This window comes from Nelumbo lutea, chromosome 1, assembly GCF_056320005.1.
Source record: "Nelumbo lutea isolate HS-2025 chromosome 1, American lotus-T2T, whole genome shotgun sequence".
NCBI lineage: Eukaryota > Viridiplantae > Streptophyta > Magnoliopsida > Proteales > Nelumbonaceae > Nelumbo > Nelumbo lutea.
The window spans coordinates 168,101,782-168,210,055 of NC_142684.1; the positions used below are offsets into that span (position 1 = coordinate 168,101,782).

The 108,274-nt window shown below is 39.2% G+C and overlaps 4 protein-coding genes and 2 pseudogenes across 10 annotated transcripts; 4 read left to right on the plus strand and 2 right to left on the minus strand.

Moving 5' to 3' along the window:
• Positions 1-7,760: 7,760 nt before the first annotated feature.
• On the minus strand, positions 7,761-18,358 carry LOC148879039 (light-inducible protein CPRF2-like). Its single transcript, XM_088960418.1, has 6 exons — positions 17,804-18,358; positions 13,921-14,011; positions 11,722-11,926; positions 10,870-10,945; positions 10,658-10,783; positions 7,761-8,473 (listed from the first exon to the last, which is right to left on the minus strand). Exons 1-6 carry the CDS (start codon positions 18,221-18,223, stop codon positions 8,003-8,005), a joined length of 1,389 nt encoding a protein of 462 aa, XP_088816544.1. The 5' UTR covers positions 18,224-18,358; the 3' UTR covers positions 7,761-8,002.
• Positions 18,359-26,116: 7,758 nt separating this feature from the next.
• Positions 26,117-27,958, plus strand: LOC148879040 (pentatricopeptide repeat-containing protein At1g08070, chloroplastic pseudogene; annotated as a pseudogene).
• Positions 27,959-29,431: 1,473 nt separating this feature from the next.
• Positions 29,432-44,232, minus strand: LOC148879041 (tryptophan synthase alpha chain, chloroplastic-like). Of its 2 annotated transcripts, XM_088960421.1 has the most exons (5): positions 43,947-44,232; positions 32,811-32,888; positions 30,411-30,488; positions 29,865-29,924; positions 29,432-29,769 (listed from the first exon to the last, which is right to left on the minus strand). In XM_088960421.1, exons 1-5 carry the CDS (start codon positions 43,953-43,955, stop codon positions 29,635-29,637), a joined length of 360 nt encoding a protein of 119 aa, XP_088816547.1. In that variant the 5' UTR covers positions 43,956-44,232; the 3' UTR covers positions 29,432-29,634. The 2 variants fall into 2 exon arrangements, with proteins under 2 accessions (XP_088816547.1, XP_088816546.1); XM_088960420.1 differs by lacking the exon at positions 30,411-30,488.
• A 4,316-nt stretch (positions 44,233-48,548) lies between these two features.
• On the plus strand, positions 48,549-59,771 carry LOC148879042 (Bacterial sec-independent translocation protein mttA/Hcf106). The gene is made up of 2 exons (XM_088960422.1): positions 48,549-48,980; positions 59,430-59,771. The coding sequence occupies exons 1-2, from the start codon at positions 48,675-48,677 to the stop codon at positions 59,562-59,564; spliced, it is 441 nt and encodes a 146-aa protein (XP_088816548.1). The 5' UTR covers positions 48,549-48,674; the 3' UTR covers positions 59,565-59,771.
• Positions 59,772-61,413: 1,642 nt separating this feature from the next.
• Positions 61,414-63,555, plus strand: LOC148879043 (pentatricopeptide repeat-containing protein At1g08070, chloroplastic pseudogene; annotated as a pseudogene).
• A 5,826-nt stretch (positions 63,556-69,381) lies between these two features.
• On the plus strand, positions 69,382-107,754 carry AARE (acylaminoacyl-peptidase-like protein). Of its 6 annotated transcripts, none has more exons than XM_088960426.1 (19): positions 69,465-69,684; positions 70,742-70,862; positions 70,995-71,166; positions 71,341-71,650; positions 71,834-72,055; positions 72,154-72,387; positions 72,530-72,604; positions 73,645-73,783; positions 75,953-76,104; positions 76,195-76,277; positions 76,573-76,700; positions 76,796-76,874; positions 88,715-88,892; positions 89,162-89,222; positions 89,342-89,464; positions 106,442-106,639; positions 106,936-107,004; positions 107,238-107,314; positions 107,399-107,754. In XM_088960426.1, exons 3-19 carry the CDS (start codon positions 71,016-71,018, stop codon positions 107,460-107,462), a joined length of 2,343 nt encoding a protein of 780 aa, XP_088816552.1. In that variant the 5' UTR covers positions 69,465-69,684; positions 70,742-70,862; positions 70,995-71,015; the 3' UTR covers positions 107,463-107,754. The 6 variants fall into 6 exon arrangements, with proteins under 6 accessions (XP_088816553.1, XP_088816549.1, XP_088816552.1 ...); XM_088960425.1 differs by having other exon boundaries at positions 70,742-70,848; positions 70,991-71,166; XM_088960428.1 differs by having other exon boundaries at positions 69,502-69,689; positions 70,742-70,848; positions 70,991-71,166.
• The last annotated feature ends 520 nt before the right edge of the window (positions 107,755-108,274 follow it).

Consider the following 108,274-nt stretch of genomic DNA (forward strand, 5'->3'; position numbering starts at 1 on the left):
GAAACAACTGTAGAGATCTAGGAGGCTGCAAAAGACACTTATTCTCACAAAGACAACAACCCCGAACTGGTGACAATTGAGGGCGTCTTGTATGATCTCCTATAAGGTGATTTATCTGTGACCGAGTATTACAACAAACTCCATCAAAGCTGACAACAACTGGACGCTTTTGAAAAATATTCCTAGGATACTACCGCTGATCTCAAACAATACAAGAAGATAATTGATAATAAGCGGATCTACAAATTTTGCTTGGGACTAAATTCAAGTCTTGATGCTATAAGATGAAGGATATTTAGCATAAAACCGCTACCAAGCTAACGTCTAAGGTCCAAAGGGAAGAGAATAGACGCCATTTGATGCTGGCGATGGAAAAATCAGCTGGTGGTGGTGAGTCATCAGTCTTGGTTGCTCGAGACTAGCAGCAACCACACAAAGGGGGAAGGCCATGGTGTGAACATTGCCACCGCCCTGGTCATACCAAAGAAACCTGCTGGAAACTCCATGGAAAATCTGCTGATTGGAAGCCAAAGACAGCAATAGAGAAGGAAATTCGAGGCAACATGGTTGGCAGTTCAGAGCAACTTGCAAATTTTAGCAAAGAGGAACTTGATGGACTGAGAAGGCTATTGCAATCACAATAAAGCAGTTGTTGGGTCAGGTTCCATAACTCAAAAAGGTAACTTTCTTAAGGTTTTGACTGTAAAACAAGAGCACTATAAACCTTGGATTGTAGACTCTGGTGCTTCCGATCACATTACAGGAGATAGGTGAGTTTTCCACACATATTCTCCTTGTAATGAAACTCTCATAGTTAGAATTGCATATGATTCTTTGGCAAAAGTTGAAGGAACTGGTTTAGTTGTGGATCCAGGGACATAACACTCAAATTTGTTCTATATGTTCCTAATTTAGACTGCAACCTACTCTCCATAAATAAAATTACCCAAGATCTTAGCTGTATAGTTAATTTTTTTCCTTATGTCTGTGAATTTCAAGATTTGACTTCGGGGAGGATGATTAGCAATGCTAGGAGTCATGCTGGGCTCAATCAACTTGAGGTTCAACTGGATTCTGCAAGACAATCTCATCTAGGAGTAAGTGAACCTATTTCTTGTCACAATAATTCTTGTGTGACTGTTAGTGAGTTGAAAAGTGAGAGTGAGAGGTTGGTGATGGTGTGTCATTACATGTTAGGTTACATAAGTTTTATGTACTTATCCAAACTTTTCCCAAGTTTATTCAGAAATAAAAGTGCTAGTTCTTTTTGAAGGGATAAGAAATCCATCACATAGACACCCAACGATTGCGGAATAAGGGGCGAATTTCAAAAATTTTTCTCTCCCTTTAACTGGGAATCGAATTCTCCATTTAGAAAATCATATTTTCAAGGATCATTCTTGAACCATAAACTGAACCAGATCTGAACCAAAAAGAAATAGGGAGGGATAATAGCTGATACAGAGAAGCAGTATCTCCCAATGGAGGTGTTCACGCCCAAGGAAGGATCCAAAATCTGCTCCCACTGAAGATGGCGCAGTGCAGGGTGGAGCATAATCAACAGTGTTCTTCCAAAAGAACTTGACCCTTCGCAAGAATCAATTGGACGGCTTGTGAATACAATTCCCACCAATCTTTTCTCCAAAAGATTGGTATCAAGATCAAATCTTGATTTCTCCCAAGAACTGGAGATCGAACTACTGTAGTCGGCGGTTGCAGGAAGGAGGCGGCAAGAGAGTATTTGTAGGGTACAGAATTCTTTCTTCTAGTAATCTCAGCTCTGAAGATAAGGATCTCCGGATTGCATTTCATGTCTAAAGGCTGCCGCCCCCTCTTCCTTTTATAGACTTAAAGGGGTCAGCTCCTAATCCCATTAGGAGTTGTTAACCCAAATCATATTTGGATTAGAAGTCCCTTTAAGTGATAAGGGATAACCCTTATCTTATCTACAGATTAGATCAGCCATATCCTAATCTAATTAGGAGGTTTCTAGATCTAAATCTCATTTAGATCTTGGACTCTCTAAGTGGATAGGGTCTGGGCCCAATCTTATCAGTTGATCCATCTCAGAATTCGCCCCTTAAGTGACTAATCAAATTAGCCCAGTTCAAAATGGGCTTAAGGCCCATTTAAGGTTATGTATTCATTTAGCCTTCCAAACTGCTGCCCAGTTGTGCTTCTTTGTATGGCGTGGGACCCAAACATTAATCTACACATCAGCCACATGGGTTCAGTCCAGCCTTTGTTACAAGGCCTGGCCGAATACACTGTTATGGACAGTGCACCCCCTAAAAACCCATCAGATGGGCTCAATGGACCCAACACTTACCCTAAGTGGTCCCTGGGCCAAGCCACCTTGTAACACCCAGGGACTATGGGCAGATGCAAGATTAGCTCATCAGGTATTATACTCAATGGTCTTACACTTAACCTCTCAGCCCATAATGATCATACACTGCCTGACAGGAGATGACCTCTCCCTCGGCTGCAAGGAACAATGTTGCACTCTCTCTTGTATGGATCCCGGGAATTAAAACCTTTCGCAAATCATTTCGAAACCATAATATATATACTTTTATATCTCATATAAAATATATTTTGCAAAAACAAATCTCAATGATTGAAATCAACTACCGACAGTCTTGGTTTCCATCAGTGAGAGTGCATCCCCGATCATTACCTTTGTCCGATAAAGGGGCTGATACTGTCACTATGATCACCCACTGAGATGAATTCTCAGACTGTCCCAATATACCCAGGTTTTGACCCCCGCTAAGGATCTCATTGATTGGTACATCAAATACAGCCCAATCCGACACCTAGTGCAGTATCATAGTCGAGTCTAGGGATCGGGTGTAACTTTTCAGTTTTGCCCATCAATCTCCAAGGTCCAGGGCAATACTGGAAATCTGGTCCAGTTCAAAGATTCAATTAATCCTACATTGTAAGTGCCTAGGGTCTCACCCTGGCAGCTGAGACTAGCCACCCTAACCGACTTGGTGGCACCACAGTGTCAGCCTTGTCAGGATAGGTCTCCCCAGACCGACCCACTAGCTGTGAACATTCTAGACTAACACGAGTCTCATTAAGTGTCCAGTTTAAGGGTATTACACAGAAACATACCAACGGAACATGAATCAAATATACACTTTTATTCATTTACAATAAACTCATAAAGTATATCATTTTGATTGAAGCTAAGGGCATACAAAACTGTCTAACAATTTTCAGTGTGAAATTTGTCAATTTGCAAAACACTCTTGCATTTCATACTCAATTCAACCATACAAAGCATCGAAACCTTTTTCTATGATCCATAGTGATGTTTGGGGTCCATCTCAAGTTCCAAATGTCACAGGAGCTCGGTGGTTCATCTCTTTCATAGATGATCACACACGCCTCACATGGATTTTTCTCATGAAAATTAAATTAGAAGTTCCTCAAATATTTAAGAATTTCAAAACAATGATTAAAAATCAATTTCAAACTTCTATTAAAATACATAGAACTGACGACGGAAGAGAGTTTTTAACTCTTATCTTGGCTCATATCTATCAACTGAGGGAATCATACACCAAAGTTCCTGTGTAGATACCCCTCAGCAAAATGGGATAGCCGAGAGAAAGAATAGACACCTTCTGGACATTGCTAGGTCTCTGTTGTTTTTATCCAATGTTCCAAAACGTTTTGGGGGTGAGGCTATACTTACAACAGCATACTTAATCAATCGACTTTCATCCAAAGTACTAGATTTTTCCACTCTAAATCAAGTATTTTTACAACACTTTCCTCAAAGTCGGTTGATTTCCTCTCTTCCGCTAAAAATATTTGGGTGTACTGTGTTTGTGCATATTCATCAACAACATCGAACCAAGCTTGACTCTCGATCCACCAAATGTATCTTTATAGGGTACTCTCCCAACCAAAATGGTTGCAAATGGTTTTGTCCTAACAACCAAAAGTTTTATCACACCATGGATGTCACATTTTTTGAAACCAAACCCTATTACATGAAAATTGATATTCAGGGGGAGAGTTCTAGTCAAAATCAACCACAAGAATATCAGCTTTTCTTGGATAGCATAGATTGCACACCAGAAACATTGGAAACACCTAAAACACCTTCTCCAAGTGTCCAAATTGAACCTGAACCAAAATCAACTGATTATGAATTTCCCGAGATAATTGTCTATCACAGAAAAAGGGGAGAACCAAAGGAATCAGAGACTCTAGAAAATTCACAGATACTGTCAGTGTCTGAACCTGAGGTAAAAATCCCTACATCTGACTTATAGACTATGGAGGAAAATTCTGAAAGTACTAGTTTAAGTGATCATGATAATTCCGATGAGAACCTACCCATTGCACTCAGGAAAGGGGTGAGAGAATGCAAAAGTAGGCCCTTGTACCCTATTGGCAACTATGTGAATTATGAGGGACTATCTTCATCTTGCCAAGCATTCACCAACAAAATCAATTCTATCTTCATTCCTGATTCAATCCAAGAAGCCATGGCTATCCCAAAATGGAAGAAGGCAATTAATAAAGAAGTTAATGCTCTATTGAAGAATGGTACTTGGGAAATTACTGATTTGCCTCATGGAAAGAATGTGATTTGGTGCAAGTTGATCTTCATTGTAAAAACAAAGGCAGATTGTAGTATTGAGAGATACAATGCTCGGTTGGTAGCTAAGGGATTTACTCAATCCTATGGCATAGATTATGAGGAGACCTTTGCTCCAGTTGCAAAACTCAACACTATTCGGATACTTCTCTCTTGCAGTAAATTTGGATTGGCCCCTCCATCAACTAGATGTCAAGAATGCATTCTTGAACGGGAATCTAGAATATGAGGTTTATATGGACATTCCCCAGGGACTATAGAACTCATCAAACATCAACAAAGTTTGTAGATTAAAGAAGTCACTTTATGGTCTCAAACAATCACCCCGAGCTTGGTTTAAGAGATTTACTAGAGTTATGAAGAGTAATGGGTATATATAGGGACAGTCTGATCATACAATGTTTGTCAAACATTCTTCAAAAGGACTGATTTCTGCGTTGATTGTCTATGTTGATGATATTGTTCTAACAGGGGATTATGCTGAGGAGTTTCCAAGAGTCAAAGAATTTCTGACTAGAGAATTTGAAATCAAGGACCTAGGTAAACTCACATACTCCTTGGGAATGGAAGTGGCTAGGTCTAAGCGGGGCATTGCAGTTTTTCAAAGAAAGTATGTAGTGGATCTTCTTAAAGAAACAGTTATGCTTAGGTGTAAACCTGCAGAGACACCTATGGACTACACTACCAAACTTGGTTCAAATAAAGAAAGTGCCCCTGTAGATAAGGGAAGATATCAAAGGCTTGTAGGGAAATTGATCTATCTCTCACATACTAGGCCTGACATAGCATTCTCAGTAAGTGTTGTTAGTCAGTTCATGAACAACCCTACTGAAGAACACATGACAGCGGTGTACAGAATCTTGAGATACTTGCAAATGACTCCAGGAAAGGGACTGTTATTCAGAAAAAACTCAAGCAGGGAAGTGGAATTGTATTCTGATGCAGACTGGGCATGCTCAATCATAGATAGATGATCCACTTCTGGATATTGTACCTATGTTTGGGGAAATTTGACAACATGGAGAAGTAAAAAGCAAGCTGTGGTGGCTAGAAGTAGTGCAGAAGCGGAATTTCAAGCTATGGCTCATGGTGTTTGTGAAGGAATTTGGGTGAAAAGAGTATTAGCCAAATTGAAGATACCTTCTGAGGGAACAATCCAGCTACTGTGTGATAGTCAATCTGCCATCAATATTGTTAAAAATTCAATTCATCATGATCAAACCAACCATGTGGAAATAGATCAACATTTTATCAGAGAAAAGATAGAAGGGAAAGTAATCAAGCATGTTTACATTCCTTCTAATCTTCAGACTGTCGATATCCTAACTAAAGCACTTATAAGGTCGCATTTTGAAGATCTTAGTTGCAAGCTGGGTATGATAAATATTTACAACCTAGCTTGAGGGGGAGTGTTGGGATTCTTTGTTGTAAATTAGCTATAAATTAGGCTACAAATCAGGTGTAATTAGCTATATAATTGTTTCCTTATTTAGAATAGATTAGACAAGATTTTCTCTTCTAAAATAGGGAACAAGTCCTAACGTTTAGGACTCAAATTGTATATAAAAACATGTTATGCGGGAATAGAAAAAACAGGTCATTCAAACCTAATTATTCACATTACCCGAGTAAGTGCATTTACCCGAATAAATATATTAGCAAGAAGCAAACAAGGCTTAATATCTAAAGTTAGTTCAATTAGGTTGGATCAGAGGTAAGACCCCGGGGTACTTTTACAAATGTAAATAGAGTTCAGATCTACACCCCATAAGGGAACATCCTACAGCATATCCCTGCCATGTATTGAGAACATCTCCTGATGATGACATCACCATTTCTGATACTATCATCGGAAAATATTCCTAAAATAGATTATTAGAAATCAAAATAGATTATTAGTGTCCGAAATTGGCCAATTAGTCGGCAGCCTACTCAGTTTCGCTAAACACATTCAAGTAAAAGAGCGTGAGCGATTATACTTGCACCCATCAAGAATATTCTTGATGTTCAACGATTATCCTTTTATGCTTTTAAACTTCACTTTGCAACCTAATGCTGCCCACATATTCACCAAATTGATCGAACACACACCAATATCTTTGCCAACCACTTACAGCCGTACAAGACCTTCCTTTTGTTGTTTTTTGCTATAACATTATTACTCTAATCGCGCACCTCCCACCCGACACAACGAAGTTGATCCTCTTCACTTTTGGGTGGCTTCAACCTAACTTGAACAGTGCTACACAGAACCTGGTCTGCCTGATGAAACAGACGAAGGTAGTCGAGACAGCTCATCTAGCTCTCTCAAGTTTCAATGGTCATCAGTCATCAGTTTCGGTCAATCACGTCTCTCTTTATGTTTCTTAATTTTCAATCTCTCTCTTCTCTCTTTCCTACCGACTCTGTATTCTCTATTCATGATTTTATTCTCTTTTTTTTTTCTCCCTTCTCTCCTCTCTCTTCCCATCCTTTTCTTCTTCTCCCTCCCGATTTGGGTGAGGGTGGATACAACCAGCTAAATATATTAGTAGGAAAATAGACACAAATCAAACTTTTCACGAATTATTAAGTCAAATTTAAGCCCAATATATAAGCCCATTTGTTAATCTAGCCGAGCCAATCTCAGATTCATGGCTCTTAAAACTCGAGAACCTAATTGAATTTATATTATATAATATTTTTAATATATATATATATATATATATTTTTTTTATAATATGATCTTTTATTTTTTTTCATAAAACTTGGCTTATTGTAAGTTCAAACATGATCTCTAGCCTTATATTTTTCTGCCAAGCTGAACTTGAATAACCATATATTTCTGTCGATTCAGCTCGAATATATCCCTAATCACAGGAAAAAAAAAATGAGAATACAACAAATTATCAACAACCAAACCAGTGAACAACCCCACCAAGCAACTTGACATCTGGAACCTTTAGTCCTTCGAGCTATCCAGTCGGTAGCTCCATTCAAAGACCTAGGAACATAAACAAAAAAGTAGCCATATCAAAACAATTACAAGCAGACTTTTTTTTCCGAAAGATGAAGCAGTTTTTATTTGATCCACCAAATTCTCCACTCTCCCATCTTCTCAGTATTAATTTAAATCTGAACAACCGAAGGGCATATGGTAAAACAAATAATTTCAATGAGATGGTGAAAATGCCAAACTTCAACATTCGAAATTAACAATGGGCATTGCAAATTGTGAACAGGCAACAGCATCTGGAGTACTAAACAATGGGTCCCCGCAGATATTTAATACGGGGTTGAGAAATGCAGTATCAAATTGCCATTTAACAGAGAATAGAAGTTCTTCAGTACATGCAGCCAAGAAAAACACTGCAACATGTCCTATAACCTGCAAAAGCATCAGATTTGATTCTGTTTGTCACTGCTCTCCACTGTATGGGTGGTTTCTGGGTCCCACCCACCATTCCACTGAACAGGTCCACAAGAACTTGAGCTCCCACGGATCCGTTTCTGCAGGTGTTCTAAGCTCGCCACTCGCTGCAAGGAAGATGTCCGGCCCATCTTTGTGCCCCCAGTGACATGCTGCACATCTTCAACCGCAGCAACTGGAGGAACATCAGGCAAGCCACCATTATTCACTCTCTGATCATGTGTTGTAGTATGATGAGGTGGAGGAGGAGGAGCACCAGCAGCAGGTTGACAGAAGTGCCGTTTAGGATCATCATGCACAGGGACAGCAGCATCTGCAGATGTGTCAGATGAGCTACCAGAAAAGCCCATGGCCTCATTATTGTTTATATCAGCAGACATGGCCTGGAGAAAGGGGTTAAATCCCGTCACTCTCTTAACTGTCTCTTCTGCCATCTTCACCTGGAAATAACTATGCAAACATAAGCACAATGTCTTACCCTCAAAAAAGGCAGCGATTTTAAAGTGTTTTATCATAAATATAGAATAATCAGTATCATGATATCATATGCATTGTAAACAGAAATAGAAATGCAAGGGTACAACGTCAGGATTGTATAACCTAACTTTAGCTCTATCAAAAACCTTATCACCATACCATTATCATCATCATTGTCATCTTTCTTTCCACACTTTATTGGGGTTAGGGGTTTGATGCTTTATGAATACCTGTACTGCCATTTTACTCTATGTAAGAGCATATATTCTGTGGAAGCATTTGAATCTTCTCCTGAAATGAATTACAACCTCTTGAAATCTAATTCTTTTTCATTATATAGCAAGGAGTTAAAGTATGTTATAAGATTTCTCACCAGATTGTAGATGATTCTGCAACTGTATGGAAAGGAGACAAGGGACGAGGGGATTTATGTCATCTTACACTGTATCACATTCTTATCAACCGTCCACAAATATAGAAAAAGGAAGAGAAAATTAAACAACAAACAAAATGATCGATTAATTTCATTATCATGAAAAAAGGAGCTTACTTTAGAAACCAACCAAATCGTAGGTCTGACTTATCTGCATGTGCATCATGCCCGTCTATGACCTAGTATAAAGCAATTACATAGGCTAGTTGACTGCTCAAGTTCTACTGTTCTACACATCCATAAAGGGTGTTGAAAATGGTCAACAAAATCCAAGAGGATGGTTTACTTAAATCCAAAAAGACGATTTCACCAATAAGTTCCCAAAAAACTGTCAAAGGATGATTTCACCAATAAGTTCCCAAAAAACTGTCATTCTAGTTCCATACCTTGTACATATATTATGACACCAAGAAAACAGAGTTTATTGGGGCATAAGATGGTCCATTATCAAAATTCTGAACATAGTGGTCAAGGCACCACCTAGGAGATGCCTAGGCAACAGGGCAATGGAGGGTCACTAGGTCCAAGTGCTGTTTTTGTACAAAGCATCATAATATAGTTTTATATTTTTTATTTTATAGATTATAACATTATAATAGACATTATTACATTAAATTCATTCTGTGGATTTATAATATTTTCATAATTCATATACTAGGTTCTTCTTCTTCTTAGGCAAAGAAGGGTTTCACCCTTCTCCTTTTTGCTTTTTAGGTTTTCTCCTTTCTTTTTTCTAAGACACTGTTCCACTTCTTCCACGCCTTATCTTTTTTTCTTGGGACAAAAAAAATCTAAGTTTTCCATGTTTTGATACAAAGTTCATACATATTTGATGAAGATTATTGGTAATTATCAGTAAATGATGATTGCTGGTTGCTATGAAACCTAAAGAATTACCCCACGATTTAGTGTTTTACTTCAAAAGATCCATCACCTAGGCAACAAAGGTGCTACCCCGTCACTAAGAAAACTTTGGCTGCCCACATTTGACAGCATGTACTGTCTAGAGGCTCTTTCCAAGTGACATGTTAGTTCATACAGCCATACCTTCAGCACTGTTACTGTTATTGGAGTTCATATGAACTAATGTGTCATGCACAGGGAGAGATCTGTCTAAGCACAGGCTATCAGTTGTAGACAGCCTAAGTGTTTCCCTTGTCAACTAGCTTTGCCTTGATAACCATGGTTCCAAAAGCCCTAGAACTGGAAAAATCCAAAGCAGCAAATAGCAATAACCTATATTATTAGGCAACGGTAAGTTTGAGTTTCAGTAGCCATTAGCAAACTAAATCATCGTTGAAGCAAGCCAAGCTCTCTTACCTTCATAATAGAAAAATACTCCTTGGCCCTGTCCTTTCCACAGGTAAAGACTATCAATCTTTACAATCAAATATTACAAGAGAAACATCAGAAAGGCAGTTCAATAAAGACAAAGGACAGAACCAGTTAAACAAGGTACACCCAGGAATGAATGCAACTAGGCTGAGAAAACCAAAACTGTGCTAAGATTGATTTCATCCACATGACACTTTTCTGTGGAGTGTGCGTATGCATGTTAAGAATTATTGTCCTGTTTAACCACTTATCTATTTTCCTAGAGTGCATGTATGCACAATCATCCGAGTGATTACAATGTTTAATAACATTCTCTTTATAAAATTATCAAACTTCAACAAATTTGACTAAAACAATCAGAAAATATCTGATGCCTTACCTTTGCCCTCAATGTTTCAACATCTGCTTTTAGAATTCTGTTATCAACAGCAGCTTCATTGTACTTCTGACTTATGTCTGCAAGACGCTTCAATAATGAAGAATTCTCAACCCTTAATTGTGCAACCTATAGCATCATTAGAGCAAAGAACTGATAATTATCATCAACAATAGACGAACTTAAGGCATATATAGGCAAGATACAGGCCAAACCTGATTCTCAAGCTCATTTAAATGTGCTTGTTTTCTTCTTCTGGAGCGTCTGGCCGATTCTCTATTTGACAGCATCCTGAGTCATATCAAGTAGCCCAATTAAAAGGCAAGGAGAACCCCCAAGGTTTACAAATATTAACAATGTAGCCATTCGTGACTACTTTGTGCAAAGTAAGCAAAAGTAACACGGTTGGAAACATTTTTTTAGGTGTATGCATTCTACAGAGGCATTATGATAAGTCTTTTTATTCACATAAAGAGTGCTGTCAACTAGTCAGATTGGTCATGGAAGACCTGGTCCTGAACTAACAAATAAATATGCAGAACCAATCTTGACTCAGAACCAACCCAATTATTAATTAGAGCTGGCCCAATACCCAATTATAATTGACAGCTCCACTTTTGTCCCGTAATTTGACAATAAACTGACCTTTGTTAAATTGACACATTTGGACATGATAATTTGATATACTGTAAGTATACCATAAGAAAGATAGGCATTAGACTAGGGATATCTTTGTAATATAGTCAGTTCTGGTCTTAATCAATTCAGAGCAACCAAAACCAGTTTGATTCTGTCAGGTCCACCTGACCCATTGATAGCCCTTGATATATCCTAGCTTGCACAGGGAAATTCAAGAGTTTCATTTGCCCATGTGGTATGTGTAAAAGGGAAATTTAAGATGACATCTAGAGCATTATGCTCTTTTAGATGCTGGATACCAAATGAATGCAATGATATACACTTGATGTTCAAGTATTTAGAGAGCAGAACCCTCCTACATCTCCATGCACCAACCTCCTAGAACACACGAAATAATTCAAAATAAAGTTAGTGGAACCTATGATTACCTTCTTACACGCTTTGCATCAGCAGGATCCATATTCTCAGTTATTTCTGTTTCTCCATCAACTTCATCATCATCTGATTGCTCTCTTGATGATCCACTGGTTGTTGGCTTAGCCTGAGCCCCCAATTTTTTCTGGATAGCAGGTAAGGCTGAAACTCCAACCCCACAAGCCTTGTCTTGAGCTCTGGAGAATCCATATCCAGGTCCTGCATCGCAAAAGCATAGTTAAATCTCAGCCAATGCATATCTATTACTATGATGTATCAAGACCTAGACCATGCCCCTTTTGGAGGGGCTCCCCTGTAAAAGGATACATATGTGTTCCTACGCTAGCATACAAGTTGCACAAAATAGATTTTTTTTTTTTTTTGAGAATAGGTAAAGTAAAATTTTATTAATAGAACAGAAAATTACAACAGAAGCCCCCAAAGACAAGGAGCCAAAAACACTAGACCACACTGCATTGCATCATAACTTGAGCAGATCCCTAGCTCTCAACTGAGAGCTGAGGACTGAGTTCTGAAGACGCTTGGCTGCAGCAACCCAGGAAATGAGCTTGCCAAAAGCAAAGGAGATCAACAATCTAAGTCATTAGCTTTATTCTGGAAGATCCTCCTATCTCTTTCAGCCCAGACTGCAGAAAATGGCTGCAGGCAAGACACTCCAAATACACCTAGCCAGCCTGGACAAACCCTGAAACTCCAGCTTCATAGCAGTTCCAAAACAGAGTTTGGCATACACCAGTGAAGCCCCAGGCCCGATAGGAAGTGTCTCCAGATAGCAGACATTACAGAGCAGTGAATGAACGAATGGTTGCAGTCTTCATCCTCTCCTGACCAGAGATTTTTTTCGTAGGACACCTGTCAAGGGCAGCAGCCCAGACCAAAGCACCCACTTTAGAGGGAACTGTTGGGTTCCAAATTTTCCCAGCTGGAACTTTTAACTGACCACCTTCATTCAGTACCCCAGCAAAAGAGTTAACAGAGAAAGAGCCATCAGCACTGTGCTTCCAGCTCCAAGAATCCTCAGCCGACAAGTCTATGGACAGCCTGTACATAGGAAGTTGCACAAAATAGATCCATCATCACAATCACTTTTCTAGCCAATGAGTCGGCTAAGAAATTGACATACCAAATGAATGGGTGGTTCAGGTTGAGTCAAAAACCTATCTCCTTCCTAATCTGGTGGCTCAACCTCCAAGGGCTACTCCAGCTGTTCTGAGACACCCACCCCAAGGGACGATATGAGTGCCCAATTCTCATAGTAGCCTAAGCGCCTTAAGAAGACACATGCCTTACAGGCTATATAGCCCCTTGTGAACCTGCATCACAAAAAAACGGTGTACCAACCACAGTGAGCAGGTTCCAAGGCCAATACAACATTGCAATTTGATAAATCTCCACATATACATATCTTCTAGTGGCATCCTATTCAGAAGTGACTATGACAGGCTTCTGAAATATCCGTGCATTAACATCTCTGCAACTAGTGCTGCATTCACTAAAATCAGTATCAGAACATCAATTCACAACCAGATTCCTACTCAGAACCCCCAAAAGGTTATAATAATTTGATGACCTCAATACACCCTCAACCACAACAGAAGCACCACTAACAAATCCTTGACTCTACAACCATCAATTCCAAGGATGACACTAAAATACAAAACCTAATGTTGTAAATCCAACATATCAACCAATAATCACCTCTTCCTCAAGGTACAACTTTCAAACCTAAAGAACCTAATATCTTCATTATAATCACACCAGCATAAGGGAAGTCATGATCTGTTTTCTTTTGGTTACTAATTTCTCTTTCTCATTCTTAACTTATACTATTCAGTTACCTACATTTTCTCCTTTTTTTCTCTATTTTTTGAGAAAAATTAGAGGATTAAAAAATATATATAGATTTCTTTCCAGTGTTTTAGAGGAGAAAGGCACAAGGCACAAAGTGCAAGACAAGGTGCACACCTTTTCGAAGCAAGGACAAATTTTTGACAAATTTAAAAAAAAAAAAAAAACATAAAAAATAGTAATACATATAAATGCAAACCACAAATTTTAAAACATTTTTTTTTTAAATCAAGTGTTTTTATACACATTATAATCATAAATTCTGTGCATCCAAGCACAAAAGGATTAGCATTCTACTATTCTGAAGGGTTCAAATAAGGATAGAAACATAGAAAGATGCAGACCTTTAGCAGAAGTTTGAGATCCCAATTGTGAAGCATCTGAAGTCTGTGATGCATTTTCAGCTAAAAGAGCAGAGTCTTGAGGTTTGGCAGCCTGTAAAAATGGGCCATAGATATGTAAGGCATCCAAATTAAATAATAAATAATAACAAAAGTAGAATATTCCTTTAACCATATAAATTTTAGATGCCCATAGACCAATTGAGTGAAAAAAATATTAATCAATATAAAAAAACCTTAAGATGAAATGAGACTCCTACTGAGCAATCAAATAGGATGTACAAGCAACAAAGTCAGGTAAACGGCGCAAACCTAAAAGGTTGTCAAACCGTAATGAAAAAAAAAATGACAGGAGAATATTATTACAACCAAAAGAAAGCTCACATGGACAGGTTACAAGAAAAAGACCTAGGTGAAGTAAAATTTCTGAAAATAGTGAACTATAGCCAATTAAAAGTGGACATTTTTCCTCTACAATTTTAAATTTAAATCTTTAAAAACATGAATTCTAAATCTGAAGTAACAAGGAATGGGGGGAGATTGTAAATAATAGCATTTAGTATGCTATTTACTTTGAAGGCAAAGTTGTAAAACCTTAAAAAATCAACTATCATACTAATAAATAAGATGGTATTTAATATACTATTTATTATTCACTTAAAGGAAAAAGTGTTAAGAATAATCAATAATACAACTATTGTATTGGATGGGCAAATTTCTTTGGAAAAATCAGGAAACAACTATTTACTTTTTTTTATTGGAAACGGTAACTTTCATTCAATAATAAAATTAGGTGCCATTTGGAAAGTCTTTCTTAGAAGATCTTCCGGCAAACCTGATAGCCAAAAGACGATGTGAGCTTTTGCATTAAGATCTTAGCAACTTGAAGACCATTCATTGGTTAAGGCATGTCTTTCCGTGCAAAGATAAGTTGAAAAAAACAGCAAAAGGCTCCATTTGGAGCTTCCCGAAAATAGCCCGAAACAGGCTTCCCGTGCCTTTTTAGGGCTGCAAAATTTTGATCAAGGAACAAAATAAAAAACAATCAAAATAAATTAAGAAAATATTAAAAATAGTACTAATTAAAAAAATCAAACTTTAATTTTAAACTAAATGATTTAAAAAACCTATTAGCTCAAATTAAAATAATAAAACATATTCAAAGTGAAAATGCAAAAATATAATGAAAAATAGCATATAAAACATATTCAAGCATGCCAAGCTTTCAATTTCTTTATTTCTTTCCCCATTGCATTATTTCAAATAACAACTAATGGGATGTCAAAACATTTTTCATTCTCAATCCCTACAAAAAAATTGATTTTATAATTTTGATTTCTCTTTTAAAAATTTCTTTTATTAGGATGATGAATGAACAGCATTCGCAAATAGGGGGTTCTCGGAGTTTTGATGAATGACTGAAGAGATTAAGAATTTTCAGAATTTCTTGTAAGGATTAAGAATTTAAGACACTGGCATGGACTTGTTTGGGCTTGTCTCAAGGGGCTTGGTTTGGGGGATTTGGGGGCGGAGCCCTCGGCCCAGCCGCTAGGCATAGAAAAGAAGCAAATTGCACAACTTTTTTGAAAATGCACACACCTGGGCTGAAGCACAAGATGCACCAGATGCACACCTTTTAACCCTGTGCGCCCAAACGTGCCTCTTAAATCATTAGAGATGAGAGATGGGGAAATGTCATGAATAATAGCATTTAATGTACCATTTCATTAGGGTGAAGTTGAAAAGCAAAATTATGAGGATAATCAATAATAATAGCATTTAATGTACCATTTCATGGATAAACAACACTATCCTTGAAAAAAATTGGATGCAACTAATTGTTGGATGCTCTTCCAGTATAGGGTAATTAATAGGGTAATTAAATCTAAAATCTAAATATAGATTAGATTAGGGCTGTTCATAACAAGACCCAAACCGATCAAACCGACCAACCCAGTCCAATCCAACCTGAGTTGGCCGGTTTTTCTTCAGCACCGGTCGGTTTTAGGTTACAAAAAGACATAAACCGATGATTCGGTTTGGTGTGAAAACCGAAACCAACCGACCCGAACCAACTTAGATATATATTATATATATAATATATTTCAGATATATATATATATATATATATATATATATATATATATTTCAGCTTTATTTCAGAAATATTCATATTATATATAAAATTTCTGATATATAAAATATCAGTTTTAATCCATCAAATCATTTTTAATTTCCAGGCATCCAGCCTTGGCTTTTTTAGACTTGAATCCTTTACCGTTCACACTGAGAGAACCATTCACAAAACCGACCCAAACCAATTCAAACTGACCAGATCGGTTTTACTTAGTACTGGGTGGTTTCGGTTTTATTTCTAGGTAAACTGATCAGGTCGGATCGGTTGGAAAGACGCCAATAAACCGACCCAACCCGACCTGTGAACAGCCCTAGATTAGATTAGGAGAGTATTATTTGCTGTCAAAGCTTCAATAGCAAAATATCTTGCTGAAATGCCATAATTGGATGGGCATTCTAGTAATAAACATCCATAGATGTATTGACTAAAATGCTTCCAAAGTTGCTCCCTTATCTAATTACCAAACTGTATTTTGCTGCTGAAGCTTCAACAGCATATTTGTGCTAAGATTAGGATGTTAGACTCTCTTAAATGGACAAAGCTTTCGTTTTGGAGACACAATGGATTTGAAGACACTTCCACATATGGTTTTCCTCTCTCCTAGTTATTTCACACAAACGAATAGCTAATCTTTACTATGTGATGCCGACACTTGTCTTGGCCCCACATCAAAATGACAACCATCCCAAATATTTTAATAGCATGTTTCTAGACAATAAAAATTATCTTTTAGATTTTACTACACGATCATCTATAGGTTTTTGAAGATAGAATTCACAAAATACGGAACTCTTAACAGTAAATGCTGATTCTAGATGTGTGGCCAAGTTCATGTTTTTTCACCTTTCTCAGTCAGACACCTGGACACAGATCGTATTCTTATTCCTGTATGAAAGACTGGAAATAGAAACTTAAAAGTACCGATGCCCGACACAAGCAACCCATAGCCTTACTAAGTAGTCATATAGGTTTACTAACCATGTCGAGCAAAGATTTTATGATTCAACTGTCTCGTCTCTCAACCCATGCCGACATCTATCAGAACTAAACCTATCCTCCACCAATGAATAAAATTCCTAGAATCACGTATCCTACTTAAAATACAGAATTCAGATTCAGAAAACACCCAAAAAATTAATAGAAGCAAGATTTTAATTCAAAAAGAACACATCCAAGTCTACAAGCGCGGAACCTATGTACTCATTAAGAATTTGCAAATATCCACAAGAAAAAAAAAAAAAAAAAAAAAAAAAGAAAGAAAGAAAGAAAAGCAAACAAACAAACAAAAGGCAGAAACAGAGCGACAAGAGTTTAGAGACTATATTCTGATAAGCCCAGAATAGTCTTCGATCCAAACATATAACACACTTGCTTTTCCTGTTCCGGAAAAAAAGGTAACAAGATCGCAGAATCAAATAGTGCTTAAGTTCTAAAAGAAAGTTCTGATGTTGGTAAAATCCTTAGCAAAGAACCAAACAGCTGAAAGACGAAAAATTAATAAGAAAAACACGTGATTGCAATACTGAACCGACACTGCATTACCTAGAGCAAATCCAAACAAAAATATCTGTATGCATCGTGGACAGAATTCAAGTGATGAAGAAAAATCCAATCAATCGCAAAAAAAAAATGGGAAAGCAAACAACTTCACAAACCAAGTAATCCCACAAGAAGCACAAATCAACCAAGTAATCCAAAAAGGAATTCTGATCCCATACAAATTCAAAGGAAAAGAAAAAGAGAAATGACCCGAGACAACGCAACAGCAGCGCAAGCAAGATTGAGACGACTCTTAAGGAACGCCTGGTACTCCTCGGAATCAATCGGCACATTGGGAGAGGGATCAGAGTGAGGCGGAGGAGGGGGAGGAGGAGGCTTCTTGATCTCAACGACTTCATCGTCACGTCCATTGGCAGGTCTCTGTGAAACCTCGTGAGACGCGAAAGGCGGAGTAACGGACGAAGCTGCAGACACGGAAGACGGCGAAGTTTCAGCTACAGAAGAAGCTTCCTGCAGGAACCTCTGAAAAGCCCACTCGGACGAGCTCCGGTTCATTTTCAAATCCTCGAGTTGCTGCACTGTGGATGACTGAGAAGGCGGCGGCGGCGCCACCGGTGGCGGTGGCCAAAACGGGTCGGGAATATCTTCCACCGAGAACACCCTATCCATTTTCTCTCTCTATATCCCTTCTTTCTCTCTCTCAACAATCTGGTATGGCGCTTTTGTTCTTCTAACTCGTGAGTCGTGACGCGGTGACGGACGGTATCACATAGATCAGAAGAGACGACGACTTCTTTTCCTTTCTCATCCAATATCCATGGGCCCTTTATAAACCTTTTTGGGCCTTCTTCCACTATCGGATGCTGGGACGCCCATTGAGAGAAATTTAGAAGTAGGGCCCATTTGTCCACTATTCGTTCGACATACCACGTCAGCCGCTCAAATTCTACACGCTGGACCCTACGTCTCATCTATTAACCGCTGGATATCAAAACCTTTCTATCGGATGGCTGAGACATCTTCAGCATCAGTTTCCTTTTTAGGGAATACAGCATCTGATGTGTCAAAAGATATGCCTACCAAAAATAGAAAAGCGGAATTTAGAAGCATTATCTTCTTTTTTTTTTCATATTAGCAAGTTGCCGCTATTGTTATCATCTGATTATTAGTAAAAAAAAATTCGCCGCACGTGAGGCCCAGAACCGGGCTGTCCAATAAGAGATCCCGGTTGCAGGCCCAATCTCAGGTCTCATATTGGCAAGGAATCTCTGATCATGAAAATAGGACGGTCCAGGATTGGAGAACATGTGGGACCACAACAGAGCACTGTCCAATAAGAGATCTCGGTTACAGGCCCAATCTCGGATCTCATGTTGGCAAGGAATCTCTGATCATGAAAATAGGACGGTCCAGGATTGGAGAACATGTGGGACCACAACAAAGCATATTGAAAATGAAGTAGTGAACCGGTCAAAAAGTCCAATTGGGCCCGCATGGGCCAATAAAGTCTAAAAAGCGGTTGCCAGAAGATAGGCTTCTAAGTCGAAATTTGGAATCACCAGAAATAATTTTTTTCTGCTTCCCATCCAAGAGTTAGAGACCTCAATTATTCTAAATTAATATGATCTGATCAGGTGATAACAATCGGATGGTTAAAAATCGTTTGATCAATTACTATCCAGACCAATGTGGGGTCCTTGATTGGTTGTGAGAAATCTGTTGAGACATAGCACCAACCCATTTTCCAGGATCCTCGTACCTTCTATTTTATGTTCTTTTTTCTTCGTTGGAAGAAGGGGCGACACAACTCCCTTTCATGGGGCCCATTTAAGGGCCTTTAAGAACCATGTCTCTACATGTGTAATGGATAAGAGTTAAGATTTTTTTTTTTTGAAAGCCCAATGGGCCAGACTCTGAATTATTGCCTCGTAAAAATATGTAATCAAATGGGTGTTTTTGGGCCTTCGATTTTTTTTTTTTTTTTTTTTTGCCCTTTATTTCGTTTTCTAGGTTGGGCCCTTTGTGGGAAAGAAAAAGATGACAGGGATTCATAGAAGGGAGGTAGCCCAGAGTCCCAGACCCAAAAATAGCATATATCAGTGTCTGTTAGCTTGTCAAGTCACCACTTACTGGGGACCTAACAAACCCACCAAAGGGGCCCAAAAAGCTTGTTTGGGCCCAATTCCATCACAAGATAGGCCACACAATTTCCTTTCCTACTTGAATGTTCATCTTTATTCTGTTCTTATGTTTGATGCTCCTCTCCATCTCCATGTAAAAGCAATGCCAATTAATCATACAAATACAAATTTGTTTTCTTTTATTCCTTGCAAATTCTCCGTACGTCATATAAATCTGGAATATTATCTCATCTCAAGTGGGCCCTCATCTGGTTCCACTCATAATATTTTAGTCTGTGTTTGGATAATTCAAGGTTTGTGTTTTTAAAAGTTCAAAATCAGTCACAATTTTTATGCTTTTGTGCTTTGGGATTGAAAGTATTTTGGTTTTAAATTATTTTTTAAAGCAATTTTTACCAAATGCTCAAAATACTTTTTAGCTCAATTTTGTTTTTCACAGCCCAAAGATCAAAAGCAAAAGCTTATCCAAAGGGAACTCAAGGCAGTGTGTTTGCTGCACCTAATACTTGTGGGTAAGAAACATTTATAGCTTAATGATAAGATGCTTATGGATCAAAAGTGGATAAGGGATAAGGGTTGAACGATATGTATATTAGTTGTCAATTTGATTTTGAAAGGTCTAGAGATGCTAATATAATTTTAAAATGTTTATTAGTATAAAAGGGTTCTTCATGAGGTGACAATAATAAAATGAAATAATGACATTTTTAAGGGCATTACCATTATTTTATCTAATAAATTTTGAAATTTATTATTAAGCACGTGTTTTCTCTCTCAACACACATAACAAAAAATGAGTTAAAAAAATTGACCATTTCACACTTAGGGCCTGTTTGTTTCTTCTTAACTCTTATCTTTTAAGAGGAATCTTTTAACTTTAAGAGAAAATTGGTTGTTTGTTTCTTTTTATCTCTTATCTCTTAAAGTGCAATCATACAAGTTTTTGTTTTCCAATGATAGTCTAAAAAAGACAAACAAAAACTCTTATATATGGGGTTAAAATGGATATTTGATAATTTTCAGAATTCAGAATTCAGAATAATATTCTTTGCATTCAAAGTGCATAGGAAAGAAAAGTTCACCAATACTAATATACCTCTTAATGTAATTATTGCACTTTCAGATGTTAGACTTCAAAGCAAATGAACAAGCCCTTAAGTTCAGTTTGGAAAGAGTACAAGTGCAAATATGTAGAGTGCAAAACCTTGTATTTTGTATTATTTTATATGCATTTGCATTGCACATATTTGTATTTGTGCTCTTGCCAAATTGAGCTTTAGGCTGTGTTTGGTTGCAATGCAAATAAATTTGCACAAATACAAAATTATGGCATGATGATTTTAAGTATAAATTCTAACTTATTTTTGTTTCAAAATTTAGATTATTTTATTTGATTGTAGGACAAATGAAGTAAATTAAGACATGAAGCAGAATTAAATAAAACCCAAAACAAAATTAAACAAGAATTTGCACTTTTTCATTTGCACTCTCATACATTTATACTAGTGCAAATTAAATTGCACTGCAACCAAACACAGCATTAGTATTTGGCAAGAGTGCGAATGTTGAGCCAAATACAACATTAGTTCAGTTGTATATGCATTTGGTGAGAATGGGTTTTTTGTAATGAAAATGAAAATCAAATATTTTTGCAATCAAAGTTGGTCATACAAATAGGTTAGTTTCTGCCTTGCTTCATCATAGACTCATAATCAAACAAGGCATTATAAATTTATGAGTGCAAAACTAAACCAAATTTGCATCCTTTTATTTGAACAAATTTGCATTTACATCAGTTCATTCACCTTTGCGCTCTTACGAAAGGCAGCTATACGATTGAGTGATACTTTAACAGTATCTACATTTGTCAATGCTCGTCTTTGTATCATGTATTGGCTGATATATGCGAGTGTATCCAATACATTCCTCTGTAGCAAAGTATTTGATAACTATTAATTGCCCTTAATTATTCATGTATTAGAGCTGGCAATTTTAACTACAACCCATTTGATTCACTCAACTCACCCTTTTTAAAATTCATCCATTCTAGTGGCAGGTTAAGATGGGTTAAATAACCCACTACCACTAGTTAGGATCAGAGTAAAAGAGTCAGGATGGGATTGAATCGAGGGTTGAGATGGATTGTATGAGGGTCGAGGATTGAGATGGATCATATGAGGGTCGAGGGTTGACTCCTATAAATTATTCATAATTAACTCTTATAATTCTGCAATTAACTCAACAACTTGTTGCATGTATATATAAAAAGTTTTCATTTTTTTTTTTCATTATATCCATGTATTTCTGAAATATTTCTCAACGCATCATTCAGTTTCAGTCAAATTAGAACTTAGGGGCCTTTACGATAATAGGGGGGACCTTTAACCTTTCTCACATCAGACTCGAATCTATTTATCCCCATTTCCCATAACCAAAAATGTAATATCACGTGCCCCATCTAACACCTCATATGAGTGACATGTGACCCTAAAAGGTGTCAATTTAATGACATTACCCTCATGAGAGGAACCTTTTTGACACATCCATCCCCACCTTCCATTGTCATTGCTTCCCATTGTATACTAATCCGATGATGAAAAGTATCCTTTACGTGAGCTGAGCAATCCTTTTATAAAACGAAAAACAATATTACAAAAGCATCTCTTTGATAATGACAACAACATTTTTTTACCCATGCCTTTATCTCCCTTTTCTTACCTAAACCTATATTATATAGAGGGAAAAGAGAAGAGATGCTCACACGAACCTCATCTTCCTCTCATCATTTATTTTTAAATTAAATTATTAGAAATATAAGCAGTCACAATAAACATCTCATAGGTCTTAATTTTTCCAAATAAGATTTATAATTACTCTCTAGCTAACATCATTAATTCTTGCTTTTTTCTAAAAAAAAACTTTATTGGATTAAAAAAACAAAGAAATACAGACACGAGGTATATTGGACCCATTCCTCTGGTCCAACACTATTCACTAACAACCATCATCTTTAAACTCATTGTTTGTAGCATCTCTCCTCCCCCATTAAATCGTTACTTTACTCTTCAATCCCTCCCTTTTGACTCTCTCTAATAAAACAAGAGTAGAAATTAGATGGATTGGGTCGAGCTAAAGACTAACCTTAAGCATGGACATTGATTTGGACCCAAGCTGTTATTAAAACCCAAATTTATCAATCTAAATCTAACCAAATTTTTATTCAACCCTATACATTGCATGGGTTTAATTGCTAACAGGAGAAATAAAGAACCCAATTACTATAAGATTACTCTCATCATAATTGTAGAGAATTTGGGTCCACCATTAAACGTCACCAAAATTATTACATTTTTATAAGATCATAGAAACCAGATAAGTTTCATCTACCTAATTAATGAATTATTTTTTAAAACTCTTATTATCAGATGAATACTTTATTTTAATATGACATTAAATAGAACGAAATGGTAAAATAGGATTCATGTAGCTGACCCCATATAGTTGGATAAAACTTAGATAATGATGATAGAAACCTCACTTTGTAAGAAAATATCTTTAAATAGAATCATTTGATTGTGCTGACTTTTGGCTAATAATTGTTGTCTAGAGTAGGATGTATCTCATGGTGGGTCCTAATCTTCCTTAAGGAAGATAAAGTTGCAGCTAGGAGGGCACCTCATTGTTGTTATGATGAGGCTCCCCTCATCCTAGCTAGTTAGCATGCCCCATAATTAAAATATTTACTTAAAGTTAATGAAAAATAAGAACATAAGGAAACCCATTCCAATAGCATTATCAAAAGCATGGCATAGCAAAATAGTAGTTTCCCTTCATAACATTGCTGTCCCAAGTTGATTAGAATGATCTTTCCACCATGGTGATTGCCTCAGGTCCCTATGGACTTTCAAGCTGACCCTTGTTCAAGTGCCAATCTCACTTTTCTCGGCGGTTACTTGCCGGCGGCGGTCTTTTATTCCGGCGTTTTTTATAATATTTTAGTGGTCTTCAAAGAAAAGCCTCTTCATGAAAGTAATCCAAAGTTAATGACTATGAAGGAAACAAAAGGGTAGAAAGGAAAAGCTATCATTAAATAGAGGTGTCCAACTGCCCATATTGGACAGCCTGTTCTGTTCACAAGTTCTCTCCATGTGAAACCTTAGACCATACAGGCATGCCTTCAGCACTGTTACTGTCTCATAGAGCTCTGGATAGCCATTTTTTCCATTAAATAACACTCATTCAGCTCCAGCTGTGTTTTTGATGATTTTGTTGTGAGTTCTGTTGGAGTACCACTCTTATTAATATATGGCTTGAAAGAAAAGAGTCAGATGGTGTGGACCATCTATTGATTAATCTACAATGAATAGTCCAATCGTGTATGCAGGATGCATATCCATAGACAGTTTCATTTTGTTATTACAAAGAGACAGCAAGGATATTTTAGTAATCAAACAACTCTCTATATCACTACTCTGTGGTTGGACATGTGAGACATTATTGTTAAGTCAACATCCTGATTGCAGTTGCAATTCTTTAGTCCATTTCATCACTTTCTATCAATTACTCCATTCAATGGAACCCACAAACTTCAACATCATTTAAAGTAGGCAAATTATTTGTTTTCAATTTCTAACCAAGGAGAAAAAACTAAAAAGAGCCTTTGAAGCAAAGGCCTAGTTTGTGTTCCAGTGTCATTTTCATTTGCACTGATACAAATGTATCGGATTACAAATAGGATGAACCTAATTCTAGTGAAGCCATCCAGATTCAAATTCCTAAAAATATCAACTAGTTCAGGAGGCCATATCTAATAATTCTATCTCATTTGACTCATAAAAGCACTTCGGAATGACTTGTCGAAGATAATTTACTTTTTATTTTTCAAGAATAGTTATCTGAATATTCATTACAAAAATAGAATAATTCTCAGATGACAAGAATAATTTAATAATATTCAGATGTCGTGTTGGGATTTTTTATATAGAGATTAACTTGTAAAATGATCGATTCTATCAATTAATAATGTCCTTGAAGAGTTAGGCGATGTTTGGTTCTTATAAGAAATTAGGGTCCATAAATTCAATTTTATATACAAAAATTAGGTCTTTAATATAGGATTCATAATACAATTTTATATGAGAAGCTTGCAACCCAAAATATTATTTTGGTAAAAATAAGGAATAGAACAAAAATTACGACCAACCAAATGGGTCCAAAGTCATTCTCATTTTTCCCCAAAAAGTTATTATTTGACAAAAAATTGGATTCGGGAGAATGAGAAGATAAAGGAGAGAGAGGAGGGAAGGAATATGGGTTTCTCTCCCATAAAATGGGTTGCTAGTCTGTTGTTGTTAATGGCACCCGATTTATATATGTTTCGAGCTCCCTTATTCTAGAATCTTTCCATATTTTATTTTTACCCATTTCACCCCTTGATTATATTATTCTAAAAAGTTTTAGCATTAAAAAAAAAAAAAGGAATTGATGCAAATAATTCTAACTAAATAAATATTGGGGAAAATTCTTAAACAGTTCACACTGAACTTTGTGAGTTGTGTCAAGTCAGACTCTAAACTTTAAATCGCTTGAACTTTCAAATTATGTCTAATATGTCCTTATCCTTAATCGACAGTGATAGTAGGGTTATAAAAATACATCAATCCAGTTGATCCGGTGTGAACATGAACAGGCCTGTCATAAGCCGGGCTTCGGGCCCAATTTACACTGTCTCGGGCTCCAGCTTCGGACCAGGCTGGGTCAATTGGATTAATGTATTTTTGTAACCCTACTATCACACCCATTTTAGAATCTCCTTTTAAGCAAAAGAACCAAACATGATCCTAATTTCTTTTGTTGCATTTCAGGTTCTGCTCAGAATGAATGGATGAGGTGGAGCCCCTCTTTCCACTGGCCCATGCAAATGGTAGATAACATAACTGAAAGGACTGACTACGTTGGGTTTTGACTCTTGCGTTAGGAGCCTCCGTTGCGCCAGATGGCTCAACCAACGAAATGGCTCCATGGCCTTTTCTTCCTTCTCATTCAATCTTTTGAATGCATTCTTTTTCAGTCAGAAACTGTCTTTTGTATGTACCCGTGGACGCAAAACTCTATAACACCCAAATGAGAACATGCAGAAAGCACGTCAACCTTGGTATTGTCTGTCGGTTTTACAGTAAAACTGTCCAGCAACATCTTGGTTTGTTTTTGCTCTTTATCAGCGGATATCATGTTGGCAAGGCATTCCAAGAGGAACTGCTTCTCAGAGACATCTTATCAAACACCCGCCTCTCTTAGCCAAAGTCCTCGCTTCTCGCATAGAAATTTCAAATTTGTGCTGGTTGCTTCGACGGAGAAAGAAAGGCATTGCTATATCGGCATTTGACTGGCGTCATGACTTGCTAAACTTAAAGTGCTATCGATGCCTACTAGATTGAGTCGTCGGACCTGGAGCAGGGTCGAGGAGGACCAGCTCATTCGATTAATAAATCATTGCAAGGATGCAAGACAATTAAAACAAGTTCAAGCTTACCTAGTCGTGACTGAGCAATCGCAAAACAACTTCCTCATCACAAAACTTGTTCGTGAATTCACAACTTTTGGTGACTTAAAACATGCTCGGGCTGTTGTTGATGCCGTTGATAATCCTAACGTCTATTTGTGGACAGCCATGATTAGGGGCTACTCACAGCAGTCTGATTCACAGCCTTGCTATAGAGAGGCAATAGCAACATACGCCCGTATGCACCGCCAAGAGAGCAGGACGATGGCTGCGGACCAGGCACTTGCTTTCGCCTTATCATCAGTCCTAAAGGCGTGTTCGGGGTTCTCAGCACTGAGACAAGGTATTCAGATCCATGCCCATGTTGTGAAATATGGATATCATACAGAAATTCGCAGCCAGACGGCATTGATAGATTTCTATACTAAATGTGAGTTCATGGAAGAGGCACAGAAGCTCTTTGGTAAAATGTCTGAGAGGGATGTTCAAGCGTGGAATACCATGATTGCAGGACATGCGAAATATGGAAATATGAATGCCGCCCGCTCTTTGTTTCAGGAGATGCCAGTGAGGAACCTCTTCACTTGGGAGGTGATGATCACTGGATATGCAAACTTGGGTCGAATGGATTATGCAAAAGAACTTTTTGATCAGTTGGTTTCAGGTCAATCTGGGCTCAACAGCAATGCTATCATTTGCACAGCAATGATCACGGGCTATGCGAAGTGCAACGACATTACAAATGCACGACTAATCTTCGACATGATGGCTGAAAGGGATGTGGCCTCATGGAATGCAATGATCTCGACCTATTCTCAGGCGGGTTTCTTCAACGAGGCCCTGGATCTCTTCCATCACATGTTAAGGATAGGAGATGTGAAACCAAACCAGACCACAATTACTTGTGTGGTTGCTGCTTGTGCTCAATTGGGATCAGTCCAATTGGCGGAATGGATTGTAGATTACATCAAAAGTCATGGGAACAGACTAATGAATAACCACACAGTAACAGCCCTCATTGACATGCATGCCAAGTGTGGGAATCCAGATAGAGCATATGAGTTGTTCAAGAGCTGGAATGACAAGGACTTGATTTGTTATAGTACTATGATGTCAGGATTTGGTATGCATGGGCGTGGCAGAGATGCTCTGAAGATCTTCTCTCATCTTCAGGAAGATGGGCTGAAGCCTGATAGTATTTGCTTCATTGTGGTCCTATCTGCTTGTAGCCATGGAGGTCTAGTGGATGAAGGCTTCCAGTACTTCAATTCCATGCAGAGTGATTACTCCATTGCCCCAACTGCTGATCACTACATGTGCATGGTTGACTTGCTAGGCCGATCTGGCCGCGTATCGGATGCACACAGAATTATCACCGAAGCTATGCCTCCTGTTAAGCCTCATGCCGGAGTATGGGGTGCTCTTCTGAATGCATGTAGAATATACAACAACATTGAAGTGGGTGAACTAGCAGCTAAGAATTTGCTAGAGATGGAACCTGAGAATTCAGGAAACTATGTGTTGCTTTCTAACATATATGCTAAAGCACAAAGATGGGATAGAGTTGCAAAGGTGAGGGCTCTCATGAGAAACCGTGGGATGAAAAAACCACCCGGTTGCAGTTGGATTGAGATTGATGGAAAGACCCACAAATTCTTGATTAGTGATGTACGATATCATCAATTGGAAATGATGATGCAAGTTTTGGCCAGTGAATTGAAGGCTCAAGGCTACTTTCCTGCTATAGATCATGATGAATGATTACTGAAGGACAATACACAGTAGTCATCAGCATTACTTACCTCCTGAAACTGTAACTAACAATAATTTAAAGGTGGCATCAAGTCTTCAAGGATCATCATCAGCTACAGCATCTATATCTATTACCAACTCTTCTTTGTTTTTTATTTTTTACATTTCTGTATTTTTGGGGGGATATTATTTTGATTATGAGTATGTGAATAGACGGCCTTGATTGTTTAATGAAGCGTCTCAACAGTGATTCTTGTGAGCTATGGTGATGCAAACATGCATTTGCACAAAATCGAGAAGCATTGAAGGCTTCTAGGGAGATCCGGCAGGTGAGTCGATGTCATTAGCTTTGCTTTCGCTCCTTTTAAAATGGACGAATAAAAGAATCCCATGTAAACTCATATATCAAATGGGGATTAAAATTCCAATTTCCAAATGATGTTGGTAATGGATTCACGACTCATACACCATCACCGTTCAGCGTTTTTGAGTGAGACCATGGATTATCGACTTATCAGTGGGTTCCAAACCAGTGCCAAGCTTCTGTTTTACTAGAGCCTAGGAAGAAGAAAGACATAAGTGGGCAGAAATCAAAAGGTTTATTAGAACCCATTAAAGCGTAAAGAGAGACAGCAGCAGAAAACAGAAATTCCATCTCCTCCAGTGACGATCATGGAATCAATTGGACTCGTCTGTCTCCAGAGAAGATTGATTTCGATAAGCCCTGTACGTCTGACACCTCTCTCTCCCTTTACTTTAAGCTCTACTATATAGCAAGATTGCATTTCATAATACACAAGGTGAAAAGATAAAGCTTGTCTTCAGTTAGGTGTATTCAAGTCCAAAAATAAGTCGTACCTGAATGCCGCATGCATGCTACACAGAACAGAATTGAAATCACACAGGTCCCCAAATGCTGTTTTTCACGTAAACTCCAAGTTGAGGAACATATAGGCACTACAAGTTTATGAAAAGATTGCCAGAACAGAAAGCCCAGAGCGATGTCTTCTCATGAACATGCATCATATGCGGTCTAGAAATGCATGGACATGCGAAACAGGCCATACATCAGTTATCTCAGAAGCTGAAGGCCTGAAGCTGGGGACATGCGACCAGACAATGCCAGCTCGGTAGGCAAAGGCAACCTTAGTGCTTGCACTCATGCAGGCTCCTTTTAGATCAAGGCGGGGATTAACTCTGTTCAATAAGTTCACAAGTTGAAACCAAAGGTGGGAGCCTATATATGGTTATCACTAGTCAGATCGATTTTCTTGGCCAAATACGATGTCTAAGAGGCTTACAATAAATCCAATAATAGGAATCCCAATGAAGCCACATGGAGAAGTTCATCCCCAAATGCTGAGCTGGATAAGTCTGATCCATGGATCCAATTAATGCTATCTAAGAGCTTATAGATGAGATGGGATCATGAAAATAAGGGAAGAAATGAAAAGAGGGAGACTGAGGAAAGGGCCTCGGTGCGGTTTTGTTGAGGTGAACACTGTAATTATGAATTTCTTATTGGAGACGGTTTACATTCCCAGAAAACTGAGATTCATTTAGTGCTATACAAAATGAAGGTGAGGTTGAACTTAGATGAGATTAAATTCTATAATTCCATACCGATTTGCTTGTCATGAATATAAAATAAAAGTTAGAGGTGTTACTAAGGTCCTACAAAATTTTTAAGGGATTGCAGCTGTTAGGGACTTCGTAAAGTTTTCTAGGTCCTTCAATCCTTCCTCGGGAGATTTTGCTTCACCAAGAATTTTCACCATGGCACTACCAACTATGACACCGCCAGCTCCCCATCCTGCTATCTGTAACCAACAAGGTTTGAAATGGTATGTCAAGTGTCTGGGGTTTGAAGATTGCAAGCACAAACTTCCAGGTCATTTTGATGTATAGGAGTTACCTGTTTCACATGTTCTGGTTTTGATATGCCAAAGCCAACTGCGACTGGTTTATCTGTTGCCTGTATGGGAGTAGGAAGAGTATCAGCAATTGACAAAGAACTGGATGTCTCACGTACTCCATGAAACAACTGCAAACCACCTCCAAGTTGATGTGCTGCCTCTCTGGAGTGGCTATAGCCCAAAAGCACACATAATAGTCCATAATTTCAAAAACTAAGAAAAAAATAAGATGCAGTACCATCTTATTTATGCATGTTTACCTTGGTGATTTTAGCTATCAATTCCACACTTTGGATCCACTGTACATGTAGTACCCAAAGAGTTTATAGCTGCTGACTATTATCCCTCATAGATTATATAAGTTTCAGATTCTCCTGAATCTTATACCTAAGCTATTTCCAAATATTATCTATAGTTCTCATGATGGTATGCAGCCTCCTAAATTTATGGCCTTGTGCCAAACAAATAATTGAATATTGTATCCTATAACTCCTATAATATAAAAAAACGATTTTACTATATTTGATGTGAAACGCATCTCAAACATTCTTAATCTCCTGTAGAAGAGATTGAACCCGTGAACTTATAGATGAACGAGCTCCAGTAACTCCAACCGAACCTACCTATTCAATATATCATACATTGTTAGGGTTTTAATGAAGGTAGATAAGCTGGTCCACAAAAGCAAACACCAATCATTTTATTCAAAGACAAGGAAAAAAAATCCAAATTTTCAAAATAAAATATGAGTCACATGCCTAACAAATAGTTTAAAAAAAAATTAGTATGTAACTTTGGGGCTTTGTTCAACTATGATTCTTCTCTACTATCTTAGAGACAGAAATCTGTTGATAATCGAAGAGCTGTTCATTTAAAGGCCTAATTACAAAGGCCAATGAAAAAACTAAAAGCAAAACCAATTACAGCACAAACAATAAGACAATTAAATGATTTAGTGAACTAAAACATTTAAATATGTTACATCTTAGATTTCCAGATATCATATATGTTACGAAAAGTTTGTTAATCTATTTCATCCCTAGAAAGATAACATGATGGATTTTAGAACAGAAAGGAGTACCAAATGGGTATATAGATCTAATTAAAGGGCATGTATGAAGGTGAAACAACCAATGTCGAAATACCAAAAGAAGAGATGTCAGAGTTTCCTGTCACAATTGGACTTTTGTTATGGTCACACCATCCGGCAGCTGTTATGGTCACACCATCCGGCAGCGCACTGCGGCGCAGTCATAGGCAGCAGCACGCACAGCAGGCCGCACAGCAGCAGGCACCGGCCGGCACCGCACGGCAGCGGCACCATGGCACGCAGCATGCACCGCCAGGCAGCAGCGTGCACCGCACGCACTGCACGGCAGCACGCACCGCACACACGCCTCGCACCGCACGGCAGCGGCACCATGAGGCGCGCGCAAGCACTACACGGCAGCAGCACTGCGCGCACGCACCGCGCGGCAGCGGCACCATGAGCCGCGCGCACGCACCCGGCAGCAGCAGCAGAGCGGGGCCCACGCAATAGCTCATAGGGGTGGGCCCACCCTTATCTGGACACATCAAGCCAACTCGTCGCCAGCTTACCTTATCCTTATCTTATCCCTTATCCCTTATCTTTATCTAATCTTATCTTTATCTTATCTTAAGTAAGAGTGAGTTACCATTAAGAGTAGGTAATTAGGAGTTTGAGTTCAAGTTGGAGTTTGAGTTTAATTAGGAATTTCCTTCTGTAATCTCCTATTTAAGGAGCTACGAATTGAAATAAAACATTCAGTTTTCCAGCCAAGAAAAGAGTGAGGAGAGTTCGGGTGGTCTCTTGGACAAATCACCCCAAGGGAGAGTTCGGGTGATCTCTTGGACAAATCACCCATTCAGTTTCTGCAATAGGGTCTGCACGCAAGGGAAGGCGCAAGGGGAAGCAGGGCTTTTGCACCGTGGACTGACCCATGATGGGATCCTACGCGCGGGACCATAACAACTTTCCCCAAGGCTCAGCACTTGGCCCTTATTTATTTGCAATAGTCATAGATGAATTGAAAAAGCATATTCAGGAGGTCCCATGATGTATTTTGTTCGTTTATGGCAGTATTAATTGATAAAACCAAAGAGGGATTAAATGCAAAATTATATTTATGGAAAGATGTCTCAGAAAAAAAAAAGGCTTTAAAATAAATAAGACTAAAATGGAATATATGCAATGTAAATTTAATAATAGGAGTGATAATCAGGGTATAATTAAGATTGAAAACCAAGAAATATCTCAATGCGACTTCTTTCACCCCAATCCGCTAATCCATAGAAAGGGAGAGATTGAGGAGGATGTCATGATAAGAAAAAACCACTTAAACTAAAAGTAAAAAACTTATAAAACAGTTATGAGGCCAGCAATGTGACATGGAGCACTGTTGAGCAATCAAGAAACAGCATATCCATGAAAATGAATATAGCAGAAATGCAGATGTTGAGATGGATAAATAGCAAAACTAGAAAGGATAGGGTTATGGATTATTCATAGGAACTTGGGAGTAACCCAAAAAAGTGATAAAAAGAGGGAAAGTAGATTAAGATGGTTTGGTCACGTCCAAAGAAGACCATCCACGGCACCACCAACTAGTAATTTGATAGAAGAGATAAGGGCAAATCAAAAAGGACATGGATTAAGTAGCACGAAATGATTTGAGGGCTAACAGTGGACATGGCACTAAACAGAGTGGAATGATGGACAAGATTCATGTAGCCCACCCCATATAGTTGGGATAAGGCTTAGCTATCTGAGTTAATGTACTTATGTACTTCATATGAAAACATTTGAGAAGGAAACAATAAAAAACAAGTATTAGTAAATGAATGCTGAAATATACCTAAGAACTATTCGTTCCAGCTAAATAAAAGAGATATGAAAAGCTTATTTACTGCACAAAGGATCTTACAAGGTACACAAATCCTTCTGAAGCTTCAACGATAGCTTTCATCCGATCTGTTGGAGTAGTGGGTGTTGTAAGAAGTACCTCAAGCACAGAACAAAGTGATACAAGTAAAATAATTGCATAAATATTAATCAGAGAAAAGCAAAAAGACAACAAATACTGACATCATCAACATCAACATCATCTAAGCCTTGTCCCATCTATATAGGGTCGGCTAGATAAATCATGTTTCTGCATTCCATTCTGTTCAGTTAATTTGACTAAAAGAAGTTATAGTATAGCAACACCAAATAGTTCATAATTTCTATTATCAAACATAGATATCAAAATACTATCATATAGTATCCTTACAATGATACACCAAATTCCAATATCAAGTATCCATATATTTCTGAGTTGAATATTATTTAAGTAAAACTCATAGTAAAAGAAAGACATTTTCCAATGGCTTAATCTAAAAATAATATAAAATACCATGCAGATGATTTTTTTCAACTTTTTGGTGTGTATTATGAAATATTGTGCAGATTTTGTTTCTCACTCAACTCTACTTTCATTTATTCTTGAAGTAGGATACAAGCTGTCAAGAAACAAACGAACTTGTGGTGGAGGTATAGTACATCAATAGAGTCATAGGCTAGATTGATCGATGCTATATTCCAAAGTAACTAGAAGTCCATAATTAATTTTTCTGATTAATTTATTGATTATTTAATTAGGCCTTTTATGGTTAGATTCCACCATCAAGAATTTTCGAATAATTTAACTTCGGTGCCTCGATTCAATAGCATAAGGCCTATGACTTGGTGGACTGGGAGTTTTTATTAGAGGTGATGAGAAACTGTGGATTTGGGGACAAGTGGTGTAGTTGGATATCTGGGTGTATCAGTACCTGTCACTACTTCATTCTGGTAAATGGTGCGGTAAGGGACTTTTTTCCAGCTTGCAAGGGTGTCAGGCAAGGGGATCCACTCTCACCCTTCCTTTTTACATTAGTAGCCGATGTGATTAGTAGGATCATTACTAAGGCTGATAGTGAAGATGCCATTAGGGGTTGGAGAATAGGGAGACACCAAATCCCAATCACCCACCTTCAGTTTGCAGATGACCTAATGATCTTTTGTGAATGAGGCTTTAGCAAGAAGGTAACAAACCTAAAGGAGCTAATCAAAGGATTTGAAAAGATTTCTAATCTGAAAATAAATCTGGAAAAGAGTTGCATAGCGGGTATAAACTTGGAGAATGGGGAGATCGAGGTTACTGCAGAGTGTCTTGAATGTTCCATCTCTGCTTGGCCTATGTCATACTTAGGGCTTCCATTAGGGGCAAACACTAGGGAGAGCAAATTTTGGACCCTAGTGCTAGAAAAGTTTGAGAAGAGATTAGCCTTGTGGAAGAAGAATTATATCTCCTTAGGAGGGAGAATTACCTTAATAAGAGCTACTTTGTCTAACTTACCTACTAACTTTTTGTCTGTCTTTAGAATACCAGCTAGGGAAGCTAGGAAGCTGGAGAAGTTGATGAGAGACTTCTTGTGGGAGCCAAGACAAGAAAAAAAGGATCATTTGGTTAGTTGGGAAATTGTTTGCAGAAGTAAAGAAGATGGAAGTTTGGGACTTGGGAGGGTGATTGAAAAAAATCAAGCTCTGTTAGGGAAATGGTTGTGGCAATGGCCATTGGAAAGTGAGATGATGTGGCATGAGGTGGTGGGAAGCATTCATGGGAGATCAGAGAATGGATGGGATATTGGTGTATCAAGGCAAGCTAATTTGGCAGCACCTTGGAAGGCCATTCACAACACCCTTCCTCAATTTCTCAATTTTATCAAGTATGAAGTTTGTTTTGGCAACATTGTTCGCTTTTGGGAGGATATCTAGGTAGGAGACACCCCCCCCCCTAAAGGACCTTTTCCCTTTACTATTTTTTGTTTCTTTGTACAAAAAAGAGGTGGTAACACCCTTGGCTCCTAATTGGGATTTTGGGTTTCATAGGGGACTAAGGGATGATGAAATTGAATCTCTCTTTGACTTGCTATGTTGCCTTAATCAGGTTTGCTTGGATCCCTCCAAGCCAGATAAAAGGGTGTGGACTCCTAGACCCAAAAGAACCTAAAGGAACCTTTACTTGTGCTTCTTACTTCAAGTCCATCTCTCAGCATTTTGCTCAACAACCTTTTTCGTCAAAGGAAATTTGATGTAGGCCAGTTCCTCCAAAGATTATGGCGTTTTGTTGGGAAGTATTCTATGGGAAAGTAAACAATCTAGATAACCTACAACAGAGAAGACCTTTCCTCTGCATTTCTCCCAATTGGTGTATCCTCTATAAAGCTCACGGGGAGGATTGTTACCATCTACTAATATCTTTTCCTTTTTTCTGCACACCTTTGGGCTTGGCTACTTATGTTGTTTGGGAGTAGTTGGAGTATACCAACAGAAGTTCGCATGATCTTTAACCATTCTACTTTCTCTTGGCCTACAAAAAGAGGGAGAATTATGTGGAGATGTGCTCGCGCTGCCCTGATTTGAACTCTTTGGGAAGAAAGGAATGCTAGAATCTTTCAAGAAAAGGAAAGGAGCAGTCAAGAATTGAAAGACTATGTATTGCATAGGGCAATACTTTGGCTGAAGACTTTGCAAATCTTTCATCATTTCTCTTTTAATGACCTTTGGAGAAACTGGTCAGCAGTAGCAAGGTGTTCACCCATAAAAAAGACAAGTCAATTACAAGCTGGTCTCCTCCATCTGAAGGCTCACTGAAGCTGAACTTTGATGGAAGTAGCATGGGCCAGGATTATCCAGAATGGGGGTGTCTTGAGAAATGAGAAGGGAGAGATTCTGTTGCTCTACTCGGGTCCTTTAGGAGTTGGGGACTCTATCAAGGCAGAGCTATTAGCTGCTGTACAATGGGTGCAATTTGCAAACCATCTGGGGGTACAGCATCTAGTAATTGAAGGGGATTCCAAAGTGGTGGTGGGCTGGTTGAAAAATCCTGAAGATGCTATATGGTGCTACAAGAATGAAATGAAGAAATTCAGTTGGTTGACAAGGAATATGTTGGTCTCTTTACAGTGGGTGGGGAGATCAGCAAATACTTTGTCCGATGTGTTAGCCGAGCAAGGGGTAAATAGGGAAGAATTGTTTTGGGTTCAGCTGTGATTCTTGTATTTCTTTCCAAGCTAACTTGTAAGATTCAAGGAGGGGCTGCAGCTCGCACCTCTCCCTGGGATGTTATATGAATTCACAACTCTAAATCAACTTTTGAACTAATAAAATTTACAATTCATCAAAAAAAATGTTCTATAAGAGATGTTTTTCTTCGTAGAACTATCCTTCTTTATATCTGCACTAATTGATGCTTAGAGCACCCCTTTGATTAAGTGACCTTCTAAATTGTCCATGCTTACAGTGTCTTTGCCCATGCCAGTTTCATATCCCATTGCAATCAAACTTTTGCTCTATAACTGACAACCATTGAATGTGTTCGAGTCTTAAACAAATGGGCAAGCTTGTCAACAAGGCAACTAATTAGCAGTTTAGCACATCCCATTTTTGAAAACTTTTTTGAAAAAGATGGTAACTTATTCATAAAACAAGAGGTATATGAGAAGATGTTCACAGGAAATATAACTCAAAAGTTAAACAGGAAGGAAGCTATCACTAAACAAGCAATCTCTGTCAGCGCCAGCCTTTGCAAGACCATCAGCAGCAGAATTTAGCTCCCTAGGGACCCAACCCAACTGAGCATTCAAGTTAGAGTGGATGTCTCTAGCTTCAGCCAAGAAATAAGTTAAATCCCAGGGACCACTGCCAGGATCTGCTAACCATCTGATTGTATTTGCAGAATCACCCTTCATGAGAATATTCAGGTATGCCAGATTTCTTGCAATCCTGATTCCAGTTAAGGCTGCCAGGATTTCAGCCTTAGTTGAAGAGGCTATCCCAATTGGTCCACTGTAAGCCCAGATAATAGTACCATCTCTTCTTCTAAAAACTCCACCAATTCCTGCTGTACCTGGGTTTCCAATGGTGTTTCCATCAAAGTACAGAGTTATCTTCCCTTCCTCAACAGATCTGTGGATTTGGGGGGTGGTGAAGGACATGGGCACATCCCTGGTGATGAATCAAAACATTGGCTAACCATAGAAATCAAAACATGGGGGTGTTTTTATCTTTTAATGGATGTATTCTTTGAGTAATTATCAGAGGAATCCCCCTTTGTTAAAAATGGGATGTGCCATGTGTCAAAATCACTAGCCATCAATAAGAGATGGGAAAAAAGTGAGGGGTGATCACCATAACTTGTAGGTTGGAGCAACTGGGAATAGAGATGAAAATAGAGACTGAAAGACGTAAAAGGGTATGGCTTTAGGTGCCACATAGGAGGGAAATAGTGGTGAGGCCAGTTTTGTGTGTGTACATCCATATGCTTAAGGGAAGGGGGTCATATAAACAGGAGGACAAGGAACCCATTGTTTTTTGCAAAGCATGTAAATAGTAGTTAAAAGATATTCATTTTCTTTTTTTTTTCTGATTGGGAACTTTCAAGAGTATTGAGATGAAATAAGAACAGATTAGGGAAAAATTGCAAGCATGAGTCCCCCCCCCCCAAGGAAAAAGAAAAAGAAAAAGAAAGTTATAAGAGAGGAAAAAGCAAATCTCAGAGGTAGACCAACTGCTACTCTCCCCCAAAAGGACAACATATACCCCAAACCGAAAAGAGAGGCATTAGCCCAAGGGATAAAAACCCCACCTGTGGAGTCAGCAGCATTGCTGATTGTAGTTCGTTATCAAGATTCCTTGGCTGATTAAAGATCTATTCTTGTTCGAAACCTAAAAGGTTACATTTATAGAATCATGTGAAATGTACCTTTTCTGCTTAGGGAAAAAGGCAGTTAAATCAAATCTACTTGATTGGGATACAATGTCTTTGTTGCATTTCAGGTGGAAAGTTATCAAATGGAGCACAAGCTCCAACAGCCATTGAAATTTTGAAAAGTAACTTGGATCTTTTTGGTAACTGCCACAAATTCACAGAAGATGTGAAAAGAAAAAACTGCAGGCAGCATTTCATACATTATTCTACCTTAAACATTTGTTTATACGCTCTGTAGTGTTATTAGTTGCGTGTTTTTGTTTATCAGTACAGCATACTGGCTTTTCTTTTTTTATGGGAAACGGTAACTTTCATTAATAATAATGGATAAAAATTACAACTACCACCATCCAAGGGCCGGATGGAGAACCCTTTGATACAAGATGTCTCATAAAAAGGCCCAAAACCAACTCTTGCCTATAGACTCCTTGCTGTGCTAAAGCATCAGCCATACCATTTGCTGATCTTCTTGCCCGATTAAACCTCACCCCAATCTCCCTTGCTAAGCTTGAGATTTCCCTTAGCTTATGTCTGAAAAAGCCATGTGCCCAAGCTTCTACATTGCAGCCAGCCTATTACCAGTTTGGAGTCTCCCTCCATTTCTAACTATTGCAGCCAGAATACTGGCTTTTCTTTGCATTCGCAATGTGGCAGTGGCAGTGTTGGATTTCCAGTGATTAAGTACTGCCTTAATTAGCTTCTTTAGTTCTTAAAGGTTTCTTCTCTCTTCTAGAGAGAGAGAGACAGAGAAAACGGGATAAGAAGATAATGTACACAACTTACACAATCTGTAATATTATCTATTTTTTTTTTGATAAAACCATCTGCATTATAGCATTCATGTGCAAAATTTATAGCCCATACAGCATCTATAGATAAGAAGATAATGCTATTCCAGTCATTACAGAAACGGGATAAGGCTTCAATACCAACCAGAATAGAAAACTACAAAAATGAGTCTTGATCTTCCCAATTATCATCTCCTCAACATACTATTTTTGTGTTAGCATTGTAAGAAACAAATCACTCATGAACAAAATTTATAGCCCATACAGCATCTATAGATAAGAAGATAATGCTATTCCAGTCATTACAAAAACGGGATAAGGCTTCAATACAAACCAGAATAGAAAACTAAAAAAATGAGTCTTAATCTTCCCAATGATCTGAAAGAATGGTAGGATCTATCTAATGGACGCCAAGAAAGGTGCGGAATGGGGGGGCGAATTTCAAAAAAAAATTCCTACCTTCTTCCAACTGGGAATCATATTCCCTAAATTTAGAATACATTATTCAATGATCCTACTTGAACCATAAACAAACCAGATCTGAACAAAAGGAAACAGGAAGGATTATACCTGATCCGGAAAAATAATATCTCCCAAAGTTGGTGTTCACGCCCAAAGAAGTGACCAAGATCCGCTCCTGCTGAAGATGACACAGCTGTGGATGGAACGGAACCAGCAGGGTGCGTCCTACACACTGGTTTCTTCACAAGAACCATCTGGAAACCTTGAACACCGAATCCTAGTGTCTTTCTTGCAAGACTATTGTCAAGAACTGCTTTCTTGACTTCCTGTTGCTGCAAAGATCCAATCTTCCAACAGGTAGTGGCGGTGACTGAAAGAGGAGAAGTCCAGGGACGAAGAGGGCAGAATTGTCTCTTCTCTCTGGAGTCTATGAGAGATCAAATCTCAGATTGCAGGATGTGTTTCTTGCTTACTCAAAACCCCCTAGTTCGAAATCTGATATTTCTGCTAGGGTTTTCTCCTCTTTCTTCTTGATTGAGAAACGTCCCAATAATTTGGGAGTTATCCCAATCCAAATCAGTATTTGGATAGAGGTTAATCTTAATCCTATCTGCAGATTAAGTTAGTTAACTCCTGATCTTATCAGAAGGTTACCAGATTCAAATCTAATTTGAATTTGGTCTCTTAGAGTGGATAAGGTCAAAGACCCAATCCTTTTACTAACACTAATCTCAGATTCGCCCTATGAACTGGTGATCATATTAGCCCAGTTCGAAATGGGCTTTTGGCCCATTAAGTGTTCAGTGTTTAACTAGTTTCCAACCTGCTGCCCAGTTGGGCTTCTTTGTATGGCGTGGGACCCAAACATTGATCTACACACCAACCACATGGGTTCGGCCCAGCCTTTATTACAAGGCCCAGCCGAATTCACTGAAAGACTCAGTGACCCCCTTGACCCCATCACATGGACCCTATGGGCCCAACACTTACATTAAGTGGTCCCTGGGCCAAGCCATCTTATAAAAACCCAGGGACTGTGGGCAGGTGCAAGATTAGCCCATCAGGTATTATCCTAAATGGTCTTACACTTAACCTCTCAGCCCTTAATGATCAAGCACTGCCCGACAAGAGAAGACATCTCTCTCGGCTGCAAGGAACAGTGCCGCACTCTCTACTCACATGGATCCCGGGAATTAAAACATTTTGCAAATCTTTTGAAACCGTACATATATATTATTTTGCAAAACAAAATTCCAACGATTGAAATCAACTGTCGGCAGTTTGGTTTCCATCAGAGAGAGTGCATTACCGATCATTACCATTGTCCGACAAAGGGGCTGATCCTGTCACTATGACCACTCACTCAGATGAATTCTCAGACTACCCCAACATGTCTAGGTTTTGACCCCCACTAAGGATCTCACTGATTGACATATCAAAGATAGTCTAATTCGACACCTAGTGATGTGTCATAATCGAGTCTAGAGGTCAGGTGTAACTTTCCAGTTTTGCCCATCTGTCTCCAAGGTCTAGGGCAATACTGAAAATCTGGTCTGGTTCAAGGGTTCAAGCAATCCCATACTGCATGTGCCTTGGGTCTTACCCTGATGGCCGAAACAAGCCATCCCAACACTTGGTGGCACACCAGTATCAGCCTTGGCAGGATAAATCTCCCCAGACTTATCCAATGGCTGTGAACATTTAAAACTAACACAAGTTTCTATAAGTGTCCAGTTTTAGAGTCTTACACAGAATTATACCAAACAACATGAATCAAACATGCACTTTAATTTATTTTCCACTAAATAACAAAAGTACATCAAATCCGATTGAAGCTAAGGGCATACAAGACTGTCTAATAGATCTCAGCCCGCTTCGCGTTGAGGGGTGTATAGTCCCTCTCTTCTGCTGGAGCTCGGAAAGGCTGATTTGGCTTTGCCCTCCGAGCTTGGTCCTTCTTCTTCCTGCTATCACTCTGAGCTTGGGTCTCCGGTTCCCTTTTCCTTTTCTCAAGGGTATGCTCGCCCTTCTGGTTGATTTCCTCCTCCGTCCCTATGAACCGATCCGCGAGCTTGAGGAACTCGGTCACGGTCTTGTGTTAATTGATAACTACGTGCCACTTGAACTCTTTGTGGGTGATACCTCGTTTGGCTGCGGTGAGGCGAACTGCGGGATCCAGGTTGGGTATCTGTAAAAAAGCATCGTTGAACCGCTTGATGTATTTCCGAATGGACTCCCCTTCCTTTTGAACTATGCCAAGGAGGTTTTCCTAAGTTCTCGAGCACTTTTTGCTGGTGACGAAGTGGAAGGTGAAAACATGCGCGAACTGCGCCCAGCTTCTTATCGAACTAGGCGTGAGGTTACATTACCATGTGCGGGCTACCCCTTTGAAGGTGGCGGAAAAGGCCACGCACATGCAGGATTCACTAGCTTTTGCTAGGTGCATCTGGGACTAGAAGGCATTCACATGATCATTTGGATCGAAGGATCCGTTATACTTGTCCAGTGGAGGGAACTTGAAGTCCCTTGGCATGGGGACAGCTTCGGCGAGCTTGAAGTCCACATGATCACTTGGACTTGAAGTCACTTCACCTGAGCATACCTCCTCTTTTCCTTTGAGCTTGGGAGAGACTCGAGTGGCAGTTTGGCGAACTCACCGGCGTCTTTGTTGCTGCTTTGCTGGCTCGACGTTGGTGCTTGATGCTTTAGTGTTGCCGAGCTCGACGGGCTCAGATTACTAGTGGTGGCTCTGAACCGAAGGGCCATGCCTATAGTCTTCGGCCAGGACTTCGAGCGGATTCTCTGCGAGTGGGAGCTCGAACTGCGAAGGCCTTGGCGATACGGGCTTGGTTGGTTGGGAGGCCCCCGACCTGCCCACAAGTTGTGAGGCGGGGGTGGCCGACCTCTCCTTCTAGCTATGGGAAGAGGCTTGGCTCTTGGCGGGATACTAGGCCTGAGAGGCCTCTCCCCAACAAGGTCGCTCACTCCAACGAGAGGGCTTGGTCTGCTTCGTGGCCGAGTGCCGAGGGGGAAGCGGTGGCTGGGCCTAAGGCAAAGAGGGAAACTACTGTTTATACTGGTAGTGGGAAACCTAGTGCAACACTTGCTGCTGATAGAGTTGGAATTGTTGAAATCGTTGCATTTGATCTTGCATGGCTCGCACGCACTACATTAAGTCCTCCAACTAGTTCGGGTTGGCCGCTGGGGGCACAACCGAGGGTTCAACAAAGGTTGCTCCAACTGTAGAAGGGAGTGGAGCGACCGTGGATGCCACTATAAGAGGCACGTTCAAACTAGGAACTCCGTCCACGGAGAGGGGGACAATGAACTGCCCAATACAGACAATAGAAAGTTGGGGCTTCTCCCTATAAGCGTTTGGGCTGGCACCACGTCTGACGTTGCTGGAGGAAGCCATGAATGTTAAGTTTTCAGAAAAGGAAACTGTGAAAGCTTAGAGGAAGGCTTTTGAAGCGTTTCCCATAGACGACACCAAATGATGCAACACGATCTGAGCACTCTTATCTGGCTACTGACTGGCTCTTATCTGGCAACGGACGACACCTGAGAAGAAGAAGGTGAAGGATTCCCGGGGGATTTGCCCGGCGGGAATACTCCGTAGCTTAAGTTAGAACGCTGGGGAGAAAGTAAAGAATGTAAAGAGGCTAAGTGTGTTGGTCGCGCTAGATCACTGAGTTCTCAAGATTAGTTCGAGAGCAAATAAAATGACTCAAAATCATATTCGATCAAAGATCCCTCTCCCCTTCGACTAAGAGGCTTTTATAGGGGTATTCTTGTCAAATCGGGCATAACCGCCACTAGGCTTCTGTCGCAGTCGTTACCTACCAGGGATGCGCAAGTGATCGTTGCAGGGTACTACCCAATTGAATGGGTGACACGTCCCGGGAGGACAGGCATGTCACCATCTGTCGAGAGACGTGGATACAGTATGTCGAATGGGCAGGGACTGCGCCATCAGTCAAGAGACATGATGCAATCTGACAGGTACGGTCTTGTCAGATAGAAGCTTCCTGAGAGTATCGCGTCGCTTAGTCGCGAGCCACCCTGTCGCGCAGCGAGCTATCTTGTCGCGAGCTATTTTGTAGTGAGCTCCCAGGGGTACTTCGAGGCGACCCTCATCGAGATTGTCTTTGGGCAGTCTTTCTACATAAGTGTTGGAGTGAGTTGGTTACCCTAGCTCGCAAGCTGGGATAATCTTGGAGTATTCCCTTTCAGTAGCTTGGGGGATTTCAAGCTCACGTTGTAGCGAGCTCCCCCTATAGCGAGCTATGACGTAGCGAGCTGTCCTGCAGGCTCGTTACTTAGTCGCAGTGGTGCTGAATTGTTGCTCGTGTTGAGTCAGATTCACGTGTCATTGTCTCAAGGGTTCGGATCAAATCATCCTCCATGAACAAAGCATGCAGAATCACCAAAAAGAAACCATTTTGTAGATAGTCGATTCAGTTACTTGCAACTGTGACCCGAGAATTATCATCTTTGGATTTAACCTGATTATTGCCCTTGGAAATCAAGCTCTCCCTCTTACAGAGAAAGCAAGCAATTTGGACGATTCTAACAGCAACATCCAATTCTGTTGAATATTCCTTTGTTTCTGAGGATATAATCCCCAACTTTTTGTCCTCCATGATCGATGGAGAAGTTCGATGAAAACCCGAAAGAAAAGCAGCGTTTTCTGAGAGACCCACCTTGCTGGAAGAGGCGGCTAGGCAGCATTTACTACTGGATAATAGCAGAACGCCTACATGCTTGGATGTGAGAATATTTCTTCTCACTACCAAATTACGTGGGAGAGTTGTGTTGCGTGGCTTGCACAGAATAACGGCATCAAAGACTGCCCTTTGAACCAATTTAAACTATCTTCGCCTACTCGAAAGAAAAATCTGTTTTTTTTTCAAATAAGAAATCTGTTGTTTTTGATTGATTATGTGGGTTTTGAAGCAAGAAAAACAAACGGCAAAATAGGTTCATGAAAACTGAGAAAATGGATATAACAAGGGACCTGTAACATGGCGTTTGAGTGAACATCTTCTTCGTCGTTCCTCGCTGTTAAAAATGCTTCGCTTTCGGAACGGTCGTCGGCGTTGACCGGCGGAATTCAAACGGGTGAAATCTCCGGCGGATTTCAGTTCTGAGAGCAGAAGGTGAGAGGTTGAAGTAAGCGCGTCGACCGGCGGAGCTCAAAGGGTTTAAATGTTCTGAAACGAGAAGAATGACCTTTTTGGCGAGATGACACACGGTTAGCTCCGCACGAGTCCCTCTAATTCGCGTGTGGGAGCATTCACAGTGCGTAGGACGTTTTTGGGGGGGCAAGGTTGTAGGGGGCGGATGCGAACCCGTTGTATGGAACCCAGTGGGCCCACTGTCATATAAAATCATAAAAAGAAAGGGATTACGTGGGACTCAATGTCATAGGGGGGCGGGGGGAGAGAGAGACCGAGTGAGTGAGTGATTAAAAATGATAAATAAAAATTTGCGAGATACAATGACCAGCTGACCCTACCCAATATTTTTCAACAAACTCACATAGGATATTACATATGAGATGGGTCCTATTTAAATCATTACCTTACCTAAAAGGATAGTGTTCTGGGTTACCTCTATTGTGTCAAATTTCCTATTACTTATGTTTTATAGAGTAGGCAATACAAGCCTAACAAGAACCATTTTTGTTGAAGTTATTGAATCGATGAGCTTTAATTTCAAATGGTTGAAAGACACAGCTGTCCCATCACCACTTGATATAATTAAGTTTTTAATATAGTTAATTTAATTACTTAGACTAAAATTATTTATTTAATGATTTAAAAATATTTTTAAAAATATAATTATTAAATCTAAAAATATTTTAAAAAATATAATTATTAAATCTAAATTTAATTAACAAAATATTTTAAAAAATACATTAAATGAATTTAATTTATTTGAAAAAAATCAATTATCTAAATCAATTTAATATGATTCAATCATATAAAATTAATTGCTTTATTTATTTAATTTTAGGTTATGGTCCCATGTATTTTATGACTAGAGTAAAGCACTATTATTAGTTATATAGCCTACTAAATAGCTACTGTGTTCAACTAAAATTATCTTTGTTTTGGTTCGATAACATGTGGATCAAAATGGAAAGAGATGGGTTGTTTGGGGCCCAATGAGGTCATGAGAGAGAAAGGGTTGTTTAGGGCCTTGTGTCAAAGAGAGGGGTTATGTGAGACCCAATAAGGTCTGTTGTTAGCAAAGAGAGGTTGTATATGTTTTATTTTTTAAGAATTTTAAATTTTTATTTTAATGAAAACTATTTATTTTTCTTTTATTTAAAAAGACATTTTATTTTTCTTTCACAATTTTTTTTTCCTTTTTTAATGACTTTCAATCTTACAACCCTTGAATAAAACTATTTATCTTTTCATGGCCCTGCAACTCCTTACTGTTAGTGTCCGTTAATGGAAGGATTAAAAATATTATTTTGCCCAACATTCTTTTTTAAATTTTCAAAATGAAACTTTTGACACCTTTCTCAGATTGTCGAGACTTATCTTCCTTATCGTTAGTGTCTTAAAGTATTCATTTGGTTCCTCTTCATCTTCCTTGGTCTGTCTTTGCCACACAAGTCCAAATCTGGGTTCCTTGATCTAAGATGAGGTGGACAACTACAGAGGAGCTTTGAACATATAAAATGTAGATCTGAGCAGAGGGCTACCTTGTACTAGTTTCAACTTTCAAAGCCAACACAGGACCTCTCTCTCTCTCTCTCTCTCTCCCTCTCGCACCTATTTCATCACCTCTATAGCTGCAAGTTGTAGTAACAGTGCACCCTTCCACATCTGGTCTCTCTCTCTCTCTCTATCTCTATCTATCTATCATTAAGTACTTCCCTTAACTACCCAAATCAAGCTCTACAATGCATATTTCCTAAACCAGTGCAGCTTCGATTACATCCTCATAAGCCATTGAGAGGCAGCTTTCGAGAGCAAGGTGGTGCTCAACAGATACGATCAAGGCAAGCAGTTGAAAGGCCATGTTTGAGCAGAAGCGGTCGGCGATCTTATTCTTCCTTCTGTTAGACAGTGTATGCCCTTAGCTCCAATCAGAATGATGTATTTTATGACATTTAACGTAAAAGAATAAAGTACATATTTGATTCATTTTATTATGGTGTGTTTTTGTGTAATACCCTTAAACTAGACACATATGAGACTCGTGTTAGTTTAGAATCTTCACAGCCATTGGATAGATCTCAGGAGATTTATCTTGCCAAGGATGACACTGATGTGCCGCCAAGTTGGTTGGGGTGGCTTGTCTCAGTTGCCAAGGTGAGACCTGAGGTACATGCAGTGTGGGTTTTCTTGAAACCCTGAATCGGACCAGAATTTCAGTATTGCCCTGGACCTTGGAGATTGATGGGCAAAACTGGAATGTTACACCTAACCCCTATACTCGATTATGATACTGCACTAGGTGTCGGATTGGGTTGTCTTTGATATGCCAATCGGTGAGATCCTTAGAGGGGGTCAAAACCTGGGTATATTGAGACAGTCCGAGAATTCATCTGAGTGGGTGATCATAGTGATAGGCTAAACCCCTTTGTCGAACAAAGTGAATGATCGGGGATACACTCTCTTTGATGGAAACCAAAACTGCCCGCAGTCGATTTCAACTGTTGAAATTTGGTTTTGAAAAATATATTTATATATAGACACACACACACACACACACACACATATATATATATATATATATTATGGTTTCAAAATGTTTGCAAAAAGTTTTAATTCCCAAGATCCATGTGAGTAGAGAGTGCAACACTGTTCCTTGCAGCCGAGGGAGAGGTCCTCTCTTGTCGAGTAGTGTGTGATCATTATGGGCTGAGAGTTTAAGTGTAAGACCATTGAGGGTAATACATGATGGGCTAATCTTGCATTTGCCCACATTCTTTGGGTTTTTATAAGGTGGCTTGACCCATTGACCATTTAGTGTAAATGTTGGGCCCATTAAGAGCCCATGGTGATGGACTCAGGGGTTCACTGTTTCCTATAGTGAATTCGGTCAAGCCTTGTAACAGAGGCTGGGTTGAACCCATGTGGCTGATGTATAGATCAATGTTTGGGTCCCACGCCATATAATGATACCTAACTGGGTAGTAGTTTGGAGGTTAAATGAGCACATGGACTTAATGAGACTAAAGTCCAATCTGAACTGGTTTAATTTGATTAATTAAAAAGGGGCGGTGTTGGGATTCAGATTAACAGATTGGATAGAGAGTTATCCCTATCCACTTAAAGAATCTAGATCCAAATAAAGATTTGGATTAGGAAACTCCTAATAAGATTAGGAGGGCTGATCTTTATATCGAGATAAGATAAAAATAATAATTGGTTTAATAGTTATGCTTTTGTTAGAAATAGTTATGCTTATGTTATTTCCTCATTGTTTTAATGGATAATTATGTGGAATTAAAAATAAAAGTTAAAAAAAGGAAATTAGGAATGGAGGTTTAATTGTAACTTTTTTTTTATAGATATAGATAATAAGTGCGTAAGGGAATAAATAGGAATATAGATAATTTAAGAGAAAAATTCTATACTAAATTAGAGATAATTTGATAAATGTTATAGATAATTTAGAAGAAAGTGGGGGATAGTGGTGCCACTTGGCTAGACATTAGAAAAGTAAATTTATCTTTCTTTATTTACTAGTGAATGACGCCGTATTAAGTATGGGGAATTATTAATGTTAAATTTATGTTATGGAATTAATACAGTTAAATTTGTATTTATTAATATTTTAAATAATTATTAAATTTAAAAAAATAACTTTTCAATAATTATTAGAATATGGATAATTTTCTTTTGTTATGGTATGTAGAGGGTTAATGATTAAGTGAGATTGATAGAATATAGGCAAAAGTGGTTGTGGATAACCATTTTTGTATTTTCTGCAATTTTTTTTGGGAATTGATTGAAAATGTTGGTATTAGGTTGTAGGTTTAGCATCAACTTCTCAGAAAATGTTGCATGTCTAGTTTTCCAGAAAAATGAAAAGACTATGTGTCTGAATGCTGGAGAGTTATAGTGGGTTTTAACAAGAATTTCTAAAAAATTGCGACGTGTCTAGCTTTCTAAAAAATGAGAAGGTCACTTGTCTTAAAGTTGTTAATGGGCTTTAACACAACTTCTAAAAAATTGCTATGTGTCTAAATTTGAAAAATTCACGTGTCCCAATGGTGGGGGCTTGTGTATATATATGATTGGTTGTTAGAAATAATTTAGCCTATATTGTTTTATTATTGATTTAATGAATAATTATGTAAAATTGTAAAATAAAAAATTCAAAAAAAAAATAAAATTAAAGAAAGGGTGTAAAGCAAGGAAAGGCATGATGACATTAACAACCTTCCGACGTGGAAATTTCTGACCAAAAATTCACTTCTGAAATATAGATCGAACGGTCCAAACTCGAAAGGATTCAAAGATTGCGGCGCACTGTGGATGTGAAGGTATTCTAGGATTAACGGCAAACCTCTTGGCGGGTGGCGGCTGATCTTTCGATTTCGGCCTTTTGGAAATGACTTCCTTAACTCAAATGGCTTTTATAACTCTACGGCGTATTTTAGTCAGAGGCAGCCAAGGATCGCTAAGGATTAGAGTTTCTCATGCCATCTATTTATTGTGGAGATGAAAACCGCAGCAAAATGAGAAATTGAGAACGACAAGCAGCAGAAAAAGATATGGAGATCTCGACGACCCTCTCTCTACCCTCAGTTCCCAGAATTTCACCTTCCGTATCCACCTTCGCTTCCTGCAAGTCTGTGTTCTTCAGCAATGGCGCAAGTGATCTCCACATGAGGAAGAAGACTGATTGCTTGGTCTTGGATAGAAGCAAAACTCAGAGTGGTGTCAATCCTCGATGCTTGTTCGGTCTCGGTGTACCCGAGCTCGTGGTAATCGCTGGTGTGGCAGCACTTGTTTTCGGGCCGAAGAAGTTGCCAGAGATTGGGCGGAGTTTCGGGAAAACTCTCAAGAGCTTTCAGCAGGTAAGCTTCTCCTTCGCGTTTTTAATCCATTTTCCTCGATCCGGTCACTTGTATTCTGCAGTTCTTTCGAATGTTCGTCTTTGGTTAACTTATGAACATTAGAAACCAGGTTGGGTTTTGAAATCATGTATCTTCTGTGAGATTTTGTTGTCACATACCCGTTTTTCTCATCATATGTTAGATTAGATGTATCTATTTAAAAAAAAAATTCCAAGACAGGAACAAGGTCGAGGTCTCAGGGCAGTACGAGTAGCTGAATAGAGTTGGAAGATTGATTAGTGACTGTTAATCCCTTGACGTTGGGTCGAAGTTTGTGCTTTATAAAGCACGCTACCTAGCTATGTTTGGAGATCAACGAGTGGAGCTACTTGCAGTGACTGTTTGATGATTTTAGTTGTGAACTTGGGCTTTCGAATTTAGGAATTATTCATGATAGCAAAATGATGTTATGTCCAGTTTAGACGGCTGAAGTCTTGTTGTTTATTCTTAACTCCTCTTCTTTAACCTAACCAAACGATTTTCTTTTATATATTTGGAGCATCTTGCTCCCTTTCAAATTCTCAAGGGATACTCTTTTACTAATGCAATTTGTTGGAATGGAAGGAGCGAGTTAGGGGATAATAAAGGAAAGCTCAGTGAAAAGGGCTTTTATCATGGTCGGACTAGCTACTGCAAGGGTTTGTTGTTGTCATTAAGTAGATAGATGGATAAGCTCCTACAGGGTCCTTCTTCAGTAACTAGAAATTGCTAGATTTCATGCAGCTTTTGTCGTGGAAGGTGACCGACCCTAAGGCTATGTTTGGTTTGAAGGAAAACTTAAGGAAAGGAAGGGAAAAGTAGGGAAACCTATACAAGGTTTGTAAAGGCTTCCCTTCCTTTCCCTACTTTTTCCTTCAAACCAAACACTGCCTAAGAGTACCTTCCCATGGTTGTAGACTTTTGGAGGTTGGGGTCGGTGCTGTTTCCTGAGAAGTGTGCTGCATAAGCATGCTGCTTTCTTAGGTTTTCTATTTGGTACCATTGCTGTTGCTGCCACATAGGTGTTTTTCAATGCCACATCAGCACACCATTGCTAGCAACAGTAGAAAAACGAGAAAACACCAAAAAGGGCATTTTCTCAGACCACCTCTTTCCTGTTGTGGTGCCATTTTCTGTGGAAACGGCATCGATCCCAAATACCTACTTAGAAATAATTGGCATGGTATTACATTTTTTTTATAAGGGCCAGCTGAAGTGACTAAGCCACCATTCTCAGATCTCCTTTTTTCTTCTTCTTCTTCTTCTTCTTCTTCTTCTTCTTCTTCTTCTTCTTCGGCTGCGGTTCTCCAGCAAACACAGATAACCATAGGAATGCCAATAAATTTAATTAGAAATGAATATGGTGTTGGATACTCCAGAGGTTACGTTGACACTTATATTGGAGAAGGCAGACTTATTCAACAGTTAAATTTTTAATCAAACTCTGTAAATTGAAAATATCTTTTAGCTGCCTACAAATCAAGCACTCATTGAATGCACTTTTGCAAATAAGTTATATCTCTTAAAAGGGCCTATGTATTTTGCTGATTTTATGCATCGTTGATGCAAAGAAATTTCTAAATCACAAAAAAAAAAAAAAAATCCAAACAACCACTTTCCTTTGGTATCAACCAAAATTTAGGTAGCTAGTGGTTTTTTCATGCCTGGCATATTCCTCTAGAATGATGCAGGGTTGTTAAGTTCAACAAAAACTTTTTTTCTACATCAGAAGATAGGCGAGTGAAAGCATAATATGATAATTTTAGGGAACTTTGTGCTTATTAAACTATCTTTATCATCTAATATTTTCATTATTGTTCGGATTTTGGTTCCTCTTGCAAAAATATATACCTCTGTCTCAGAGAAACCAAATAGCTCTCTGATGTTTCTGGTAATAGTTTAGATTCTTATGCATGAATATAAATAAATAGGTTAAGCACTGGCATTTCTTCGTATATCATAAGAGAAAAAAACAATGGTAAGTCATTGGATATGATTCAATAATTTTTTTAATCTATTTCCCCAGTCCTTAGAGATGATCAGATTACCTTAATGTCAACAGCTATGCATCATTGATAAATGAAATTTGCAATTTTTCTTTGAAGATTAAGCATTGAGATTTACAGAAAAAAAAAGATGGTCTTTAAACTCATTAACTAAAGGACAGCAATAAAATGCACTAGTCAACCTGCTCTATGGGAGAAGTCAGTGAGAATGGTACTGCAGTCCCCTATCATGCAATTGGGTGATAATCTGCTCACCAGCGAAAGGTTCTTGACAGAGATCGGGGGAGGATGGGGTTCTTTTTATCTTTAGTCATAACTGGCTGCCAAAATATTTATTTATTTTTGTTTGTTTTTTCCCTTTTTCCATTTCCATTATTGTTAGTGATGCTTTGTTTCTTTCATATTCATAGTGATCTTTCTCTGTTTTTCATTCATGGTTGTTATTTAATTTCAAGCAATTAACTGCTTGTCTGATATGATACATCTGTACTATTCCTTCCCATATTGTATCCAGTTATTGCATCACTAAAAGAAAGTTTAGGTATTTAGTTGCTTTATGAAATGTTAGTTAACATATTAGAATTTTTTGTTACTTGTAATTGTCAGAATGCTGTAGCATGATGGTGGTTCCCTTTGTAATTTAGTTGCATATAGAATGCATTTATCTTTGAAATGTGTGTCCATGTTTTAGTCCTACAATGAGTTTGCTAGTCTGCAATTTTGCATATACATTCAAGGTTGTTACAAGTTTTGTAGCCGACACCATATAGTTGGGACAAGGCTTAGATGACGATGACGATGACAGAATATAAGTTTTGCTTCTTTAATAACATGACATTCACACACAGAATTTCTCTTCTTACAGTTACATGGACATGCATATTCATACATATTATAGTGGCTACAAAAGTAGCTCTAGCTGTATCAGAATGACTGACATTATATAATTGATTCATTTTTTGTGGGTATTTGTATTTCTACATGTTTCATGCTTTCTTTAAATTGCAAGAATGCCCTTTTGGACATTCTTAGGTGTTGGTTAACAATTAAATGATGGGCATGAGTTGAATAGTGCTCCTTTAATAGTGAAACTCAATAAGAAAAAAGAAATGTAAAAAGCTTCATATAGTTGATACAATGCAACATGTGGTTTGAAGTGAAAGTTGTGTCAGTTTGTTGCTCGCGATCTCCCCATTTTCATAATATATTCACTTATTTTTATTGCTTTTGAGAAATTTAAAATTATATATTTCACCAAAACCTTAAAACCTTACTTGTTTTATTGTTTGATTGGGCACTTGCCAAGGGGAAACCCAGTCTGAACACTAATGTTCCATTTCAATTTGGTATCAGTATGCTTTTGTAAATCCTAACATGCAGAATTTCCTTTTCTAACATAGGTACATGCTTAGGAATGTTCACCCTAACTATGCTGACTGGTGCTCATGTCTCTTCTTTTTATTGAGATCCTAATTCATTAGTTTGTTAGAGATAAAGAAACAATCAGTTTGTAGTGACCATGATATTGAAATACTTCCCCTTGCTACTGGCTGTTTATGTTGGGACCCAAATACCTTCCCCGAACCCAACAAAGGGAGTGGAGCAGGCCACTACCCATCAACAATTCTCAAGGAGGCAGAAAGGGTAGGCGACAAAGCCCCAAAATTAGTTACACACAGAGTTGGTTATTCTGCCACCAAAAGATATTCCCTCCATGATATTTTCCAGAGTTAGTTATCCTGCAAATCAGAGGATATTCCCTCTATGATTACACCTGTAGGCCAGGTATATAAGGCCATACTCTTATAATGAAAGGTGTGAATGAATATCCCATGTTTTTCTCTCACTGAGTCCCTTTTTTCCTACGTTCCCTTCTCTTCTTCCTCTCCATTTCTGTTTCAGGAGGTTAAGCCACCCTCGAAGGGGCTTCCGATGTGAGCGGTATCTCACCAAGTTGGTATCAGAGCAAGGTTGCAGACCAGCTACGCCGCAGACAAGATCCTCTACCATGGAAGATAGAGTCGACCAACTTGAGATTGGGTTCCACCAGGTACTGAACGAACTCAGGGATCTCAAGGTGGTCATCTCTAACCTCGCCTCCCAACAACAATCCGACAAGACCAGTCATCCAATAGGGGCCGACGCCTCTGTTTCCGGTAGCCAGGGAACTGGGGGTTACCCTATCGGAAAGGTTACTAAAATCAAATTTCCCAACTATTTCGGTGGAGATCCCATTCCTTGGATCTTTAGAGCAGAGAGATTCTTCAAGTATCATGAAACCCCTGCACACCAGCGCGTTGCCATCGCCTCCATTCACCTAGAAGGAGACGCTATTCTCTGGCTCCAGTGGTATTGACAAGCCCATCCTCAGGCAACTTGGGCGAAGTTCACGGAAGCTTTGTGCATCCGTTTTGGGTCGACGACGTTCGTGGATTACGACGAACTCCTCACTCGACTAAAACAGACCGGGACAGTAGCAGACTACTAGCTCGAGTTCGAAAGAATGGCGACTAGGGTACATGGATGGCTGGAGAAGGCCTTGGTAGGGTGTTTTGTGGGAGGTCTCAGAGAAGACATCTGCCTGGAAGTGAGAGCTCTTCGACCAGCGACAGTCATGGCGGTGGTGGGTATGGCTTGTCTGCAAGAAGAGAAGATTGATAGCATGCGCAGGACCAACAAGCCATCCTACCCGAATGTGAGGGCTCCCCAGTGGGCCGAACAACAACCCTTGAAACAAGTTGAGGATTCTCAGAAGCCCATTTTTCCCAGGCCCACTGTGCCTTTCAAGCGCCTCTCGTGGGCTGAGATGCAGGCCCGACGCGAGAAGGGCCTCTGTTACAACTGTGATGACAAGTTTGGGCTAGGCCATAAGTGCCGGGTCCAGCGAGTGTTTCTCCTTCAAACAGAGGAAGAACCGAAGAGTACAGAATCAGAGCACATCGAAGACTGTGAGCTGATATCAGGCGAACCAGAACCTATCGGAGCCGAGATCTCCCTACACGCTCTCATGGGCCTCAACCCTCTTTAGTCCATGCGAGTAGAAGGAAGATTGATTGGCCGATCTGTGATGGTTTTGATTGATAGTGGCTCTACTTTGAACTTCATCACTTGCCCTTTGGCAAAGCAACTAGGTATGACTATACACCCCACTCCTCTCTTTTCGATCCATGTGGCTAATGGGAATCAGATGTTATGTGATGGTGTATGTAAGAAGGAAAAGATCCTCATACAGGGCCATAATTTCGTGGTAGATCTCCACCCATTGGAATTCTCGGGGGCTGATATTATTTTGGGAATCCATTGGTTATGTGGCCTAGGTCCGACACTGTGTGATTGGGCCAAAATGACAATTGATTTTTGCCAAGATGGACAGACCTGCCATTTACAAGGGGTGCGGCCCCCTAGTCTTCGAGGTGATACTTTAGCCTCTATAATACGAGCCTCCAAGGATGCTGGACAACCCTTGTTTATGCACTTAGGAATTCGGCCCACAGTTCCAATTTTAAACAAATAGGACTGTGACCAACCCACGGAAGCCCAACACAAGGCCCTAAGATCGATACTCGATCAGTTTGGTGACATATTCAAGGAACCGAGCCAGTTACCTCCACCTCGGGCCCATGACCATCAGATACTCCTCTTACTAGATTCCAAACCAGCCAATGTGAGGCCATATAGATACCCTTATTTCCAAAAGCTAGAAATTGAGAAGGCGGTAAAAGAGCTACTGGACAAGGGGCATATACAGACCAACACCAGCCCATTTTCATCCCCCGTGCTAGTGAAGAAGAAGGATGGTAGTTGGCGTTTTTGCGTAGATTACTGGGCCCTGAATCAGGTTACAGTGAAGGACAAGTTCCCGATACCCCTCATTGAGGAACTGCTGGACGAGTTAGGGGAAGCACAAGTGTTCTCCAAACTAGACCTGTGGTCCGGGTATCATCAGATCCGGGTTCACCAGGCTGATATCCACAAGATAGCCTTTAGGACCCACGATGGCCATTTTGAGTTTCAAATTATGCCGTTTGGTCTTATCAATGCCCCCTCCACCTTTCAGGCCTTCATGAAAGACATCTCTAGGCCGTTCCTAAGGCAATTTATTATGGTATTTTTCGATGATATTTTGGTTTACAGCAAGGATTGGGGCACCCATATGAAACATCTTAAACTTACCCTCACAATTCTGAGAGAGCACTGGTTGCATGCCAAATTGATAAAGTGTTCCTTTGGACAAAGACAGATTCGATACTTAGGCCATGTGGTTGCTGCAGGGCGGGTCACGGCAGACCTAGAAAAGATAGATGCCATCCGAAAATGGCCCAAGCCCACTACTGTAAAGGCTCTCAGGGGCTTTCTTGGGCTCACCGGTTATGGTTATTATAGGTGCTTCATTAAGGGGTATGGGCTTATAGCTGCCCCTCTAACGCGCCTGTTAAAGAAGGATTCTTTTGGGTAGGCTGATGATGCCCAATGGGCCTTTGAAGACTTGAAGACAACAGTTTCTAGCCCTCCAGTCCTCACTCTTCCGGATTTCTCTCAGCCCTTTGAGATAGATTGTGACGCATCGGGTGTCGGAGTGGGGGTCGTCTTGATGCAGAAGGGGCAACCCATTGCTTATTTCAGCAAGGCTCTCTCAGCAGCTCACCAAAATCAGTCCACCTATGTCAAGGAATTGATGGCCGTGGTAATGGCAGTACAGAAATGGCGTACATACCTATTGGGACGCCAATTTATCATAAGGACAGACCAATGAAGTTTGAAGTACATAGCAGAACAAAAGGTGCACACCCTGGAGCAGCAAAAATGGCTTAGTAAACTAATGGGATTCGACTACCACATCGAGTATAAACCTGGGCCTGCCAACAAAGTAGCTGATACCTTATCACAGGTAGAAGAGTTGGCCCAACTAACCTGCTCCCAGCCCAGTTTTCCCTTGTTTGAAGCTATACGGCAAGAAGCCAGATCTGATCTGCAGCTGCAAGACATCAGGGAAAAGTGGAAACGTGACCCATTCTCAGGTTTCGGGTTACCAAATTGTGGGACCTGATATTTTCTTCAAGGGTAGGTTTGTGGTTGCTCCAAATTCCACCCACAAAACTGACATGCTAAGGTGTTTCATGATTCCGCGTTGGGAGGGCATTGAGGGGTGCTACGGACACTAAAAGGACTCAACAGTCACTACCATTGGGTAGGAATGCGCAAGGATGTGTGGAACTATGTATCTGAATGCCAAACTTGCCAACAGCAGAAATACTCCTCATAGTCACCCGCAGGCCTTCTACAACCCCTCAAGATTCCAGAGCAAGTGTGGGAAGACCTCTCCATGGATTTCATCACGGGACTTCCTCGTTCCGCAAGGAAAGAGGTCATCATGGTAGTGGTTGACCGTCTCACCAAGTATAGCCATTTCTCTGCTTTGCCTCACCCTTACACTGCAGCAATGGTGGCCGACATCTTCATACGGGACGTGGCAAAACTGCATGGAACACCAAGATCCATTATCTCAGACCGTGACCCTGCCTTCCTAAGTTCATTCTGGAAGGAGTACTTCCGATTGCAAGGAACCCAACTGCACCCATCCACCAGCTATCACCCGCAAACTGATGGACAGACTGAAGTCATTAATCGATGCTTAGAAGCCTACCTTAGATGCTTCATAGGGGAGAAGCCTAGACAATGGGCCCACTGGCTTTCGTGGGCAGAATACTGGTACAACTCAACTTATCAGTCAGCTGCAGGAATGACACCCTTCAAGGCCCTATACGACAGAGAACCCCCTCCCATATTACCCCATGAATATGGGTCATCCAAGGTGGCAGAAGTAGAGACTCGCCCACTGGAAAGAGACGAGATCCTTAAACTGCTCAAGGCCAATTTGACAAAGGCCCAGCAACGAATGAAGATCAGCTATGACTCTCACCATCGCCCATTAGAGTTTCAGGTGGGTGATTTTGTCTACCTTAAGCTCCAACCTTACCGCCAGGTCTCAGTGGTAAGACGGGCTTGTTACAAGCTAGCTCTCAGGTATTATGGGCCTCATAAGGTGCTGGCAAGAGTGGGCCTTGTTGCTTATAGATTGGACCTCCCTGCTACCTCGAAGCTTCATCCGGTGTTTCACATCTCCCTTCTCAAGAAAGCTGTGGGAAATCATATTCCTATCTCATCTAGCTTACCCCAATTCACTGAAGAAGGGGACATTTACACAGAGCCCATCAAAATTGTGGATTTCCGATGGGTCCAACAAGGTGGGCGGGTTGTACCAGAAGCCAAGGTAGAATGGTCCGGGCTCCCCCCAGAAGACGCCACTTGGGAACCTTATCTAAGGCTGAATGAGAGGTTCCCGAACCTAGACCTTGAGGGCAAGGTCAATGCTAAGGAGGGAGGAATTGTTGGGACCCAAATACCTTCCCCGAAACCAACAAAGGGAGTGGAGCAGGCCACTACCCATCAACAGTTCTCAAGGAGGCAGAAAGGACAGGCGACAGAACCCCAGAATTAGTTACACACAGAGTTGATTATTCTGCCGCCAGAAGATATTCCCTCCATGATATTTTCCAGAGTTAGTTATCCTGCAAAACAGGGGATATTCATTCACACCTTTCATTATAAGAGTATGGCCTTATATACTTGGCCTACAGGTGTAATCATAGAGGGAATATCCTCTTATTTGCAGGATAACTAACTCTGGAAAATATCATGGAGGGAATATCTTCTGGCGGTAGAATAACCAACTCTGTGTGTAACTAATTCTGGGGCTCTGTCGCCTGTCCTTTCTGCCTCCTTGAGAACTGTTGATGGGTAGTGGCCTGCTCCACTCCCTTTGTTGGTTTCGGGGAAGGTATTTGGGTCCCAACAATTCCTCCCTCCTTAGCATTGACCTTGCCCTCAAGGTCTAGGTTCGGGAACCTCTCATTCAGCCTTAGATAAGGTTCCCAAGTGGCGTCTTCTGGGGGGAGCCCGGACCATTCTACCTTGGCTTCTGGTACAACCCGCCCACCTTGTTGGACCCATCGGAAATCCACAATTTTGATGGGCTCTGTGTAAATGTCCCCTTCTTCAGTGAATTGGGGTAAGCTAGATGAGATAGGAATATGATTTCCCACAGCTTTCTTGAGAAGGGAGATGTGAAACACCGGATGAAGCTTCGAGGTAGCAGGGAGGTCCAATCTATAAGCAACAAGGCCCACTCTTGCCAGCACCTTATGAGGCCCATAATACCTGAGAGCTAGCTTGTAACAAGCCCGTCTTACCACTGAGACCTGGCGGTAAGGTTGGAGCTTAAGGTAGACAAAATCACCCACCTGAAACTCTAATGGGAGATGGTGAGAGTCATAGCTGATCTTCATTCGTTGCTGGGCCTTTGTCAAATTGGCCTTGAGCAGTTTAAGGATCTCGTCTCTTTCCAGTGGGCGAGTCTCTACTTCTGCCACCTTGGATGACCCATATTCATGGGGTAATATGGGAGGGGGTTCTCTGTCGTATAGGGCCTTGAAGGGTGTCATTCTTGCAGCTGACTGATAAGTTGAGTTGTACCAGTATTCTGCCCACGAAAGCCAGTGGGCCCATTGTCTAGGCTTCTCCCCTATGAAGCATCTAAGGTAGGCTTCTAAGCATCGATTAATGACTTCAGTCTGTCCATCAGTTTGCGGGTGATAGCTGGTGGATGGGTGCAGTTGGGTTCCTTGCAATCGGAAGTACTCCTTCCAGAATGAACTTAGGAAGGCAGGGTCACGGTCTGAGATAATGGATCTTGGTGTTCCATGCAGTTTTGCCACGTCCCGTATGAAGATGTCGGCCACCATTGCTGCAGTGTAAGGGTGAGGCAAAGCAGAGAAATGGCTATACTTGGTGAGACGGTCAACCACTGCCATGATGACCTCTTTCCTTGCAGAACGAGGAAGTCCCGTGATGAAATCCATGGAGAGGTCTTCCCACACTTGCTCTGGAATCTTGAGGGGTTGTAGAAGGCCTGCGGGTGACTGTGAGGAGTATTTCTGCTGTTGGCAAGTTTGGCATTCAGATACATAGTTCCACACATCCTTGCGCATTCCTACCCAATGGTAGTGACTGTTGAGTCCTTTTAGTGTCCGTAGCACCCCTGAATGTCCTCCCAACGCGGAATCATGAAACAACCTTAGCAGGTCAGTTTTGTGGGTGGAATTTGGAGATAATGAAAGGGAAATTCATTTGATAAAGCAGACATCCTGTATGGAAAAAGAAAAGCTTTAGGGTTTTGTTTACAGTGGACACTGTTACTGGAAGCTTAGTTCTAGATTATCAAGCTACTTGAGTCCAGTCATGAATCAGAATGCCTCTTGTTTTAATAATTAAATTTCAAAACTTTACTTACGGTGTTGATAACAAGTTCGGGTTAGAGATAAATGCTTGGCATGGTTGTGATGCAATTTTTTTTTTAATTGTACAGGCGGCAAAGGAGTTTGAATCAGAATTAAAAAAAGACCCAGAATCTGCAATAGAAGCTACCTCAGAGAAACCTACAACAGTCAGTGAAGAGAAGAAAGAAGATACCAAGGTCTCAAGCACAAATGAGAATTTTTGATATCGACCGAGTCTGCCCTCCTTCAGTCATTTTCCACATATTTGTGTGTTAGTTTTGTACCAAGCAATCTTTTTTTGTTTTAATGAATTAGCAATATTTAGCTTATTGGAGTTGATTGCTTTCAACCTATCTTTCAGCTATTAGTTTACAAGCTTCGTGTTCAAATACTATTATTTTATTGAATCTTCCATTGGGTTTCAAGGCTCATTCTGAGAGTACTGGAAATTCCATAAAAGCATCCAACAGGTTGGAGTTTTGCTGCTCAGGGTACTGAGTTGATTTGAATTTCCAATACTCATGGCAGAGGTTGCTAGCCGATTTAGCTGTTGTGATCAGCGAGCCATTAATCAGGAGGTGCATGTGACCTATGGCTTAGCAGATCTACCAGCTCAGGGAGGCGGTTTAATTTGCTAACCTCCAAACTCTATTACACCTACTTATCCTCTGAATGGTGTATGGCTTTATATAGCCCAGATTGAAAATTTGAAAGCAGGATTCAAGGTGCAGTTGCATGTACCCTAAAAAAATATGGTTTTAATTACAACAATAGGCAAAATTTCATTGCTTGTTATTTTCAAAGAAGAATTCTGGTAAGACTCAGTTTGGAAAGAGTACAAATGCAAATATGTACAGTATAAATAAGGTTCAAAGTATCAATACAGGGCGATACGCCGGTAGGCCGATATATTGGTACTCTGTTTTTTGTTTTTTGAATCTTGTTCAGAGGGGCTGGTTCAAGGCCGGTCTATCCCCTGAACTACTTGCTGACCCAAAACACCCCCTATAGGGGTGTATCGGGAAGGTTTCGATGTGACACATATCAGCCGATACAGGTCAATACGTATGATACTTTAAACCTTGAATATAAATGTATAAAATAATATAAAATATAAGGATTTGTATTCTACATATTTGTATTTGTACTCCTAAATAGTCAAACAACAACAACTCCACTCATACAATGAGGTGGGGTGGGTCCCGTTTGGGAGAAAGATCCACATGATCAGATGATTTGTGACAAATGGGCCCGAACCATTTTACCCGTTTTTTAGCCTATAGGTCCACAGCAATTATTCAGTTATCTCCGGGTGGTAAATCACTAAGGCACGTTTGGTTTGTAGGAATAGAGGTTTGGAATCAGTTTTGATTGGGTGGAATGGGAATTTCCACATGGATTTGAGGGGAGGGAATGAAACTTCATTCCAGCTGATTTTAATTCTCATACTGAATCAAAGACAGAATAGATCATTCCGATTCTCATTCCAATGTATTTTAATTCAATTCTGCTTGTGAACCAACGGACCCTGGCTATATCCTAGCATCCCGTGGTAAATCACTAAGGCCCATTTGGTTTGTAGGAATAGAGGTTTGGAATCAGTTTTGGTTGGATAGAATGGAAATTCCATTTCCATTTATAGTGGAGTGGCATTTCCCATTTGAGGGTTTAAGGGGAGAGAATGAACTTTCATTTCAGCTGATTTCAATTCTGATTCTGAACCAAAGACTGAGAATAGATCATTCCGATTCCCATTCCAACGGGTTTCAATTCAATTCCGCTTGTGAACCAACGGAGTGACGGACCCAAAATAAATCACAAAGAAGGTGGCTGTCGGAAAAGAATCTTTCCTTGGATGATCAAAATCGGACCTTGGAATTGGCATTCCCTCCCTCTCTTCTTGAGTCCCACCACCAGCAATAGACATTTTGACAAAACAGCAAACTAACTTTAACTGTCAGTTCTTGGAATTGACATTCTCTTCTCCGTTGAATGCTCTCCGTGTCCAAATCCAGGTTTCTTCCATGGCCAACCTCCCTATCCCTAAAGCAGTGCACCCAAATCCATGCACAGATGATTATATCCGGTGCGGTCCACCCCTCTATTACTACCAACCTCTTGAAATCCCTCGCAGATCCAGATATAGGCGACCTCTCCTATGCTCTTGCTGTATTTCGTCGAATTCCTAGACCTTCCAACTTCCAGTGGAATACCATCATCAGGGCCTTCTCAAGGAACCAGGTTCCCCAAGAATCAGTTGCCCTTTACCGTGAAATGTGTCGCGAAGGTGTTACTCCCGACGTTTATACCTTTCAGTTCTTGTTTAAGGCTTGTAGTCAGTGCTCTTCGATCCGGGAAGGTCAGACAGTCCATGGAAACTTTCTCAAGTTATTTGACGGTTCCGATATCTTTGCTAGGAACTCTTTAATCCACATGTACTCCGAGCTCGGGCATATCGAAGTAGCCCGAAGAATATTTGACGGAATGGACCAGAAAAATGTGGTTTCATGGACGATGATGGTTGGTTGTTATGCAAAAATTGGGTGCATGGATGAGGCTCGGAGTTTGTTTGATCAAATGCCTGAAAGAAATGTTGTTTCCTGGACTAGCATGATTGCCAGTTACGTTCAGATTCATCAATTTGAAGAAGCTGTTGGCTTTTTCAAGAAGATGGTATCATCTAACATTAAGCCAGATGTTGTTGCCATGGTTTCAGTGCTCTCCGCTTGTTCCCATCTACGGGAATTGGATTTAGGCAAATGGATTCACCATTTTGTCTCCAAAGAACGGATTGGCATGACTAGGCATTTAGCAGTTGCTTTAATCGACATGTATGCCAAATGTGGAGATATGGATGCTGCCCGTCAAGTTTTTGATAGCATGGACAGTAAGATTCTTGTAGCCTGGAATGCCATCATCGATGGGTACTGCAAATTGGGAAAGTTGGAAGTTGCTTGTTCCCTTTTTGATCAGATGGGTGATCGGGATCTTGTAACATTTAATTCAATGATAACTGGGTATATCCAGAATAGTAGCTTCAAGGACGCCTTCTTACTGTTTTCAGAGCTGTGGCATTCGGGTTTAAAGCCTGACAACTTCATGATTGTGAGTTTACTCTCAGCTTGTGCAAATTTAGGTGCACTATATCAAGGCAAGATGTTGCAAGCTTATATCGAGCAAAGTTCAGCAGAGCCAGATGTTTTTGTGGGGACAGCACTTGTAGACATGTATGCAAAATGTGGGTTGATAGGTGAAGCAAAGCAGGTCTTCAACATAATGCCCAACAAAGATGTCTTAGCTTGGACAGTTATGATTTCAGGTCTTGCATTGCACGGAGATGGGAAATCTGCTCTTGGTCACTTCTTGTTAATGAGAGAAGAAGGGATTAGGCCAAACAGAGTCACATATGTTGCTGTCTTGAGTGCATGTAGTCACTCAGGCCTTGTTGAAGAGGGTTATTTCCATTTCAATGAGATGGTGTCTATATTCAATATAGAACCTCAAATTGAGCATTATGGTTGTATGGTTGATCTTCTTGGTCGTTCTGGATATCTAAAGGATGCTGAGCGACTAATCCAAAGCATGCCTGTGGAACCAAATGCTGTTATCTGGGGGTCTCTATTAGGTTCTTGTAGAGTTTATAATGATGTAGAATTGGCAGAGAAGGCAGCAAAAAATCTTCTTGTGTTGGAGCCTCAGAAGGATGCTATTTACATATTATTATACAACATATATAATAGCACTGGAAGGTGGTCCAGTGCTGTTGAGTTGCGGGGCATGATGGAGGGTTGCGGTATCAGAAAATTGGCTGGTTGTAGTACTATTGTAATTGAGGGGATTGTTCATGAATTTATTGCTGGTGATAGATCACATCTTCAGTTTGATGAGATACAAACCATGATGAGTGCCATGGCAACTAGGTTGAAGTTGGCAGGTCATGTGCCTAGAATTTCTCAGGTTTCATTGGATATTGATGAGGAGGAGAAAGAAAATATACTGTTCAATCACAGTGAGAAGATGGCTATTGCTTTTGGCATCCTCAAATTAGGAAAAAATATTCCAATTCATATTCTCAAAAACTTGCGGGTTTGCAGGGATTGCCACTCTGCAATCAAGTTGATTGCAAAAATTTGGAACAGAGAAATTGTAGTTAGGGATCGGAGTCGTTTCCATCACTTCAGACAGGGACAATGTTCATGTGGTGATTTTTGGTAAATGTAATTTAGGCTCCATTTGTTTGCAGTGCAAATCTGAACCAGGTACAAATTTTGTACCCAGTTCAGTTTTGCATCTGTTTGTTTGTAACTATTTGCACTCCAACCTGATACAGAATTTGTGCTTTTCTCATCTGCACTCATTGTCAGTGCAAATTTTGCACCCCAAAAGTTGAAAAATCTGCACCACCTTCTTCCCACATCAATTCTCTCATATGAAGTAGAGACTACATCATCTTGCTTTTTTACCTCACTCTCAAGCAAATAACCCTCCTACCTCCATTCTCTTTCATACAAGGTGGAAACCACATCATTTTTGCTTACTATTTTTACTTCTCACAAACAAATAAGACAAAGTCTAATGTGAAGCAAAAGTAAACCAGAATTTGCACTCAACCTATTTGCATTCCCATGCATTTACACAAATTAAGGATTGTTACCCTCCTACCTCCATTCTCTTTCATACAAGGTGGTAGGGGTGGCTACGAGCTGAGCTTTTCATGAGCTATTCGAGTTGAGCTCGAGCCTGATATATTGGCTTATTTTCTAATCGAGCCGAGCTCGAGCCCAATAAAGCTCGGCTTATGAGGCTCGCAAACCTAATCGAGCCTAGTATAATAAATAAATATTTTGTATTACATATAAATATATTTTAATTTTTTATATGTATAAATATAAAAATATAAAAATATAAAAAAATATATATATATTTATTACATATAAATATATATAATAAATATTTTTTATTATATATAATATTTTTTATTTTTGTGTAATAGTAAATAATTTTTATAATTATTATTTTTATGAAATAAAAACATTTTTATATTTATATTTTTATATGTATAATAATAAATAATTTTTATAATTCTTAATTTTTAATATATAAAATAAAAAATATTTTTATATTTATAATTTTTATTTTTTAGAAAAAAACTTGACTTGCAATCGAGCTCGAACTTGCGAGCTTTGAATCGAGCCGAGCTCGAGCTCAAATCTCTACCTTGAATTGAGCTTGAACCTAACACAATTTTAGCGAACCGAGCTCGAATAGCCAAGTATTCGGCTTGGCTCGAATCCACCCCTACAAGGTGAAAACCACATCATTTTGATTACTATTTTACTTCTCACAAACAAATAAGACAGTCAAATATGAAGCAAAAGTAAACCAGAATTTGCACTTAATCGATTTGCATTTCCATTCATTTACACAAATTGAGCCTTAAGGATTGTTAACAACATACCTTATCTAGAGACAGAATTACAGCCTACGTATAACTTAATTGAATTGTTTGAGCATTTGTTACTTTGTTCTTTTGGCAGAATTTATCTCACCAGTTGTTTTTTCATTAAAGAAGTTAATTTCTTTCTAATATTGGATTCTAGTAATCACAATTCAGACTGTCCCTCTCATTCACATGTCTGGAGTTGCATTTTCTGACGTAGGTCATCTCAACTGCTAAACATATTGTCTATTGAGTGATCTCAATTACATTGGATCAAATATGAGATTGGTTGAATGGTGCATTAAACCTATTGTTGCATGTGAGCCATGTTATTGTTATGGAAATGATGGATTTGGCATGCACACATGCATTAACCTATAGTTGAGTTTTATTAGTCTCTTTGATATAAATGTCTTTAGTCTCAAGAAAGATGACTAGAATGCTCTAAATTATGTTCAACACTAAAAATCCCACACTCCCCCCTCACTTCCAAAGCAATAGTTGTTTGCTTCTTCTTTTTTGGTGAACAAACATGCATTAATTGAACACAGAACAGTCAAGGTAAACAAAAGATATTAGCCACATTGGAGGGGAGGACCACACAAACTCCCCACTTAATTAAGTGTTCCATATTTTGGTTATTGTATGAGTTGCCTTGTTAGCATCTCTATTGATACATACAAAACGAACAGTAAGTAGTCTGCATAAGAAATTGATGTTGTCCAAAATGTGTAGACAAGTCCAAGGCACCAAAGAAAGATTCTCAGAGAGAACATTAATAGCCAAGGCCGAATCAGATTCTATAACCACTCAGTTCCAATCTTTAGCTAATCTGATGGCCCCCAAAATAGCCCTGAGCTCAGCTTTTATGTCTCCCTCTACTACCATAAAAGAAGACCCACAGCGGCAAGAAAACGATTAGAATGGATACTAATAGAATGAGAGCTACTCGTTTTGGGGTAATTACATAATTTCTTTGCTCATCAGAAAGACAACTCTAGATTTTCGGTCATGGCAGTAATCTTAATGTTAGAGAGGATCCATCTAATCCTGCTTAAGACCCAAGATACGGATTCTCACCCTCTGGAAAAGCCTCATAGTTCTTACACACCAAATATAGCAGAAAGCCACAGTAATCCAATAAAGAAGCTCATTCTACAAATTCTTATCTCGGAGTGATGGGGGGCTGTTGCAGAAGAAAGTACCGAAAGGATCGAATTTAAAATTTTTGAGAAAAATGTGATTTTGGAATTGGAAAGGATCAATGCTAGTACTAAAGAGGTGGATGATTTAAAGAGATTTGATAATGCAGCAAGACATTTCAAAAGGAACCAAAAAAAGGGTGAAGAAACCCCATTGTGACTGGTCTTAGTGACTATTCAAAACATTGTGTCTTCAGATGCGTCTCAAACCTAGTGATAACTAATTTCAAACATTGTGATTATTTAAAAGGTAGTTAACATTTAATAACTAATTTTGAATCATGCCTCTTGATCACATCCGATTGAATCGTGGCCATTGATCACATCAACAGTCAGCATCGAACCAAAAACTCCATACTCTCATTTTCTATTTCTAAAGAATATAAATCAACTCCTATTAAAAAATTCAAAACAAAACTTGTAATTTCCCAGTGTGGGATAAGTTAAAATTGGTTTTAGTAAGAGAAAAGCTATTTTTTCAAAACATGTGTGCAAGTGTGTTTTGTTATGTGATTGACCAATCAAACCCCATTGAATTTAATCTCTAATAAGATTAAAATCCAACAAAATCTAGGGGAATTTGAAGTTTCCGCACTTTCCTAATCAGCTTGGCATCTTGATCTGACATGGGAAATCTTTTGGAGCTCCAAGATTGTAGCAGAAGATTTTAGTGGCAAGTTTCCTATTTCGAACACTTCAACCAAACGATCTGTGTTAATACAAATATGAGTTTTGATATATCATTCAACACAGGATTAAACAATAAATACGACTTCAAATAGAACAAATTGGTGCTAACTCCATATATAAGTTAGGATAAGACAAGAATGATGATTCAACAGTATTAACAAAAAAAGAGATTCCAGCTATTGCTGTAGTTTGGTGAGGGTCCTGAGGGAGTAGCTTGTTTGTACATTCAAGTGGATGTCACCACCCAAATCCGAACTTTTTAGGTGCACTCAGAAAAAGCATATAAAATAGGGTAAAGGGCATCTTCACTTTTCTTGTTCCATGTAGAATAAATTTCTTTCCACTTGTCTTTTACTATAGGGAAAATTCTTGATTAGTATCCTGTATTCTATTCTGGGCCGAGTGTCACTTTGGTCTCTAAATTTTGGAATGTGACAATTCAGTACCTGAACTTTAAAATGACACTTTGGTCTTTCATGTTCAGATTGCCATTACTTTAATCCATTTATTTTCCTTTCCTCTCCACTATGTCTTAGCTCCTTTTACTCAAGTAGTAATGTTGAAAATGAATACTTAAAGCTATGTTTGGTTTGAAGGAAAAATAGGGAAAGGAAAAGGAAAGTTAAGAAAACCTTCACATTGTATAGGTTTCCCTACCTTTTCTTTCTTTTCCTTACTATTTCCTTTAAACCAAGCATAGCCTTAGGGGTATTCTTGTCTTGCCAAGTATATAATTTCTCTCTAATTATGAGGTTTACGATTCTTTGATCTCATCCTGTTGATGCTAGCATTGCAAAGTATATATTTTTTCTCAAAAATACGAGTGCATTGCAATATATGGGAGATTCCAATACATATCATACAATGTGCATTGCGATAGACATGTTAGGAATATGGGAGATTCCAATTTCTAAACATAAAAAACCCTGCCATAGTTTTTATGTATACCAATACATATCATACAATATGCATTGACACAATGCGATATTTTGAACTTTGGCTCAGGATATTCTCTCAACAAAAACAAATGTTCCAACATGTTCTGTGTTCACACATCATGATGGGTCTTAGTCTTAGTCGTATCTATCTTTGAAAAATAGATACAAGATACGCATGGAAATTGGACATATTGTCTTTTTTTTCATGCGTATTGGACCCGTATCGAGGCGTATCGGGGGTGTATCGGAGCGTATCGACGAAAAAGATACGGCCAAAAACTAAAAAAAAAGGGGAAAAACAAGCTTCTTTCACCTCCAAATGATTCTAAAACTCCAAACTTCATTTCTAGAGTGCTAGATTTGCAAGAAACAAGTGTGAATCGTTATTTCTTTTTATTTCTTTTCAAATTTGAAAAAATATGGCAAAAATAGGTAGGTTTTTCTAATTTTTATAATATCTTGTGATTTTTTTCTTGAATGTTTAAATTTATGTTGATCTACATTTCTTACATTCAAAATCATATTTTTTTTTGTATTATTAATAAATTTATGGAAATTTCATAAAGATATTTGGGGAAAATATAAATTAATAAAAAAATTGAAAATATAAATTTTCTCTGCCTATAAAGACTAAATATGTTTTAGATATATGGATTTATCTTATCATATCCATAGAGCAATTGAAATTTCTTCTTTAGTTTTTTTTTTAATTTTTTATATTTTTTGAATTAAAAAAAATAATTAACTATATTTTATCATGTGATCACAAAAATTGAATATATTATAATTCTGTTGATGATCTATCATATCCACAGACCAATTGAAATTTCTTATTTAATAATTATTTTTTATATTTCTAAAATTAACAAATAAATAAATAAATAATTATATTTTATTATTTGATCACAATGATTGAATATATTATAATTCTATGGATGATCTATCATATCCACAAAGCAATTGAAATTTCTTCTTTAATAATTATTTTTTGAATATATTATATAATGTTTATTTATTTTTTATAATTTTTGGAAATAAATAATAAATAATTATTATTATATTTTCACTTAGAAGTTGTGCCAATGCATGTTTTATGGTTGGATAAGAGAGTTGAGTTTTTCCTATCCCATAAATCAATTATAATTTATAAATTATAGTTAAGCATATGTTTAATGAAATTATAATTAACTATAATATATTTCTTCATAAAATTATTAAAATATATTAATTTAATGTATATACACCTCATTGTGGTCTTTTATTTAGTGTTATTGATGTATTTTTATGATTTGTTAAAGTATTTATAATATTTTCAAGCATATTTTAATTTTTCTTCGATACACATACGTATCCAAAACATATATCAATGCATTTTTTAAAATTGACTTTCCGATATACTTGAAGTTTCCGGTACTTTGAACGTTGGTCTTATGATGAAATGTGTGAGCATAAGTTATCTTAAAATCGTGTTGAAATAATTTTGGTTGGGAGGAGATTCCAACTCTTGGCTCGTTTGCTCCTCACTAAATGCTTGAGGGAAATGACAAAATAAAATACAGGAGACGTGCGGCTGCAACCTGCAAGTGATGTGAGGAGCAAATCCGGATTCGGATAACCTTGCCGTGGGAAATTGGAAATGGCATTGGCAAAGAGGATGATGCGTGTCACGAATCTTTGCAAATGATCCGGTTTCAAGAATCACCAGTGCGGATTTGGAGCGGGAAATAATGCCTTTTTGTCCCTTTAAAGCCAAACAGATCTTTTATTTCGCGACTGAGGTAAATTTGGCGTTTCAACGGTAAAATGCACCTAATCTACATTCAACACGAATGATTCGTTGATTCTCAATTTCTCATCCAAAATCGAGGGGTGCGTATCACTCGATGTGCGCAGTTTAGAGATCCATTGTGGGTGGGGGCGGGGAGTGTTCTTAAAATTCGGTCCGGGGATGGCGAAACTCTGTAACACCGCTTCTGATTGGTGTGCTTGCTGGCTCCGCCCCCGATTTCCTTATTCCATATACTCCCCTCGATCGACGCCTGTGACTTAGAGCTAGACCCTTCTTTCGTTCAACGTAAGGTCTTTCTCTCTCTCTCTCTCTTCGAAAACAAACAGAATGGCACCAAATCTATCTCTTTCTCTTCGTAGAGTTTTCAGATGCTGGGACGATTACTTGTTTCTACAGATGAACTAATTAATGGGTCGCATTTTTTTTATCTGCTCTTACTTGGATTTTGATTTTTTTCTTTCTTTCTTTCGGATTTTGGTCTTATCTGGATCTTGAAGTCAAGGTTACTGGTGGTTTTTAATGAATAAACTATGTAATTGTTGTGATGACTTACGGGTTTCTGATATATTTCTCTTTCTTTCTTCTTCTCCTTATGGGTTTTTAGTGAGAGAGTTGGAACCAATACATGAGAAGAATATAATCAGTATGAACATGATTCATCAGCTAGTTATTAGGAGCTTTACTTAAACATTGAAAGCTAAAAAGTATACCTTTTCTTTACCTGATCGAGCGTAAAAGATTATTGGCCATCTAATTCTTTATCATTAAGATGGAAATGCACTTAAAAGACGCAAAATATACAATTGAAATGGAGTAATGCTGTAGAACAGTAGAAGTATTGCTGGAAGAGAGGTTGATGCTGGTTTTCTCCATCATTGGCATCGTAATAAATTTAGTTTGCTTCCTTATGAATACAATATGAGCCCATGTTGGAGTCCTAAGTATCGCACAGAATGCTATTCCTTTTACATTACATATCTATCTTATATTGCACAAATCCACAACCCTACTACCTAGGAGCCTTTACTTCTTAGACAATGTCTCTGTATTGGAATTTTCTCCATGTTTTCTTACCTCCTTTTCCTAAAAGTAATCTCTGTCATATGCCAATTCCAGCTTCTTTTTATTTTTATTTCACATATGAATACCCTATATAGTATTTATTTTGTTTAGAGTTTTGAATCCAAGTTTTCTTCAGGCTACTAGGTGCAATATCTTTTCTTCTTCATATCTTCCAATGTTCATTCCTAATTTAACTAATTTCATCCCTTTCTTTTATTTGAAGTTCTTTTTGTACTATACAAACAGGTTAAATATTTAACCTGTAACATGCATGTTGTAGGACAAGTGGACAACATATCTAGGTTTCTCAAGAGTCAAGACGATTGAAGACTATTTATAATTAACATTCAGTTCATGCACATGATTGATTACTGAGCGCTATCTCAGGTTTTAGATGGAAAGTTTCTCTTCTCAAAGTTCATCATGCTAAGAAACATTCCCTAGATTTTAATCTTGCCCACTAGTTAAAGCTTCCAGTAACACTCTATTTACTGACCTTTCTTTTCCTGCTGAATTTGTACTTTTGCAGTAAGAAATTATTAAGATTGCTCAATATGGATGTATCACGAACCATGGCTCAAAAGGAAGCACCGGCAGTCTCAGATGCAACAGTTGAAGAAGAATATGCATCCCAGTCTAAGTTACTTCTAGAGTTCATTAATATCCCTAGTATTGATAAAGCATGGACTTTCAAGTCTGACAAAGGTAATATATGTTTGTTTTGCCATTTTATAATAATAATTCTTTGTTCTGTAGAATACGATGGTCAGAAGTTGTTAATAATTTCTTATATTTTCTTTTCCTATTTCAGCCTGACTATTTTATTGGATATGGGAACTCTGTTTATAAACACACTTTTCCTTTTCTTATTTGCTGCAGGAAATGGCTCCCAAGCAATGGTTTCAATTAGCCAAGCAAATCTGTTGGCAAACAAAAAGAGGAAATATATTCTGTCAGCTCATATTTCAGAAGAAAGTAACCATTCTGTAAGCTTCCAATGGGCTACATTTCCCGTCGAGATGGCAGGTGTGTCTGTAATTTTGCCATCACCATCAGGTTCAAAGCTTCTTGTTGTTAAAAATCAGGAAAATGGATTGCCAACACAGTTTGAAATCTGGAGTTCCTCTCAATTGCAAAAGGAAATACACATCCCTCAATCTATTCATGGTTCAGTGTATACAGATGGATGGTAACTACTAACTACAAAGTAGGAAATTAATTAACTTGATAGATGGCCTTGTTTTGTACTAGAAAGCAAAGTTCTTTCTCTGTATCCTTCTTTTTGTTTATCCATGAAGTCCATTTTTTTTCCTTGTTGCCACTACAATTCTTTCAAGGACTTAATCATTTTAATGATCTTGCTATGTCACAGGTTTGAGGGAATTTCTTGGAACTATGATGAAACTTGCGTCGCTTATGTTGCTGAGGAGCCATCTCAGTCTAAGCCTGTATTTGATGGTTCTGGTTACAAGAAGGAGGGTTCTGTTGATAAGGATTGTGGAAGCTGGAAAGGTCAAGGAGATTGGGAGGAGACCTGGGGGGAAACCTATTCAGGGAAAAGGCAGCCTGCACTCTTTGTCATTGATATTTATAGGTTGGTTTTCTGTGGTCCCTGTTGTCTCTCTATGGTAAAAATGAAACGTGTAAATTGCTGCTTTGGAATTTAAGAACATAATTTCTCTGCATTTGCAGTGGCGGCGTACGTGCTGTTGAAGGAATTGAAAAGTCTTTGAGTGTTGGACAAGTTGTATGGGCACCATCAACCCAGGGTTCACATCAATATTTGGTTTTTGTTGGGTGGTCATCAGAGACTGGTCCTCAGAAAGTCGCGAGAAAGCTTGGTATAAAATACTGTTACAATAGGCCGTGTGCTTTGTATACAATCCGAGCTCCAGTTCATGAACCAGAAGCTGAATTGTCTCTCAAGTGGGTTATCAGCTTGGAAGTTGGAACAAAACGTTCATGGTTTCTGATATGTTTTTTTGCCTTTTCTGTATGTTATATTAGAGCCTAAAATTTTCTGCAAGCTTTCCTTTTCAATAACTGTAGATTTTTTCTTATGCTTCAGAAATAATGCAGCTGAAGATTTTGCTCTTGTTAATCTAACTCAAGGCATAAGTAGTGCTTTCTTCCCAGTGTTCAGGTATTTCTTACTATTTTCATGCTTGGATTCAGTGATTGGGTTAAGCAAGTCCATATTTATTTTTCTTAATATGACCACTGAAGCTTGACTAGAGGTTTTTGTTCAAATATCTATAGCTAAATTCCTGAGATATCAGAAGCAAAATGAGTTCATTTGGAGCATTAAACTTGAGATGAAATGCTAATTCTATATATTGTCATATCTTTCCACAAAGGACATTGAAGTATCTTTCTGTTTAAATATTTATTTCTGTTTTTCTGATTGAGACAAAGGATCTCTAGTTGATGGTTATTTAGTGCCTCACACTTCAATGGATTTAGTTTGAGGAATAGGAGTTTGTTTAATAAAAAGCATCATAAGCAAGTAATGAAAGTTTGAAGACCAGTGTATTTATTTATTTATTTATTGATAATTAACATTGCTGTGTTTCATTCATCATGAAGAAAGGATTGCTGATTACGATGATCAGACAAACTACAAACAGCCTTAAGCTGATCACTAATAATCAAACAATGGATTAAATTAATTACAACAACGACCCTGGCCCCAAACAACCACTAAGTAACTTAGGACATGAAACTCCTGATTCGGCTGATATTTCAATGGCTTCATTAGCACTTCTCCGGACCAACCCTCCTAAAGAATCAATCTCTCTAACAATGAATCTGAAAACCCATTGAACTCGTATTCATTTAATTTTTAATTTCTAAGCAGTTTTCATATTCTTGGTTTGCTGACCTTCTTGGATCTTACATAGCTGCTGAATGTTGGTATACAAAAGATAGTGCCATGTTGCATCTTGTTTCACTTGTAAAAAGACATCCAAAATTAAGGACTCTTATGTTGCCCATAACATATTTTCTCATTATACACCTGTTCCATGCTTGAACCATGGACTGATGCTACTGCACAATTTCTCTGATAAATGAAGAAAATGAATATTGCTTAATTGGAGCCATTGAATAAGTACATTGTCGATGAAAGAAGTGTATAACTTCTCTGGAACTGCTGACTGGCTGAAAATAGTTTTGTTTTGACAGTCTAGATGGAAAATTCCTAGTGTTTTTATCTGCAAAAAGTGCTGTGGATACTGGAGTACATTGTGCAACAGAGTCGCTGCATAGAATTGATTGGTCCATCGATGGAAAGCCATGCCCATCTTCAAATATTGTTGATTTGGTAATAAACCCATTTTCTTTTTTATCTGTTAAGTTTGTTTTCTAAAGGATTAATCAGAAAGAATCCAGTAAATATAATCTTTGTATGTAAAATTTGGTTTCTTATGGTCAGCAAACAGCTTGGCTGATGATTTGGCTAGGCAAGGGGTCAATAGACCACACCTGTATTGGGAAAGAGGAAGTGGATAATAGATTGTAAAGGGAAAGGCAGCTATTTGTAGTCTGTTGACTTTAGAACGTTTAAGCATACTCCGCCTCCTTACAATGTACATAATAGTTTCTACCAATTAAATTACAGTTACCAATCAAAAGTCAGATTGGCAATGAAGAATATCATTCAAACAGAAGTTGGATTTATTGGGGTTTAATTCCCAAAGGGGGAAACTTGTAAATGAAAAGCAGTAATGGTGGTTGGCCAAGGCTAATTACTTAATTGGGGTGTGTGATGCACAATAGCGGTATATCATTCTTTTATACTGATGTTAATAGCTAATGTGTTACTGATAAAATAAGGAAGGTATAATCAAAGATAGGGGCTAGACCACCCAAGCCTACAAAGAGGTAGATGTTTATGTTATGTATATACTTCTGCTTTTGAATTTTATATGGTGTATTTTAAATGCTATTATCTGTCTTATGCCTTTGTTTCATCGTTAATACTTAATACTAGAGGAATATTGTATCAATATTTAACTCTTAATATAAAAGGCTATTACCCAATGTTGGTCCTGGCTATTTGGGGCCTTGGGAGGGGTAGACTGGATAGGACCTAATCTTTACCTTTTTTTTTTTCTTTTTCACAAAGTGGATGCTCTCAGACCTGAATCCATGTTCTCATGCTTATCAAACTGAGATTTTACCACTACATCAAGTAATGATGACCCCTTGGTTATATAATTACACTGGGTGACAAGTATTAATTGATGAATGCACTGATTTAGTAAATGTCATGGACATTTAACCATCCTCTGTTACATAGTTTAGTAAATGTCTTGTACTTTCACTGTAAATTATGTTAAATTGTGCATGTTGTAGGGAGTTTTTTACTACAAAATAAATGCATAATTTCCTAGTTCAAGCCTTAGCTTAGGTAAGTCCTATAACTATATCCTTGTGGCCTCTCCCTTGAAACTTCTATTGGTTAAAGGCATTTTGCTGGTGACAAACGCACAAGGCCTCCAAAATGGAATAGAACATTTCTTAGCCTCATTGGAAAAAAAAAAAACAGATAAAACCAGTGTTTTAAAAGGCGTAGGAGGCGTACACTTGGAGGCGTGCCTCCAGGCGAGGTATGCCCAAAATGCCTTAAGGTGTATGCCAGAGGTGCTGACACCCCTGAGGCGAACACCTCAGGTGCAAGAGGCGTATGCCTTATACGTTTTTTTTTTTTTTTTCATGAGGCTTGCTAGAGGCATACGCTTCATGCACACCTCATGTAAAAAGACTGAAAAAAAAGAAGGAAAAAAAGAAAAAAAAAGGAAAGGAAGGGAAAGGAATAGAAAGGGAAGGGGAAGAAAAAGAAAGAAAGAGAAGAGAAAAAAAGAGGAGAAGAAAGAAAAGGAAAGGAAAGGGAAGGGAAGGGAAGATAAGGGGAAAGAAAGTGGGCCAGGGGCTTCCCTTGGCTGGGGGGCGAAGCTCCCAGCCCCCTTTCAACTAGTGCTGTGCATCTTCATTTTTCTTAATATAAAAGATTTTTATTAAAAATAAAGAAAAATGAGATTTTTCTTCCTCCTCATCCCCCTCCTCTTAAGGAGGCTTATGCCTTGTATGTTTTGAACTACGCCTCACACCTCTAGGTAGTGGAATGCATTGCGTCACGCCTCGGCGTTTTAAAACATTGGATAAAACATTTACATAATTATCTGTCAATGCTGAACTTGAAACCACTTTTTGAAGACTTTTGGAGAAGAAATATTGCTTGTGGTCAATATATGATATCTAGCATATTATCTTGAAACATGTTGTTCTGCCATACTTCACACCCCCACCCAAAAGGGTCTAACAGAAAGCAAAAGTTGATATCACATAATTTGTATCTGTTCAGTGGTTATATAATTATATTAGGTGACAAGTTTTAACAATTAAACGATGAGTTTACTGATTTAGTAAATGTCATGGACATCTTAGCTGTCTTCTGTAATTACATGTCTTTTGTTGGTATTTTGTGCAGGTTCCTGTTGTGATGTGTGCTGAGGATGGTGCCTTCCCTGGGCTTTATTGTTCAAGTCTCCTCAATAAACCTTGGCTTTCTGATGGATGCACTATGATTTTGTCTTCCGTTTGGGGAAGCATTCGAGTAATATTGTCTGTAGATGTGTTGAGGTAATTAATATCATCTATGGTGTTGATACCAGAAACTTGTTAATCATCTCCATGTAATTGATGTGTGGATATATGCTTCTTTCCTTGTAGTGGAAAAGTATCACGAATCAGCCCTGCTGACTCATGTTCTTCCTGGAATGTTCTTACCCTGGATGGGGACAACATTATTGCTGGTAATAAAATGGGTGCAATGCACTTAAACTTTGTAATTAACTCGATTCTTTTTTACAAAAGTAATAAAATCTGTTATTACTGATTTAAAAAATATTGATTGCTGATCTATTCCATGATCCTTTCAATCAATTAGTCATTAAATAATTTTTTGTTAACCCATAACTTGGGATATACAGTACTTATACATACTTGGTTTTTCTTCTTAATCAATGAAGTCTTCGGTTTACTTATCAATTTGTTTTTAGGTTAAAAGAAATAAAAAGTGATTTTGTTTTTGCATTTTTCTTTTTGAAGTATCTAGCAGTCTCATACATCTCCCTCAAATCAAGTATGGATGTCTCATTGAGAAGAAAGAAGGAATTTCAAGTGTTTCATGGAATTGGATGGATGTTTCAAGCCCTCTATCCCAATATTCTGAAAAGGTTGACCTTTCAATTATAGGATATTTTTGCATTTAAATTCATCTTATGGTTATAATTGTATGGATCATTCCCTTGACCCTTATTGTGTTCTGCAGGTTAGATCATTGATGTCTTCCCTTCAATTCAAAATACTGAAGATACCAGTTAGGGGTGCTTCTGATGACCTTACTAGAGGTAATGTCTTATCTTTCATTTTAAGTTTTCATGTTAAACCATTGATTGCTTGTGCAATATTTATTGGGGCCAATAAAGAGGGGATCCAACCCCACTAGAATTCAGGGTGTGAAAGGTGGTACCACAGAGATATAATGGAATTTAATAGTGGATGTTTTGAGTGTTATGATCTCCAGAGATGACTCCAAAAACGATTCTAGAAACATTTTTCATGGGTGGAGAGTAGGGAGGCAAGAAGTAGTGGTTACACATTTATAATTTGCAAATGATATAATTCTCTTTTGTGAGGGAGAGCCTGGGGAGATGATCAATCTGAAATTGTTGGTAGAAGGTTTTGAAAATTGTGTGGCTAGGGTTAATAGATCAGATGGGGAGGTGTCTTCCTTGGCTAGGTTGTTAGGTTGTGAGTGGAGTGATTGGCCTATAAAATACTTGGGTTTACCCCTGGGGGGAAACCCAAAGTCAAAAAGTTTCTGGTACCCAGTCTTGGAAAGATTCACAGAGGCTAGCAGGGTGGAAGAGGAATTACATCTCTTTTGGAGGTAGATGAAAGAATGGTAGGATCTATCTAATGGGCGCCAAAAGATTGCGGAATGGGTGGGCGAATTTCAAAAATTTTCCTACCTTCTTCCAACTGGGAATCGTATTCCCTAAAATAGAATACAATATTCAAGGATCTTACTTGAACCATAACCGAACCAGATCTAAACCAAAAAGAAAAAAGGAGGAATTATACCTGATCCGGAGAAGTCGTATCTCCCAAAGTTGGTGTTTACGCCCAAAGGGGACACCAAGATCCGCTCCTGCTGAAGATGACAGCTGTATGTGGAACGGAACCAGCAGAGTGCGTCATACACACTGGATCCTTCGCAAGAATCCTCTGGAAACTCTGAGCACCGAATCTTTTTCAGTCTTTTCTGCAAGACTGATGTCAAGAATTGATTTCTTGATTTTTTTCTTCTACAAAGATCAAATCTTGCTAGAAGGAATGGCGGTGACTGGAGGAGAACTCCTGGGACAAAGATGGCTGAATTGCTTCTCTTCTCTCTGGAGTGTGAATGAGATCTAATCTCAATTCGTAGGATGCTTTATTGCTTACAACCCTTGGTTCGAAATCTGATATTTTTCTCTTAGGGTTTTTCCTCTTTTCTTCTTGATTAAGAAACCTCCTAATTAGGAGTTATCCCAATCCAAATCAGTATTTGGATAGGGGATGATCTTAATCCTATCTGCAGATTAAGTTAGCTTACTCCTAATCTTATCAGGAGTTTACCAGATTCAAATCTGATTTGAATTTGGTCTCCCAGAGTGGATAAGGTTAAAGGCCCAATCCTTTTGCTAACATTAATCTCAGATCCGCCCCATAGATGGGTGACCATATCAGTCCAACTCGAAATGGGTTTTTAGCCCATTAAGTATTCAGTGCTTAACTAGTCTCCAATCTACTGCCCAGTTGGGCTTCTTTGTATGGCGTGGGACCCAAGCATTGATCTACACACCAGCCGCATGGGTTTGGCCCAGCCTTTATTATAAGGCCCAGTCGAATTCACTAAAAAAGCTCAGTGAACCCCTTGGGCCCATCACATGGACCCTATGGGCCCAACATTTACATTAAGTGGTCCCTGGGCCAAGCCATCTTATAAAAACACAGGGACTGTGGACAGGTGCAAGATTAGCCGATCAGGTACTATCCTAAATGGTCTTACACGTAACCTCTCAGCTCTTAATGATCAAGCACTGCCGACAAGAGATGACCTCTCCCTTGGCTGCAAGGAACAGTGCCGCACTCTCTGCTCACATGGATCCCGAGAATTAAAACCATTTGCAAACATTTTGAAATCGTACATATATATATCATATATAAATTTTGCAAAACAAAATTCCAACGATTGAAATCAACTGCCGGTAGTTTGGTTTCCATCAGAGAGAGTGCATTCCCGATCATTACCTTTGTCCGACAAAGGGGCTGATCCTGTCACTATGATTACCCACTCAGATGAATTCTCAGACTGCCCCAACATGCCCAGGTTTTGACTCCCGCTAAGGATATCACTGATTGGCATATCAAAGACAGCCCGATCCGACACCTAGTGAAGTGTCATAATCGAGTCTAGGGGTCAGGTGTAACTTTCTAGTTTTGCCCATCTATCTCCAAGGTCCAGGGCAATGCTGGAAATCTGGTCCAGTTCAAGGATTCAAGTAATCCCATACTACATGTTCCTTGGGTCTTACCCTGGTGGCCGAGACAGGCATCCCAACACTTGGTGACACACCAGTATCAGCCTTGACAGGATAAATCTCCCCAGACTTATCCAATGGCTGTGAACATTTAAAACTAACATGAGTCTCTATAAGTATCAAGTTTTAGGGTCTTACACAGAATTATACCAAACAATATGAATCAAACATGCACTTTATTTATTTATACTAAATGTCAAAAGTACATCGAAACGGATTGAATTTAAGGGCATACAAAACTGTCTAACAGTAGAATCACTTTAATTAAGTCAACTTTAGCAAATTTGCCAGTGTACTTCCTGTCTACCTTAGTGCCTGTCAAGGTGGCAAATTAGTTGGAAAAAGTAATGAGAGATTTCCTCTGGGAACCTGGGGAGTCAAAAAAGGATCACCTAGTGAAGTGGGAAATGGTCTTTAGGACAAAAGACAAAGGGGGTTTAGGGATTGGAAATATCCGTCTAAGAAACATAGCACTCTTAGGTAAGTGGTTGTGGAGGTTTCCCAAGGAGCAGGAAAGCTTGTGGCATAGAGTGATAGAAAGCATACATGGGTTGGCAGCAAATGGATGGGATGCTGGTATCAACCCAAGGGCTTCTTGTTCCTCTCCGTGCAAAGACATTGTTGGTATCTTGCCCGCCTTTTCCATAGTTTTCAAGGCACCCAGGCGAGGCTAGGCGACTGGGGGGCGCCTAGTCACCTAGTCGCTTAGGTGAAGAATTTTTTTATGTTAAAAAATAGATCTTAGGGTAGTTCCCTAGGTACCATAACCATATTTCTTTAATAATTATTCATGGTTTTCATAAGAAAAGTATACATTTCATATTAAAGTATAGAAAATCAACATATTCATGAGAAGAAAAGGAAGAAGGAAAATAAAATTCAAAAAATATAGGGGTTGAACCCTTATTTTTGTTATAGGAAAAGAAGAAAATAAAAAGTATTGGTAGTAATAGTAGTAGTAGTAGTAGAAGAAGAAGGAGAAGAAGTAGAAGAATATATGGAAGAGGAAAATGTGCTGATTAGAAAAAAAATTTAGTTCCTCCTTACTTAATGGTTCAGGTTTTTAAGTCTTTGAGGGTTCAATACAGCATTTATCAATGTTTGTGTTGATTAAACCCTAATAAATAAGAAAATAGTAAAAAAAATAGTATATAAACACACAAAATGATTATTTTAGTTTAATAATGTCTTATTTATAATTATAATCTCAAAAAATTATGAATAAAAAAGTATTTTATAGTAGGAAGTAGGAAACCGTTAGGCGATTGCCTTGTCGCCTAAGTGTCACCTTGACAACTATGCTTTTCTCCTTTCATCAGGTATGACACTTGTTTGGGTAATAAGGTCTTTTTTGGGAGGACGTTTGGGTTGGGGACCAGCCTCTTAAGGATAGGTACTCGGCCCTCTACTCCTTGTCCTTGAACAAATTTAAAGTCATCTCTACCTTTCGTGTTTCTAATGAGGCGTGGGATTTAGGGTTCAGGGAGTCAGAATTAGGGTTGGCAGATTATTTTTTCTCTCTTTTAAATTCAATGCTTTTGGATCATTCTTGTCTTGATAATAGAATTTGGTTTGAAGAGTCCTCCGGTTATTTTTCATGCTCTTCTTTCTTCAATGCTTTAGTGCACTCTTCCAATTTAGTTAACTCTTTTCCTATAAAAGAAGTGTGGAGTGCTCCTATACCTCCAAAGGTGAGGGCTTTTTGTTGGGAAGTGGTTCTCCAAAAAATCAACACTTTGGACTTGCTTCAGAAAAAAAGACCAAATTGGTTCTTATTCCCTCATGTTTGTAGCCTTTGCTTGAAGAGTGGTGAGACGGTTAATCATCTACTAAAATCTTGTCCTTTTGTTACTCTTATTTGGGATTGGTTTTCCTCTCTCTTTGGGTGTAGGTGGGTTCCTCCTACAAGCGTGGTGGATCTTTTTCAGTCTAGCTTTTTTCATCAGTCAAAGAAAAGAGGAAGGGTAATGTGGAGAGCAACGAGGGCAGCAGTTGGGTAGTGTGGGAAGAGAGAAATAACAGAATCTTTCAAGGGAAAGAAAAATCAGCACATGAAGTCATAGAAGGGATCACCATCAAGATCATACATTGGTTGAAATCGCTGGATCTGTTCAAGGACTTCTCTGTAGATGACTTAATTAGAGGGTGGAGTGCAGTAGCAGTTTCTTCCTGCCCCTCTTTAGCTATTCAAGAGGACTGGTTGCCTCCGTTATCTTTGGATGTTAAGTTAAATTTTGATGGCAGTTCTATAGGTAATCCAGGCCCCTTTGGAATTGGGTTGTCTTTAGAGATGAGGGAGGAAATGTACTGGCCCTTTATTTTGGCCCGATAGGACTGGGTGACTCTCTTGGAGCAGAAGTTTTGGCACTCTTACAAGGGCTCAAGCTGGCTAAACAGCTGGGTTTTCAGCAGTTGGAAGTGGAGGGAGACTTGAAATTGGTAATAGGTTGGATGCAAACTCGTGAATTGGAAAAGAGAACTATGGAAATTTAGATAAAGCATAGAGAAAAACAAGACCAAATGAAATTGCCACTAATATTGCAAAAAGAATAAACTCAACCAACAATAACTGGTCCTTTCTGTAACAGATGAATACTCTGAGAAAAAAACAAAGTTGTGCCACACCAAGCATATAGACTTATCCAAACCAATAAATAAAGGGTCTCCAATCAATACTCTGAATCATGAAAAGAGATATTTCAACAAAAAAAGATGGTTAGGAAAAGTTATGAGTCCTGGGTACAGATATGGTTAGGAAAAGGGTCTCCAACCAATACTCTGAATCATGAAAAGAGATATTTCAACAAAAAAAGATGGTTAGGAAAAGTTACGAGTCCCGGGTACAGATATGGACATGGAAACAAATACAGCAAAGGGATTTGGACTCTTCATTTCCTAAAATCCTGGACACAGATATGGGTATGTCTATATCATGTACTATGCTTATCTCTAGCTTTAAAGCTGAAGCTCATTTTTCAAGACTTTCTTCAGATTTAATTGAATTTCTAACATGTACATCTCTTTTTAATAGTATAATTTATTAAAATACACCATTTTACACATTTTAAAAGTATAAAGGCTATAAGGTATGTCTTGAAGCATCCATCTAGTATCCAGTATCATATCCAACACCAGTACGTTCTGGGTATCATTGTTTAAAACCTGTTAAAAGAGCACAAACTTCCACTTTGTCAAGTCTGTAAATCCAATGGAATCATTAAATGCACAAAACATCACTTTTATTTTTTATTTTTTTGATCAATAGCTCACAGATTTTATTAAAATTAGAGAGAAAAAGCAAAGGTACAAGAAGAGGGAGATAAACACTCTTATCTCACCTAATTAGAACAACAAAACAAGAGAACAATTACAAGATAGCCCAGAACAAAGAGTCTCTATATACCCCTTGTTTAGCTAACCCATCAGCAAAGGAGTTAGCACTTCTTTTAACCCAACTCAACTTCACCTCAATGTTATTGGTTAACCAATTAAATTTCCTCTTCTCATTGCTCTAGTTCCAAATCTGTATCATTTCTTAGCCAATCCATTACCAGTTTAGAATCGCCTTCTATGACCAAATTGGTGATATTCAGTTCAATTGCCTTTTGTGTTCCTTCAATAACAGCTGAAATCTCAGCTTTAAGAGAATCACCCAATCCGATTGGCCCCGAAAAGAGAACATTTATCACTCCTCATTTCTAAAGACACCCCCAATACCTGATGGACCCAGATTACCCATGCTACTTCCATCAAAATTAAGTTTAACAAAACCACTAGGAGGAGTCCAAGAGGGTAAGGATGTGTCTTTGACCGGAGCTGAACTTGCAATTTCCTTCCAATTTCTGAGCAAATCATCCTCTGAGAAGTCTTTAAGAAGAGCCAAAGGCTTCAGGCAATGTACCGCTCTGATATGAATCAGCTCCAGAATTTCTGGCAGTCTTCTTTCCCTATCTGAGAATTCTCCTGTTTCTTTCTTCCCAAGTAGTCCAGCAAAGGAAATGAATATAAGAAGACTCTGCATTGAAGGGGATTCAGAGGTGGTGGTAGGATGGCTGAATAAAGAAAATAGTAGTTTATGGATGTACAGTAACGAGAGGAGAAAGTTTAGGTGGCTGGTTCAGGAGATGGCAGTTAAGGTTAGCTGGGTGAATAGGTCAGCTAACTCCTTTGTGGATGAATTAGCTAAGCAAGGAGTTGTTAGGGAATCAATGTTTTGGGCACAATTGTAATTTTTTCCTTTTTGTTCTTGGGAGTGTTCGCTTCCTTTGGAAGATAAGAAAGTTTATCTTCCTCTCTGTAATTCTTCTGTGATTAAGTAATGAAATGCTGTTATTGATCAAAAAAAGAAAAAGTAGTCCAGCAAACAACAGCCTTGAGACATCTCCACATAACTCTTTCTCTTTTTTCGACCAGCTAAACAAGGATGGAGCAAAAAGTCTTTGTAAATCTGGTGGAGGAGACCAGCTGCGTCCAAACAAAGATGAACACCACTCCCAAATGTGATTCATAACAGGGTAGGAAATCAGTAACTCTTTCTCTGAAGGAGACCACAAGTGTTGACTCTTTCCAAGATTGCTTCCCAACAAAAACTCCCAACCTTCAGAGGAATCGGTTTGCACCAGACTCTACCGGAAAAGGATGCCCTAACTGATCCAATGGATGAACTAAGGCTTTGAAATAAGATGCACAAGAAAAAAATTCCAGAGGCTAATAAAGTCCAAACCCTTCTTTCTGATTTAGAGGGATCTAAGGAAATACCTTCTAGAATATTAAGAAGAGACAAAGTACTATTCAGTTCTGACTCCCTAACTACTCTTCTAAAACCCAAGTTCCACCCAACCCTGAGGAAGCTTGTGAGGGCACCAAGAAACTGGATACGTGCTTATTTTTCAAATTAGACAAGGCAAACAGAGAAGGGAACTGATCCTTCAAGGGAGAATCCCCAATCCAGACTTCCCAAAATTTAATGAGGTCACCAGAGTGCAAATTGTACCTTGTCCACGGAGTGAAGAGAGGCAAAGAAGCTTGAATAGCTTTCCATGGAGAAGCTCTTGTAGTCCTAGCCGAAATTCGAACATCCCATCCATTGCTTGCGAGCCCATGAATACTCTCCACGATCTTTACCCACAACCTCTATTTCTCTAGGGGAAACCTCCATAACCACTTACCCACCAAAGCCACATTCCTCTTTTGAATATTCCCTAATCCTAGTCCTCCACATTCTTTGCTTCTGCTCACTAGATCCCACCTAACCCTATGATCCTTTTTCTCCTCACCTGGGTCCGATAGAAAATCCCTCATTAATTTTTCCAACCTTCTGGAAATCCTCCTTGGCATTTTAAAAACTGACAAAAAATATATTGGAAGGTTGGCAATGGTAGATTTTATCAATGTGGCTCTCCCTCCCAAGGACAAGTAATTCCTCTCCCAAGAGGCTAGTTGCTTTTCAAATCTCTCTATCACCGAATCCTAGGAGTTGTCTCATTGGATTATCCTCGAGAGGCAACCCCAAGTACTTTGTTTCTACCTTTTTAGTTCCTTCCAACTCTGGTTCTGGTTTGAGAAGGGCCATCAGGGACTCTGAATTAAATAGTACTTTGTCTCTGATGGGCATCCTTGATGAGGTGTATTTTGGACCCTTCTCAAGCTGATAAAAGAATCTGGACTCCTACTTCTCATGGTTTGTTTACTTGCTCATTCTTCTTCAATACCCTAACCCATTCAATAGCTACTGGGGGGGGGAGTCCACCTTTCCTTATTAAAGAGGTGTGGAGTAAACCTATTCCACCTAGGATTGGAAGTTTCTGTTGGGAAGCATTACCTAGAAAGTATCAACATCTATGACTTACTTCAAGGAAAAAGACCGAAGAATTGTTTGTCCCCTTATTGGAGCTTTCTTTGTAAGGTCGATGGTGAGAATTGGTACAATTTATTAATCTCCTGTACTTTTGTTAAGGGTTTATGGGAATGGTTCTCCTCTTTGTTTAGATGCAGGTGGAAGTGGAACCTGTTGCCAGATGTGAAAAGTTTGTTTGCACCTTCATTTTTCAGATTGCCAAAGAAAAGGGGAAGATTAATGTGGCGTTGTGTAAGGATTGCTGTTATTTGGACCATTTGGGAAGAAAGAAGCTCCAGAGTATTCTTAGGGAAGGAGAGGAGACAAAGCCATTCAGGAGGTAATTTTTATCAGGGTAATACATTGACTTAAATCTATGGAGCTTTTCAACAGTGTGACAATGGATGACCTGTCAAGAAAGTGGAAAGCAGTTGCTTTTTCAGCCCTGGATCAGGAAGTATTTGTCCCAGTATGGTGCCCCCACCTCCTAGTGGCTGTTACAAACTAAACTTTGATGGAAGCATTTTTGGCAACCCAGGGCCATTTGGATATTGGGGGTGTTCTAAGAGATGAGAAAGGGGTAATAATTGCCTTGTTCTCAGGCCCAATTGAAGCTGGTGACTCTCTTAGAGCTGAGATTTTGGTGGCATTGGAAGGTATTCAAAGAGCTAAAGACTTAAATATAAGGAATTTGATCATCGGAGGGAACTCCAAGCTGGTGGTGGACTGGCTGAAGGGAGACAAAAATGGGATGTGGAGGTACAACAATGAAAACAAAAGATTCTCAAATGGCTGATTAGAGACATGGAAGTTACAGTAAACTGGGTTATGAGATGTGCAAACTCCTTTGTTGATGGGTTAGCAAAACAAGGGGTAAATAGGGGTACTTTGTTTTGGGCTAAACTTTAATCTTTCTGCTTTGTTTGTTTCTTGTTGGTGGAGATAACAGATGTTTTCTCCTCCCCTTGTATCACCAACTTTTTTTTATTGGAATTTCTTGTTATTGATAAAAAAAATAGGATAAGAGATTTCCTCTACTATTTTTACCTCAGGTTTTTGGCATTGTAAATGTGGTTTGTCTTTTGAGGTTTTTGTGCCTTGCCCTGCTACCTAGGGTTGGAGATGATTGTACCCTGTTTCTCCTTTTAGTTGTTTATAAGAAAAGAAGGATTGGAGTGTTTAAATTGTTTTATATCACAAGGAAATGCAACAAAATTCTTTTGCTCTTCTCTAATCCTTAGAACAGGAGTGCACATAAACCTTATTGTATAAAGTAGTTCATATTTACTTTGGCCATGTTTAAGAAAAATTAATAAGGAATAGGTGGTTGTTATACTTTGCTCAGTGTTATGACACATTGCATAGAAAATAATGTGAAGTCCAAGAATTGGACACCTTCCTAGATCATTAATTAGGACAATTCTCTTTGTTGGCAAGTGCTATTTTGTATCTGAGCATCTCAAGATTTAAAGTGATAAGAAGTGAATAAATCTTATTGTATAATATATTTGTCAGTCTTCCTAGATCATTAGTTAGGACAATTCTTTGTTGGTAAGTGCTATTTTGTATCTGATCATCTCAAGATTTGAAGTGACAAGAAGTGCATAAACTTTATTGTATAATATTTTGTCAGTTATGGGGTGTGATGAAGGGATGAGATATCCATTGTATGGACGCCTGAATAATGTGGAATAGAATGGGCGAATTTCAAAAATTTCTCTCCATCCTACTGGGAATTGTATTCCCTATTTTAGAAAAATCATATTTGTCAAGGATCAATCTTGAACCAATAACCGAACCAGATCTGAACAAAAGCAGTAGGAGAGGGATATACCTGATACGGAGAAATAGTATCTCCCAATGAAGGTGTTCACGCCCAAGGAAGGAACCAAAAACTGCTCCCACTGAATATGGCGCAGTGTAGGATGGAGCAGAATCAACAGCGTTCTTCAAAAGAACCAGATCCTTCGCAAGAATCAGCTGGATGGCACGTGAGCACTACTTCCAATCAGCCCTTTCACAAAGGACTGATATCAAGATCCAATCTTGATCACTCCCACTGAGAACAAGAGATCGAACTGGTAGATATGGCGGCAACAAGAAAGGAGGCGGCAAGAAAGAATTTAGCGCAATGATGCTGAATTCTCTCTTCTGTGTTTTCAGCTTTGAAGAGGATGTGAATGTGAATGTCTTCTAAAGGCTGCCGCCCCTTCATTCTTTTATAAGCTTAAAGGGATTAATTCCTAATCCCATTAGGAGTTGCTGATCCAAATCATATCTGGATAAGAATCCCCTTTAAGTGATAAGGGTAAACCCTTATCTTATTTGCAAATTAGATCATCCCCCTCCTAATCCTATTAGGAGGTTTCCAGATCTGAATGGCCCTAATCCTATATGCTAATCTAATATCAGAATTCGCCCCTCATTTAATTGATCAAATCAGCCCAGTTCGAAATGAGCTTTAGGCCCAATAAGGTTATGTGCTCACTTAGCCTTCCAAACTGCTGCCCAGTTAGGCTTCCTTGTATGGCATGGGACCCAAACATTGATCTACACATCAGCCACATGGGTTCAGCCCAGCCTTTGTTACAAGGCCTGGCCGAATACACTGTTATGGACAATGCACTCCCTGAAACCCATCACATGGGCTCTATGGGCCCAACACTTACCCTAAGTGGTCCCTGGGCCAAGCCACCTTGTAACACCTAGGGACTGGGCAGATGCAAGATTAGCCCATCAGGTATTACCCTCAATGGCCTTACACTGAACCTCTCAGCCCATAATGATCAAACACTGCCCAACAAGAGAGGACCTCTCCCTCGGCTGCAAGGAACTGTGCTGCACTTATATATATATATATATATATATATATATATATATATATATATACTTTTATATCTCATATAAAATATATTTTGCAAAACAAATCTCAACGATTGAAATCGGCTGCCGACAGAGAGTGCATCCCCAATCATTACCTTTGTCCCGCAAAGGGACTGTTCCTGTCACTATGATCATCCACTCAGATGAATTCTCTGACTGTCCCAACATACCCAGGTTTTGACCCCCCGTTAAGGATCTCACTGATTGGCATATCAAAAACAATCCAATCCGACACCTAGTGCAATATCATAATCGAGTATAGGGGTCAGGTGTAACTTTCCAGTTTTGCCCATCAATCTCCAAGGTCCAGGGCAATATTGGAAATCTGGTTCGGTTCAAAGATTCAATTAATCCTACACTGCATGTACCTCGGGTCTCACCCCGGTGGCAGAGACAAGCCGCTCCAACTGACTTGGCAGCACATCAGTGTCAGCCTTATCAGGATAGGTCTCATCAGACTGATCCACTGGCTGTGAATGTTCTAAACTAACACGAGTCTCATAAGTGTCCAGTTTAAGGGTATTACACAGAAACACACCATAGGAACATGAATCAAATATGTACTTTATTCATTTACAATAAATTCATAATGTACATCATTCTGATTGGAGCTAAGGGTATACAACTGTCTAACATGTGATTGGTTAAAGAAATATAATATCAGTTTATGGGGCAAGTGTACTACCAACCTGAAAATTCCTTTGTTGGCAAGTGCTATTAATAAAAGTTATTACCTATCAAAAAGCAAAATATATATTTTTTTATCAGTAACAAAATTAATTCATTAATGAGAAAAGGATAGGTGCAAGGCAGGGGATATAAAATCTCTTAACTCTCCCAATGCTGTATATAGTACCCTGAATGCTGAACTTTTGAACTTCAGGTGCCAAAAATCCTTTTGAAGCTATATATGTATCTTCCAACTCTCAGGAGCATGGTTCATGTAATCCAGTAATTGTAATCCTTCATGGTGGACCTCATTCTGTCTCAGTGACAAGCTTTTCAAAGCCCCTGGCATTTCTCTCATCAATCGGCTACAACTTGTTGATCGTAAATTATAGGTAAGATTTTCCTTTTTCCTTTTCCTTTCTTTCACTAATTAAGTTAGGGCTGCAAAAGTGCAAAGTGATCGCATTTAATCAGATATTACCTAGATCAAAATTTGATCCATTAGTACTTGGATTCAAATCGATTTACCCATTGAATCCAGATGGAGCTAGGACTAGATTCGGATATTGCATACCATTAATAAAACAAACTAAAAATGATCAGAATTTACTAAAATGATGAATTTGTTATTGTTATTTTATTCTAACACATGTTTTTTCAGAGGTTCATTGGGATTTGGGGAGGAGGCATTGCAGTCTCTTCCTGGGAAGGTTGGCTCCCAGGTGCCTATTCTCATCCTCTATATTGTTTATTTGTGTTTGGTTTTTTAAACTATTTATCTCTTTATGTTTTCATATTGTCATGAAACTTTTTTCTAACCCTTATTGTTTAAAATTGGCAGGATGTCAGTGATGTGCTCACAGCTATAGATCATGCTATTGAAATGGGACTTGTTGACCCATCTAAAATAGCTGTGTTTGGAGGTTCTCATGGTGGTTTTTTAACAACCCACTTGATTGGCCAGGTACAGTAATGTTTCTTGGGTTCCACTCTTGGTGTTTTCTCTTTGGTATTTGTTACGAAATTATAGGCTGTAAATATGTAGTATTAGCCCAATTAGGAATAGCTTGATTATAGGAATTATTCTTTCTTTGATTTTCTTCCTATTTTAGTATCTACAAGGCTGTATGATTTTCTTCCTTTTTTGTATCTGCAAGGCTGTATGATTTTCTTCATTTTTAATATCTACAAGGTTGTATATATATGTACTACTTTCTTAATAGAAAGACATCAATTTCTTCCAATTCTTGTTCTATCACATGGTATCAGAGTTGGAAACACAAATTCCAATCTGAAACTAATTTATGGTTTTCTTCCCTCTGCTGCCCAAGTGAGCAGTTTTGAATTCTTTACGTTGCCCAAGTGAGCAGCAACTACGATCTCTAGGTCACCCATTCCGAGTGACATCTGCATCTCATCACCCCTACCAATGGAAGAGGAATCCCAGATCGGCCTACCCACCTTCACCCATCTCTTCTTATCTTCGATTGGGAGAGGGCTTTCAAGTCTGCAACAGGTCGGAGAGTAGCATAGCAGCCTTGGTGTTATTCCTGTGGTGTTTGTTTGCCCATCAGGAAAGTCTTTCTTCTCTGTTCTTTTTATACAGTTGATATTTTCGTGCTGCCAGTTGTGGTTTCTTGCTGTTTGGGTGTTGTATCTGCCGCCGATTCTGTTTAAGTGTGTTTATTGGCTTTGCTGGTTGTTAAAAGTTTATTTTCCTATGTTTATGATGGCGGTTGAACAAAAGAACTTGGCTATGCCTAGTATTATCCCCATTCTGTCTAATTTCACTAAACAAAAACTAAATGAAACTAATTATTTAGATTGGAGTAAGATTGTTCGTTTGTATTTACGGAGTATCTCTAAGGACAACCATCTGACTAAGGGCCCTCCTACTAATGAGACCCGCCCTGAATGGCTAAGGATTGACGCTCAATTGTTTTTGCAAATCCGCAATTCTATTGAGAATGAGTACGTCGGTCATGTCTCTCACTGTGAGTTTGTAAAAGAACTAATGGAATATTTGGCTTTTCTGTTCTCTGGTAAAGAATTTATTTCCCGTATTTTTGATGTTTGCAAGACATTTTATCGAGCTGAACAACAAGATTAGTCTTTTCAGACCTATTTCATGAATTTCAAATGCACTTATGAAGAATTGAACGCCTTGCTACCTTTTAGTACTGATATCAAAGTTCAGCAGACTCAACGTGAAAAAATGGCTATTATGAGTTTTTTGGTTGGCCTTAATCCTCAATTTGATGGTGCTAAGTCACAGATTTTGTCTAATTCTGAGATTACCTCTTTAAAAGAGGTCTTTACTAGGGTCCTTCGTACAGATATTGGTTCCCATACCTCACCTGTACAACAACCTAGTGCACTTGTCAGTCAAAATAGTGGATCAACTGGCCGGTCCCATTCTCAGAATAGTAGCAGAGGTGGCAGTAATAGTGGTTGGAATGCTAGAACTCAGGCCACAGGGGGAGTAGTTTGCTACTATTGTCATGAACCAGGACACACTAAAAGGACTTGCCAGAAATTGCTAAAGAAAAACCAGAAGTCTTCTGGGTCTCAGTCAGCTCATGTTGTAACTACGAGTGATGCTCCTCATCCATTGTCAAATCAGACCATTACAATTTCTGCAGATGAGTATGCGAAATTTACCCAGTATCAAGAGGCATTAAAGAACTCCTCTCAGTCCATCATTGCCCTTGCTGAGTCACGTAAAACCAATACATGTCTTCTTTCTTCTTCCTCTCAGTGGGTCATTGATTCTGGTGCAACTGATCATATGACAGGTAATCCTAGCCTCTTTTCCACTTTCCAATCACACACTTTTCCTTCTTCAGTTACCTTAGCAGATGGTTCTATTTCTTCTGTCCTTGGTTCTGGCACTATCAATCCCACACCAACACTTTCTTTCTCATTCGTATTGAGTTTACCAAAATTTTCTTTTAATTTGGTATCTGTTAGCAAACTCACTCGTACTCTTAACTGTTGTATCTCATTCTTTCCTGATCATTGTTTGTTTCAGGATCTTATGACGAAGAGGATTATTGGTAAAGGACAAGAATCAGGAGGTCTGTACATTTTGGATACCTAGGAACCTTAGACCATTGCCTGTTCTAGTACTTTATCTCCTTTTGAAGCTCATTGTCGGTTGGGGCATCCATCTTTACCTTTGTTAAAGAAGTTATCTTCTCAGTTTTATGATGTATCTTCTTTAGATTGTGAGTCTTGTCAGTTTGCAAAACATCATCGTTTATCGTCTGTTTTCGAGTTAATAAAAGGGCTAGTCCTGCTTTTGAGTTAGTACATTCAGATGTTTGGGGACCTTGCCCTATTATGTCTAAGACTGGATTTTGATATTTTGTTACCTTTGTGGATGATTTTTCTCGTATGCCTTGGCTTTATTTAATGAAATCTCGTTCTGAGTTGCTTTCACATTTTAAAACCTTCTGTGCTGAAATAAAAACCCAGTTTGATGTGTCTGTACAAACATTGCGAAGTGATAATGCCAAAGAATATTTCTCTGATTCCTTCCAGACTTACATGGCTCAGAATGGAATTCTCCATCAATCATCTTGTGTTGATACTCCATCTCAAAATGGAGTGGCTGAGAGAAAAAATAGGCATCTTCTTGAAACTGCCAGGGCTCTTTTATTTCAAACATATGTTCCTAAACAGTTTTGGACTGATGTTGTTTCTGCAGCGTGTTTTTTGATTAATCGCATACATTCCACTGTTCTAAATGATCAAATCCCTTATAAGATTCCGTTTCCTAATAAATCTGTGTTTACTGTTGAACCTCGTATCTTTGGATGCTCTTGTTTTGTTCGTGATGTTCGTCCGCAGGTTTTCAAATTGGACCCCAAGTCATTAAAATGCGTCTTCCTGGGATACTCTCGTCTCCAAAAAGGGTACACATGTTTTTCTCCTCTCTTGAACAGGTATCTTGTGTCAGCTGATGTTACATTCCATGAACATCTTCCTTTCTTTACTGCTCCATCTATACCTGTGTGTCCACAAGAGGATGGTGATCTACCAGTGTATCATGTCATCGGTCCAGATGCTAGTGTTGTTCCAATATCCCCACCACCACCTTCTCAACCAAAACTACCTATTACTCAAGTCTATTCTCGACGACCTAATCCTCCTGTGACAAGTCTGACACCAGTCTCTTCATCATCGGATCCAATGCCTAGTGATATTGATCTACCTATTGCTCTTCGGAAAGGTAAACGTCAGTGTACTTATCCAATTTCCTCTTATGTTACCTATGATCGTTTGTCCTCTACTTCTTGTTCGTTTGTTGCCTCTCTTGATTCTGTAGGGATTCCCAAAACTGTTCACCAGGCTTTATCCCATCCTGGGTGTCGTGATGCGATGCTTGAGGAAATGCCTTGACTGAGAATGGTACTTGGGATATGGTTGATTTACTTGTTGGTAAGAAAGCGGTTGGATGCAAGTGGGTCTTTGCAGTCAAATTTAATTCTGATGGATCAGTGGCTTGCCTAAAGGCTCGCCTGGTGGCCAAAGGCTATGCACAGACATATGGAGTGGAGTATTTTGATACTTTCTTCCCTGTGGTGAAATTGACTTCAGTTCGATTATTTACCAGCTTGAAAAATGCTTTCCTGCATGGAGTTCTTCAGGAGGAGGTTTATATGGAGCAACTACTTGGGTTTGTTGCTCAGGGGGAGTCTGGGAAAGTTTGTCGTCTTCGAAACAGAGTCCTCGAGCTTGGTTTGGAAAATTCAGTCAGGCAGTAGAGAGGTTTGGGATGAGGAAGTGCAAATCTGACCATACTGCTTTCTATAAGCAGTCCACATTTGGTATCATTCTACTTGTTTATGTAGACGATATTGTTATCACTGGGAGTGACACGAAGGGAATCTCATCCTTGAAATCCTTCTTGCAGAGCCAGTTCAATACTAAAGATTTGGGGCACCTAAAATACTTCTTGGAGATTGAGGTGGCAAGGAATAAAAGAGGCATTTTCCCGTCTCAGAGGAAGTATGTTTTGGACCTGTTAACAGAAACTAGGAAATTGGGAGTCAAACCATGCAGTACTCCAATGCTTCCTAACCAACAACTCACAAAGGATGGAGATGCTTTTGATGATCCTAAACGATATGGAAGATTAGTTGGAAAGTTGAACTATCTCACAGCGACTCGTCAAGACATTGCTTACTCAGTTAGTATTGTAAGTCAATTTATGTCCTCTCCTACAGTGCATCATTGAGCAACCTTAGAACAAATCTTGTGTTACTTGAAAGGAGCTCCTGGATGGGGGATACTGTATCGGAATCATGGTCACAGTAACATTGAGTGTTTTTCTGATGCGGACTGGGCAAGTTCCAAGATCGATCGAAGGTCCACTATTAGCTATTGTGTTTTCGTTGGTGGTAATCTGGTTTCGTTGAAGAGTAAGAAGCAAAGTGTGGTGTCGCGATCTAGTGCAGAATTTGAGTATAGAGCAATGGCACAAACTTCATGTGAGATTATGTGGGTTTCTCAACTCTTAACTGAGGTCGGTCTTAAAGTCTCAGTTCCAGCGAAGCTATGGTGCGATAATCAAGCTGCGATTCATATTGCTTCGAATCCAGTTTTTCATGAACGAACTAAACATATTGAGATAGACTGTCATTTCGTTCGTGAGAAAATTCAACAAAACTTGATCTCTATAGCATAGGTGAAGACTAGAGAGCAGTTAGGAGATATCTTTACAGAAGCTCTTAATGGAGCTTGGATTTCTTATATTTGTAACAAGCTGGGCATGATTGACATCTATGCTCCATCTCGAATAGAGCCAATCTTAGCCACCGGAGAGAATGTCTCCATGTAGTCCACTCCATACAACTGTGAGTAACCTTTAGCAACAATTCTGGCCTTCAGACGCTCCACACTACCATCTTGCAAGTATTTCACAGTATACGCCCATTTACAGCCCACAACGTGCTTACCAGGTGGGAGAGTAGAGAGTTCCCACGTTTGAGTATGTTGAAGAGCAGAAAGTTCCTCCTCCATTGCCTGCCGCCACCCAAGTGAACTAAGAGCTTCTTGGACATTGTTAGGTATGGAAATAGATGACAAAAGTGAAACAAATTGACGGTGTGAGGTGGAAAGACGAGATAATGAAACAAAATTGGAAATGGGATGGAAGGTAGAACTGCGTTTACCTTTCCGTAAGGCAATGGGTAGGTCAAGGTTTGAGGGTTTAGCAGCAGGAGCCATGACAGGATCCGCAGATGAGGTAGAAGTTGGAGGAGGGGCGGGTGTTGTTCGACGTGTATACACTTGCCGGACCGGTGGTTGTTCAGTGGTGATCTGCACTGGATGAGGTGATGAGTCTACTCCAACAGCAGCATCTAGAACTGGATCACTGACAGGAAGAGGAAGAAGAAGTAATGGTGGAGAGGAAGGTGCTTCAGGTTTTGAGAAGAAGGGGACAGACTCAAAAAAGGTGACATCAGGGCAGACATAACACTTTCTAGTAATGGGATTATAACACTTGTATCCTTTTTGAGTCCGAGAGTAGCCAAGAAAGACACATTTAATGGAGCGTGCATCTAGTTTGTCTATTCCAGGACTCAGATTGTGGACAAAGCACACACAACCCAAGACACGAGGAGTTAATGAAAATGGAGATGAAGTGGGGAACAAGATAGAGGAGGACCGACCATGAAGAATGAGAGAGGCTATCCGATTAATGAGGAAATATGCAGTGAGTACAACATCACTCCAAAACCGTTTAGGAACATTCATATGATGAGGAACAAACCGAGCAGTTTCAAGGAGCAGGCGGTTCTTTCGTTCAGCCACTCCATTTTGTTGAGGAGTGAATGCACATGAGGTTTGATGAATAATGCCATGCTGTTCTAAATACTGTTGAAATGAAGTAAGAAAGTATTCACGACCATTATCTGAACGGAGAACTTTGATTGGAACACCAAATTGTGTACGTATTTCAGCATGGAATTTTTGAAAAATGGAAAATAATTCACTCATTCTTGAACAATCATCAATAAAAGAAACGAAATACTTGTACCCATTATAAGACTCTATTTTGATCGGGCCCCAAACATCCGAATGAACCAAAGAAAAAGGACTCAACATACGACTCTCAACTTTAGGACTGAAGGAAACACGACGATGTTTCCCAAACTGACATGACACACATTGCAAAACTGACAAATGACTCAAAGATGGAACTAATATCTTGAGAGACTTGAGAGAAGGATGTCATAGTCGGCAATGCCACTGTAGAGGAGTAAGTGAAGTCTGAAGAGAAATTGAAGATCCCCCACCGTCCAGATAGTACAATCCACCAGCTTCATGCCCCCCACCAATCTTCTTCCCCATCGTGAGATCCTGAAGAACACAAGTAGAAGGAAAAAAGGTAACAAAATAGTTAAGAGCCTTGGTTATTTTACTAACAGACATAAGATTGAATGGAAACTTAGGTACATATAAAATAAATGATAAAGAAAGAGAAGCCATGTCAACATTACCAACATCACAGATGGGAGATGAAGACCCATTGGCAAGTGTAACAGTTTGTAATGTGGAAGTTTCAGAAAGAGAGGAGAACACACCTGGAGTCCCGGTCATGTGATCAGAGGCTCCAGAGTCAATAATCCAGGGAGAGGTTTTAGATGACTTGCAAACAATACCCGAGTGGGCAAGAGTGGCAGTGGTATGTTGTGAAGTGGTTTGAAGGAACCCTTCATACTCATCTCCCTCCCAGAAGTAGATGTAGATGTGGAAGGAGTTAGGTCTGCCTGTTTACTGTCACTAATATCAACCTCACCAGCTATAACATGATTAGCCCATTTAGAGGGAAGGCCATGTAGATCATAGCAGAAACTCACCGTTGTGTCCTTCCCTACCACAATGAGTACACTTCCTTGCAGAGTTACTCTTCCCTCTGCCACAGCCTCCCCCTGAGTCACGACCACCACCCCGGCCAAACATGGAACTGCCACGGCCTCCTCGGGAGGCATGTCCTCCCCCTCTTGTACCACGTTCACTTCCTCTAGCTGTCACAAGTGCTGATCTATCAGACTGTGTGGGATTCTCTGTCTCTCCCAAACAAATCCTACGAAGCCGTGAGATTACTTCCTCAAGTGTAGGAAGGGTAGAGCTCCCTAATATTTGGGCTCTAACTGGTTCATACTCCGATTTCAACCCACTAAGAATCTTGTAACATCTAGTTGTTCTCTCTACTGTTGCTGAACTTTAACATCTGGAGTGAGGGGATGATAGACATTGAGTTCATTCCTTATATTCTTCATGCAGGCATAGTATTCTAGTGTTTTGTTTCCTTGTTGCAAATCAAAGTATTCTTGATAAAGTTGATATACCCTTGTTGTATTATCTTGTCCAGAATACAGTTTCTTAGCATGTTCCCATATATCCTTAGCTGTATCTAGGAACATGAAGTTGGTACTAATTTTGGGTTCTATACTATTCCATAACCAAGTCATGATTTGAGCATCCTCTTGTTCCCAATCATCAAACCCTGGAGAGTCAACCGGTGGTTTATCATCTTTAACATGCTTCACTTTCCTCTTTGCCTTGAGGAAAACTTCCACTGATTTGGCCCATGGAACATAGTTCTCCCCATTCAGTTTAATTGAGGTCATCTGTACACCTAGGTAGTTAGAGGGAACCACCACACTAGGTTTCTGATCATCACACCCATCTCCCATTGCTGCCATGGTACTATTTCACCGTTGCCTCTAACCTGAATTCTCAACTACAAACTGAGTGCTGTTATTAGAAGTTTGATGTTCCAGCTCCTATAGCAGCCCTTAAACACAACAACGGGTACACACGCCTTGTTCTTGTTCACACTACTACTGATTTCACAACACCACGAACCACATAAACATCAATTTAACACTTATTAATCACATACAAGCCCTCTTACAGCCACTCAATAAAGATTGTGCATCACAAGCACCACCACATAGTCATATCTGTTACACCCAATACAGACCTGTTTAACACTTTTAAGAGGGCACTACACGACCACAAAGAACTCGGCTAGGTCACTGCATTACACTTTACACCACTCGGCCACTTACAACAGCCCTTACACCACTCAGCAACTTACAGCAGCCCCTACACCATTCGGCTACTGTACACACAACCCGCTCTTGGGGTTCTCTCCAAGAACTAGGGCAACAGTGAACCTAGTTCTCTAGGTTCTGATCAGTACTAGCAGGTTCTTGAAGGTTTTCTACCCAGAAATACCAGTAGCACAAGGAGAAGAGATAATCGACCTTCCTTTGATGGATGTGAAGGGATTGACATACATAAGGGGTTTACTCAAAAGGAAGGGATTGACTACAAAGAGACCTTTGCTCCAGTCGCAAAGCTCAATACAATCCGGGTTTTGTTGTCATTAGCTGCAAACTTCTCATGGGAGCTACATCAATTGGATGTGAAGAACGCTTTCCTAAATGGCGATCTACATGAAGAGGTATTCATGGATTCTCCACCAGGTTATGGTTTTGATGGGAAAGTGTGTAGACTGAGGAAAGCATTATATGGTCTTAAGCAGTCTCCTCGAGCTTGGTTTGAGAAGCTCTGTGGGGCCATGAAGAGAGTGGGATACACTCAAAGTGGTGCAGATCATACCTTGTTCATAAGGAAATAGGATAGCAGACTTACGACACTCGTCGTCTATGTGGATGATATGATCATTACAGGGAATGATCTAGAAGAGATAAAAAGATTGAAGGAATTCTTGGCTTCTGAGTTTGAGATCAAAGACTTGGGCCATTTGAGATACTTCCTTGGAATTGAAGTTGCTAGGTCACAAGAGGGCATCTATATATGTCAACGGAAGTATGTCCTTGATCTTCTAGAGGAGACAGGTATGATGGGGAGTAGACCAGTAGATACTCCAATAGAACAGAATCATGGTCTGCAGGAATCAATAAGAGATGACTACCTTGATAAAGAGAGATACCAAAAACTGGTAGGGAAATTGATATATATGTCTCTCACTCGACCATATATTGGTTATGCTGTACATGTTGTCAGCTAGTTCATGCACTCTCTAAAGATTCCTCATATGAGAGCAATGGAAAGGATTCTTAGGTACTTGGGCTGGTTCTGTTGGAGATAGAAAGTCTACTTCTGGGTATTGCATGTTAGTTGGAGGGAATTTGATTACATGGCGAAGTAAAACGTAGAATGTGGTTGCTAGATCAAGTGTAGAGGTTGAATATCGAGCTATGGCTCATGGTGTTGCTGAATTATTGTGGCTTAGGACCCTTCTTGGTGAGCTTGGGATAAAGGTTGAGTGTCCTCTCAGGCTGTACTATGACAACAAGGCTGCCATCAACATTGCAAATAACCCAATGCAACATGATTGGACGAAGCATATTGAGATTCACCGATACTTCGTTAGAGAAAGGATAGTCTCAAGGGAATTCTGCATTCCTTATACTCCTTCCGAGATGTAGATTGCAGATGTGCTAACAAAAGGACTTGCTTCAACCAAATTCTTAGACTTACTTGGCAAACTAAAATGATTGACATCCATGCTTAGCTTGAGGGGGAGTATTGGTTCGGTTGGTTTAGTGTTTATGTTAGTCTTATTTATGTCTTAAGTTCTTAGTTATTGGGCCTAAACTTGTTTTATTCTTTTTTTATGTCTAGGTGTCCCATCACTAATCAGGGGCATTCTAGTCCATTCTTGTAGCATTACTTTGTAAACATCTATATAAGATTGTAGGGCCAGCTGAAGTGAGTAAGCCACCATTCTCAAATCTCCTCCTTCTTCTTCTTCTTCTTCTTCTTCGGCTGCTGTTCTCCAACAAACAGTCTTGTAATTTATCCTTAGTCCAACAAATCTTTAAAGTAGATGTGCGCTTCTTGTTACTCATGGAAGAGCTAATGTCTGCCCAAGTGACCAGTACCACCCTTGCTATTGAAGCTAAAGTTAATCCTACATTTTAGCAAACGACCCTTTTTCCCTTCCCCTCAACCTCCTCTATTTTAAATACTTTCCAAATCAGGCTAGTGAACTTAATGTTGGAGAATTGGTTTCGGGAGGAGCCGACCAATTTTTTTTTCTTTTTTTAATTCTATAAAAAAATTAATTTAATTGCACTTGCCGAGATTACTGGTTCGGAATCTTAACTTGATTTATGGTTGAAGCCTCAAAGCCTCTCCTAAATTGCTAAGTGTATGAGAGACTGAGACAGTATGAGAATTGAGAAGAGAAGTGCTGAATTGGTGTGACGAGAATGGTGTAGGATAGTGTGCTATGTATAGGAATTGAAAATAATTCAATTGCCCAAAATACCTTAAAAACTAGTCATTTTTTAGTTGTTGGGAGGGCATTTTGGTCATTATAAAGTCATTCATCACTTTACTCAAATGCCCCCAAAGTCCTAAACTAGTTGTTGGAGGGGCATTATTGTCTTTTTCTTCCCCCAAAGTCAAAATAAATAAATACCCCCATATAGCTGTTTGTAGGCTTATAGCTGTTGATTGAGGGTGGTATTTCTATAAAAAAGCCCCTAAAAAAGATGAAACTAGCTGTTGGGAGGGGGGGTCCCCAAGGGCCCCAACGGCTAGTTTCTCGGACAGGCTGCACTCGGTCTCGGTCCCATGGGCCGTGCCATGCCACGTGCTGGGCCATGCCGGCATGCAGGCCATGGGTGGCACAGCACGACTGTGCATGATGTGGTGGCCCATGGACCTGAAATCCCCAGCCCAACACCACGACCCGCGTATGTTACACCTCCAACATCAAGCTATCAATTTGGTGGTTTTTGCTTCTTTGCATGTATATATATATATATATATATATATATATATATATTTGCATGTATATATATACCCATGGACCTGAAATCCCCAGCCCAACACCACGACCCGCGTATGTTACACCTCTAACATCAAGCTATCAATTTGGTGGTTTTTGCTTCTTTGCATGTATATATATATATAGCCATTTATAGACCATCTTTACACTGTAATTCACATGTTAGTGTTTCCAAATTTTATATGCAGATATTGCATACTGGCACTATTTCTGTGTAAACAGATCGCATTATCACAAATGGCCACATATTTGTAATCTTCACATGGGTGAGTTCACGCTATAGTCCCAAGGATTGTCATGTCATGACCAACAGTCACATTTTTCCCATCTTTCATGGTGTTAGTAAACCCTAGCAGATTCTAGGTTGAAGTAGAGAAGAAGAAAGAAAAGAAGAAGAAGAAGAAGAAGAAGAAGAAGAAGAAGAAGAAGAAGAAGAAAGAAAGGTTCGGCCAGACTAGAAGAAAGTAAAAAATCACTCTTCCCTAGCTGACCCACTTGTATTTATTCAAAAACATAGAGTTACAGGAAAGACCATTTTGTCCCTCATAGAAGATGGGACACATAACTTAGATACAATAGACCTTTCACTCTCAAGAAGATAATCCAGAATGACCAAAATACCCCTGACTCGAGTATTCTAACACTCCCCCTCAAGCTGGAGAGTATATATCATATAGTCCCAGCTTGTTACAAATGTAATCTATTCTTCCCCGAGACAATCCCTTTGTGAGAAGATCTACCCACTGATTTCCTAAGCTCACATGAGATGTGGTTATCACCCCACTTATCACTTTATCTCTTACAAAGTGACAATCAACCTCAATATGCTTAGTTCTCTCATGAAAGACGGGATTGGAAGAGATGTGAACAGCAGTTTGGTTATCACAGTATAGTTTCATGGGTTTGTCAATTGAGAATCCCATCTCTTGAAGCAAGTTCTTCAGCCATACTAGCTCACATGTGGTATGGGCCATAGCCCTGTACTCTGCTTCTGCACTACTTCTTGCCACCACTGTTTGTTTCTTGCTCTTCCAAGTTATAAGATTGCCATCGAGGAAGGTACAATACCCTGTAGTTGATCTTCTATCTGATATAGAACCAGCCCAGTCAGCACCTGTGTACCCTACTATCTCAAGAGTTCCTCCACTTTGGTATAACAAACCACGACCTGGAGCACCTTTTAGGTACCTAACAATTCTCAGAACAACTTCCTAGTGAGGAACCCGAGGATGTTGCATAAACTGGCTCACCACACTCACAACAAATGATATATCTGGTCGGGTAATGGTCAGGTAGTTCAATTTGCCCACCAACCTTTTGTATCTTCTAGGATCATCAAACTCTTCACCCGCATCAACACTCAGCTTGGCATTGAGTTCCATAGGAGTCTCTACTGGTTTAGCACCTAACAACCCTGTTTCTTCAAGTAGATCAATAACATATTTTCTCTGACATAGGTTGATCCCATGTTTTGACCTCGCAACCTCTATTCCTAGGAAATATTTCAGCTTCCCCAGATCTTTCGTATTGAAGTGATCTTGTAAGAATTTCTTCAACCTGTTGATTCCATTGCTATCACTCCCAGTTATGACAATATCATCCACGTACACGACTAGCAGGATTTTCCCATCCTTTGAGTTATAGTTGAATACAGAATGATCAACCTGACATTGTTTCATCCCAAAGGTTTTCATCACTTCACTGAACCTGCCAAACCAAGCACGTGGAGATTGTTTCAGTTCATAAATTGCCTTTTTGAACCTACACACTTTGCCAGACTCCCCCTGAGCAACAAACCCTAGTGGTTGCTCTATATACACCTCATCAACTAGATCACCATGCAGGAAGGCATTTTTGATATCAAGTTGTACAAGAGGCCAATCATACAGAGCAGCTAATGAAATCAGCACCCGAATTGAACCAATCTTAGCCACAGGAGAAAATGTCTCCATATAGTCCACACCATACATCTGAGAATAACCCATGGCCACCAACCTCGCTTTCAATCGCTCCACACTGCCATCAGGAAGAAACTTCACTGTGTAGACCCATTTACACCCAACTGTGTGCTTACTGGAAGGAAGAGCGGTGAGTTCCCATGTGTGATAGAGTAGAGAGTTCTTCTTCCATGGCTTGTCGCCACCCTAGGGAGGCAAGAGCTTCCTGGACAGTCTTGGGAATGGGAACATATGAGAGTAATGATATAAATTTGCAATGAGAAGCAGAAAGGTGAGCAGTAGAAACATACTGTGAAAATGGGGTGAGAAGTAGAAGTACGTTTACCTTTTCGTAGAGCAATAGGAAGATCAGGATCTGAAGGAGAAGGAGCAGTAGCAGGATCTGTCGACAGGGGCTGAAGTGGAGGAGGGCCCGATGCACTTCTGTGGGTATACACTTGAGTGATTGGCGGCTTCTCAGTAGTAACAGGCATAGGATGTGCATCTGCAGTAGAAACAGGAGCTACTGGAAGGATGTCCACAACAGGTACAGGAAGGGGAACCACAGAGGGAGAGGAAGAGACCCCAACATCTGAGAAGAACAGAACTGACTCAAAGAAGGTGACATCAGAGCACACAAACGATTTATAGGATTTTGGGTTATAACACTTATACCCTTTTTGAGTCCTTGAGTAGCCAAGAAAGATACACTTAGTAGCTCGAGCATCTAGCTTGTCTAACCCAGGCCCCAAGTTTTGAACAAAACAAACACAACCAAAGATTCTTGGGGTAAGAGGAAATGGAGATAAAATGGGAAACAACACGGAGAAAGGGGATTGACTTCCAAGGATTGACATGGGCATCCGATTGATCAGAAAACAGGATGTGAGAACAATATCACTCCAAAAATGTTTTGGGGCATTCATATTAATCATCAAGGATCGAGCAGTTTCAAGAAGATGTCGATTTTTTCGTTCAGCTACACAGTTCTGTTGTGGGGTGTAGGCACAAGAAGTTTGATGAATGATCCCATGATGTTCTAGGTATTGCTGAAATGGTGAGGAGTTGTATTCTTTGGCATTATCGGAGCGAAAAATTTTAATATGAACACCAAATTGAGTGCGTATTTCAGCATAAAATTTTTGAAAAATAGAGAACAACTCACTACGATCTTTCATAAGATAAATCCATGTCATCCTTGAAAAGTCGTCAACAAAGATTACAAAATACTTATACCCATTGTATGACACCACTTTAATTGGACCCCATACATCGGAATGAACTAAAGAGAAAGGACTTGAGACACAACTATCAACTCTTGGACTAAATGAGACTCTATGATGTTTACCCAATTGACATGACTCACAATCTAATGATGAAAGATGAGTCAAGGAAGGGACCAGTAACTTCAAGGCCTTGAGAGAAGGATGACCAAGTCTGCAATGCCATTGAAGAGGAGTAAGAGATGACTGAAAAGCTACTGGAGGACCACCACCATCAAGGTAATATAATCCACCTGCTTCGTGCCTTCCACCAATCTTCCTCCCCGTCTTGAGATCCTGAAACACACAAGAAGGGTAGAAGGTTACAGAACAATTATGAGACTTGGTTAATCTGCTGACAGACATAAGGTTAAAAGGAAACTTGGGAACATATAAAACAGATGATAAAGGCAAGGAGGAGAGATTAACATCACCAACACCACAGATAGGAGATGTAGAACCATTAGCAAGTGTAACTGTTTGAGGTGTGGAGTGGGAAAGGGAAGAAAATACATCATGAGTCCCAGACATATGGTCCGAGGCCCCGGAGTCAATGATCCAGTGTGAGTCTTTGGAAGCTAAGCAAGCCATACCTGAATGGGCAGGTGTAGCGGTGTTCTACTGAGATGTTTGAATGAACTGCTCATATACTTCACGTGGTACACTCACCATTTCCTTCTCAGAAGCACAAGTAGATGCGGAGAGGATTGGGACAGTTTGCTGACTTTCAGTAATTGTGTCACTACCCTTAGTCCTAGCATGGTTAGCCCAAGTGTTGGGTGCACCACGCAAATCATAGCAGAAATTAACTGTGTGCCCCACTAAACCACAATGTGTACACTTTCTCTGAGTATTACTCCTTCCTCTTCCCGGACCTCCCCCTGAGTCTCGGCCTCCAGTCCGGCCACTAGCCTTGCTAAACATGTGACCACCACGGTTGCTTGGGAGTCCACTCCTGACACCACCACTTCTATTTCCATGACCACCCCCTTTAGTCACTACCAAACCAGATCTATCAGAGAGAGAAGAATGTTCTCTCGACTCAATAGATGTCCTCTTAAGACGAGCAAAGACTTCTTCAAGTGAGGGAAGAGCAGATCCTCCCAATATTTGTGCTCTAACAGACTCATACTCAGCCTTCAACCCCACAAGAAACCTTGTCACATTAAACTGCTCACATTGCTGTTGTTGGATCTAAACATCTGATGTTAGAGGATGATACACATTAAGCTCATTACGAATGTTCCTCAAACTTGCATAGTACTCTTCTAAGCTTTGACTCCCTTGCTTTGAATTGAAATACTCTTGGTACAACTGATACACCCTAGTTGTATTGTCTTGTCCAGAGTATAACTTCTTAGCATGATCCCATATTTCCTTAGTTGTATCTAGGAACATGACGTTCACACTAATCTTTGGTTCCATGCTGTTCCAGAGCCATGTCATTATCTGTGCATCTACTTGTTCCCAGTCACTGAACCCAGGGGAATCAGAGGGAGGTTTCTCCTCTCTTACATGTTTTACCTTCCTCTTGGCCTTCAAGAACACCTCCATAGATTTTGCCCATGGTACATAATTCTCACCATTCAACTTGATGGATGTCATTTGAACACTTAAATAGTTTGGAGAAAGCATGACACCTGTTTTGTTATCATCCCCATTTTCAAATGAAGCCATCTTAATTATTTCACCTTCAACTATACAACACAACTTCACACTCTTTCACAAGACTTATCTCACTTATAACACCACCAATTCCAGCTTCTTCAAATACACATTACACACCACACACTAAGGCTGAAATCACTCAGTCTTCACATCAAACACCTGGGCTGCACACTGCAGAACCATTCACCATCAACACACTAAGACTGAAATCACTCAGTCCTCACATCAAACACTTGGGCTGCACACTGCAGAATTGATTACACACAAGGTATAAGAGATCACTTTTAAATATTTTGAAACATAGATACACCAATCACCACGACACAACCACCACCAATCTACTGCTGTTGTGAACTTCAGCAGTCGACAACTCTTCTTTCAACAGACATACGAAGAGAAATGCAGAGGAACACGACTGAGATGCATATCAGTCACACTGAGCACCACCACAACCAACTTTTGAAACAAAAGGAAACATTCGCAGTTCCTTACTTGGACAAACAACAGTAGTGTTCATACCTGTCCACATTCAGCCCTCTTCGATACTGAATAGAGGGTTTAGTATATCACTCCAACGACCACCACAGCAACGACCGGAGGCATCCTCACCTCCAGGCCCACAAAACGACAATTCCTTTTCAGCCCCTTATCGAACCTCCACTCAGGTCAGTCGAAAAGGAAGAAGATGACTGAAAGTTGGCGGCGAACCCAGAAAGAGAACAACAGCAAGAAAGAAATGAGGATACGACCTTACAGCTCTGATACCATGTTAGTAAACCCTAGCAGATTCTAGGTTGAAGTAGAGAAGAAGAAAGAAAAGAGAAAGAAGAAGAAGAAGAAGAAGAAGAAGAAAGAAAGGTTCGGCCAAACTAGAAGAGAGTAAAAAATCACTCTTCCCTAGCTGACCCACTTGTATTTATTCAAAAACATAGAGTTACAGAAAAGACCATTTTGTCCCTCATAGAAGATGGGACACATAACTTAAACTCAGATACAATAGACCTTTCACTCTCAAGAAGATAATCCAGAATGACCAAAATACCCCTGACTCAAGTATTCTAACACATGGCATATGAGATTGTGTTTGGTAAACCATCAATTGGTGGTTTTTCTGCCTTGCATGTCTTTCAGATATATGTTAAAATCATTTACGGATCATCATTACACTCTTAACAATCATGTTAAGACATTTGTTCCTCAATGGTAATTTTCTTTGTAACCTACAGGAACCAGATAGGTTTGCTGCAGCAGCTGCAGGAAATCCAGTTTGTAATCTTGCATTGATGACTGGGACAACCGATATCCCTGATTGGTGTTTTGTGGAAGCTTGTGGTACTGAGGGAAAAAATTACTTTACTGAAGCACCTTTGGTTAAACACATAAATCTCTTTTACAGCAAATCACCTGTTTCCCACCTCTTGAAGGTATGTTCCACAATCATCTCTCTATAACATTAGAAATTTCTTTGAAAGTCAAGTTATCCACTCTAACTAGCTGTCACTGGTAAGAAGTTTGAGGAAAATAATTGAAATGAGACTAGAAGGACCTTTGATAAGAACCGATAAGAACTATCTTCACAATCTTGAATTAAGAAAAAAAAATATTAAGATAAAAGAACTACTTATTCTTTTCATAAATTGATCAGTTTCTGGAAAATCCATAATGATTGAAAGGACCATGTAGTAGTAATTAACCTCCATCAGCTTATTTATTCTTGCAGGTCAAAACACCAACCCTTTTTCTTTTGGGCGCCCAGGACCTTCGGGTTCCAGTTTCCAATGGATTGCAAGTAGGATTATGCTTTCTCTTCTTTAACATATGGAATAAGTGGCTATTATAGATATTAGCTCTTTACTGGGTATCTGATGACCATTATTTTGTATATCTGGCTTGTTTAAGTAAAAGTTCTTGCAAGTTATTGATACTTTGATAGTCAATACAATAGATAACCTTTAATGCATATTTTGTTTAAAATGCTGTTTTTGGGAATGCTTCTGATATTTGATATCTGTACTTATATAGTATGCTAGAGCATTGAAAGAGAAAGGAACCAAGGTTAAAATAATTGTGTTTCCCAATGATGTTCATGCAATTGATCAGTAAGCACCCCGTTCATCCAATTGTTGTAAATGATTTAATGTTTCTCTTTTTGCCAGGATCTGAAGTATGTTTCTGTCATGCAGGCCACAGTCTGACTTTGAAAGCTTCCTCAACATTGGAGTCTGGTTTAAGAAGTACTGTAAATGAGCAGACATTTCTAAATTCTGGTCCATATTTTTAGGAGACTTGCGGGATGTGACTAAGTTTGGAAGCTACGATTGTTTATGCTTAAGCGCATTTAAATCCCATTTCTGCAAGATTCTAATATTCTACCCACAAAAAAACTGTATTGTCTTTTTTCTTCCTTAATAACTACATTGTTATGGGCCTTGTGGCAATTAATATTCTATGGAACACTGTAGATAAGGAAAGCATCCTCTTGCATGCTAGATCAGTATTGAAATTAAGTTAATAAATTTGAAACAGTGGATTTTGGGAAGGACTCTAACATTGACCCTCGGTACTTTGGATAAAGTTCATGAGTAATATAAAGGCGAGCTAGAAAGGTATGTGATGTGAGGAATGTGGTCAAAACTATAGCACGATTATAATCAGATATCATTGGTAAGGTCAGGGTTGGGTAACTGTAGTGTCATTCAGAATGAACGGTCTTAACATTAGAGTTGATCAGGGAAATTGTAAGAGAAGAGCTAAACTACCACGCCCGCTGAACAACACTAAAATGATATGAGACCGGCTCCTCAACTCAACAGCACCAATGATTTCTACTATGGAGCGTGTTGGCTGATATATATTGGTTTGGTTTTCAGGGTCGCCAATACATTAACAATTAGGATAAATAGCGAATGGCCATGTTCAACGGAAAATAGCCTTCCCAAACATCTGATCCAAAGCTTGCACCATAAAATGTTTTCTTCTATGCATATTTCACCACTTTGAATCGCACAATTACGTATTGTGTATATTGATACTAGTACTTTGATGATTTCCAGGCTCCA

What these genes read in the sequence shown, in the direction of transcription:
- LOC148879039 (XM_088960418.1), bottom strand. Translation starts at nt 18,223, where the DNA reads ATGGATAGGGTGTTCTCGGTGGAAGATATTCCCGACCCGTTTTGGCCA. An exon ending in GATGCAAAGCGTGTAAGAAG is followed by an intron (nt 10,946 to 11,721) that starts GTAATCATAGGT and finishes GATATGACTCAG; the next exon opens with GATGCTGTCAAATAGAGAAT. An exon ending in TTGAAACATTGAGGGCAAAG is followed by an intron (nt 8,474 to 10,657) that starts GTAAGGCATCAG and finishes AGTTATTTCCAG; the next exon opens with GTGAAGATGGCAGAAGAGAC.
- LOC148879041 (XM_088960421.1), bottom strand. An exon ending in CAGAAGGATTTGTGTACCTT is followed by an intron (nt 30,489 to 32,810) that starts GTAAGATCCTTT and finishes TATATTGAATAG; the next exon opens with GTAGGTTCGGTTGGAGTTAC. An exon ending in AACCAGAACATGTGAAACAG is followed by an intron (nt 29,770 to 29,864) that starts GTAACTCCTATA and finishes TGTTGGTTACAG; the next exon opens with ATAGCAGGATGGGGAGCTGG.
- LOC148879042 (XM_088960422.1), top strand. Translation starts at nt 48,675, where the DNA reads ATGGAGATCTCGACGACCCTCTCTCTACCCTCAGTTCCCAGAATTTCA. An exon ending in CTCTCAAGAGCTTTCAGCAG is followed by an intron (nt 48,981 to 59,429) that starts GTAAGCTTCTCC and finishes TTAATTGTACAG; the next exon opens with GCGGCAAAGGAGTTTGAATC.
- AARE (XM_088960427.1), top strand. Translation starts at nt 71,016, where the DNA reads ATGGATGTATCACGAACCATGGCTCAAAAGGAAGCACCGGCAGTCTCA. An exon ending in GAAGCTGAATTGTCTCTCAA is followed by an intron (nt 72,388 to 72,529) that starts GTGGGTTATCAG and finishes CTTATGCTTCAG; the next exon opens with AAATAATGCAGCTGAAGATT. An exon ending in TTCTGATGACCTTACTAGAG is followed by an intron (nt 76,875 to 88,714) that starts GTAATGTCTTAT and finishes TTTGAACTTCAG; the next exon opens with GTGCCAAAAATCCTTTTGAA.